The sequence below is a fragment of the Pseudopipra pipra genome, chromosome 5, assembly GCF_036250125.1.
Source record: "Pseudopipra pipra isolate bDixPip1 chromosome 5, bDixPip1.hap1, whole genome shotgun sequence".
Taxonomy (NCBI): domain Eukaryota; kingdom Metazoa; phylum Chordata; class Aves; order Passeriformes; family Pipridae; genus Pseudopipra; species Pseudopipra pipra.
In genome coordinates, this window is record NC_087553.1 from 72,002,667 (window position 1) to 72,103,633 (window position 100,967).

Sequence of the window (100,967 nt, forward strand, 5' to 3'; positions counted from 1 at the left end):
AAGTCAGGGCCCTGTGTACCTCATGACCTTCCAATTGCAATATGGAGCTGACTCCCTGTTACTGAACATGCAGTGGCCTAAGAAATAACATGAATTAAGAGTTTGTGCAGTGACATTTTTAAACGTTCGCTGACTTTTAGGGAAAGCCCACAATGAATATTAAACAAGCCCCTGTGATTCCCAGGGCTGGTTGGTAGGACCTGACTTTCTTGGTTATGTGCGGTGACCTTTCAAATTCATTTTTGTCACTGCACGATTCCTCTGGTTCTTCAGCACTCTGGGACTTCAAGAGATTTAAGCCCCTTTTGCTCCTGCTAAACGGAGCCCTGAATTCCCTCACCTGGAAAAGGACTTTTGACTAATGCCACTGTGCATGGAAGAGTGCTCAGAAATTACAAGAGCATTTGAGTGCAAACCAGAGGCACCAATGAAAAGAATTGTTGGTTTCAATTGTTACTGCTGAGACACTGAGTGCTACAGCACCTTGACGCCTTACACAACACCCAGATTAAATCCAAATTTGCAAGGCTGTGCAGAAAGATAAAATACAAAGCCTTCTTATCACTGAAGTCCCACTTAAGCCCTCAAGTACAACTCGCCTCCTGTGTGTGGGACCCTCTATAATAAAGGCATTTAATTTCAGGCCATGCTTGAGGTTTTTCTTACATATTCTGAAGGAAATCATAGGATCAACCACTTGGGATCAGAAGGTAGAAAATAAATTTTAGTTTTGCTTTTCCTCTGCATCTTTTGTTTCTCCTCTCATTAGCAGCAATGCTGAGCAGGCTTCCAGCCACCTAATCCTCTCTAAGAGCTCTCTCTAGGAATCAGACAAAGCTAGAGGTAAAAAATGATTCATATACAATTGTGTTTGTCATTGTCTGGAAAGCAAATCGTTCAAATCCACCAGAGACAAAATAGCCTGAGCTGACACTGTGATGACCTGCTTTTAATAATAAATGAATGCTTCAGGACTGGGCGTTTGGGGAAAATGTGTGAGGTCCCCGCAGCACAGCTAGGAGATATCCTTTCGGAAAGGATACTCTGGATACCCTTCAGGGCCTGACCTTCTCCAAACAGATGTGACTAGATCATGAAATAGCACCATGGCTTTCATTTGTTACCGACACACAACAAAAGCACTGAAGAACAGAGAACCATTAAGGCTGGAAAAGACCTCTAAGATCATCGAGTCCAACTTTCAATGAAGCAGCCCAGGATTTATTTCATGCCAGGCATCCAGAAGACTTGAAGCCAGTTGTTAGGTTATCCCACGGTTGCATTTTCGTTGCTGTAGTGACAAGTGCAATATACAAAGACTGTGATCTAATGCACAGTTACTGACTTCAGCCTTTCCTCCCCCACATCTCTGCTGTCACAGAGCAGCTCCCTGAAATAGCTACAAGAGCTTGTCTCAGCTGAGCTCAGGTATTTCCGTACTGTATGGAAATACTGTGAGGGAGCAGCACTGGCATCCCCAAAACCAAGCCCTGTGAGGCAACATCCTCTGTGTTCACACCTCCCCACAGCAAGTGTCCCCTCTGTGTGCTGCCCCAAATCATCACCGTGTTGTGCATGAGCTCTTCCTGTCCCTCCCTCAAAGCCCTCTCCTCTTCCCACACTTCATGGTTTAGACAGGTCACTGAAGGTCACCCACAGCACCAACCTGTCCTTAATTTCTTTCCCTTTTTTCTCCTCTGGTCTCCTGAGTGTGGAGTTTTTGATTCTTCTGACAACCCTGCCACACCCCTTGACCACAGAGAACATGAGGGTCACATCAAGTTAGAGTTATGCTTCTAAGGGGTTGATGGAGTGGCCTTCAGCCATTCATAGGAAAATAGTAATGAACAGTGAGCACACAGCCAAGCCACAGCCATGAAATACCGGGAGTTCTCCCTTTTATTTCTTGCTTTGCTGAAATCCCATTTCTAATCCTGCTACTGATGCCTCCCACACTTGGGTACCTAAGTGGGTTTCAACAAGTTGACTGTTACCAGTGTCAGTAAGAGAGGGTTGTTGCTTATCTTACCTTCAGATATCTTCCTAAAGTTCCATTTGCTCAGGACATTGCTCCAAGTACCTCCTCCTGATCCTAGCTGAGACCTCTGGATCATCTGGCTCTGAGGACCAACTCTCCTGGCTGCCAGAGGTGGTTTGAGGGCACTTGGTTTTCACAGGGAAGTCGACCATTTGACACCATTTTATTTTGTTCTTTTCCATGTTGCTGAAAATTGAGTCCATCATGTTTCTTGCTGGGTGTCTCAGAGCAGAGGTTATTGATGGGAAAAGTATCCTGAATACCCAGAGTCTTGCAGGGAACAGAGGTTACTGTGGAAAATCATAATTTTGAGAATTTTATGGCCACAATAGAAGGGAGCACAGAATGACAGAATCCCAGAATCAATTAGGTTGGAAAAGACCTCTGAGATCATTGAGTCCAACCTACGACTGAACACCACCTTGTCAACACAGAATCAATTAATGCAGAACCACAGAATCAATTAACATAGAATCACAGAATCATTTAACATAGAATCACAGAATCAATTAACACAGAATCACAGAATCAGTTAAAATGTGCGACAGTGATGTGACGATGGTTCCCTTACCCAGACCCTGGTGTGTTTCCATCAGCCAGCCCTGATGGTAAATGCGCTCACATCAGACTTTCACAGGGCTGACAAGAAAGTGCTTTGACCTTTCCCCTTAACCACTAAAAGAAAGCAAGGCAGCAAACCCACTCCTCACCCAAAATATTTACCACACAGAGGTCAGGTTTGAAATGTTACCATCACCAGCCTCTGCTCACCCCAGTTTACGTTAATTCTGCAGCAGAGAACGATTTCTGGGAAATTTAGGAGCTCACATGCCTCAGCACCCAACGGAACAACTAATTACTAGCAAAATTTCACTGGGAAACGACACCGTCTGCTGGCGTCCTTGTTTCTTGTGAATTGGCCAGTTCACAAGAATTAGCAGGCGAGCTCGGCTGAGAAACAAAGAGAGAAATTAGAGAAAAAAAATAATGATCTTCACGGGACATCTTTGGCTCACACCTGCTCATGAGGAGGTTACAGAGGAGAGGAAAAACATACAGAAACAGCTGGGGTTTGGAAGGGTGGTCCCAGATAGGGAGTGGCTCTGGCAAACCAAGCACAGGAGTAGATCAGTGCTCATTTTGCAGCACTGAGGAGGTGCCTCAGCACACAGTGGAGTAGCAGGATGGAAGTGGAGCAAGGGGCTGCTCAGCATCCCTGTGTTGGGTTGGGAGGGAGGCAGAGTGGGCTGAGTCAGGGTCAGCAGGCTCAGCCCAGCACACTTTCCAAACTCTCTCAGTTTCACAGCCCCATTTCCTAAACCACTGAAGACTTCTTTCAAAGCCTTTCTTGGAAAAAGCACTACTGTGGTCGTGAAGACCTCTAATGAGCATCTGATATCAATTTGGTGAAGGAGTCTGTGTGGTGCTTACCTCTTCACCAGTGGCTGTGTGTGCATCTACCAGCTCCTACTACAGTTCCTACAGTTTTTCCCACGATAAATCAGATCTTCCTTTGCCTAAGTCTTCGCCACCTGGAACGGCTTCCATCATTCTTTATGCAGAGGGTGGTGAGGCACTGGAACAGGTTGCCCAGAGAAGCTGTGGATGCCCCATCCCTGGAAGTGTTCAAGGTCAGGTTGGAAGGGGCTCTGAGCAAGCTGGGATAGTGGAAGGTGTCCCTGCCCATGGCAGGGGATTGGAACTAGATGATATTTAAGGTCCCTCCTAGACCAAACCATTCCAAGATTCTAGGATTCCATGATTCTGTGATTAACTCTTGCCATACCTCAGGAAACATGATGGGACAAGTCTCCATCTTCTCCCCTGCCAGGTCTGATCTGTCAGTTTTCATCACATGCCTTCTAGACATATCCAAGTGCAAAAGACCCCTTGAAACAAGGTGTCTGGGGACTCATAATGTGGGATGTGCAACTGGTTACCCAAGAGCCAGACATTGCCCTTCTGTGTCTCTAGGGTCCAATCTCTTGCCTATAAAAGAGGGAAGGCTGTTCCTTTTTAGTAGGAACAGTAAGGATAAATACATTAAATACTAGAAGATATTAATAGTAGATGTGAAAACTTTTGGTCTTGCCTCAAACAACCTGTTCTGTTAGGCTTTCCCCATCCAGACTGTCCATTTGCTCTTAGGAGTTGGCCCCTTTCAGGACCCAGCACAAGAAGTTTCTGTACTGGACACTCAGCACTTTTGCAGTACTAGTGATAAACTGTTTTGACTTACTGCAGTGTATAACTCAGAACCAAAGTTATCAGGCAAAACCTCTCAGCTCCTCACCATTACAGAGATGGCAGTCATTTGAGATCCAAATTTTTGTTAGCATCATGGTGTCTTGTTGCTCTTTCTGGTAAACTATTTTAACTACGGGTCTGTTGAAACGGTACAGATAATAATATAAATGAAAAACATTATTAGATTCCTGAGAGAAGGTTTTAAACCTACTGTGAGCACACGATCACCAGATCAAATGTAAGAGCCCTTGCCACCTATCAGTTTGAAGGAGGTGATTGTGTCTCTAAGGAGAACATCTGTCCCACCTCAACAAGCTTCATCAGCATCTTCCATCCATGGTGCTTATTTCAGGTTTCAGTTTAAATATTGGCACAGACCTCAGTCGTGGGAGGAGACCATGGTGTGAGTTCTCAGCAGCAAGGCGCAAAACTCAGACATCCAGATCCAAAACTGAAAAAAAAAAAAATCAGCCTCCCAGTCATCTTGCCTTTAGAGTACCCTCCAAAGGGGTACAAATTTCTCTGCTAAATACCAATGAGGGTTAAAAAAGAAATATTAGCATACTTGAAATCTTGCTGATCTCTTGACGTCTGTGACCTCAATGACTTCTGCTAATCCCAAATGAGTTTAAACTAAAATGTCTTTTAACTGGCAAAACAGTAAATACAGGGGATATATAAATACATAACAGAAAGAGCCCAATGTCATTTGCTTGCTCAAAGAAGTTGTGGGCTCTCTATCCTTGAAGGTATTCAAAAGGTATTGGACATGGTCCTGGGCAAACAGGTCTGTGTGGGCCTGCTTGAGCAAAGACTTCCAGAGGCCCCTTCCAACATCAACTGTTCTGTGATTTTTAACCTGACTTTTGACTGCTGTCTTTGCTTCAGATTTCCCTGTGCAATTTTTAATGTTATCAGAGAGGCTTGGAATGGCAGACTGTGTGTGCCAGTGGTCCTGCAGCCTCCAAACCAGGAAGTTTGTCTCCAAGGGTGGTCCACAGCTGATATTCAGGAAGAGAAACACTACAAGCTTGGAGCTGGCTTTCCATGATCCCCATTTCAGGGAGAATTACTAGAGATGGTGCCTCTGTGCAGAAGCCAGTGAAGAGGTGTTGCTTTCACACAGGCAACAGGGGACTGTTGTGCAGGACAGGAGAAGAGCTTTTAATCACAAGCGACTTTGTATTTTCCTATCAGGTTCAAAGCAGCACACACCTTTCCTGCAGGGTCAGCTAGAGTGTGTGGTCACACACCATGAATCTTTTGCCTATAGGGAAGTTTTCACCCACTCCTACCCCCCCACCACCTACCTGACCTCTTCCCCACCACCACTCTGATTACTCAGCCCTTCACGGGTCCATTTACTGTGGAAATGATGCCTGTTACAGGCAAAGGGTAACCCCTTTTTTCGTTTGGGTTTTGTTGGTTGGGTTTTTTTTTTTTCCTTTTTCAGTTTTGCTTTGCTGGTTTTTCTTAAATCCAGCCTGTTTTGTTGCTCTGGTTGAGAGCACAATGAGGTGATCGGTTGAGTCAGCAAAGTGAGAGAGCATAACCTGGAATGGGGAGGCAGGAGACAAGCAGGAGACAGGCAGAGTGTGGGAACCAGCAGGTGAGGGCAGGCAGTGGCTTTGCCTCCCTCAGCCTGTGCCCTAAAATGCGTTTTATACATCTGCTTAAATTGATTGTTTTGAATGCTGCTGACAAACCTTAGCATTGAGCCCAAAATGACTGAACACGGATTGAGGAAAAGCTTTGAAATGTTATAAAATCACAGCTGAGCAAACTCTGTGGACTGGGAACACATTTAGCACAGTCTGTTTGGTTGATCCTTAGTATGAGACTAAGAACTTTTTAAATTACTGCAACACCACCAGCGACAGGACCAACATCACAGTTGATTTATTTCTCTTTATGGCTTGAAAGGGGCAACACGTGTCTCCATTCAAGTTGTTCCAAGGAAGTAAAATCAGGCAGTACCCTGCAGAAAGATTCTCCCATAGTTACTCAAGGTTTCCCGGTGAAGCCTGGGGGATGTGCACCATCACACAGCATTTTGCAAGCGGTTTGATTTGCTCACTGCATTTCCTGTCCTCTTCTGGGGGAGCCCAGGGAACTCCCGGGCTGGAAATGTGTAACAACCAGCTGGACAGACATGTCATGGGAAAGGGTGGTTCAGGGTGGGGGGAGGACTCACTGTATGGTAGACAGGATAAAGTGACCTCTCTGCTCCTTTCTAAGCCCTTTTTTTCATGACTAGTATAAGAGATTGAAATGTAAACCTTGTGGTAACGTGCAGTGCACACTTTGGGCAGAAATGGAAACATTTGGGGGGGGGAAACAAAAATACCGAAAAACTGAAAATAACGTCCCCTGTTATATTTTCTTCTTTATTTTTCAAATACATTGACTCATTAACTGAGTTTCAGTGAATTCAAAGCAAAGACAAAGAGGAATATTATATTTTTTTTTGCAGCAGTTATTAAATATGTTCCCTTTTAGTTTCTCCCCACATCTCCTTTGACAATAAATTGCAAACAACTATCCTTAAAAAAACAAACAACAGAGATCAAATATTCTGAGAATTACACTCTTCAGAAAGGCCCGTTGCCCAGGCAAAACACTCAATCAGTTTGCTTTTTTTTTTTTTTTTTTTTTTTTTTTACTGAAAATGTGGGTGGTTTTCAAATACAGGAAAGAAAACACAACGGGCTTGTGGTGATATTTTCCACCAGAAAGATGCAGCTTTAAGGGCTTTTGGTTTCCAGATACCTACACCCACTGGAGTGGCCTCATCTGTTGTAGAAGGCGATGCCTGATTAGTTGCACAAGTCAAGTTAAATGACAATAACAATACAGAGCAGTCGGTGTGTGTTTCAGTGGAAGCTCTGTGTCAGCTGGGTAATTATCCTGTGTCTGGCTAATTAATATGGCAGCTGCCTCTCAGACCACAGTGCTGTTGCTTTCATATATGAAAAAAAAAAAAAAAGCAACTGTGAAAAAAAGAAGTGGAAAGAAGTGGAAAAACTGTTCTCCATATCCCTGGTGGATAGGATATGGTAGAAGACGTCCCTGCTCATTGCAGGGGGTTTGGACTAGATGGCCTTTAAAGGTCCTTTCCTATCTAAGCCATTCTGAAATTCTGTGATCCCACAACAAGAAGTAAGCTTAAATTCCAGCAAGGAAGGTTTAGGTTACACATGAAGGGCAGTGAAGGAAAATTTTGGGACAGGATGTGGCAAGCAGCTGTGGAGTTGTTACCAGAGTGACAAGATGGTTTAATGCTCCTTTAGAAAGGGCTTGTGTTGATTTTCCCTTGCAGCACAGGCTGGAATTTTTGCCTTGTCTTGTCAAGGATTTTTCCTGATCTGAGACCTTGTTGTTGCAGAGTCAAATATTTTTCGGGAGGAGGAAACAGACTGGAACCTTATTCTACCAAACTGGAGCTAAGTGGCGTGATGCAGTGTTTGGTGCATGATATATGGAAACTGATCCTGAGCCTAAATATTTACACATCAGCAAAATTTCCCTGTAGGCAAAGTGATCCTCTTGTAACAGGCTCTGTCCCCCAGACTGTAGAATCCTACGATGGTTTGGGTTGGAAGGAACCTTAAGACCACCTAGTTCCATCCACCCTGCTGCCTTGGGCAGGGGCACCATCCACTAGAACAGGTTACTCAGAGCCTCATCCAACCTGGCCTTGAACACCTCCAGGGATGGAATCTTATCTATGGCAGGGGAAGCAATATCCAAAGGGGCAGGGAATGGGGGAGAGACCATGGGACTGCAACCCAGCTGGGGACATGCCACTACAATGCCCAAAGCTTGCACTCAGCCTAACTGCAGGTGGATACGATGGGCCTCCAAGCATCACATTCCTGTGCAAACTTTAGCAACAGCATCAGTAACCAGTGGAGTTGAAAACTGAAGCCTGGGATGGGAATACATAGGGTTTTAATTATCTACAGCTCACCTTCACTTGGGGCGGAAGAATCTCTTCTGTATGCTTGCAGTATCAACCCAGTATAATGGACTCTGACGCAGACAGGAAGGGTGGATGTGGAAGTTAACAGTGTGTGAGCAATTAAATGCAAAATCATCTGCCTCATGAAATGTCTTTTTCTCTCCTGCTGGTAACAGGAGTAGGTATTATAGTCAGTTCTAATTGTTCCAGAAAATAGGAAAGGACCTTTGAAAGCAGCATTTCCCCTGATTTCTAAAATCCCAGCAGCCTTTCCCTTTGCCTTGCCTTGCCTCCCTTTTCCTTATTTTAATGCATACTGTACATTTTAGAGATCAGCATCTAGGGCAAAATGATCACAATGGTATTCAAAGAACCATCCCAGCCTGTTCAAAGTTAACTCTTACAGGTCCTAAAATTTCTGAACACCTCATTTGGGTCATCTCAAAGAAAACATCTTTTACTGGTGTAAAAAGGTCTGGCTGGTGTCATGTTCTGCACCTGTAATTGTGCATTGACCTTTAGGGACACACTATTTAAGGTTCTTCACCAGAGCCTGAATGTGGCCTTGTGTCTTCTGCATGTCAGGGGGGTGAAGGACATCTTAGGTCTCCTTGCTATAGGTGTGGTCATATTTATTTGCCTGTTGGCAGCAATGAAGTCCATACAGAGCTGGTGTGGTCCAGAAGAATGGGGGAATTTACCAGTGTCTTCTCCAAAACCCCTTGGCACCCACATTTCTGGGGTTCTCTTTCCTTATTCTGCCTCCTCTCCCAGGTTCCCAGGCCAGTTTCCTGCTCCAGATCCACCTGTCCACAACTCTCAACATCACACTGCTGTGCTGTAATCCTACCGCACAGGATGAAGCCACAGGAGCTGAGAAGGTCTCCCACAAAATGTCCTGGGCAAACCCCATCTCTGACACTCTTAAGCCCTGAGAGGGGTGCACCAAACAGGCACCACTTCCACCTGTTCTTCTTTCATACAACAACCTGGTCCAAGGCTGGACTTGCCTGGAACAGAGTCGTTTCAATCACCCAAGGCCAACAACTTAACAGGATGAGACAGATGAATGTGGAAAAACTTCCCTGTTCACATTCCCTGTGCACCCATCAGCAAACCTCCCCGGCTAGCCACGATTACAAGGCTCTGCAGCCTGCAAAAAAATTCAGGTGGTCCTACTTATTTCATTATTTGGATGAGCATTTCATTGCAGCCACGGATTCCCGGCGCCACGGGAGCACCCTGTGCGTCCCATCCTAAGGCAGGGTCCTGTGCAGGACTGGACACGACGCTCAACTCCAACCCTCAGGATCGGGACGTTTTGGGAGCAAACAGGAGAGGAGAACGGGAGACTCGAGGGCGGGGAGGGGGCCGCGGCCGGGCGCGGAGCGGGGTGGTGCCGAGGAGGAGGAGGAGGAAGGGGAGGAAGAGGCGGCGAGGGCAGCCCCGGCAGCGGCGACGGGTGGCCCGAGGTGCGCTGGTTCCCTGCGGGGGCGGCGGGCAGCGCCGAGCCGGGCTGAGCCGAGAGGAGCTGAGCCCAGCAAAGCCGAGCTGAGCCGAGTCGGCTGTGCCGGGCGGAGCTCAGCAAAGCTGGGCTGAACCGAGCCGAGCTCGGCAGAGCCGGACGGGACTAGGCTCAAGCCAAGCCGAGCTCAACTGAACGAGGCTGCGCCGAGCCGAGCTGAACTGAGCCGAACCTGACTGAGCCGAGCCGAGCTGAGCCGAAACGGGCTGATCCGAGCTGAGCCGAGCCGCCCTGCGCTCGCTGCGTGGGCAGCAGGTACCGCCGGCGGAGCGGGGCGGGATGCGCGGGGGATGCGCGGGGGATGCGCGGGCAGGACCGGGCAGGGCGTCGCGCTGCGGGAAAATGTGCCGGGGGCGAGTGCGGAGCGGGTGGGACCCTCGCAGTGGGATGCAGCAGCACCGAGAAAGTTTGGGGCAATGCTTGCTGCTGTCGGCATTACATTGTACCCGGACGCTCCGCTCCAGCCATCAGTTCTTCTTCTATTATGGGATTTTAAACCTGACAACTTGACATTTATCTAAAGAGTTCTCTTTCATTATTTTATTTTTTTTTTCCTAAATAAGAATCTAAATTACTTTCAGCTTCTACACCTGATGCATTTAGGGAGTGTTTGTGGTTTCACCATCACATTTTCCTGCCTTTAAAAAGACGGTGTTGATTTCTCCCGTGTACCTTCATGCAACAGAGGGGAAAGTGAGAAACACAATTAAAACCGACCGTAAACAAAGTGTTATTCAATGAACAAACTGGGGAAAATAAAGAGGGAAAATACTTTCCCCTTCTGGGTTCAGTGATGCTTTGTAGGTGTTTCTTGGTTACAACAGTATGTGATGAGACAGCAGATAGAAGTCTAGCTTTAGAGGCGATGTTGTATCTCAGCAGCTGGATATATAATTTTTGGATCGAGTTTGTAACGTTCTACAAATAAGAGCTGTGATAAGTTGGAAAGCAGATTTGAGCGGTAAAGAGAAAGGAGCTGCCTCCGTCCCTCCTCCGCTCCGTAGTGTTTGAGCTGCATTTCCTTCTGAAGGAGGGGACTCGGAGACCCAGCCCGGCTGCTTGAGACCTGGGCTGTGTTCCCTGCATGCACACTGAATGCTAATGAAGTTACACTCTCGGGTGTAATCGGACCCTTTTTAATAGCGACTCCGAGGCAAGTAACTGACTTCTCGGCTGTCCTTCAATCTCCAGTAGTGTGATACTTTTCGGGGCGGGCGGGGGGAAAGCTTTCGACGGGCTAAGCTTTTTAATTTCCACCGATGAAAGAATAGTAGCAAAAAAACCCGACTTCAGCAGCTGAGAGCCACTCAATTGAGTCATGCTAACAGCAGATTATTTAGTAGGGTTACTAGGGCAGGAAGAGATAAAGTTTCACTGAACTTGCTATTAAAAAAAAAAAAAAGGCGGGGGGAGAAGAACTATTTGCAGTGAATAGGGCAATGTTCAGACTTTTGTATCTTTAAACAGCCAAGTCCTTGAGGCCCTGGACATGTGGTTTTTTATGTTTCTTTTCTTATCCTTCTTTTTGATTGAAGAAAGGACTCCACATTCCCATTGGGGCCACCAGGCATTGCGAGTTTCTGGGGAATGTGCTTTGGGAGCTGAGTTGAGGGACCAGCAAAGAGCACCTCCAAGGAGGTTCTGTCCCACCTGGTTGTGGTGCAGTGGGGCTGCATTCAGCTGGAAGTATCAGATGGCCTCCTGGAGTTCACAGGTCTGCTGTTCCCTAAACACTTGACATCAGAGTTGAATCGAAATCCCAGTGTGGGCTCCATGTTGTTGCCTCTGTCTGTTTTTTGGTGTCTAGGCTGGACATGAGACTTTGATGTCCACCAACTTTCACTTGCCAAGGCTCCCTGAGCCATGCTGAGCTCCTCATTTTCCCCACATGACTTTTTAGCCAATCCGTGTGAGGACACATGATGAATGAAGCAAGTTATGCTCAGCCTGTGCAGAGGTTTTGGTCTGGAAAGACTCCCTGATTTAAGATGATGCCACAGTTGCAGTGGTATGGGCAACACAGAGTTTAGTTAGACTTTCTCCCCACTTCTACGTGTCTTTTTGGATTTTTCTCAAAGCCCTATTAAAGATTCAGATGTCCCTCCTGAACCTCCATCCTGCAGCTCAGCAGCCCCCTGTGCCCTGGCTGGTTTTGTAGTCACTGCTGCACTGGGGAAACCTTTTCATGTTTTTTCACATCTAGGAGAGCTGTGAGCAGAGAGTTATGGCATTGCCAGGGTGGAGCTCTTTTTTTTTTTTTTACTGCCTCAGGTGTGTTTCCTTTCAAAGAAAATCAATTGATTGACTCTCAGAGCTTCTCACAGGTCCAGCCTCACTATCCCATCAGAGGTGGAGGGGGTCAAAGGAAAGGCTTAAGGGAGAGATGAGGAAGGAAGGATGGAGAGAACAAGAGCAACAGCTTAGATTCCCCTTGGGATCTTTTCCAGGTTTGTCTTTGTATATCCTCCCACTTTTGTTCTGCAGGAAGTGATATGGTGAATATAGCTTCTGATGGCAACTTTTTGGTTTCTTCTCTTATTGTCTGGGTTTAATTGCAAATAGCTCTGCAGCAGCCTGGGAGGGAGGTGAAATATAGACCACCTTCCAGGGCTTTGTTAGCAGAGCTGCTCTGCTCTTGACTTTTTATGTATATGTTTGTGGATCAAATTAAAACACTTGGCTGCAAATTCTGCTGTTGCTTCCCATTTTGCTGGAGCCAGGATTTGTATAAGCAGAGTGTTGTTCTTTGTCTAAGCATTGAGAAAGTGATGCTTAAAATAGGAAGGGAAGAGAAAGTCAATACAGAAGTACAAACATCCAAAACCTTTGTGTGTAAAATCAACTATAGGAGTAACCAGAGCCTGGGTTCTGCAGTCACAGGTAGCTGCAGCTCAGCATGCACAGTTGCCCTGACAGGGCTGCTCACGTGCTCTGTGCCTGTTCTCACACAGAGACGTTTGGATTGTGTTTGTGATTGACATCAGAAGGCAGCCTGTGAGCACCAGTGACAGTTTGTTTCCATTCCGCAGTGTCGTTCTCTGTTTGCCTCCACTTGCATCTGACTCCTGGTTGTTGGCCTGGCTGGAAGGAGAACACTGGCAAAGGCAGCATTAACTGCAAACTCTTCTCTGTAGCCAGCGATGCCCTTTGCATCATTGTTTGTTTGTGTCAATTTTTTGATTTATCTGCATCGTTGTTTGTTTGTGTCAACTTTGTTATTTATCAGGCCTGTTGGAGTTTTTTGATCTCTCACCACCAACCAGACCACATCCAGCAGCAGAGATAACATTTAACTTTGATGATGTGAGTGGAAGGAACCCAGATTGCTTTTCAAATTATGCCCAGCTGTCTTAGCAGTGGATAATTCCTCTGATTTGTATTTTAGTAACATCATAGCTTCAGAGCAGCTTGCTGGGGCAGAATGGTGCCATTCCATTTGGGGATATTCTTATTTCCACCTGTGTATAAGAATATATGCTGTATTTGCTCCTTCAGGGCAGAAATGCTGAATGGAATAAGTGTATAGTTGTAAAGGAGGTACCAGGGGGAGATGAAAAGAAAATGGTGCAGCTTTCACACAACTGTAACTCTTCACTCTCACCACTGGGTCGTGTGTGGTGAGGATGTACCAGTTATCTCTCAAATGAATTTCTTTATATTTATCTGAGGTGTAAAGAGACCCGAGATGTACAAATGATAACCTGTACGTAATATTTTTCTGGGGTTTTTGAGTGGCCATTTCCACATCACATTCTACCTGTCTGGGGCTGGATTGTTTCTCAGTAAACAACTGCCCCGATTATTGTATCATTTAATTTGCTTGGCATTCATTCAAAAGAAGTATGTCCCTTTGTCCTTATTCTTGTCAAGGACAAATATCTCACTTATCTCCTGGGGATACAGTATAGTCAGATCATGTACATAGGAAATACCAACCCTAAAAGACACAATAATTTCAGTTGATAAATGAGTGAGAACAGGGACATCATGAATCTCATGGCCACCCGTGTATCATAATCAGCCTGACTCTGTTGCTCCTGTGACTTCAATTACATCTACTGAACTTGCCATTTCATTGGGAAGGTGAAGGCAGTCCTAATGTTGAGACCATTTTAGGGCCTCCTAACCCTGCAAGGTCAGTGAAGAGGGAAGGACTGGTGGGTGGAATTCATTATGTGAGCGCTTGATGCTGTGTCCCCTGCAGTGCTTTTCCTGAGTGGCCAAGTGTTTTAACCTACAAGTGTTTGACACCCCACTGATTATTAACTAGAAAAACAGAAAAAGCAATTATAGGAAGTGTCTTTTTTGTTTTAATGAGAAATATGTATTTATTTGTCAAAATATTGCTGCATTGAAATCATCTCCTGGCATAGACAAGGCATCTACAATGATGAAAAATTCAGTTTCCATCCAGAGTTGACAGACCACGGACAGTTAAAGAAAGTATTTTATATGACATCTGTAGGAGACTGTTGGAACAACTTCCATTGTATGTAAAGGACTCCAAAGATGACATTAAAAATCTTTTGTACTTAGCACATCGTAATTATGAGCAAACATGACAGTAGGAGGACCATCTCCATAAATATGAGCCATCTCCATAAATATGACTGCCCTGACCAGGATCTGAGGATGAGAAAGCACACGAATGTATAAAAACAAGTTGATCCTAAGGTGCTTAAAATGCATATTAAATTAAGTGAAAGCAAAAATAACAAAACCATGGTACACATAGAAGTAGAAAAGGTGAAAGAAGGCGATGGAAGGAAGAAGGAAGTCTTGCAACCTTGTGTGTAGCAAGATCACAGCCCTTCATGGGCTTAGTGACATGTTCCCAGATAGGGTGTTAGAAGAGCAGCGTCTAAGCTGGAAGCATCAGGGTTACGGATTCAATTGGCTTTAGAGGACAAGAAAAATAAGGTGTTTCTCTTTCCAAAACACAGAAGATATTCAGAGCTTTTTAAGTTTTTTCATGGAAATATTTTGGTCCACAACAAAGATGTTTCCATTCTGTGTGCTAAATTCCTGTGTCGTAGGAATTTAGTTAAAGATGATACGTGCATTTGCACTCAGTTGTTTCCTGGTGCTTCCAAGATGCAATGACTTCTTCATGTGGTGCAAAAAGGTGTTGGACCTATCCCCAGTGTCTAAATGTGGATAAATCTGGTTGACAGAAAAAATGAGGGTATGAGGGAACCTTATCTATAGTTTCCATGAGTCATTATGATAGGTCAGCTGTATCAAAACCTTTCAGATCCTCGAGCAAAACCCATCCCTTTTCTCAGAAAATGGGCATAATTTTTAGTTGAAAAAGCAATTATTTATCAGATATGTTGAACAGAGTTTTCTATGGCAGCAAAAAGCACCGGCTCAACACCTGCTGCACGTGCAAGGTTTTATCATTTAGGCAGGAAGGAAAATGATGTTAGCAGCTGGTTTGAAAAGGTTATTCCAGATGCTGGTAGTAACACGGGACAAGATGTGAGTGTGCTTGTAGAAGTGGTTCACTGAGCTGAGAAGGTGGGTTAGACCTCATCAGGATGGCAATCTAGGGCAGGAAAAAGACTGATGACACGGAAAAGCCTGAGAAGGCACTGGTTGCAATGAGGTGGGTAGAAGATAGATAGGTATATGGTGACAGGGTGTGTGTGGGACTGGGGACAGCCAGTACAGGCCTCCCTACTGCAGAAAGGTGAATGGTTAAGGCATAGATTCAGCTGTGATTAGGTCTATCATGTTGTACTGAAGGGCTCTGGTGGTGAAGTTATGGCTGATGAAGCAACAAGGGGCTCAGTGTGGTGTCTATGAGCAACCTGGTCTAGTGGAAGGTGTCCCTGCCCATGGAACTGGACTTTAAGGTCCCTTCCAACCCAGACAATTCTATGATTCTGTGAAGTGTGGGGCATTAGAAAGATCCAAGAACAGTGCAACAGACAAACCCCAAACAACAGCTCTAAGTCAAACACAGATTCCTCTTCTCTCATGACACTGGGATATTTCAGTGCAGAGCAGCCACCCACCCAGGCCAGGAAATGCAGTTCCTGCCTCATATGTCATTGCACCACATGTTTTCTGGAAAAGCAAATAAACCCAGTCCATCCCAATAAGCAGAAGGGCTGTCACACCACTGTAAATGCACACATTTGCTGAGAGTGTGGATTTAGAGTAGCTCATCTCAGGGATGCAGGGATTGAGGGTGAAAGAGGGTGTGTTCTCACAGCAGAATGGCTGTAGGGCTTTGGCTGACTCATTGTTTTGTGATGTTATGCTGGTTTTTTGTGGGAAAAGAACCCTTCTGACAGATGCACTCCTAACTTTGGACTGACAGTGAGTTTTGCTTGGTTTAGTAGTGAATACTTTGTCCCTGTCTGTCCTCATTGATGCAATAACTCAGTTCAGAGGCAGTTCTTTCTTTGGGCTCAAACACACATCAGCTTCACCTGGGCTAAATGACTGTCTGAGGAGCCAAATTTAACCTGTAACCTAAATAAACTGCCCAGTTAAGAGAAAAAGAGAGAGAATTGCTAGTGGCAGCAGAATTGTCATAGAATCATTGAATGCCAGAATGGTTTGGGTTGGAAGGGATCTTAAAGATTATCTGGTTCCAGTCCTCTGCCATGGGCAGGGACACCTTCCACTAGACCAGGTTGCTCAGAGCCCCATCCAGCCTGGCCTTGAACACTTCCAGGGATGAGGAAAGAGATCAAACACACTCGCATAAGGCTGGAGTAACTTTCCTGAACTGTGCAGGCTTGTTGCAGCTTTGCCTTGGTATGAGTAAAGTCCTAGCTCAAATTGGTCTTTTAATGACCCTGTGATTTTGCAAAGAGCAAATAAAAATCCAAAGGGCTGCTCAGGGACATCCCAGCCACCACACTGACGAAGAGGCCAAGCTTTGGGGTCACCTAGTGCTATAAATCCCCATGAACCTGGCTCCTGACTTCTGCAAGTGTAGAGGGAGCAGAAGTTAAACCTCTGTTTTGTTTCAAAACTAAAGTTACATATGATTAATTTTTCACTTGGGTTCAAGTTTACTGTTCTGAGGAGGTTTTCAATGTGGTCATTTGATTTTACTGTGGAGTTTCTACGTGCTGGTGAGGCCGCTTCTCTTTCTCATGTAAATCAGCAGCACAAGTGATAGTTGTGGTGGGAGGAGAATCTGAGTGAAAAGGGAGGCATTTGGGGGCTGATATGTGGAGAACAGAAAGAGCAGCTGAGGCTTATAGAGATCTGTTCTGACTTGTGAATGGGATTTAGACAAGGTCGTACCCTATGTATCTACAGAAACCAGAGAGACAAATGCTGTTGTGGAAGTCACTGTTGTTTGTCTTGAAGGACTGTGCACGTGTTGAGAGCTGAATTTACTCAGGTTTTCCCCTTCCACTCTTACAGTAACACTTGCTATTTATGTTTTGATTTGTAACACTGGTGTAATAGTAAAGAATGTGCATCCTCCACCTTCCGTTTTCATCTCCCCTGTCCCTCCTCCCCCTCATACAAGGGGAGGATGTCAGGGCAGCTACAGATATTGTTATTAAAATGTTTGAGCAAATAAAATAGACAAGGACTCCTCAAAACAACTCTGTTTCTCCCTTTCCCTCCCATCAAAGCAAGGTGATTCTCTGCCAGGTGTTTTCCAGTGACATTGGAAAGGATGGTGCTTTTACCAAATCTCACCATTAGAAAATTCAATTATGTCAGTTTTACCAGTTCCTAGCCGTTAGCATTGTCCTTCTGCCTTATTTATAGACCAGTTTCGAGCCCCACAGAAAGTAAATAAAGGTTTCAGTGCATTTTGATTCAGAATCTTGTCCTTTGCCAAACCTGCAGACAAGAGTCCTCAGTTTATGCGTCTCTAACTGCAATACACGTTCATGGGGGTCTCGATGCAGAAAAAAGACCCATAAGTAGATCTGCATTTGCCCAGCTTCTGGCAGGTGAGACACCCCATCTGGGAACCATCCCCTCTTGTCTCAGAAGCTGAAATGCCAGACAGACATCTCCACCTGAACCAGCAGTGGGGAGAAAGAGGCATTTGAGGTCACCAGGCATTTGACCCATTTTAGTCAGCTCCATGGAGATAATGGAAATTGAAAACCCAGCAGGTCTCTTTCTTTCTGCTGTTTATGAAGGGGGCCTGGGGTGAATAGTCCATATGCAAATGTATATGGAGTAGGTTGGAGAGTGAATTTCTATAGTTAAATGTCAGGAATTGGTTTGTTTGGGTAAAGAGGGGAGGGAAGAGGCCTCCAGCGTGTCAGGATCAGTACATGGGTCTGTTTCTGTGGGAGAAGTTGCCATAGGGTGGTTCCTGGGGAATGTGATCCTTTTTAGGCAGGGCACCCCATTAATAGAAGCATCACCAGCTACTACCCCATATGAGCGTGGACCTCTCTTGATGATACTCGGAGGGAGGATGTGGAGGTGGATGAGGCAGAGGGGCAGTGGAATGTTAGATGAGGATGTGGTGTTAACTGAATGATCTTTGGACAGAGGAGTGATGTGAGCCTCTAAATTCGATCCTTCAGGGAATGCTATCTCTGCTTCCTGAAGTCCTGGTAGCCACCACTACTCCTCTTCACGGCACAGCTCCCACTTGCACAGCCCCTCTAGTTCTGCAGTTCTAGGTTAGACACCACCTATGCTGTCACATTAGAGGAAGAGTCTTTCTTCCTTTTGTGTGTGTTGAGGAAAGGGTGGTAACTGATTATAACCTTTGTCATCTCTAGAGCCAAGCACTGCCTTTATTTCTTTAGTCAATCCTTGCTTTCCTGATCATAATAAAGAGATTTCATTTGTCTAAAATAGAATCATAGAATGGGTTGGGTTGGGAGGGATCTTAAAAACCACCCAGTTGCAGCTCCCTTGCCATGGGCAGGGACACCTTCCACTATCCCAGGTTGCTCCAAGCCCCATCCAGCCTGGCCTTGGACCCTTCCAGGGATGGGGCAGCCACAATTTCTCTGTGCCAGGGCCTCACCACCCTCACAGTAAAGATTTTCTTCCTAATATGCAATCTAAACCTACTCTCTTTCAGTAAGGCATACCTCCTTGTTCTATCACTCCATAAAGTCATCTGTTTACAAAATAAACAGTCTGTTTTATCTTTGCAAATTCTGCTATGGCTGTAACTCAAACCACCATCCAGAGGTGACCAGCTTTTGAGCTGGTCCCCATTTGGGATTTTGTGAGTGTACCTGGACATCTGAGTGTGTAACTGAGCTTTTCTCTGGCAGGTGGTGTGTGCAGAGGGAGAGCACATCTTCCTTGTGCTCTGCACTGCTTAGCTGAGCTGCAAGAGTGATGCTGAGTTTGTTCCTGGGCGCTGTGAGCTACACTAATACTGAGATGGGCAGTGTAGGATGGACTGAACATTTGTTTGCTTCATGCAAGGCTCTGTGCTACCTCCTGAGCTCAGGGAACAGCATGAGCCAGGGCTAATTAGTAGAGAAACACTGTGAATTTTGGGAAGAGATGCAGATATTGTCTGCATGCTCGTGACATAACATTTCACACAGTGTGAAGATAAACTCATGAAGGTTTTCTTAAGCAGCCAGATGGTGATATGAAAAAAAGAGAGAAACTAAATTTAAAAGTAAAACAAAGAAACATTCCAAAAACCTGATTCTCAGCACTTTGAGCTAAAATGAATTTTATCTGTGTTTTGTATTTTTTTCTTCCACCCACTGTGTGTCCTCTATCCCTCCCAGTCAGGGAGATAAGTAAGGGCAGAAGCACAGAAAGAAACTGGTGGATAAATGATAAAGTTGATGTGAGCTAAATGGTGAGTGGAGTGGAAAGTTTTATAAAGAGATGGAGACTGAAAGGCTCTCAGGAATTGATCTGAAGCTCTGACACCGAGAATAGGATACCAGGCTAAAAATGGGAAGAGGGCTTTCAGCCTAACTGGAGCCAGAGCTTCTTTACTTAAATAGAAGTGTAGTTTCAAACTGAGTATAACTGAAGAAGAGGAAATTATATATGGAGTTTATTTAGGTAGATGGCATTAGGAGTAGGAAAGACATGGAAGCTGGAATTGTGATGGTGTTGACAAGAGAGGGCACCTGGAGCAGGGAGCCCTGAGACTGATGGAAACAAACAAATATAATAACTGGGGCGGGGGGATTTTGGTGAAGCCATGGCATCAAAGATGGATGGAGCAGAGAATAAAGGCAGAAGCTGTAGGTCTGCCAGCTGCTGCTGTGCAAAACAAATATTTCTGCTGTTAAGATGCAAGGGTGTGGAAAAGGCTGAATTATCTGAGATATCTGTGGTGCTGTTCACTGTAAAATGTGAGCTGGGCCAGGTGCTCAAGGGGATAGAGATTCCTGGAGACTTCCTGTGAGGATTTCAGGGCAAGGAGGAGGCAGCTGATGGCTGCGGACAGGAGAAAATGTCCAGTGCTCCTTAAATAATAGTGCAAGCTCTGGAAAAACACAGGACAATCCTATATCAAAATTAGTTTCCTAAAATACACAGAATTAAAGAATCACAGAATGGATTGGGTTGGGATGGAACTTAAAGATCACCATGGACAGGGCCACCTTCCACTAGACCAGGCCCTCTTCAGGGACTACGTCTCCCAAGCTTTTTGTGTCACACAGAATTAAGGTGTGGATGTCCAGTGTGGACTCCAGTTACGATATGAGGTTTCTCTGTGACAAATCTGCCCACTTTTTTGAGGAGTGTGTGGTAACACCAGGCTCACAAGAAACTTCTCTCCTGACAGATGGCCAGGCAGGTAGGTCAAGGATGATGCAGACAGTCTGCTGGGTGGCAGAGGGGTGAGTGAAATGCTCTTTTCCAGCCCAACATTTCGGTAATTAAGGGTCCAAATACCTTTAGCAGATTTCTGGATCAAGCAAAGACATTAAATATCTCTACTGCTGAATGAGGTTAATCATAGCATAAAACTGTGCCTTAAGAAGGAAGGATGTTCATGTGCCCCATTCTAGTCCTGTCCCCCTCCTTGGGACTTTTTTTTTTTTCTTTTTAAGGGAAAGAAAATAAAATATGGGTGCAGGTGCTGGCACTGGCAGGAAATTCAGTGCTTTAACAACCATCCTGATAAAACATGGTGAAGTATCTGAGGAACATACCACCTGTGTAATTAAAAAAAAGGACCAAGAACCCCAAAAGACAAGAAATCCGTGAACTAGTGCCAAAATGTTACAAAAATGCAAAAATTGCTGTGCTAACGAACAAGAGGCCAAAGGAAAGGACATATTGTAGCTACATCTCAGTTCAAGATATTTTTATTTCCCTCATTACCTTGAAAAGCTCTTGAAAGATTCTTTTGTTCAGTGTTTGGTTAAAAAAGGCACTGTCACTTCTAGTTTGGCCTGTGTTTGTTAGAAAACAACTAAAACCTGAAAAGATAATTTTAAATACTAACTCATAAAAAGTACAGTGGGGATAATTACTTTGACAGCATTTCTTTCCAGTTTGTGTGGCCCAAGTGTTGCAGACATGAAGTGTTACAGTAAAATAAATTCACCAGAAGCTTTCCAGGAAAATAAAGTAGCAAAATTGACAAGTATTAATCTGGATTCCCAAAAAAATTAACAAAAAAAAAAAAAAGGAAAAGTTTTACAAATAAGAGTAACTGAAAAATTGGGCACTTTTCCAGTGGGACCAGTGAGCAAGTTTGCTTTGTTTCAGGACCACACATGACAAAAATTCACTAAATGTGAAGAAAAAAAAGAGGGTTGACCTAGATGCAGGGACAGGACCTAGAAGGGTTTATTCCAAATAGAAATTTGGTGAGTCTGCTCTGCTTCTCTTCCAAGTTTGCACAGATAACAAGGGTTTTGGCTTTAAAAGCCTTGCCTCTCCAGAGGGAGATAAATTCACATTGTCTACTGGAAAACAAAAGGCATATCTGAAAGAGACTGTACTTTTAATATAAGAATGTCTCTCCTTCTCTGTGAGCAAGTTAAGAAGTGCTGAGGGGTGTTCCTAGGCTGTCTTTCCTGACTGTCTTTCCATTTCTAGAGCAAATTTCACAGTGAATGTTTTTTGAGGTGGGATCCTCCCCTAGCTGTATTTCCCTGTCTTTCCAAGCTGTCATAACTGTTGGACACGAATGCATCTGCTCCTGGCTCAAACCCTAAAATCTAGGTCCTTTTCAGTGGATATCAGAACATCCTGGCCATCTTTGTGGCAGATGTAATCATAGTGGGGAAACAGCAATTGCAGGATGTGTTTGGCTTTAACTCCTTAAAATATCTTCTTTAGGATGGGGTGATGCACCCCTACAAGTGCTTATATCTCTTTGCTGGATATTCTGGGAGCTTGGGTGGTGGCCCATATGTGCACTGCAGTTGTCTGTGTATATTCATGTGAATCCACCCTTTATCTCTCCACCAGCAGTGAGGCTACAATTTCCCAGTCTCATTATCCCAAGTGAAATGTAGTTCCTGCATACCATCCCCCACATCATTCCTGCTTAGGACAGGGCTCTGCATCCTTTAGGGTCAGTCAGATCAGGGAATGGACACAGCTGCAAACTCACTTGTCAAGCAGAGTTAAAAGAAGAAGGGTTGCTTTTAAGAGAAATCTGTGCCCTGATCCCAAATCCTGCACAGGCACTGGCTGTGCTGGAAGAGATTGGGAACCTGCATTGTGACGTGGGGTGGAAAGCTGAACCATATCCTTGGACATAGCCTGCATTTAGGTTTAAGGATTAAAGCAATTGTTATGAGGAGTCCTAAGGATAGCAAAACACAAATTCCTTGTTTTTAAGGCCCAGCTATACATGTATCTGCTAGAATGGTTGTAGATTCCATCCTAGAGTCCATGGATGTATGCAATGACCACTTGCATTCCCAGCAGCTGCTTTCTGCAATTCCCCAAATGGGATGAACACCATCCCTTTCACAGCTTTAAATCTGTTTAAGATCTGAAAATAGGCCTGAGGCTCTAATCTTGCCTTGTGCACAACAAATGCAACAGAAAGGAACCCATGACCTCAGCAGAGTCCAGCCAGACATGTTTGTAGGCCGTATGTAGGAGATCAGGTCCTGTCACTAATGCACACAACTTGCTCTAAACAAGCATCACAAGATTCAGAGACTTTTAAAGAGAAATCCCCATTTCCCATGCCTGCCATTGGCGCCAGAAAAGTCTACAAGCCTCATTTCCACATATTGAAGAAATACTTTGCATGGGTCCTCTGTGACTGCAGTCGATGAGGAAGGGTTTTGGTGGAGAGCATCCACCTCTGTTTTGAAATGAAGCTGTTCCAGGAAGTTTTGGGAGGTTCTTGGTTGCACTGAGTCTGGTATTGTACCAATCCCATCAAAGACTGTTGATCCTGCCCTTCCTCACCCACTCTCTCCACTGCCTTTGTGAGATGTTGCAGATGGCGTGGCTGACTATGTAGACAGGGAAAATTAAATGGCTGTACAAATTCCTCTCCTTTTCCTCTTCCTCCTCTGATCCAAATCCTCATAAAAGGAGAGTGTGAGAAATGTTGGGTGGCACCCAGAGAGGTTCTGAACTTCCTCCTTCCTGAACAGGCTGGTTTGATCTTCTTGGAAATAACAGCTTATATGGGCACCCAAAATGAATCACAGAGGGGAGTTCCCTACTGTATGGTCTGTGAGATATGAGGAGTCAGGGGATAGAGAGAGAGGGACTCCAGCCATCACTGCTGGTGTTCAGGGTTGCTCTTGAAATCTGCAGGAAGGCCTTGAGGTGTGTGATGCTCATGTGCAGGTCTCCACCAACTGTACTAACAGATCTCTGCAGGGTCAAGACCTGCCTTTTTGGCTGGGAGATGCCTTGCAGGGGGTGAAGAAAAGTTCATACCCTTCAGCTATAACTCCTCATTCCTTTCCCTCTTGGTGATGCTGATCCTGAGATTATGAACTCATTTTGCAATCACAGTTTTGCCTCAGAAAGGAGAGAGCACTGGAAATACTCCCTCTGACCTCGAGAAAGCGAGTGTTTGAGTTTTGAAAGCAGCATCTCAAATCCTGAAATATTTCCCCTCTCAATTGGCCCTCATTCAGTCAATTGCCATCTTTACTGTGTCATACAAGCATTCATTTTCATTCAATTAAAGGCAAAAGCATAAATCCCACCAAAGGCAGCTGTTCTCCACTTGGATCTTCTGCTGACTGGGAGCAGGAGCTTGCTTCTTTCTTTGTCCTTAACCATAATTGATTAGGATATTAAGGGTCTTATTACTTCCTAATATAGTTTGGGAATTATTTCCATATGTTGCATTATTCTCCAGAATGGGCAAAGCTCCTCTGTGCCAGCAAAGTTGGGTGCAGTATTGCTGAACCTCAATTACACTGTGTTTAAAGTTTTATTGGAGGAGAAGTTGCAGGTGGCCTCTTATAGAAAGCTGCATTTCATCTCAGTTTTCAGATACCTTATACTATCCTTTCCACTGGGAAATTAAGCAGAACTCTCCATATCCACTGCAGCTGTTTCTAGTGTTAAATTAAACTGCTGCTATTACAGTGAGCCATGCTGGAGCTGAGCTGTGTTGTTCCTTAATTGTTTGGGGTTGTGGATACCAGCCAAGCAGCAGTCCTGTAGTGGCAAACGCTGGAGATGGGACCTGGAAAACAGATGTTTGGGCCAAAGCCAAGGTGGTTTCAGGAAAGACAGTGAGAGAGAAGCAGGAAACCAGTTATCTGTCTGATTTATCGGACAGAGGGAAGAAATTCACCCTAGGGCAGAGTGCTCACAAGAGGCTGGTGCAGCAGTAAACTCTGATTTTAGCAAGCTTTAGCCTGCATTTTAAGGCTGATATGGGCAGCTGTTGGTTTGCCAGTGCTAACACTGTCTGTGCCAAACCTACATGCTTTGCAGCTGGGTGGAAAATTCTCACCTGTTTGCTGGGGGCTGCAGAGCATCTCGTGCAATAAACTGGTTTATGTGAAGTCCCAGCATAAATCTTTTAGATCTGATACAATGAAGGGATTTTTTGAAATTTAACTGAGGCTTGAGGAATCTGATCAAAACTAGATCTTACAGTGGAGGTGCTTTATGTGAGCAGATCATTCCCAGGCATTCCACTTTGCTCTCAAAGGAGGGAAATATGGATCTCAGAGTGCCAATTACTCTTTTTTCCTCTCTCAGGACCCCAGGTAACTAACTGCCTGAGATGGAGATAGAGATGCTGTAGGCATCTAGGTCTTGGTGAGATCTGTCCCACTCATGTTTTCACAGAACCACAGCCTGGTTGAGATTAGAAGTGACCTGTGGAGGTCACCTTGTCCAGCTCTCCTGTTCAAACAGGGACACCTGATGCCAGTTGCCTAGGACCATGTCCAGATGGCTTTTGAGTATCTTCAAGGATTAAAACATCTCTGGGAAAGTGATTGCACAGAGCCAGAATGAAATATTGCACTGGATGGGGAGGGAGGGGTAGTCCAGCATTTAAGATTAAGGAAAGTTTTAAATGTCACTGCTTAGGGGGCTGATCCACAGATCTGAACAGGTGCCTTGAAGCACATCCAACCTTGATTTTTGGAGCAGGAATATGAGTATTTAGCAGGACAAAATGCTTTCACAGTTTTAACTACGCTATAACTATGTTGATTTCGTTGAAACATGATGAATGTCAGCTCAAACTTTCAGCCCTGATTTTATTTCTTTAGTAATTGAGCCAATAGTTTGACCACATTTTAGGGCTGAGGAGTCATCAAAAAACCTTTGGATTTCTTTAGCAACACTCATGATTTTAGATACCAAAGATGTGGATCAGTAATTCTGAATAGCACTGAAATTTGAAAGGTGGGTTTTAAAAGTCCTGGTAAGGGAACACTTACAGCTCCCCCTGCACTTCCTCCTGCTCCTGTCTGTGGAACAACAGGTTCCTAGAGACAAAGGTATAGAAATTAGGGATTTGGAAGACAATTATAATCTTCTCTTGCCCAGCAGTGACTAGAGGCATGATGCAGATATTTTGACTGTTGGCCTTAGTCTTTGGCTGTCTTTAGCTTTCCACACTGATGGAACATGCAACTCCTTGAATTTCTCTTCTACTGCCAGAGACCCTTTGATTTGTTTGTCCTTTTGTCTTTAGACTGAGTAGGCTTCTTATTTTTTGCAACAAAGGAAATGTCTAAATAATTGCATCACACAGAGAGGAGAAATATATATATATATGTCTTTCTGTTGAAGAGATTTTTCCCTACTTAAATTGATCAGATTTCTCTGTTTCTGACAGTTGAGGTACAAAATTCATCCTTTTTGTGCCATAGACCACTCATAAATCACTCAGTGCCACAAATGCTTCTCCTTATAGGCCTGCCTGTGCTTGAAAATCTAAATGCAAGTGGCCCTCATCCAGAGGAGAACAGGATCATCCTAATCTCCTGTATCCAGCTCCAGCTGGTGCTTTGCCTTCCCCTGAGCTTCTGGGAAACTGCAGAAGTGCTGGTGTTTTCCTGGTTGAGGGTGATGCCACATGCAGAGGTCCATGACCCATCATTCCTAGGGATACACAGTAGGCATAAATCACAGGATTATTTTCTCTTCTTCTGTTGCTCTCGGGAAAAGGAAGTGCTATCTAAATGCACAAACCCACTACACCCATCCTGTCTCCCCCAGAAACCTGATGGTTTTCCTCTCTTTTAAGAGCAGTATCCAAGAGGGTTTATGACTTTTTTGCTGTTTTCCTGAAAACTCAGCCTGGTTGGTAGCTGACATACCCAGGAGCTCAAATGGGAAGGAGAGTCTTCATCTGTGGTTTATTGTATAGATTGGCTTTATGTAGGGTAGAAAAGTTAGGGAAACCTCCTGGGAAGCCTGAATCTCTATCAGAGAACACCTACAGTTGGCTGCATCTGCAGCAGAAAGTGTTGGAGTGTGAGTGCTCAGTACTTGTGAATATTTGGGCCAGGAGAGTTGGTGTTGTAGACCCAACACTAACTGTAGCTGTTTGTCTTCATTTTATAAAACAGGAAGAAGGAAGATCTCACCATATCCAGGGCACAAGTGAAACAACAACCTGCTGCCACCTGACCGTGCACTGACACAAAGTTGTTCTGAGTTTTACAGTTGCCCCAGATTTTTGTGTAAGGGGCTGATGGAAACTCATCGCTCCACACTGCTGGGTAAGAGAGAAGACACTCAAGCAAAGGGCTGCATCTTGGTTTCTCCAGTTTTCCTCTCTCCTGGATGGTCTTGCCTTCTGTCTCCTTGAACAGAGAGTCAAGTTTTAAAGTCAACCCAGCCAGAGGAGCAGTTTTCCTCATTCCTTCAGCTGAGAAAATCCTTTTCATGTTGTCCACAACTGTGATGAAAAGAGAAACCCCTCCCAGACACTGAACTTGTCTGTCAGGAAAATACCATTTACAGGTAAGAAACTGCTATTCCCAGCAAAAAATATGGAACTTCTTCCATGTGAGACTAGAGAAGCTGCCCTAGGGATAGAGCATTTTTCGTGTGTAAAAAGGAGAAGAGTCTTGGGCTGCATCCCACACCACAAGTTATTCAACTCTTTGCTGTTGAACAATATGTCATTGCAATATATTTGACAGATAACAGCTGGTGATAGGACTGATGTCTTTTAACTCTGGTGGTCCAAGACTCAGACATCTGCAGCTGAGTTTCTAGTGCCTCTTGCTCCCCGTTGAGTAGAAGAGAAGCCAGGAATGACAAGCTCAGAAGTTGAGACAAGAGTTGGGTGGTAAATCGCAGTTCTTAGGCCCAGATGGCACCACGATGGGCATTAACTACAGCAGTTAATAATTTCTGGTTTCACTGAACCTTCTGTCTGAAAACTTTGAAAGAGCCTAACAAAGAATACCAACCCAAAGGTTTTGTAGTGTTTCCTGGCGTCTTGATTTTATATGTTTCTGTTCTCAGCTGCTTAAAATTATCCCAAAGTACTGTTTCATTGGTGGGGGGGGTTGTTTTACTGTCTATAGAGTGTGGTTCATATGAGCTGAATTCTCTCTTTGTAGCTTCACTTATGAATAGGGGTCAGCACCCAGGCAGTTGAACGCTTGAGATCCTTTCCATGCTGTATATAAATAGCACACAGCTATTTCACAGTTTCATATTCATCTTGCAGGCTTCCAGCACCCTTGTATTCCCAAAACTCTTTCTATCCCACAGCATTCGGGTTCTTGAACGTGTGACTCAACCTAAATTACAGCAGGGCTTATCCCAGCCAGGAAAGCTCTGATTTGGCTCCTGTGTGTTCTTGTTCTCATTCCTGACGGTTGGTGTCAAGCCATGAGCGCTCAGAGCTGCTCCTGTGGGTTTTCCAGCCCTGGGATGAGCTCAGCTCCGTGGTTAAGCCGACGGCTGAGTTACGTTACCTTGCGCACGTTAAGTCAGTCCCTCGCCTTGCTGGTCAGTGGAGGAAGCCAGAGAGTCTCCAGCTCATGGATAACTAACAGCCAACATCCCCCTGTCCGGCGGAGATAAGAGCCTGGTTAAAACCAAGGGAAATTTCAGACTGTCTCCCAAGTGTCGCCTGTCTTTTGTTTGACACAGGACTTGTCATGTCTCCCTTCCTGCGTATTGGTTTGTCCAACTATGACAGTGGCCCTTACCTGCCATCCCAGGGGGAGGTGATTAACCCTTACTGTGCTGTGATGGTGAAAGAAGCCGTGGAGTCAGGTAAGTGGGGAAGTTTTAAATATGCATGTGAGCTGTTATAAGTCATGTGGGTGACTTTATGTGTCATTTCTGGTGTGTAGAAAGCATGTTGGTAAAACACAGAGTGAACTATAAAATAGTTTGGCTTGGAAGAGACTTTAAAGATCATCTAGTTCCCCCCCTTTATATGGGTTTGTGAAGCCCACCCCCCTTTAAAAGGATTGTGGGTGAAGGTGAAGTCCTTTTTGTGTCTCAGCACAGTAGTGGTTTGGGTTTGTCATGGTCTGCAAGACAATCCAGTTTTAAGCTAATGCCCAACAAATCTATATCTGCAGTTTGGGGTTATTATCAACTACATTACAAGTCCCAACATGTGACAGAGCAGATGAGCTGAGCTGTATTTGGTTTCACTTTTCTGTGAGCAGTTGTTGGTTTGTCAGTGGGACTCCAGACAGATGAAATCTGAGTGTCCTAAAATATCCTGGCAGGGCTGTCCATGCTTATCATATTTTTCTGGAAAACTCATGGATCCAGACACTTCCATGATTTAGAAAAAAAAAAAAAAAAGGCAATTGAACAGCCTGGTCTTTGCAGAGGGTTAATTTCTCTGTGTAATTGCTGTGCTGTGTAAAAGGTTTGAAAGTGAAACCTCATGCAGAGCAGTTTTCTCTGTCTGGATGCAGGGACTGTTGCACACTTTTCCTGATGGACCAACACTGATGAGTCCTCATAGGGAAAACATTTCTTATATGTCTTATGCATGAAAATAGTCCCAGTGAGAGGATGAAAAGTTCTTCAGTTGTGCTTTTGAAGAATCACGAGGAGCAAGACTTTTAGTGTTAGGGAATTCCCTAACACTGGTTGTTATTTATCTTAAATCTTTGATAAATTTGTAATTTGACTGCAGTGATTCTTTAAAAAAGTGAAATCCATTCAGAAATTCCTTTTTATTGAGAATGCCCATGACTCTAATCCCCAGAGGACGTTAAAGTAGTTTAAAAAAAAAAAATAGAATTTTAAAATAATTCAGTATTTCACTGGAATTGTTTGTTTGTTTTAAGAGTCAGCATTTATCACATTGAACTTTTTCTTGGCTTAAATGTTATTTTAAATTATTATGTAAGATACAATTACTGGTAAATTCCAAAGGAAAGAAAATACTGCATGACAAAATATCCCTAAGATCTCATTTTTAACTGAAAATACGTCCTATTTCGGCTCTATACAGGACTTTTTGTTTGCTTTAGTGAGGCCTTTGAAATCCATAACTCAAACTGAAGTCTGTGTCAGTTTGAAAGTGGATAAAATCAATTTGGTCAGAACAGACCTATATTTATTAGTCTCGCACAGAGCTGAAAGTGTTTTCTGTTGTGTAAAAAACACAAAAATACTTACTAAGGGATATAATTTTTGTGCTACTCAGAGTCAATAATCATAATTATTATAATAATTATAGATATTATGATGATTATTATAATAATTTCTCTACAAGCAAGAAATAAAAAAATTATGTTTGGAGGGAACTTTTCTCCATTAATGAGGACTGAATATGGGAAAAATACCATTCTAGTATTAGAAGATTTCTGTTTGCTGGGGTATTATTTCATCTAGTGATTGCTCAGAGCATGGTGGGGCAGCCAGAGGGACTCCTCACCACATCAGTGACAGCAGGAACCTCCTGGGACTGATTCACCTCAGACTCCCCTCTTAGGGTGGGTTGAACCACCCTTGGGAGGTCTTAATCTGCTGCTGAGGGTGGGTGTTTAAATGTGTAGATGATGAACTTTACCTTCAGGTGACTAAGAAAAGACAAGGCCACCATGGGATCCATCTGCCCTACAATTCCAGTCTCCTGGAAGGGTATTGATGTCTGAGCAATTCAACCACCAGAGAATTATAGCTCAGGGGAATAAACAGGGATTTCCGTGGTGGGATTCATCTCAGCTTGAGGAACACATCCATAGTGAGAGTGATGAATCACACCCTAGAAAAGGCCAGTGCTCTGTGCTGACTGGACAGTCCACTCAGGGGTACACATCTGACATTCAGAGAGCTAAGCCTGACTCTAAATCCCAGAAATGCTCTCAGCATGAGCATCCTGAGGAGATGTCATGCTCAAACAGGCTTAGAGAAGGCACAAGGTCCCCAGACAAACACCAGCTGAATATATTTGAAGTAGAATTACAGAGGTCTTTCCCAACCTTAATAATTCTAAGATCATCAAGTCCAACACTGCCAGTTCCACCACTAAACCATGTCTTATCCCTGCTTCACAATTTTTTTAAAAAATTTTTTTGGTCACAGTTTGCTCTCTGGTCCCTGGTTTCACAAAGCACTTGCTACTCAATAATAATGGGATTAAAAACAAAGTGGTTCCTTGATATGCAAATTTTGGCTAAAATTTTGCCATGACCAAGGAGTAGGAGTGGATCAGCTGCACAGCTGTTAAGAGATGCAAACCATCCTGACCTCCAGCCTTGTGCTCTGGTGCTTGGACTTCAAGATTTCTTCAGGGCAAGTGATTGCTGAGCAGGGCAGGACGTGCCTAAACCCAGAGCTGAATTCAGGATTGGTCCAAGTCTCAAATCTTTCAAGCTCTGTGCTGGAACCAGTTTGGAAGATGACTCTGCTCTGACTTTTTCAATGTCCTGTTATGGATCAGATATATACATATATGCATATACATGTTATATATACCATGTATTAGGAGGAAATTCTTTGCTGTAAGGGGGGCTCTGCACAGGCTGCCCAGAGAAACTGTGGCTGCCCCATCCCTGGAAGTGTTCAAGGCCAGGTTGGATGGGACCCTGAATAACCTGGGATAGTGGAAGTTGTCCCTGCCCATGGCAAGAAGGTGGAACAAGATGATCTTTAAGATCCCTTCCAACCCAAACCACTCTGTGACTGGGGTTTTTTTGTTTGCTTGTTTGTTTGCAAACAGAACTGTGGTAGATGATAAATGTGTTTGGTTTCCAAAAACAAGGAGTTTGATTTTGGGTTCACGCCAAAGGCTGTGCCTTGTTGTCCAGCCATGACGAAAACGTCACTGGGACAGAGGTCCACAGGGTTTTGTGAGTAATGCACATTGTCTGTGGGCACAGGGGTGTCACAACAAGGCCACCCTAAAGAGTTTCAGAAGCTCAGGAAAAATCTTGGACATCCTTTCTGTTTTGTTTTGTTTCTCCACTTGCTTATTTTATAAAAGGGTCCCTGTTTTTTTATGATCTAATCTTTTAAAAAAACCATAAACACCACAACCCCCTACACCTAGAAGTGTTACAGCAGTTTATTACTGATGACAAAACTTTTCAGAAATCATATGTGCCTCTGAGGTATAAAAAAAATCTGCCCTTTAAAAGTGGCTTCTGCCTTCACAAACCACCTGGCCTGGTGCCATTTCACCACCTGCCTTGGTGACATTTGCTTCATGAGAGATCCTGCTCTGTGTTTGAACTCAGCAAGCCTCCAGGAAAAGGGCTCCCAGCTGTAGTGGAAGCTGCTCCCCGGGAAAGAACAGTTGCTATTTTATTTTTCAGGAACCCAGGGTTGGATTAATCCCTGGCAGAATTCCACAACCGTCAGCGGGGATGCACCAGGGGTGACTGTCTGATCCCATATATCGGGCAGTTCATCCACATTCCAGGGTTTGTTTGTTTAAGCCTGGTGTTCTGGAGTGCAGCACAAACGAAAGCACTTGTTTTGCAAGTGGTGTGTTTCACATCTGTGGTTTTTCACTGATGTAGCAAAGAAATAATGGTCCTTACTGAGATTTCTGTTCTCTGGGGTGCTGGGTGTTTTATGTCTCATTTTTATCTCTGATTTTTTTGTGCTTTTGTTGAAAGAGTGTGGCAAATATATATATTTGCAAGCTTGATGTGAACGAATTAAGCCTGCAGACAATGAGCTCAGTATATGATTGCCTCAATCTGCTTATGTGAGAGGTCAACCCCACTTAACTGACAGAGGTGGATTCACCTTAGATTGAGGTGCTCTAAGATTTGGGGAAATTGAATTTCTGCCTAAAATTTAGCTGCACAGCTGTTCCTCACACCAGGCAGGACAAGGCTGAGAAGTGGTTTTATGCTGCAGGAATGATCTGGGGATCAGATCAATTCTCCCCAGGGAAGTAGTGGAGTCACTATCATTGAAAGTGTTCAAAAAACGAATAGACGTGGCAATTGGTGGTATGTTTTAGTGGGCAAGGTGGTATTTGGTTGAAGGTTGGACTTGGTGATCTTGGAAGTCTTTTCCAGCCTCGGTGATTCTGTGATTTCAGCTCATTTGTGATGCAGTGCTGATAGTCAGAGCCTAAAGCAGCTTAAATCAAGCTTATGTGATGGAACCGAGTGTAAAACTACAGGTGTTGGGTCGTGGGGTGAAATTTCAGCAAGTCAGTGCTGATTGCAGGATCCTGCAGGCCTTTCCTCAGGAAGCTACATCTCAACCTAAATCTATCTAGTGAGTGTAGTTTATGTAGAAGCTCTGGCAACCCTTTCTCCAGTGTACAGGTTGCCCAAGGGAGATTTTTGTTATAATCTCACAGCCCTGATATTTGTTCTTTCCCCAGCAAACATTCTCTCATTTCCTGAGGTGAATATTACACAATCATGAATTTATTCTGCTTTTCTCCTGCTTTCAGAAATCTTTGGAGCTTGTTTACCAGTTTTAATCTCTCCTAAAGATGTGGTAAAAGCCTCAGAAATCCTGAAGTTCCTGCCTGTGTAAATCAAAGCTGAGCAGAGGGAAGAAAACTGAATTAGTCCTCTCATCTAGGGAAAAATTTTCTCCTGCATGTCACCTTCCAGGCTATCAGCTGCATGTTCTTTTCCAGCTGGGTGGGATGAGGGAAAGGCTGGGATTATTGGAAATAGGAGCACAGTCTTTGGCAGACAGGAGTCATAAGCCTGCTGCTCACACAACTGCTTTTTATTCTCTTGTTTCTCCAGCTTCAGCATTTGATGGGTTGAAAATTTTCAGAGGGTAACTGTGATATAGAATTTACCTTGAGTAAGTTTCCAAGACTTTTACAGGGCTGTAGGAAATAAAACTGGTTCTATAAGACAAATAAATCTGGCTGAGACTTTTCACAGAGAAATGACTAGAGAGAACTCTCTGCAAGCCTCAGAGACAACATTTTTACATATCAACGTTTTAAGATGCTGTGAAGGACGAGGAATTAAAGCACAAGGAAAAGTTTGCTTGGTTTAAAACTCTGCATCCCTTTGGAATGGTTGCAGGTCAGCAAGACAGTTCATGTATTAATATCCCTTAGTTAGCTAGACTAGACATGTGCTCCAGCTGAACCTTAATCCTGAAGTGCACCCAGCTTTTGGGGGATTGAAGCAAACCTGTCTCATTTTACACTGGGACAGATGATCCACATAGCTGGTTATCTGTGATGAGATTCATGTGATTAGAAGTGGGTATTTATGGTGTTGGAGTCTGCATAATTGGTCTACTCAATAGATGGAGTCAAGGGTGGAAATTACCTTTTCTGAGGTAGGTGTCTGTATTTGGTCAAACGAACCACCCTCAGTCCTTTGATTTATATTGATTATATTCACTGGCTCTGAATGAAGTCAGTGTTCAGGCAGCCCAGATATGGGCATACACATGGTAGACATCTAAATTTAAGTGAGATTAATCCCATCCTAAGCTTCACTTCACATAGAAACCCCCTAGGACAGTCTAATGTGGTCCATTACACACCCTGCTGGGAGAGAGACTTTAAAGTGGGTAAATAACAGAGATCTGTTTCACGGGCTGTAGAGTGGTGGCCTTATAGCAGAAGAGAAGCAGGTCCAGTCAATCCAAACCACTTCTTCTTGACAGAGAATGGCCAGGTGTACGTGCAGAAGAAGCCCACCATGTACCCACCCTGGAACAGCACCTTTGACGCCCACATCAACAACGGCAGGGTCATGCACATCGTCGTCAAGGACAAAAGCGCCGAAATGGTTTCGGAGACCACGGTGGAACTCAAGGTGCTGGCAGAGAGGTGCAAGAAAAGCAATGGGAAGACAGAGATATGGGTGAGCATCGTTATCTTCCCTTGCAGGATGCAGTGGGGAGCTGCTGCAGGGTAGGGGAATGCCTTGTGTCCGTGCCAGGCTGTGACTGCCACCAGCAGGGCAGCAGGAACTGGCTGCCGTCCAAGGAATGATGTTTTCAGTCTGCTTGGGTGTGACTTGAGGGAAAGACCTGTCAGAAAAGAAGAGCGTGGCACATTTATATCACCTGCTGCTGCCGTGTTGAAACATGCCCTGTGCTAGTGAGGATTCTGGTTCGGGTGAGCTGTGGCCACGTATTAATCTTTGCTGAGGAGACCCACTGGGAACAAATCGTGATATGAGTGGCTAAACATGAGTTATTTTATGTTCTCTGGGGAAGCAGCTTTAAAAATTTAATCTGATGTCAGGAGACTGATTCACAGCTGCCTGACTTCAGAGTTATGTCAGAGGAACTCCTTTAAAATCGCTACAGTCAGAGTGGAGTAAACTTGAAGTAACAGACTTCGTAAGGATGCTAAATGTAAGGATCTGTTCCCCACTAGTCCAAGCAACAAAGTTCTTGATAATAGTGTTTAAAATCTACTATCCAGTAGTTGTGAGTAACAATGAACTGGAAAGACATTCTGAGAGGAACTGATATAGTGGAATTCTTTTGTTTGCATTATTTCTCATGACAGTTCTTAGGCTAAGCTGATTGGGTTAAGGAGAGAGTGGAAAAGTCAAAAAGGCCTTGGTCACTTACAAGCCCTAAAAACAAGATTTGGTTGAGATTTTCACATTTGGATTTGGTTTGATGCCCCAACCCTGGCAGTGTTCAAGGCCAGGTTAGATAAGGCCCTGAGCAACCTGGTCTAGTGGGAGGTGTCCCTGCCCATGGCAGAGGGGGTTGCGACTAGGTGGTCTTTATGGTCCACTCTGTTTTAAAACATAACTTTGAAGGAATTTGGATACTTAGGGATGGAATTGAAAACTAAAAGGCTCTGCTCAGCATTGATTCCAACCCCAGTAGCCTGGCGAGGGAGAGAGGGGGCACATAATCTGGAGTGCTGAGCTGAAGTGGATTTGGGAGACCCTGGTTCTGTTGTGTCCCAGCCTGGTGGCTCCTCCTCAGATCTCTCCACTTACTCCCTGATACAAGTTACACCCTGGGGAGGGTGGTCTCAGGTATCTCCAAGGGTCATGAGGAGAGACAATATAATTTTTTTCACTTTTCTGTGCAAGGGCACTCTTTGATCTGGAGGTTAGAGAGGTGACCCTGCTTGGGCTGTGCTGGAGATTGAGTGGGGAAGGCACTGCTGTGGCTCTCAGGCTGAAGAAATCCATGAATTTAGGTCCTTTTATACCTAGGCAAGTGGATTCAGATTTCCAAGGGCACCTATGGATGTTGACTTAGGTAGGTGGGAATTTCCAGGTCCAGTGAAAAGGTCAAAAAATGTGTCTGAGTAAGCTGCTAGCATCCTTCACAACATCCCTCACAGTGAAGTTAGACTTGCAGAACTCAGTGTCTAAAAGACTTCAGTATCACCCCTCTGAAGGCTGGGTTTTTTGAACTTTCTCCCATTTTCCCCTTACAGGATCCATAGGGAACAAGTTTTCTCTATAGATAGAGCAGGTCCTGATCTGGTGTCTAAAAATCTGCCTTCATCTTCTGTGGTTAAGTCACATCTCGTCTATCATAACGCTTTGAGTGTTTGGTTAGAGGTGATCTACCCTACTCTCTCCTACCCTGGGTAGGAGCAACCCTAAAATCAGCATTCATTGGTATTCATCAATTCCCACTGGGAAAAGGAGATAGCTTGAAGTCATCTGAAAGGATGAAGTCATCTTGAAATTATTGCTGTCTTGAAGTCATCTGAAACGATTTTTCCTTCTTTGAACGACTGCTTAATGGCCTTCTTTTCTTGTTTTTCACTTATCTCAACCAGCTAGAACTGAAACCTCAAGGGCGAATGCTGATGAATGCAAGATACTTCCTGGAAATAAGTGGCAAGTGATTTTGTTTGTTAATTGACAGCTCTTTTTCCTGGTCTGTGGGTGAGATGTGATGTCTTCACTAAAGCGGTGTCTATGTTATTAGTGATTGATTCATAAGAACTAACATAACTATTTGAAATGAAAACTCCAGAAAAGCAATTTTTACTGTGTGATGGGGATGAACACTGACTGTTCTGTGTTTTGCAAGGCAGATTTTTGACTGTTTTACCACTAAAATGGTAGGTTTTCCCATAACTTTTCCCATTATGCTAAACAAGGCAGAATAGAAACATAATGAGCCAGTTTACTTTCAAATAATTCTATTTTATGTACTACAGGAAAGACATTGAGGGGCTGGAGCGTGTCCAAAGAAGGGAACGGAGTTGGGGAAGGGTTTGGAGCACAAATCTGGTGAGAAGTGGCTGAGGAAGCTGGAGGGGCTCAACCTGGAGAAGAGGAAGCTCAGGAGACCCTCTCGCTCTCTAAAACTCCCTTACAGGAGGCTGTAGCCAGATGGGGATCAGTCTCTTCTCCCAGATAACAAGAATTAGGACAAGAGGAGATGGTCTCAGGTTGGCCCAGGGGAGGTTTAGATTGGATATCAGGGAAAATTTCTTCACTGAAAGGGTTGTCAAGCCCTGGCACAGGCTGCCCAGAGCAGTGGTGGAGTCACCATCCCTGGAGACATTTAAAAGACATGTAGCTGTGGCCTTGACAGTGTTGGGTTAATGGTATAACTTGATGATCTTAAAGGTCTTTTCCAACCTGAATAGTCCTATGATTCTATACATGTGAGATGTGCCATGATGTGCATTCTAGTGCAGATGTGAAGGCTGGGATAGAATTACTGCTGACAACACCTGAGTGCACTTTTGGTGGAGCTTTTCACTCCAAGAGCAACGCAGGCAAAAGAGGAAAATAACCTAGAGAGTGATTCATTTGATCAAGTGCAGGTTTCTGCTGCAAGGTGAGCCGAGCCTTTCACTGGGCTCTTCGCCTGCTCCAACTAGACCTCCAGGGATGTGTCAGCAGCTTGGTCACCCTGGATAGGGGACACACAGTCATGTACAGGTCTTCACCGGGAACCAAATCCCACCTGCAGAGTTTGATGTCCAAGTGAAATGCACTTTGCTTTCTTGAAGAAAATGGGTTGAATCTAAATGCTTATTCTTCTGTCTTTTTGTTGCCAAAATTCTCATACCCTCAGGGTGAAGCTATAAGGTGTAGATATCTAGAAGGATTAAAAAAAAAAATAAAAGCATAGAAACACTGAAATCAGACAACAGAATGTCCATGCTGATGTTTTCTTAACCATTCCTACCTTTAATATAGACTAGACTGTTGTTACCTCCTTGTGTGTTATGTCACAGAGGCCAAAGCATAGGAAATCTAAGTTGTGTTTGTGTTACAAATAGCAAGATCAGCATCAGATCACAGAGGGGACCATTTTCCACATATTACCTGTGTAACTTGCTGGGTAATGTGTGAGTGAAACAAAACAGAGATTGAGAAGGAGATCCTGCGTGCATTTGTAGACACAAGCACACATATAAGCACATAGGTGCACATGAAGTCAGAACTGGTTTGTTTGCTGTTCTGAAAAGTTTAAAGGTGAACTGTGAATAATGGCATGGACACAGCAAACAGCAAAGCAAATGTTGGCATTGAAAAATAACAAAACAAAATATCCTAGGAACATACATATGTGCTTGTGCACCAACCGTACATGATCACATAAGGGATTCAGTTAAATATCCACATATATGGATATATATTGGTATATATACACACACACACACGTGGGTTTGTGTGCATATATAAATAATTAATTATTTTAATGTAATTTCATATTTTTCATGGCATGGTTCTTTCATTCAAAGTTAGAATTTTATGTTCCACTTATCTCTTAGGAAATTTCTGATCTGCGTTTCAAAAACAACATTATGAATATTCAAGGGAGCTCAGAATCCCAAGTTTAAAGTAATTTTAGTGTAGGAATGGTAGATAAAAAACATCCAAAGAAACATCCAAACAAGCCTTGTGTGGGTTTCATAAAATGATATTTCTTTAAGTGTTCATTCCCATGAGTGAATCATCAGCTTCAGTCACTTAGTATGTTGGCAGCTGCATGTTCTCAAGGCACCTGATCAGGACAAGGTACCCTAATAAATCTTCTGCTTCCTTTCCCCCAGATGCAAAGGACCTGGCTGACTGTGAGACTGAAGGTTTCTTCTCCTTGCACCAGCGCAGGGGAGCCATCAAACAGGCCAAAATCCATAATGTCAAGTGTCATGAATTCACGGCCACCTTCTTTCCACAACCCACCTTCTGCTCTGTCTGTCATGAGTTTGTGTGGTAAATGAAAACAGAGCTATGCTTTTTCTCTTTTACCCCCCGAGACCAGTTCTTGTGTCTTTGTAGCACTTATGAACATGGCTTAGTGTTGGACTTGGCACATCAAGGTTATTGGTTGGACTCAATGATCTTAAAGGTCTTTTCCAACCTAAAAGATTCTGTGATTCTCTGATGAATATCTGCTCCTGCTGTCAGACCCTTGACAGCTTACGTGTAGTTATTGCATCACTTCAAGGATGTGGTTCACAGCTGTAATCCCAACTGTGAAAATTCCCTTCATTTTTTTATTATTTACAAATATTTTAGGGTTTGGCCAAATGTGCAGACATTTCTCATCAGTCCAGTTTGCTCTTTGAATATTGTGAAATTTGGTTTGTGAATATGTGCTGAAAAGGCTGTGAAAACCACAGAGAATCACTCCACCATTAGACTGAATGAAGGCAGTGAAATTAAATAAGCTCTACAAAGACTGATAAAAAGCAAAGTAATTTTATTGTCTTCCTTTCATTAATGTTACTCTCTTCTGCTGAGGCTTTCAGGCAACTCAGAATTAACTACTTCTCTGTTTATTTCAGGGGTCTGAATAAACAAGGCTATCAATGCAGACGTAAGAAACTTTTTTTATTTTCTTATTGTCATTATTTCCTTAATCTTTTCTTAAAGAATTCCTTTATTAACACCATGACACACTTGCTGTTGCAGAGTGTAATGCTGCCATTCATAAGAAGTGCATTGATAAAGTAATAGCCAAGTGTACAGGATCAGCAATCAATAGCAGAGAAACAATGGTATGTATTATTATTAGTATCATTATTAATATTATTGTTGTCATTTATTATTTGTTATTAGGCTGCTTTTAAAAACTTGAGTGTAATTCAGATGTCTCTATAAAACAACTTCTGATGAAGCAAAAGGTCCTACTGCAACTGAAAACTGTGATCTGAGTCCTTTGCTTTTTATATTCCCTGTGGTTTCATTACCTCCTACTTAGGATTTACTCAAATGCAGCTGCTGAAGAAGGCAGTTGCTGAATCAGAGCTGACATTTTTCTAATGCTTAAATACAGCTCAGAGGGAAGTCATGGACATGAAGTGGGGATTCACTGGAGAAAAATCTTCACTATCAAATGTTAGGCAGGACATCACACTGAATTTTCAGATCTGTACTCGAACATTCCCTTCTGTGTTATCTGGGATTTCCAAGCAGACAGTGGAAGATCTATTTCCATTATTATTTGCTTTATTTTTCTCATGTCAGTTTATTCTAAACTTGACTTTTTGGTAGGCAAAATGAGAACTTAAACTCTTGACAGTACAACGCCCTTTTCCTTGTGTCCTACAACTTCTCTTTGCTCTCAGTCCCACCCTGACTCTTCTTTTCTCCTGCAGTTCTTAGAGATGAGATTCATCTCACTTGTCTTCTGACATCTCCAGGGTAGATGTATCCAACTTTGTCATCACCTTTCACTCCCTATGTACTAAAAGAAGAAAACCAGGCTCTTCCAAGGAGTGATTCATGACAACAAATGTAGAGATTCATTTCAGGATGAGATGAATCATTTTTAAAAGTATCAATGTTTTTCCACTAAGCATTAGGGGAGTCTGGGTGTGTAGATGAAGGTCAAGCGGTTCTTTGGTCAGATAAAATCAAGCCCAGGGCTGAAATAATTGCCTAATTAATAACTGGATTGCATATGTTATTATGTTTCAAAATTTGGCTTTGTGTGCCTGAATCATAGTTATAGATAGTTTCTTCTTGATAAAGGATTAAAAGGCTGTAGACATCCTGTGGCACAAGTTTGGTTTTCCACGCGGAGCTGAGGTGGAGAGGAGTGAATTGCCAACATGGTTTTTCTCTTACAGTTCCACAAAGAGAGGTTCAAGATTGACATGCCTCACCGCTTCAAAGTCTACAACTACAAGAGCCCAACTTTCTGTGAGCACTGTGGGACACTCCTCTGGGGCCTTGCACGGCAAGGGCTGAAGTGTGATGGTGAGTGCCTGGTGTGTGTGGCACAAGCTGAGCATGGCAAGGGGGTCATTGTCTTTAGAGGGCTGCAATCTGAAAAGCCAGATCTCATTTATCACCCTTCTCTGCAAAACCTCCATGAGGTGGCATCCAGAATGGTGAAGGAGTGGCCTACAGGACTGCCCTTCAAGGAGGATCATTCTTCAAGGAGGATGAGAACTGTCCATATATAGAAAGGTCTGTGGTCCTCAAGGCTGAGGGGTTACTTCCTGAAGAGGCAAAGAAAATCAAAGAACACTGTTGATCTTCCAAAATCACCCCCAGTATGAACTATGCTCTATCTCCAATACCAGACAGACCTAAGACACTTCACTATCTTCATAATCCTACACCAGTGGGGAGATCCTGTTCTGTGATTACAGTTTATCTCTGAGCTGTAAAGTTTTGGTAGCTTGTACCTGCAAAGGCTGATGGGTGTGGAAGCACAACCCTTGGCCAGAAGAAGATATAAAAAAGTCTCTATAGAGAACCAAAAAATTACCTGAGTGCCATTTCATGAGGCAGTTGAGCTGTTTAAGTGACTGTTCTCTGCCCTCAGCCAAGAGCAGCACATATTCCTGCCCAACCCTTTATAGCCTTTGTTTTCCTGACTCCTCTTGTTCTTTCTTTCAGCATGTGGCATGAATGTCCATCACAAGTGCCAGACAAAAGTAGCAAATCTTTGTGGAGTTAACCAGAAGCTAATGGCTGAAGCTCTGGCAATGATAGAGAGCACTCAGCAGGTAAATCATTTGAGCCTTGAGATGCTCTTCTCGTAAGCAAAGACCTTTTATAGATCTTGGCTTTTGTGGGTCACACTCAAGAAGCTACAATGTTTTTAAGCTCAGAACATGACATTTGGCTCAGAAACTGTTTGCTGTTTCCTGTACTCCAGGCTCGCTGTCAGCGTGACACTGAGCAGATCTCCAGGGATGGACCTCTGGAAATTGGCTTCCCAGTACCAGTGAAGGACGTAACACCACTGCAGGCATTGCCAGCATCTACAACGGGTAAAAAAGGTAATTCCACCTGGTGATACGGGGCAGCAGCTCTGTTAATGTTTTGGGTGGTCCGTGGTTAGTTGGAGGTGACAAGGATGGGGAATTTATTAGCCAGTGAATCTTTCATGCATCTCTCCAGCCTAGAGCAAGACCACAGAATATGCTGAGTTGAAAGGGACCCTCAAGGATCATCGAGTCCAACTCCTGGCCCTGCACAGAACCATCCCCATGAGTCACACCATGTGCCTGAGATTATCATCCAAATGCTTCTTGAGCTCTGTCAGGCTTGATGCTGTGACCCCTGCCCTGGGGAGCCTGTTCCAGTGCCCAACCACCCTCTGGAGAAAGAACCTTTTTCTAATATCTAACCTCTGCCCTTTCTGATCTCAGGATATCAACAACTTCCCAGCCACATCACCTGGGCAAGGCAGATACCCTGGATCCCAATCTGGTTCTTTCTCTGCAAACATGCACTTCCCCTATGTCATCCCAACCTCTGATGACTTGAGACCCCAATCACCACTCCTTCAGCTAATGCCTAAACACTCTTTCTGACCAGATGCTTGAGCACATCTCATACCTCCACTGGCAATAATGTGCTTATTCCCTGCTTGGGACTTACAGACTTTTAAAATCAGAGAACTTCACAGAGAAGCAGAGCTATAAACAGGAGGTTTGGAGTTCTTCTGATCACTGTGGTCGATTTTCTTTCCGATTTCTTATTTTTGGGTAAAGGTTGACTTCCAGTAGCTTTGAGAACCAATGACAGATCCTCACTTCGCTCACCCAGGAGCTGATGTAGGTGTCACAGCCCTCTATGTACAAGAACAGATGTTAAGGAGAATAAATGAGATAGTGTGTCCTTTAGCCCCCAAGAGGAAATAAATTATGTCCACATCTGTGCTTAGTTTCTTTCTTTTCTGCAAGTAGAATGGTTATGCTGATGTGAATCAGTAAAGCCCCAGATGGTTTCACATCTGTTTTACATGTGGACCTGCTTGTCTGCTGAGTAGTGTTCTTGCTGTTCAGTATTTTAGAACAGTGCAGCAATCAGATAAATCCAGTGAGGGACAGAATCTCTCACAAATTCATGTTGTTATTGTTTACATCCAAGTGAATGGATGGTTGAAAAAACTCTGAGAATTCCACTCCAGGACAGCTGGAATGCTTGAGCTGGAATGTTTCACATGCAGAGCAGGGACCCAGCACCCAGTATGAAAATGCTGTCCCACCTTTTTGTCTGGACCACATTTCATGGGACCACATCAAAATGGCAACCAGCAAGAAGGACCAAAGAAGACAGGTGGCCAGAAATTAAGGGTTTGGTCATGTTTTGCTGCCATAAAACAAAAAAACATATGAAGGAGTTCGTAAAGCGGTTTGTAAAGTAATGTAGCTGAAGAAGATGGAATTCCACTGGAGTAAAAATTCCTCTAGAGAGAAAGCAGTGTGGGAGCAGAGTCAATGTACTTAGATCTGGCCACCACATTTCTATTTGTTTGAAATACCCTTTTAAACCTCTAAGAACCTCTCTAAGTGTTCTGGGGATTTTCTGCTCATTTCCAGGGGTTTATTTGTATGCTTTGATGTGTGTTGCAGAGCCACAAGGCATCTCCTGGGAGACTCCGGTGGAGGGCACAATGAAGGGGGAGGCTCTGATAGAGACAGACTTGGGAGAACAGTCCCAGGAGCAGCAAGAGCACCAAGTGCAGTTAAAACTGACCATTGAAGATTTTGTCCTGCACAAGATGCTGGGGAAGGGCAGTTTTGGCAAGGTAAGCCAAAGGGGACTGAGACACCACTGCATATGTTTGAATGTTGCTTTTTATGGCATGAAATAGGCTGTGGTTTGAAGGTCACTTAGGAAAAAACATAGAGTTATAGATGTCATAATTTAGGTCGAAAAAGATCTCAAAGATCATCAAGTCCAACCAAGCCCACTACTAAACCAAGTCCCCAAATGCCACATCTGCATGTCTTTTGAACACTTCCAGGGATAGTGACTCCATCACTGCCCTGAGCAGTCTGTTCCAATGCCTGGCCAACCTTTTAGTGAAGTAATTTTTCCTAATAACTAATATAAAGCTCCTCTCGCACAACTTGAGGCCATTTCTTCTTGTCCTGTCCCTTGTTCCCTGGGAGCAGAGCCCAACCTCTGCCTGGCTGCACACTCCTGTCAGGGAGTTGTAGAGAGTGAGAAGGTCCCCCCTGAGCCTCCTTTTCTCCAGGCTGAGCAACCCCAGCTCCCTCAGCCACTCCTGGTGCTCCAGCCCGTTCCCCAGCTCCGTTCCCTTCTCTCTCACTCCAGCACCTCAACGTCTTTCTTGTGGGGAGTCCAAAACTGCACCCAGGATTAGAGGTGGGGCCTCTACAGTGGCCAGTATAGGTCACTGCCCTGGTCCTGCTGGCCACACTGTCACTGATAAATCTTCAAGCCTTCAAAGAATCCTTGCCCTGGCATCGCTGAATCTTGGACTCTGTCTTCTCCTTGCTTAAGACAAAGATCTTCTCCCTGTCCCACTAGTTACTGTCCCATGATTGCCCATGACAGGAGAGGAAATCCCCAAGTAAATCTGAAACTTCCCCTTCTCTGTGGGTTAATGGCTCCTGTGCATCCACAGAAAGCTGATGGGAAAGATCTCAGTGCTGTCCCCCTTCCCGCAGCTACTTCTGCCAGCTCAGTGAGCAAACTCAGAGGGAGATGGAAGCATTAGCTGACAAGCTGAGAGTGGATCCTCTCTCGTCTCCAGAGCAGCAGGTCCCCAGCTGGGAACAATAACTGCTCTTTCCCAGCTCCGATCTGTGCTGGAGCGTGAAGCAATTTTTACAACAGCCAAGAATTTGTGCTTTAGAAACAAGAACCACCTGTTTTCAACAGATACATTAATCTTGATGAATTATGGACTGCTCCTCCTTCTTGCAGATATTCCCTGGAAGGGTACTCACGTTATTCAGCGCCAGCACAGAGCTGCAAAAAGCAATTTCAGGGGAACTCATTATTGTATTTTCACAGCCAGTAAGGAAAAGGAGTATCATTATGTATCACATTGCTTACATCCCACATCTTTGCAAGGTGGAAACTGTGCTTTAAACAAAGAGCTGCTTTTTGCCTGCTAAGTGATCTGGAGCAATTCCTGCAGCCATTTCTTAAACTGGGAAAATATCTCATGTGTTGGCTTTTCACACTTGAAAATCATAGGCACATAGAATGGTTTGGGTTGGAGGGGATATTAAAGACCATTTAACTCCAACCCCCTTGCCATGGGTAGGGACACTTTCCACTAGGGACACTTTCCACTAGAAGGTGACATGTCTACAGTTTGCATGGGAACCAGAGCTGAGGCATCTCAGAGCTAAACCAGAATACCCCAAACCCCACAGCCCAGATTAACTTGGACTCAAGAGAAGAGAAGTCATAGAAACACTTTTATTGGAAGAAAGGGACCTGTGGAGATCCTCTAGTCCAAACCACTGCTCCAGACAGGTCTAATGAGATGAGGTTGCTCAGGTGTTTTCTAGTCCAGTTTGAATACCTCCACTGAAGTAGATTCTGTACCTTGTTTTAGCCCTCATACTAACATGGACTCTCCAAGCCTGCAAGCATCTGTGTTTCCCTGCAGTGCACCATGTGGGTGTGCAGAGGATGGGCTATTTCATGCCTGTCTGCAACAAAACTCACCCACGAGTTTCCTGTGTAGGTGTCGCTCCTGGTGCCCTCATTTGCTTGGAGCAAGATTCACTTCCCCATAGAGGGGACAGGGTGTGCAGATCTCAGTGCCTGGGTGGTCTCCCCAGCTCTGCGTGGACCAGGGAGGTTGAGGACCAGATGCACAGCCTCTGCATGAGGTCTGGCATTGCCTACCTGCCCCTTGGAAGTCACAGCACGCGTCACAACTGTGGCGTGTTCCCCAGTTTCCCCACGGGAGCAGTGCCCTGCACAAAAACGAGGGTAAAAAGGGTGCCTGCAGCATCAGCACTGTTAGCATTTCTGGTCATTCACTGCACAGACAGAGGGAGGCTCTAGGCTCTGCTCTCTGTCTGGTGCTACAAAGTGAAATGCAGCAGTAGCCAAAAGGGTAAATAAAACTTTTGTCAGGGCTAAAACATGTCTGAGCTTACTCAGTAGATAGTGTCTGGTAGAGAACTTCAAAGACCTCTTTGATGAATCTTACATATTTATTTAGTCTATGGAAACAGTGTTGACAGGCTGTTAGTGTGAAGATCAGGACTGGCACTGCCTTCCAAGGTAGACTTCTAGACTTCTTTGCTCTGTGGTCTCTAGAAAACACTTTGCTGCTGCTCCATGTCTCATTTTCACTGTCTACAAAAATAGATAGATGTTGTAACTCCTCTGGGATGTATTTTCCCATTCTTAGAGAACTCCTGCAGCAGCATGGGGCACCCAACCTGTTTGCTCAGACCTGCTAACTGGGAGGAAGAGGAGAAAGACACATCTGATATAGATCAGTCTAACCACTAGTGGACATTAATTTCCACCTGCTGAGGATCTGGTGCAGGACATTTGCATTTCAAATGATGACAAAGCAATACTCTGTTTTGTTATTTGAAGTCAGAAAACAGGAAATGTGTCTCTGGAGCATTTGCATGAGGATGGTTTCTGTTATCAGAAGTGGCTCTCTGGTATGTCCTGTCCATACAGGCATGTAGGACCCTGCTTTTGTAATCACCAAGAATTTCTCATCCCTTCCCAGGGCTCAACTTCACAAAACTATTCTGGGTGTGGGGAACAAACTCAAAGTCTACAAAATCTTAATGGCAGAACTGGGCCTTAAGCATCAGGTTTTTTAAGGTCTACCCTGGTGAATTCCCCAGAGCTCAGCTCCCACCCTCAGATGGTTGTGTTGCCTGCTCTGAGAGGAGACAAACACTCCTGCTGAGCAGCTGTTTCCACCCTAGGTGTTCCTTGCTGAGCTGAAGAGCACAGACCAGTATTTTGCTGTGAAAGCCCTGAAGAAGGACGTGGTACTGATGGATGATGACGTTGAATGTACGATGGTGGAGAAGAGAGTCCTCTCCTTAGCTTGGGAACACCCATTCCTGACTCACGTCTTCTGTACGTTCCAGACCAAGGTAAGACAAGGATCTGTCATCTTCCTCCATGAGCTGAGGGTGCTTTACTGCAGTACAGATACTTGGTGAAGGGCTTAAGTCTGCCGGATGTTAGGGAACAGTTTGACCATGAAGTGGTGCTCAGGGAAGGGATCTTCAGGTTAAGCACTTGGGAAGTGGCTCCAGAAATTTAATCTGCCTTTCCGTATGAACCTGGGAATGGGATAGAGCATCCAAGGCTGACTGAGGTATGCAGAGACCTGCTATTAAAATCTGCATCCCGGTACCCTGGGCTGAGGATGTTCAAAGGTTGCATCCACAGCCAGAGTAAAGATGTGCCCACCCGGGTGTTACCTGAACCTCTTGGACCATGAAGCACTATGCTGCAACAACAAGCCTGGATCAAAGCAAACTCAAGAAACTCTGGTTGTGGAGAATAAACACGCTGTCATTTACTTCTTTGCCCCCAGTAACAGGTAAATTGCACCAGACACTGGTGATGGAGGCTGCAGTTCAGAGGGGCAGCACAAAGCATCACCTGAAAACCTGCTTAGGACTCCAAACCAAAACTGAAGTGACATTTAAGTAATGTGTATATATCTTCGTGGCTCTACTTGCCAACAAACCACCAACTGATCAGCTTTCCAGAGCTTTTCCTGCAGCCACAACCAATCATCTTAATACCAAAGCATACACAAGGCAAAGAAAGAAATGGTGGAATTTTGAGAGGTTGTCTTGTCTGTTCAACCTACTCAAACCACTCCTGAAAGATGATTGATGTCTCTTAGCTCAAATTCAGAGCAGTGTCACATGGCTGCCTGTCCAGGGTTTTGTTAGGATGTTCCCAGTCCCTTCTCAGCCCCAGGATGCTCCCAGTCCCTACTCGGCCCCAGGATTTAGTGGCACAAATCACTGTTCAGAGTGTGGTTAAGACCTGCTAAGCAAGAGGCTCGCTGCTTCTGCAGGGTGAGGAGAAACAAATATAACCTCTGTGGTACATCCCAGTCATCTGTGGGGTGTGGCACCTGTTTGAAGACAGATTAAATTTATAAGAGGGAATGTCTGGGAACTGCTGTAGGGGATGTGACACTGATCCCAGGCATTAATGTTTAACCCCTTTGGAGCTGACAGGATGGTATGTCCTGGGAATGGATCCTTGCCTGGAATTAATTCCCTATTTGGAGGAGCTAGATTTCAGAGCAAAATATAAATGACACAATTCCAAAAGCAGAGAAAATCAAGATTTAATGAAGGAGATAATATATTCACAACAGTCACAGCTCTGTGAGGGAGCATTTATTCCAGAGAATGCTGCTTGTGCTGCCTGTATCTCCAGAGAGATGCTGGATGATGCCAGTGTCTGACTGGCACACAGCAGCTGAACCATGTTGTCTGTGCTCCAGCCTGGTCTATCCCTGGTATGGAAGCTGGAGGTCAGGTTCAGGATGGATAAAGCAGTGATAATCTGCAGCTCTGATTTCAGGCAGTGCACGCATGGAAGGGTCCACTTTCCTCATGAGTCCACAGCAAAAAGGTGAGAGACCCAATGGTGTCATGCAAGGAGCCAGGTGGGATTTTCTGACCCTTTAAGAGAAGTGCTTCCAGCCATGGCTGAGGAAAGGGAATCTTGCAGGATGGGAAAGCAATGAATGCCTGAAAAAACTGTAGGTTACAGGCTCAAAAACCAAATGATCTCTTCCTTCAGTGTCTTGTGGGCAGCACCACAGTACTGCCCTCCTGTCCTACAGAAAGAATCTCCATCCATCTCATTCCAACCCTTTATTCCATTCTAAGGTTATATAATCTCTCCATCTTGCCCTCAAGTTCACAGACAGAGAAGCTGGAATGTGGCTGCCCAGGCCAAAGCTGCTCTGGGCTGTGATTGATTTTTAGCTCATGTTTTTCTCCTCTGACCTTTGCAAGCTAAGCAGCAATTACTCAATGTAGGAGAGTCACCCAAAGCAGGAGATCTGAGACAAGCCATGGATGGGCTTTCACGGCCCAAAGGACAGCATGTCTCAGTCGGAATACCTTTTATAGCAATCATTTTAGAATCATAGAATGCTTTGGGTTGAAAGGGACCTTAAAAATCATCCAGTTCCAACCCTCCTGCCATGGGCAGAAGCCAGGGCACTGCTGTGTAGAGTCCCTGTCTGGACTTCAATATCAAAAACGTGAATTTTTAATTTAAAAAAATATATTTTTTGGTTTTAAGGTTTCACTGGATAGAAGAGTAGTTTCAAACAGAAATACATGTGTTGATGCATTTCTGAGTCTTTAATGCTCTGGCTTACCTGAGTTGCTTCAGGTATTGTGTGCCCTGGCAAAGGACAGTAAAAACAGAATATTCCTACACTGAAACAAGGGCCTTGGGAGTCCCCATGTCTCCAGAGGGGAAGAAAGAAGTTCTGTTTTCTGTGGACAGTTCTTGGAGCTCTGGGATAAGTTTCAGTGAGGTAATCAGTGAACACTTAAATATATAAAGCTTGACAGCCCTTCAGACAGGTTTTAGTAGGCATCTAATGCTCCTCTTTATTCCTGCTGAGGCTGAATGATCAGTGCTTCAAAACTCAGAATACTTATCTTGTTTTGCTACATGAGAACACATGCAAGCCCAGGGTGGTTGTGGTTTTTTTTTTCCCCCAATCTTTTTTGAATCTGTTTTATTTTACTGCAGTCATCTTTGTATCCAGATATTCAGCTGACATAATTATATGGTGTGAATTTCAACAATAAACTCAGGGAGCTACTCTGTTGTATTAGATTTAAAGGGATGCTGTTATGTTAAAGAGGAGGAAAAACATGTTTATAATTCTATGAAGTCCCAAAATTAGTAATGCCAAAACAGTGATTGGCATCCCAGTGCTTATGGTTTATTCTTCTTTTTTGCATCTCACTGATCTTCTGCAATAAAAATAGGCTTTCCCTTTTTGAAAGTCACTTTTATTTCTGTTTCTTTACTTCATTGACCAAGTTTTATTAACACTTTTTACCTAAATGCAAATTAAATCTTGAGGCATTTTGACTTGTAGCACAAAATAGCAACAAAGACTATTTCAACCCAAAAGAGAAGTAATCTTTATTGCAATTTAACAGCAAATATTACAGAAACGTTTATTTTCTGCTTTACTGGTGTGTTATATCTTTTCAAAGTCCTGGTGATGAGCCATTTTCACATGCTCTGTTGCTTCTACGTGCTTAGCACTGACTTTAAAGTCTCTTACATTGGCAGGAAGGAGAAATGGATTATAAACAGGGAGTGTGGTCCTAATTAAAAGTTCTTAGGCTCTAAAGTGTTTTCTATGAGTATCATCAGGAGATTTCTCATTCAAATGTCTCCTCAGGGGATACTGCAATTCCTGCAAAATTTTTCCAAGTGCAGTTTGAGTTTTCTTTTCTCTCTGACCTGCTGCTGAGGGACAGGGCTGAATTATCTGACCTGCATCAGAGTGTGTGGTTTGGCACAACTGTGTTTCACACCCACTGAATGTTCAGCTCCACTGCCTGGTTGTGCCATAGACCTTCTGAACAGCTCTGGGTCAGGCCCACATGCCCTTCCCAGGGAATGCATGGTCCTCTCTGACTACAGCACAACCTAAATAAGGTGTGCTGGTCACGAAACAAGGTCTCCTGGGAGGTCAAACCAGATGTCTTTCTAACCAGCATCCTAATTTTGTCATTGATGAGGGAAGAAGGCTGAAAAATAGAGTACAGGGCATCACAGTAATTTTTTTCCTTGTATAAACCATCCTTTTCCCATGGGCAAACCATCCCAAACCTTGGTGTGCAGCCATTTGGGAGACACAATCCCAAAGCTACAAGGTCCATAGATCTCCTCTGGGTTTTTTGGGGGGGATATATCAGCTTGGAAACATCTGTCCATCCTCCTAGTATTTGGAGTATTTTGAGTTTGGAAAAATCTGATTCAAGGCTAGTTGGCCATATGTGAACCAGCTAATGAGAAAGTTGGGAATGAATTGGGGTGTTTAGGGGAGCTTTGAGGATTTTGCCTCTTGCAAGCAGCAGGCAGGAAAACTGGCAAGGTCTCCTTCAATCCTGGCCAAAATTTCAACATGGTTTAGCAGAAATAGCAGCATGTCAGCAGAGCTTTGGGACTCCAACAAGGTTGTGCCAGAGAAGGTGTGAGCAGCTGTAATTATAACATCAAATATATGAACTTTTAGCAAGACACTTCTGGGTGGTGTCAGCCCGTGTGCTGTGAACAGGGGGAGTGTATTGTCCGGGAAAAGAGGAGGACAGATCACAAGTGTGGGTTTTTTAAGTGATAGATGATTGACATATTCAATACACATATTCTCTTTGCCTTCCCATTGTCCAGTATGAGGAAAATCAGCCCAAAATGCATAAAGCTTCGCATGAGATTTCAAAAAATCTGCAGTGTAGCTGCTTTTTATCCTGAAAAAAGAATTACTTCTTAAAATAAAAATATTAATTTTTTTTGCCTATTTTCAGCTGATAAAATATTTATGTTTCACGAGTTTGACTCCTTTTCGTTAAGTTTTTGTTCTAGTGGTTTTTTTATCTGTAAATCTTCACAGAATCTTATCCTAGCCTTGAGAAAATTAGTCTTTTTCCAATATACCATCCAATACTGATAGGAAAGCTGCTTTCTCTTGCAAGACAGAGCTTGCAGACTCGACTTACCAGTGAGGGATATCTGCTCTGAGCTGTGATGAAGGTCTTGGGATCTCAGAACTCAGGTGAAAGGAGCTATTGCCAGCCATGTATGCACTTTTATCTATACATATGTATTCCATATATGTGTGTAAAAATATATTCATATGCTTTGTACCAGGTACATGGGCACACAACACTAAGTATCCCAAACAAGCAGTTTAACAGGCAGTTAAAAATGCTGACAGTGTGAAGATTAGAACAAGAAATAAACAGTGAGATCAGGGACTGGACTGAATTATTTGACAGCTCTAAGAAATGCTGCCATCTCCAGAAGATGGACTAATATTACACAGGAGGGGGGGAAAAGTCTTTGAACTAGAGAACAAAAGTAAACCTGGGGGTGTTTTGGTGCAAATAGCAAAAAATTAGAAATGTAGGTGAACTTCTATGGTCACCTACTAGCGAGGAGTAACCCTCTGTTTACTGTTCCTCATGGGAGTAGAAAACATTCCCTGCTTTTCCACCAGATGGGATGCTGTGATGGGATTGCAGAACACTCTGAGTGGTGTGGTGGAAAAGGCTGAGAGGCCTTTGACTCCCATCTATGGATGAAGTAAAATAAATCCAAAGCTTGGATAAGAACCCAGACTGGGCTGAGCTGAGCTGCGTGAAAAGCTGAGACAAGAGGCAGCTGCAGGAATTGAATCATAGAATCATAGAATTCTCTGGGTTGGAAGGGACCTTAAAGATCACTGTATCATGTCAAACCTTTCTCTTGGCCAGGGCTGACCTAATTCAGTGGGATGGAGCAGGATTAGGTCACTTAATTTGGAACCTTCTCCACATGAAGCCATGCTCTAAATTAGAGTAAAGCCACGCTGTCCTGCAGCATTAATTATTCTGATACTCAACCTCCTGGAAGCCCTGGGAAGAAGAATTTTCTCTATTCAGTAAATCGTGTTAAATTGTGTATTTGTATGGATGCAAGTGCTTTCAAATGCGAAGAAAACAAAATCTGAAAATCTCCGCAGAAAAGTGCTCTGGAGGGCTCCCAGCTGGTTTGAGGATTTTAAGAGCCTGTTAAAGGATGTACCTTCAAAAGATCAATTTAAATACTGCCTGCTTTCTACTCATTGTTTATAAAGCTGGAAGCATCTCTGATAGTGACTATTCATTCTCACAGCAGTTGAATGCAGAACAGAAGCAGGTTGGATTGACTCCATCCCTGCCATGTCCTGGAGAGTGAGGGAACAGGTGGCTCTGTGGAGAGGAGCTCAGCTCAGCACAGGTGCTGAGGGGCTGATGGGGCAGGGAATTGAGTTCTTGCAGTAATCAAAGCTTTCAGCACCTGGCAGGATTGACTAGACGAAGGAACTGCATTATTTTTTTGCACGTCCATGTCTGTGTGTTGTACAACATCATGTTGTGTGGTTCTGCTGCTGCAGGAGCAACACTTCATCCTCCCACACAAAGGTTTGTCATGTTCCCTGTGCTGCAATGGAGAAGGCCCCTGGAAGATGGTCTGGAAGTAGAGTATGGCTGATATACGGATGTTCTTATCCACATGGATGTGCCAATTAGTTTAAGAAGCGGCACACAGGCACACAGTGGGATTCCTGAGGTTATCCTGTGCAGAGACAGGAGTTGGACATCAATGACCTTATGGGTACTCAGGATTTCTATGATTCTATGTTTCTATAACTACCCTGGGACAATATCCATCCCTGAATGCAGGAAGTGCCTTTCTAGTCCTCCTCGAGCTCTGTGGCTGTAAAAGATGGTCCCAAGCTCTGCTGAGAGACCAGACTTTTTCCGTTCTGCTGTGTGAGTCTGGAACCATGGCCAGAAGTTTGCCTTGAGAATTTGCTACCTGAGGATGCTCCCACAGGTGGTCAGGATGTCACCTATCACACGTCTGCAAGGGAGAGAGGCAGGGAACTCTTTCCAAGCCTCCTTCAGAGCTTTGTAAGTCTCACCACTGAGGAGCAACATTCCTGTTTGTTTGGCATTCCAGTCATGCCATCCCAGCTGCCATGTCTGAGAATCATGGAATCATAGAATGGTTTGGTTTAGAAGGGACCTTTAAAGGTCATCTAATCCAACCCCCCTAGAATGAGCAGGGGCATTTTCAACTACATAATACCCACTTAACCCCCTCTGACGTGCCCCAGGTGCTGACAGACTTCAGAGCCTGGCAGGAGCCATCAGACAGCTTTCCCGGGACAAGAGGAAGTTTAGGTTGGAGCCTGTCTGCAAACACGTCCCCTGTGCCACTCTAACCCTTTAACCTCTGTTGAGCAACACTGTTGAGTTTTCAGTGGTTTCAAGTATGGGTCTTGCCACTTCCCATTTTTAGTGTGTTCTGTGGCTCTGTAGATCTCAGGCTTTGGAAGCTGACTCCAATAACTTGTTGCAGTTTTCCCTGCTTGATTACACCTTCCTACTCATAATGACGCACTTAGGGCTGATCTCAAGCAGTTCTTCTCCATGACCCATTCCAGACAACTGCCCTTTGCAAGAAGCCCCAGAGCAAAAAAGTCAGAGTGATGCCATCTCTCTTTCCAACAGTGTTTATGTACCACTCTACAGCACCTAGTAGGCCTCAGACTGCAGTACTAATCATGCCTGAGTTTGTGTCTGCAGCTTTACAGCTTAAGGCAGTTGAGCAACAGAGTTCATATATTTGGATGTGAATTAATCTGAGAGGTGGGCAACCTCTTTCCTAGGCTGGCAGAAGGGTGCTGACAAAGTCCCCAGTTTCAAGTTAGAGTCCCTGATTCAATTAAATAGGCACATCAGATGGTTGCTCAAATCCATGAGCAAACAGAGCACGATTGCTTGTTCTGCTGAATAAACTTGGGCTTCAGCTTGCACTTAAAGATGCGTGGTAAGGTGTAGCCAAAAGTAGTGGACTTTCCAGGGAAACCCAAGGGTTTTCTGCTTCCCAGACCACTAAAGCTGAATCTGGCCCATTTGAGGACCCATCAGGTTTGTTCTATCCCAGTGTGACACATGTGGCTGCTGGTGTGTTGGTGGCCAAACCTCATCACCTCCCTGTGTGCCTTCACAAAGAGCATCTGTTTCAGTATTTTCCTTAAAGGGTTCCTGAGCTCGCATTGTTTCCAAGATTTATGCATTTCTCCACTAAATTACCCATCTCCATTTGGCCCTTTTACTTGCTTAAACTGATTTACGTGCATAGCCCTCTACAGATCCAGGACCTTTAAACTGAAAACCTGCACCCATTTGGTTTAGTGATAAAATTTGTATTCTTTCCCCAGGAGGCCAAATCTGGCCTTGTGCTTGTTGGATGACAGGTGGGGTTTCCAATGAGACATCCGTTTAAATAAGAGTGCTGTAATTAAAAGGATCTGGCTAAAGAAATTTCACAAATTAGAGCAGACAGCTGTTGTTTGAAAGGAACAAGCACTGTTGGGGTTTTTTAAAATAGCCAGCTCTTGGCTGGCTGCCAGAGATACTTATATTAGATCTTATGGATAAAAATCTTCAACTGTTAAAAATATAAGTGAAAAGAACTCTATTCCCCCCCGCCCAAAAAAAATGTGATGGACAATAGCCAACACAGGGAAGGTATTCATAAACTTTATAGCACAGCCTAGAGATGACTGACTTCAGGTGTGTAGGGAACAGAGGGAGGCTTTTGAGAAATAAAAATACTGCATCCATTTTATTTTATTCCTACATTTATGCACAAAAGGTGAGATTACAAAAACAGAAGTTTGGACTGAGGGCGTAACTCAGTGCATGGATACTCTTCTTCAAGGAAAAGGTGCCCCTCCTGCTTTGTAGGTACAATTCAGCATGGAAGGGATCAGTCTCAACCAGCTTCCACCTTCTGCAGGGGTCTGGTGGTGAAGTTTTAGCTGGTGAAGCTGTGAGAGGATCAGTGTCATGTACATGAGCAACCTGCTCTAGTGGAAGGTGTCCCTGCTCATGGCAAGGAGTTGGAACTGAGTGGTCTTTGAGGTCTCTTTCAACCCAAACCATTCTGTGGCTCTATGATTCTACATCAAGGATTGAAAAGGAAACCTTGGTGATCAGTTCTGTTCGTTATCCAATATTCAATTCCATTATTTTTATGTAGCAGGAGGAGGGCTTTCCACTGCCCTCGTCAAGCAGCTGATGATTGCATTCAACTGGAGACAAAGACTGGATGTTCTTCCAGGCTTCTCTGACATACAGGCACTCAATGGGTATCCAGAAATATGACTAATTCATGAATCTTCCCACCAGCAAGTTACATCTTGCCCTGTTCAATAGAGCAGCTTTCAGGCATGTGCTTAAAACAAATTGCTGCATCTGGCCAATTTCTCTGAGAACTTGAAAAAGTCAGACTCTTGTGCCTCCACAGAAGATGTGCAGGAATTCGGGTGGCAACAGCTTGAGATCACTCCACTGGATGGATAATGCTCTGGGATGGGGACCAGAAGAGACCTAGTATTGACTTTTGCCTCTTCTACTAGTCCCTCTAGGAAACTTATCCATCTGTCCTTCTGTTATACAGGCACTGTAGAGTTACTCATCCCCTTCTAGTGTGCCTGGAGGTCTGCTGGTAAAAATTAACAGCATCAGCTGGTTGTTAAGTGGATTTGCAATGTTTGCTAATGGTGTTTATACAAATCAGAGCAGAGAGAGTGAGTATGGGCTTAGGAAACAAAGAGGAGAAATGAGGAATCTAAAAAAGAAACTGCTTTCTTTCCAAAACCCTCACAGTAATCTTTTCCTTCCTCTTTTTGAGTGCTTTGTAAGGGGTTTGTTGTTCAGGTTTTTTTTATACTTTTACTTTGCCCTTTCCTCCGCCCTTATTTATTCTCATTTTGTCTCATTCTCTAGGAAAACCTCTTTTTTGTGATGGAATACCTCAATGGAGGAGACCTTATGTTCCACATCCAGAGTTGCCATAAGTTTGACCTTCCAAGAGCAACGTAAGATATTGTTATTATTATTGTTGTTATTGTTATTATTATTGCCTCTGGGCTTGCAGGTTGCCCACGTGAGAGAAGCAAAGGCAGCAGACACGTGGGAACTTGATTTTATTCCCAGCTCTGCTTTTGTCCTGTAGAGGACATTGGGCAAATCATTTGACCTCTCTTCACCTTACCCAGCTGCAAAGTGAGGATAACGCTTGTGCTGGAAACCAAATCACTCTCTATCCCAGCTCTCTCCAAACTGAACAAAATAGACATGCAAGTTGTCAGCCCTCCTCAGGGAAGGACTTAGAGCAAATCACTTCCTCCCTCTGTCCTCTTTCCCCTCCCACAGAAGGCTTTTGGAGCCCATTCACACAGTTGATTTTAGTCAGATGTGAACTTACTTTACACTCTTGGTCAACCAGGACGGTTTTTCTGTCTGGAAGTGTTACAGATGCTGCTACACCCTCATCAGCTTTGTGTCTGCCTACAGTCTTAATCTTTAACCTGCAAACCAGGAATCTCCTTCTAGCCTGTGACCTGGCTCCTGTGTTTTGCACTGTCCTCAGCACAGTCCCACACAGGTTTGTTCTGAGCCAAGAGCTGAGCTGGAGGGAAGCTGTCCCTTAGGCTGCCCTTCTTGATGGATTAGTCCCCTTCCCAGGCTTCAGTCCCTCACTCAGATCAGGGCTTCAGATGCACTAACCAGTCCAGCTGTGACTTCACCTCTGGAGGTGTGTCCACTGTATATAAACAGCCCCAAACCTGCCTCAGATCTTCAGAATCAGAATCACAGAATATCCGGAGTTGGAAGGACCCACAATGACCATCGAGTCCAACTCTTAAGTGAATGGCCTGTATGGGGATCAAACCCAAAATCTTGGTGTTATTAGCACCATGCTCTAACCAACTGAGCTAATCTCAGGGTTTTACTTACATTTTCTATGGATGAGGATCGTGTTAAAACAACCTACAACTGTCTGCTGTGAATTACAGCAGCCCTGGGGTCTCTCTGTTGCACTCCTTGAGTTCTTGCTCAGCCCATAATCAGAGGTCCCAATAATGACATCGTGGACCCAACCTCTGCTCCAGATTTACCACCATCAAAGAAATCCAAGAAATGCATTTTCAGCTGTCTGTGGAACCAAATATCTTGTTCTTTACAGCACTGGGTGGCCTGTAGCCAAGCTGCAGGACCTGCTTAAGCTGAAGTTCCCAGTCCAGTGATCAGAGGTGAAGCTGTTATTTGTTAGAAGTAATGGGATTTTCCCTTTTTCCCTTTAAAGTTCAAGGGGGTGGGAGGAAAGAGATAAAACCTATCAGAAGTACAAAAGGTAAATTTAAACAAAAAATTAATATACCAACAGAGAATTAAAAATTTATTTAGCCTTGATTAAAGCAAATAGAAGAATTAGAAAAAATGAAATGTGCTTTTAATCCTTCTGCAAACAATAGGTATTTTGAAAGTCAATATTGAAACCACTATAGGGATTAATTTTTATGTAATAATTTAATTAAAAAAAACCCCAGAGTGTCATTTAAATAAATGTTTGATGATTTTTTTTTCAAAAACATTTGAATATTCAGAATTAAGGACCAATGCATTGAAGACTGAGCGAGCAGAGCTGTGCCACACTGTAGGGAAATATGATTCTCTGGTTGCATTGCCTTCTGGGAGGGCATTTTCATTTTTCACACTGATGCTACCTCTTTGCAGCAGGATGTGGTGATGTCCTTTGGGTAAAATGTGTGGAGAACAAAGGCCTCAAATTAGAAAAAAACTCCAGAGAAAGGTCACCAAGCTGCTAGTTCATATAATGGACAAGCTGTCAAAATTAGGAAAAAATTCTTCACTGAATGGGTGGTCAGTCACTGGAGCAGGTTGCCCAGGGAAGTGGTGGAATCACCACCCCTGGAAGTGTTCAAAAAACGCAAGGATGTGGCACTTGGGGACGTGGTTTAGTGGTGGCCTTGGCAGTGCTGGAGGAATGGTTGGACTCAATGATCTTAGAGGTCTTTTCCAACCTAAATCATTCTGTGAGTCAATGAAAGGCAAGTCATAAATCTGAGCAGGGAAGAGGGCAACCTAACAAGCCAAGGATTCTGTCAGATGCCCACCTGCCTGCCCCATTGCTGTCCCAATGCTTTTGCAGCAGCTACTGACTGTGGCAAATCAAAGCTGCTCTTCTGAGGTCTGAGGCATTCACTGTAGTTGGCAGTTTGCACTCCAGTGCAGCATGTAGGGATAAAAAAAGGAGGAATGCCTTTAAACTGAAAGAGGGCAGGTTTACATCAGATATTAGGAAAAACATTCTTTACTGTGAGGGTGGTGAAGCACTGACACAGGTTGCCCAGAGAAGCTGTGGCTGCCCCATCCCTGGAGTGTCCAAGACCAGGTTGGGTGAGGCTTGGAGCAACGTAGTCTCGTGGAAAGTGTCCCTGCCCATGGCAAGGGGTGGAACTAAATGGTCTTTAAGGTCCATTCCAAACCATTTTATTTTTCTCTGATCACTATAACTCATTGATTTACTTTAAATATGTAAATAAGGGAGAAGTACAGACACGTCTGCCTTTCTTGTTACAGGGATCATATTTTGAGGCAAGGCAGAGTGGGCAGTAGGAGCTGGTGGTGTTTTTGCTCCACAGCTGATCTGGAGACATTCTTTGGCCCTGAAGAAACCATTCTCAGAATAAGTTACTTAGAGAAAAATGCATCTAGCCATGCAGTGTGGCTTCCAAATCCCTGAAGATAAGTAGGCTCCACATCCCTACCATTGCCCAAAGTGGTTTCAGTGGGAATTAGGCTGCTAGCTGTGTGGCACGCTTTTGGGCATCTCACATCATCCATCAGTAAAACACAGTCACCCCAAACCTTCTAGAGACACTCCAAACCTTCTGAGAAGCTAATGAAATTTTGGTTCTTGTGGAGACAAAATTTCCCTCTTTTTGGGTCTAACTGAAAACACTTTTGGGAAGAATCCATTCTAACTTGTGCCTTCTCTCACTCAGGTTTTATGCTGCTGAAATAATTTGTGGGCTTCAGTTCCTCCATTCCAAGGGCATAATATACAGGTAATTTTACTCTGTAATGTAAATAATATGCTAATATGCTAAACCTTTTCTGCTTTCCTTGCAAGCACTAATGGCAACAGAGAGCCTGTTTCTTGAATGTACTTACTGGCATTGCTTTTCTATGCAGATTTCCCTTTTACAGAATCTGGGCACTCTATTTTGAAGAGATAGAGTTAAAAAACATTTTTGAGGCATTTTTTCAGAATCCAGTCCTGTTTCAGTTGACATTAAAACAAGGTCTTGCATACATTTACAACAATCACCCAGTATAGGCACCCTGTTTAAGCTTTCAACACATCAAGGTATATAAGGTCAAGTCAGACATGAGAACTTTGAAATGTCTGTTGTGCTGATTACCCTGGGACAGTGGTGACAAGCTCAGCTCAAGTAACAACAGCAGGGAAACAGTGATATATCTTAATTTTGGATTATTAGCAGGTGTGCTGTCCACGAGGACATGGGATTCATCTCACCTACCATCATGAGTGAGTTGGCTGTCAAGTTCTTCTTGTAGTAAGCAGAGAAGAGTGGGCATTTTTGGGTTTGTCAAACCTGTGTTGGAGTGTGTACAAGAAGTGCCCATTTCTACCAGAAATAAGGCCACAGTCTTATTTCCCATGGCCAAAAGGAGGAACTGAATTTCTGGGGAGCTCTAGTCAAACTCATCTTCATGGCAAAATTCAGTTACTGCATTGCAGCCTTCTGTAAAAGCAGGAAACAAATAGCTTGTCACAAACAAATAAGAAAGCTCACCACAACAACGATGTCTGCTGAACCCAAAATGAGCATATTGCAATGTTTGTCATGTAGTGTGAACATCAGAACAAAAGCTGAAAAGTGAATGGCTTGTTTACAATCCATTCCCCCTTTAAAACACTCTCTTTGATTCTTGTTAGTACTTACGTGGGAGCCATTTATAGTCTTTATTGACCAGTGATGGTGGTTGCATAAACATGAGATCAATACCAGTGGCATTAATCTAAGATGATCTCTGGGGTCTCAGCAGGTTTCTGGCTCTAATTATTATTCTGAATGACTGAAGGGAAAAATTTTCCGAAGTGCCCAAACCACTTTGCCATGCCTGTAGTTTTTACTCAGTCTTTTCAGAAAAGCTGATTAAAAAAATATCTGCAGGACATGGTGAGTTTATGGCAGGACTGTAATGTCCAAATTTTATTTATAATTCACATTTTTACTCAGAATCACTGCACCGGTGCTGTGTCAGGGTTTAGGACCTGTTTCCTCCTGAAAGGAGAGGGGTGTTCGGAGTTTGGAACCTTGGGAAATGTGAGAAACTTGGGATATCTGGGCATTGGGGAGCATGGGGTTAGGAAGAAATATCTCATTCCAAGGAGTCACTGTAATATTGCTTTGAGAATCAACCCTTGTGAGAAAAGGTTTAATGACTCCTACTCCCTTTTCCTTCTTTCACTGAAGACAATGACAACGAGGTCAGTTGAGAACTCACAGTCATCAGTATCTCTGTCAGAGAGAACTAAGCACTTAGGAAAGTGAACAAAAATCATTTTTGAAACTACATCACTTGTAATGTCGTAAGAATAATGAATCCAGCTGTTCTGTCTCATGCACCCACGTTTGGAAACGTTGGCTTAAATTTTAATGAATGAGCTGAAGCGTTTTTGGCAGAAACTCCAGTCCCTGGAGCCAATGAGTTTGTGACTCATCAAAATAATGAAAGCAAACTGTAGGTGATGGGTTTTTTGCTTTGCTTCGATCTACCAGATAAATAAAAGCAGTGCTGGCAGCCCAAGATTGATCTCAGTGGTGTAACTAAAATAAGTCATTCCAGCTGGAAATTGTGACAACATGAGTGTCTGCCACTTGGAAGGCAAATGTCTCGCTTGTCTCTATATTTCTCTTTGATTGATGACTCCCATTTTGTCTTGGGCCATATTCTGGCAGCAAGAAACAATTGCCCCATGACAACAATTTAGTGTGTAAACACCTCGATGTCCACCACCCTGATTAGGACCTGGACAAAGCAAGACAAGGAGCTTTGCACAGAGGGAGGCTGAACACTCATCTTTCCTGCAGTTGCAGGCAATCATCTCAAGAGCATCATGCATTAGAAATCACCTTCTTTGAAGGATTCAAAGCCATTTCTGAAAAAAAACCCACACTCTTAAACAGTTGTCATCAGGAGGGTGGCCATAGGGTAGCCTCACTCTTAGGACTCTTGCCTGAGTTGTGGAAAATCATAGAATCACAGAGTGATTTGGGTTGGAAGGGACCTTAAAGATCGTCTAGTTCCAACCCCCTCACCATGGACAGGGATGCCACCCACTAGATCAGGCCCCACCCGACTTGGCCTATTGGCCAAAATGTGTGTAGGCTGTGAATTAGCAGAGGTTGAAAAAGAACAATTATATCCTAAGTTATGAGTACAAATAAATGTGTCTGGGTGCTTTGGGAGCCCTGAGAAGGAGCAGTGACTATAGCACAAGACAGGACGTGCAGGAATGCACGTGCTCATAGACCAGCTGACCCAAACTCTACCTACCTCCCACATTAAGTGCAGCATCACTGATCCAAACATCTCCCCAGGTCATTACCTCAATGAAAAGCAAAACTTTTAGGTAAGATATAAAAAAAATTAACACAGAAGCCATGCCAGCCTTCCTTTCTTTCTGTCTTTTTCTTTCCTTCTTTGCAAGCTTTTCTCTCCTTTCAGAGTTTGTTCTCATGTGAGGACCTCATTGTTTTCCATCAGTGGTCATGATTCATCGGCTCACTGGCTTTCATTTCCTTCCTGTGCATTTCTGTTTTCTTCCTCTCTCTGGACTCTGCTTCCCAGGGGAGCTCAGAGCCTGGAACCTCAGACAGCAGCCTGGCAGATGTGTGTGAAGGGCTTTGTAAACCCCTGGGGTTCAGATGGTGCAGCCCAGCAGTGAAAAGGTGCTGGGTGTTCCACTGATGTCTGTGATTATTCTGACCCTCTGCGAGCCATGCAGGGCTTGTGTGTCCTTGTCTCTTCCAACATCTGTAGAGCCTGCACTGGGAGGGAGATCTGGCAGTAGCTTCAGAGAGAATATTGACACTCCCAGGGAAGGAGAAAGTGGGAATTATCTGGTCACTTCTTACTCCCCTTTTCCAGGCTGTGCTAGGGCAGGAGCACCAGTTGGCACAAAGCCCTTCTTAGCTTTTCCATTTTGCATCCTTGAAGGAGGCAGCTTTTAGAAGGGGTCTTGGGTGATGTGATCCCTGGAAGTGTTTGAGGCCAGTCTGGATGGTACTTGGACTAACTTGATCTAGTGTAAGGTGTCCCTGCCCATGGCAGGGGAGTGGAACAAGATGATCTTTAAGGTCCTTTCCAACTCAAACCAGTCTGTGATTCCATGATTCTATGTCTTTTCCAGCAAGTAAATCAGTGCTGGGACAAGAGAAATTAAGAGATCCTTAACTCCCAGAGAGCAGCTTTTCATTCATCCCTCAGCCTTCCTTTGTAGGCTAAAATAACTAAAATGACTTGTGTGTCTCTGGAACACTTTAAAGGGGGGTCTTCCTTCTCTTTCCCTGCAGAGACTTGAAGCTGGACAACGTCCTCCTGGACAATGAGGGGCACATCAAAATTGCTGATTTTGGGATGTGCAAGGAGAACATGTTTGGAGATGCAAAAACAAGCACTTTCTGTGGGACTCCTGACTATATTGCTCCTGAGGTGGGTGTGGGGTTCAAGGGGGTCATCAGGCTGCTGTGGGACAGAGTAACATGTCTTAGGACACGACTGTTGGTCGGTGGTGGAGGCTGCAAAGAGAAATAACCTGGGTTTAAGCAGTTCCAGGCGAGAAACTGGACTTCAGTTTGACCCAGACTCTACATTCCTGTCTGGAATTGAATATTTTTGCAGTTAATTCATTTTTTTGTGCAAATGGGAATGGAAAACAAGTGATGCTTTTCTTAACCCAAGAAACAGAATAGTTAATAGAAATTCAGTTTGGGCCATGGTAGGAGAAGCTCCAAGATGTAGGTCCTGCAATTCAGGGACAGAAACAGCATGAGGAATGCTGATTGTGCCCTTTCCCTTATTTCTTTCCATTTTTAACCAGAGGGAAACTTGGGTTGGGCTTTTTTGTTGTTGTTGTTTTGGTTTCGGTTTCTGTTTGTTTGGGTTTTTTTTTTTTAGTTTGTTTTGTTTTGTGTTGGTTTTGGTTTGTTGTTGTTGTTTTTTAATTTCAGTATTTTGAACTAGGTCCCCCCAGAAAGGAGAAAGTACCCTTAACCAGGTGACTTCCCACAATAACAGATCTTACTGTGGAGAGGCTTTGACTAATTAGGTGGCAAAATTGGGGCCAAAGAAACATTTTTCATCTCAGAGAAAAACCTACAAGTCATCCATGTCTGACATTGATCTGAAATCCATTTATTTGCCTTTCAAGATCCCATTTCGTAATTTTACTGTTGTCATGATGGATATTGGTACTTTCCAAATAGCTTTCAAAGCCTTCGGTGTTTTTTTTTTTCACTCTACTATAATTCATTAATCCTCTACTGTGCACTCAGGGCTCAATTCTGGCCTAGGTTACACCACTGCTGAAACTCAAGGGTCTCTTCAAATCAATTGGATTTCTATTGCCTAAGATCAGGTGTAAGTGTGCTCTGCAATCAAGCTGCAATTGGGTTTTATTCCACTTCAATATGCTTTTATTTAAGAAAAAAAGAGCTATTTTTCTATCCTAAAGAATAAAAAGGGAGCCAAGTGTTGATCCATTATCTGTGGTTTTGCTTTATAGAAAAGAGAAAAACTAAAATAGCTCAGAGTTTTGTTTCTGCACCATCGTTTATTTTAGAGATTCAACGAGTGCATATAAAAACATTTTACCTCTGAGTTGAAAGCAATTCTAGAGTTTATGGATCATCTCTCCTGCCAGAGGCAGGAGTGCTGGATTCTTTGTCAGTATTTTACTGCAGCTGCTACCACTGTAATTTGTTACAGCCCCAGCACCTTGGCCACAGCCACGTGAATAAGGAGGCTTTGGGTTAGTAGTCAAACAATTTTTTTTATTTCAAAAAATATCTGACAAAAAAAAAAAAAAGACTTCACCAGAAATGAAATTGCTGGGTTTATTTCTTTTTTTCCCAGATAATTTCCAAGCTAATAAATCTTTTCTTTGATTTCCACGAAACATTTAATTTCAATTTCCAGACACTTTATCCTTTAGAAGATAAAACCTTACAAAAATAATATGTCTTTTCAGAAGGAAAGGTTGGGATGATTTTGTTGTAAATGATTCACAAGAAATATATTAGAGAGTCTTGCTGATTCCTTTTTTGTTTGTTTGTTTTGAGTGAAACTCTTTGTATATGTTACATCATATATTCACATCTCTTTTTTGTCCTTTTTGCATCCCCTCCTTTGGAGACAGAAGTGTTAGTCATGAGCACTGTACATCAGATTGGATTTATGCTTCTGATGATAAAGTCCTGCTTTGTTAGATGCCACGGGTACATCAGAGGGGAATATTTCTCACCTAATGTGAGGAAATTCATCTAAAAATGAAGCACTAGATGGCACTTTATAATGTTGTAGAAGGACAAACATCCCAGGAAACAAGTCATCCCTTCCTACCTCAAGTGTATAAATCAATTAAATCACCGTTTTCCCTCCATAACCATAGAAAGACTGCATGCATAAATCAATAAGACACATAATTTTTAGGCAATAAGATGATAATTTTTAAACTCTCAGCAGTTTCACCTGTACTGACCTGGAGAGTTGTTTTCAATGGTACTAAGACATCACCAGGACTTGTCACTGATACCTATCCCATAGCTACAGTATCAGGCATCTCATTGAAAAGACTAAAGATTGTGCTTTAAAGTGAACTTTTCCCCTCTACAGCTCTAAAATCCTGATAATCCTCCACATTGCAGTTATCACATGACCCTTTAGATATCTGCATTATAAACATCTATATATGAGCAAGTTTTCTAGGCTTCTTGATAACCAAAGGAGACAAATAGGGGGTTGTATTTTACAGCAGGTAGATATTTATCTGGATGTCTAAAATTGGAATAATTCCCTTCCTTGGCTGTAAAAGGAGCTAATGGTTCAGCTCTAGGTATCTCCATAACAGATATCTAAAGGCAGGTGAGAATAATTTTGCTTCTCCAGAGAGTTTGAGAACTTGGTGGTGGTCCTTGAGACCTGGGAGAGGTTGTGACTCCAGCTGACCCTCCTGGCCCCCACACACTGGATGTAGCCTCCACTTTATAGCTGACACAGAAAGGCACAAACAAAGGGACTGACTCAGGGCAAATTCCCATTCCTTTACTTATAACTCAGTTTGTCTCAAGAGGGCAGATCAGCAACCAATTTCCTGTTTTTCCTGGGGAAGATTTCGCTGGGATAGATTCACACCATTTCAACTGACTGATGGTCCTGAAGTACCCTTACACTGCAGCTTTTGTAATTTAAAATTCAGTTTTTTGTGAGTTGAATCCGTTCCAAAATTATAATGCCTAACCATTTGTCTTCTTGGACAGCACAAGCCTGATTTGAACCCCTGGGATAATCTGGAGAGCAGGCAAAAAAAATTAGTTGCCTCGCTTTTTATGTTTTGAGATGTCTCTGGTAGCCAAAGATTTGTTCAAGTAACTTAAGAGTTACATGCAACCTTATTTGTAGTGAGAAGGACTGTTTTGGCTCCCAGATGTGGCTGCGACTTGGAGCTCCTCAAACCACAGCCCCTTCACCTCTGGCAGATGTTCTGGCTCCTGCAGGCAGAGGGAAGCACCTCTGCCATCCCACTCAGTGCAAAGCAGCTGTTGGAAGGTCATGGTCTGGCCGCCCTTCTGAAGCTGAAATACTCATGTCAGACATTTTCCTTCAGCCTTTGTCCCTCCTGTTTTTGGGCAGATCCTGCTGGGGCAGAAGTACAACACCTCCGTTGACTGGTGGTCCTTTGGTGTCCTCCTGTATGAGATGCTTATCGGCCAATCCCCTTTCCATGGCCAAGATGAAGAGGAGCTTTTCCAGTCTATCCGTATGGATAACCCCTTCTACCCTCGCTGGCTTGACAAGGATGCAAAGGACATTTTGGTGAAGGTAAGAATAACCACACAGGGAATGAAAGTCTTTTTTGCCAGAATTGTCATCTTTGGTTTGTGCATCTTCAGCTGTTGCACAGAAAAACAAATTCAGTGTGATAGGACCAGAGAGACTCACTGTCTTTTCTGTGGACCTCAAACTGCACCTCACCTAAGTCATAAGGCCATCTGTATGTCCCCTTTCTCCTGAGTTATGATATGGCTCCTCACAGGGTTCCAGATACCAGCAGAGGTCAGTTTTATTGCAGAGCAATCTCTAAGGTACGAGGCGGGTCAACTAAGGGTTACAGCAGACTGAGATGTTGAACATCTATTTCTGGGACACACATTGCCATCTTTCTGCACAGTCAACCTGTACTTCTGTCAGGATTAGAGATAGTGATCATCTTCATACCAATCAAGAAATTGCCTTGCTTTGGGAAAAAAAAACACATTTTCTCCATTATGGGCTGTTCTCATTGCACTGACGTGATAATTACATATTCCACCCTCTTTAATGCTTGCATTATCAGCACAGAATTTAACCTATGGAATCAACATTCTAGCTTTTTGTAAGAGAACCTGAGAGGAGACTGGGAGCAAGAGGGAACATCCGCCAGCACGCCTTTTTCCGGGAAATCAACTGGGAAGCTTTAGAAGAAAGAAGGATGGAGCCTCCTTTCAAACCAAGAGTGGTGAGGATGCATCTTCTTCCAGTTCCATCCATCCCATGTTCTTCTAGACTATGTACTTCTAGTGGCTGGGCTGCCTGACCTGATCATCACAATACTGCTCTGTGATGGCTGTAAGCCCAGGTCTGGCATGTCCACACCTGAGAAACCATAAATTACCCATCACATTCACAGTTACCAGAGCAGGGGTCTGGATGTCTCATAACACCTTGCCTTAACCATGTAACTTCACCCCATTCTGTAGGGATTATCTTCCATTGCACTGCAGAAGGGAAAGCAGTTCAGGTAACTAGGTGGTTGGCTAATTAGAATTATCCTGACTTTTAGTAACTGTCCTATTAAACTATTAAGGTCCTATAAATAACAATAATATAATTTAATTTGAAAAGAGCATCATTCTTTCACAAGTGTTATTTAATTGATGGGTCTAGTCTGATGTGTTGTAAAGCTCTAACATCCCTGCCTGGCAGAATTCATGGACCACAGGCTCAGTGCTTCCTACATGATATTTATATTTACTAGCTCCTGACTAGATAAGCTGAGCCCATGTAAGAAGCCTGATAGGGCCAGTATCATTGTAATGAAAATCTCAATATTAGTGGTTTGACATCATTTTTTTTTTCCTTTTCTTGAAGAAATCTCCAAGTGACTGTAGCAACTTCGACAAGGAATTTCTAAATGAAAAACCTAGACTGTCCTGTGCCGACAGAGCGCTGATCAACAGCATGGACCAAAATATGTTCAGCAACTTCTCCTTCGTGAACCCTAAAATGGAGAAAATATTTTCCTGAGATCTGCCTTACTGAAGGAATTCTCTGTAATGGTTTGAGTAGCACTTTGTCAACTGAAGACTCTGCATCGTTATTTTTATGAAGAACCCTCCAGAAAAACACACCTCAGTGAAAGTTTGTACCATGCCTGGAGGCTTCCAGCTTAGTCCAGTCTGTAGCAGATGCCAGCCACTCTTCCTTAATGATAAAGTTTCTTTGTGGTATCATTCGGTCTCTCTTCTCTCTCTTCCCAATGTTATCGAAGTTGAGAGCATCTGAAAATGAGGAGCTGCCAAAACCTGTTCCCCACTACTTGTACATGCAGCCAACGGGCTTCTATGTAAAAAAAAAATGAATATATTTGAGCTTCTGGTGATGTCAGTGCCCATTTCTGCAACTCTCACCTAGACCCACCTTCTTCTGAAGGAAAAGTGGTTTGCTCAAGGCCTGGAGGTGCCTGAGAAGACTTCAGGTTGGATGCTTTGTTGACCTACACGTGTACATGTGCAGAATTGTGCATGTGTGCACAGTTTTGAAGAAGTATTTTATTCCCTACACACTTTAAAAATACTGTTCACAAGGTGTTAGAATTCAATTTTGCTCTCCTGAGACAAAGAGACTTTGCAGGTGCCCATTCCAATATCCGTACATCTTAATTGGAGGCACTGGAACTAAGGAATCAACCCCAAAGGAGGATCATTGCCACGGGAAGTGCTAAAATCAATACAGAAAACCAGTGGTTTACATTTAGCAGTAGAACAGGAAGGATGGGAAGTTGCAGAATGCCTCAAGAACCACGTTTTAAGCTTTAACTCTCCTTGCCAAAATCAGGGCAAAATCTGGACTGGGATTTCTGGGGTTTTATCCTAAAACTGCATGAGAAAAGTGGAAGACGTTTCCTCAAAACATTGTTTAAGCATCATAAAACTGGTGTTCCAGGCTCAGGTTTGGGGTATTTTACTTGAGAGATACTAACCAGTCCCTGCAAAGACTGATTTGCTTTCTGTTGCTCTAAATGATACCCCAACTCTTTGGCAACGTGGGCACAGATCAATGAACTGCACCCAACAGTCAGAGAGCAGGACAGCACATCAGGTGAGGGTGGCCCTTGCCTTCATCTCATGACATTTTGCTGTGTGCTCTATCCCTTTACAGTCTGTGGAAAAGTAGTTGGGTTAAAAAAAAAGTCTCTTCTGTGATCCTTTTGCCATGGGATCATTTTAAATAAAGATGCACTTTTTTCTGAAGTTGGAGAGCTGTAGAATTGCCCAGTTACTGCTTGTCACTGAGATACCACTTAAATACTGGGTCAAAATTAAGTCAAAACCTAAAAAGAGGATTCTTTAATAGCTTAGACTTAGGCAGTCACCCAGATTGGTGTTAGGCTCTAGCTGAAGAGCAAATATTTGGAGCTTCATTGCATCAAGCCCTCCAGTCCACAGAGAAGAGCAGCTCTAGAAGATGAGTTATCCCAAAATCAGGTTTGCTTCAGAAGTGCCTTTCTGACTCTGCTGGACCAGGCTGTCAACTTGGACCTCCCTACAGGATAAATGCAGCCTTGCAGGCAGTGCTGTGATATCACTGACAGCGGCTGCAGGCACCAAATCCTGCAGGAACAAGAGCTGAAGTGCCTGAAGTCAACAAGAAGACCAGAGTGCCCTGGGAAAGTTTCAGTCCAGTGACTCTGATGAAATCCTTGTTTGTGCTGTATGAAACACAGGGGGCATCTGTGCTCACAGTTTGTGTAGCTGGTCATCATGTTTAATTAGAATGGTTAACATGAATTTTTTAAATGCCAGTGCTGTTTGTACAGTTTAATAGAACGTTGTGTACAATTGAAAAATGGACACTGATGTGATTAAATAGGGACAAAGAACAGAGGTGCTTAGAAAAGCCATTAAAATGGTTCTGTGCTGCCTGGGGAATGTTCCCCAGGGGAATTTCAACCCATAAATATACAGGAGCAGCAAACATTTGAACAACTGCTGCATAGAGCAGTATCTAAAAGAAAAGATTGGGCACTGTGCAAAGGTATCCAAAAAGAGAATAAAATGTTCCTTTTCACTACCAGAAGGTGACAGGTCTGTCAGTGGGGTCTGGTATCTCAAAGGGGTTTCAGAGGGGATGTGCAGATGTCGTTACTATTAGAGGGTGACTCAGGACATCTTCCTTTGATACCTGAATGAGGCTGGGTCAGCCAAGTCCTGGGAGGGCCTGACTCTGCCCACATGAGTGTGTCCATGACTCAAGTCCATTCTGATGGAGTCTGGATGGCCTGATCCAGACTAGAGACTGCATTTCTAGACATTTGAAGGCTGGCAGTATCCCATGCTAAATGACTGATAGGGATGTTCCCTTTGCAATGGCGCAGCAGTTTGTGCTTGACACCAATGCAGGGAGACCCCAAAAGCACAGACTAAAGAAGGAGGACGCTGAATCACCTGTTCTGGTTAAGTAACTGAAGATCACCAGGTTTTAACACCTCTCTGACCAGAGGCAAGGCTCTCTGCACTCCAGCTGTGGCCCTGTATAGCTAAAGCAGCCAAACCTAAGAGTGGTTTGTAAAGGAGCACGTTGAGTAACTGCCAAAGTTAGGCTGACTGTAGGGTTTTTGATGCAAACCACAAGAAGAAGCACCTGCTTCTCTCTGCAGGGTGTCTTCAGCTTAAAAACCAAACAAACCCACTGAGGATGGGGGAGGGAGATGGGGAGAGGTGGGTACGAACCACCACGATTGTGCTCATCTGTGGCCTGAGCACCCTCCCAGCTGTGCCTGCGGGGTTTGAGAGTGACGTGGGAAGCAGGAAACGCTTTCCTGTGGTGACAGAGATTGAGAGATAACAGTCAGTGAGGGCTGAAAGCCAAACACCCTCACGGAAATGAGCAGGAGCCCAGGTACTCACGAGAGATGCTCCTTTGCCATGGCTGAACTTGGCACCTCCATACCCATCTTTTCTTCTTTCTTTTTTTTTTTTCCTGTCTCCTCCTCCACAAAATGTTTATTTTATGACATGGTAAATAGGCTTGCCAGGTTTGGTTATTCGTTTGCTGAAGGCTCAGTCCCGTTCTGGAGCCCCACCACTACCGTAGGACCGTGGCACCAGCAAACATCAGGGTCTGATCTCCAGCACCACCTGCTTCAGTTCGAGTTTTGGGAGTCCCCATCATCCAACTGCTCCTTCCCCAGTCTTGCTGCCTCACAGAAGACACAGAAGTTTTATCTTTGGTACATCACAGCACATGCAGAGCTGGTGAATAGAGGAAATAATTTATTTTTAGCTCTTCTGTGCCTGGTGCTGGTGACAATGCAGGAGTCCTGAACAGCTCAGTGACTGTACCTGACATGATGGGGTCTGTTCTATGTTTGGTAACAGGAGCCATGGAGTCCTTTTTTCTCTACATCACCTCAGTGTTTATATACACAAAGACATAATTGAACAATAAAAGTAAAGGGAAACAAAAAACATCATTGAGTCGTGGAAGATGAAACAAGCACAGAAAAGGAAAGTAAGGAAGAAGAGAGGGGTACAGGTTAGTGTAATCTTAAACAACACTTCCCTTCATTTGTTTCAATTAGAACTCCACTGTTTTCCTTCAAAGTCACCAGCACCATCCTAGAGTTTCCTCTGTAGCTGAAGCAGGGGATTTTTGGAGCCTGAGACTAGAACAGATGAATGGCTCTGATCCTGCCTCCTGGGTAGCACAGAGCTGCCACACCTCCCCTAGAAATCCAAGTATTTCTGCTCTGAATTTGGACTTGGGTCCTGATTCAAATATTTTAATTGGGCTGTCTATGGCATAGGGATGCCTTTAGTCACCCAGCCTCATTGAGACAGCCTGGGTTATCCTTTCACTAAATGTGGGTCTGTCCTACAACCTGTGGCTCATCCCACAGCCCTGTTACCCAAAAACACCCCTAATAGCAGTGGATACCTCCCCATGCACAGCAGAATCAAGCATGATGGTTGAGTTCACCCTCCAGCAAGTACCTGCACTCAACCAGCTGAGTCTTGTACGAAGAAAACATCAAAAATTAATTATCAACATGTTTTCTGTAGTTGCTAAAGGAACTTCATGAAGAAAATCCTCCGTCCTTCTGGTACATCCTCAGTGAGGTGGACCAGAGGACACTGCATTCCCCCTCCCGTTGACAAGCATGTTCCCTTTCCCATACTAAAGCAGTGACAACCAGAGAGGCACCAAGATCAGTATTTACGGTCTTTTGAGAATTGTCTTTGCTTTCAAGGGGGAAAAGCTTTAAACTAAAAGAGAGAAGGTTTAAATCAGATGTTAGGAAGAATTTTTTTCTACTCAGAGAGTGGTGAGGCCCTGGCACAGGTTTGCCCAGAGAAACTGTGGCTGCCCCATCCCTGGAAGTGTTGGGGCCATTGGATGGGGCTTGGAGCAACCTAGTGGGTGACATCCCTGCCCATGGTAGGGGTTGGAATGAGATGATCTTTAAGGTCCTTTCCATCACAAACCATTCTGTGATTATATGATTCAATCACAGGAGATACATCATAGGAAATGTTCAGTTAAGATGAAGCTTAAGGGCACCAGCTCTTTCTCATTTTACGTTTTCACTGTTAAATTAAAAACCCCTCTTAACCTCTGTTCCAAGAGGCAACTGGATTCTGCCTGTCTGGGACCCAGCAATCACTCAACCCATGCTGCTCTGCTGCCTAAACAAAAACCTGCCAGTCTACAGCAGCTGGGGAGGTGAATCATTATTTTAATAATCACCTAGAGGAAACATACTGTTTGAGTGGAGAGAAAATAAAAATTAAGTATCACATTTAATTTATAATGTGGCCTTTTATTTTAGAGGAACATAAGCAGAAAATATTCAGACATCAAAGGAAGAATCTCAGCTTTCACTTCTATATTCTATTTTATTGTTGCTGTTAGCCTCTCAGTAGCAAAGGAAATGAGTTCTCTGGTAATAATTTCCATTTAATTTTCAGCTCCCTTCTGTTGATAGCATTGTGTATAAGCTTTTTTCTAACAGTTACTTTAAATGGTGTGTTTTGATATTCCATTCAGCTGGTGGAGAAAGAAAAATCAGTTCTAAAAAAAAAAAGCCATTTTATCTCTGCTGTACATGAGCTCAGCAGGATAATGTGATATCTCGGAGAGTATATTTATTTTAAGCTATTGGTATTTTGCAGCAGGGTGAAATTGTTCAATATATAACCTCTCATTGCCTCCCTCCTTCCCACCCCAAAAATGTCATGGGGCCAAAACAGTGGAGAAAAGGGACAAAATAGCAACCCTCATTCAAAAGGAACAATAATCCACCCAGCAAATCAACTCAGTTCTGGTCATACTAAGCAGAATGAAAAGAGTAAAAAAACCTGACAAAGTGGGGAAAATGGAGCACACAGTTATCATAAGGATAATAAATCCCAGCCCAGAGTAGCATTTTGAGATAGTGAGGTAGGAGTAAGCAGTGACACCAGATGACCTTTTTTTGGAAAGATGTTAAAACTTAATAATGTGTTTTACTTCTTCAGGAGATCCAGTGACACTGGCATTCAGATGGAAAGAGGAATACCAGTTGTTTCTTTGTGCTGGGCTGTCTCCACACCAGATCATACACATGCTTCTTTTTCTTTGGGTTTACTAAAAAGAAAGGAATAAATAGAAAATCTCCACAAAAGAACCACAGCATCTTTTGCTGAAAAACACCCAAAGCAGGGCTTGAACCTTCTGAAAGGAGGGCTAAATGCCTTAATATTTCAATTAAATGCCTTGTCTGTAAAGCTGCAACGCTTTCACAGACTTATGTGGACTAACCACTAAAAGGAGACAGTTGTATCAGCTCAACCCACTGTTTTTATCAGCAACAACCATCTTGAAGCACTTCCCCTATTCCAAACGGAGGGTCTCCCATGGAGCTCTGGGGAACTGTGATGTGGTTCTTTCTCAGAGCAGGAGTATAAGGAATAATAAGAGCTCCTGCACCCAAAGTCTGTCAGAATTTTAAGTCTACACATAGCCGAGAAGGTGACTAGGAAAATTCAAGATACAGGCTAGGGCAGCAAAGGGCCACTGCAAGAGAAAAGTTGCATTTGTTCTTGTTATAAAGAAATTAAAAAGTCTGAATGTTGTGGTGTCACCCCCTGAAATACACATTTCCTCCTTGCCATTAGTGCTCACCAAACACTGGCACTGAATAGTGGTGAAACTGTGATCAAGCTTTTTGTATTCAGAAGAAGTAACAAGCACTCAGACGGAGGCAGCTTTCCACCACATCTTACCACACAGATTTATGCCCATTTACTCCAAGAAACAGGACCCAAAGGTCTGTCTGCTCATTTGATCAGTGTCTTTGGATTACTTGTGCTTCTTCTGCTGCTACAGAGTGACCTTGATCAGAGGAGAACTCTGGACAGTGTTTTTATTTGGTGTGCCTCTGCAGGCAACACAAACCTTGCTTAATGTGGAGAAGATCCTTTTTCTTCAGGGTCTGTAGACCTGAGTTTAATGTTAAATCCTTGGAATCTTATTTTCCATGTTAGCACCGAGGCTTATTTCTCTCATCTGACCTTAGCTGTAGGGATCATAGAATCACAGGATCATTTAGACTGGAAAAGACCTCGAACATCCAGGCCATTAACCTGGTCCACCAAGGGTCCAGCTCAACAAGACGTGAGGATTGTCCATATGATCAGCAGAGGGAGGTTGATCCCATCCCAAACAGGGATCAACAAACAAGTCAAATGAAACACTCTTCAGATGCCTGTAAAACTTAATACAAAGACTGAGCCAATACTGTGGCTGGGACACACTTGCAGTGCAGGGAACATGAAAATAAGTGCTGTAGAAACCAGATCTGTGATTTATGTATGTAGTAGAGTATACAGAGTAGATGTTTGCACCTGAACAAGCACAACCTCAGCTCCCTCTACCGTCACTAGGGATTAATTATTACTGTCAGAGAAACTTATAACACTCTAGCCTGCCCCTGGAGCAGAATTATTTCAGAACTTATTTTGTGCCGGTTGTGCACCTGAAGAGGCCCAAGTGAAGCCCCTTGGCCTGCTCAAGGGCAAAATCAAAAAAACTAGTCTCAACTAATTATTTTTAAATAACACTCATTCAAGTAGCTTTAATGAGTATCAAAACATTCTTCTTGTCAGTGAAAGAAATCACTTTAATCTGCTCCGAGTCATAGTATCTTCCTCCAACGTTCTCAGCAATGTCCTCAATTCAAGTTTAGGACTTGAATCCACAATTCCTGCATGCCTGGCCACCTTTGGACATGGAGATTTAGTTTATATCAGTCCCTTTTGGGCTCTTTTTCTCTCATTCACTCACTGTGTTTAAATTATTCCTTCCTTTTTACTCACTCAGCAGAGAATTGAAGTGTGCTGATGTCAGGATCTTGGAACAGATGGGAGAGCAGTATTGATTAGGCAATTGAGAGTAGGACATAAATAGCTTGTTAAAAGTAAATAATAATAGTTTAAATGCTGTGTACAAACCTTTATGAAACCTAGTGAAGCAAATCGAATAATCCTTCCAGAAATCCATCCGAGTTTTTTAACAAGGTGATGAAATTCAAGAGCCTTTTTTGCTTCCTTATGTTAGTGCTGATGTAAGAGCTGATTGAATTAACAGTCTGGAACTGCTAGAGATGAGCCTGCCTTCAGCATCCCAGCCAAATGAGATGTTTGCAACTGATGTGTGAAAGGGAAAAGAGAATTGATGAGGGAGAGAGAGCAGGAGGACAGGAGCTGCAAAGTGCCAGCCTGTTTTGTTCCGAGTGGGGAGGGAAATTTATTTTTCATCATAAATTCAGAGTCTGGGCCCAAACTCACTGCTGTGTGTGACATTCCAGTTGGGGTCTAGGGCAGGGCATGGTGTGAAGCTATGGATGAAATGTATCCTTATTGATTTTGGCTCGTGTTTGATATGTATAAAGCCCTTCAGAACTAAGAGGGTTGTGAAGTCCATGCTCAAAATTCTTCTGTTCCTCCATCTGTGAACCACACAGTACCCAGCTACTCCCAATGGTAGTGACTCCAAATGGTCATGTGAAGCATAAAAAATAGATTAAAATTCTAAGGGTAGGCATCAAAGAGGAGATTTGGAGAAATAAAAATGATTTTGAGCTTGGGCTGCTGTTCCTCCTGTAAATGCCATATTTTTTCTGATCCATGTCTGTGCTGATCAATCAGAATCAGGACAAAATCTGCAGCAGAGATTGAGTCACCCCATGAGAAGTGTTCAAAATTATAATAATAGCTCAAAATGGGGAATGGGATATTTTTTCTGAAAAAAAAAAATGGTCTTGCAAATAATTTGTTTGGGAGAAAACAGAATTTTCCTGTGGGTGGATTCCCTGTTATTTTCACAGGAACCTGTTTCAGCTCCAGCTCAACCAACAACCAAGAGGTGTTTCAGCATCAGAGCCACGTTCACAGACACTCGAGCAGGTGCACAAGAACATGGTGCACCTCTGCACCCACACTGATGGCAGGGCTGCTCCTGTCCCCTGGAATGCTGGAGATGACTCCTCTGGAAGGACATTGCTTCCCTCAAGTGTTCATCACTGCTGCTTGCAGGAGGAAGTATGCTGGGATCTTACTGCCTTCTTCTCCTGAGCCCTAATTTCCATCCACAATGCAGGGTTGGGCACCGTGGAGTAGCTCCCTGGTTTCTTCCCACCCTGGTGCAACGAGCCAGGAGGAAACTCTCTGCTTTGCTCCTATGACTTCTCCAAAGTTTTCAATGGCTGATTTCAGAAAAATTGAAATACCCTGAACGGATTCCACTGGGATGATTTCAGCTGAAATTTCTCTACAGATTCAAGGTGCTTTGGGAAAATCTCCGTTTAAAGAAAAAGCAAGAGATACCAAAGACTTGACTTCTAAAGGAGATTCACCCTTGCAATGCAGAAGGTTAATTATCTGACTATTATTATTAATTAAATATCTGACTCCAGGACTTTCAGCAGAAGCCACAGCCTAGGAGTATTGGCAGGCTGGAATACAGATGAGTGCAGGGAAGCAAAAATTCTTACAGTGCTTATAAGCAAAACAATTTTAAAAAATGGATATAACTTTGTATGCAATGAATAACTCACTTGTGGAACTCGCTTGCTGAAGGATAATGTGGAGTTTAACAGCACATCAAATGTTTTAATCATTTTTAGCTAAACACTTGTGGAATAGGAAGAAAATACAATGAGAAATCTGATGGCTGGGTCAGATCAATGGCCCTCATGTGCACAAACATCTGTCTAATCATGGTGAGAAGTCCTTGTCCAGGGAAAAATTCTGAGAACAAAGGGATCCTCGCAACTTTTCCTCCCTTTCAGCTTCAAACTTAAAAAAAAGAAAGAGTGGAATAATCAACAGAGAATAAGGTTTTGTGACAATGGCAATACAGAAGAGAATTGGATAAAATCCCACTTTCCAGAATTGCCACACGGTGATCTTAGCAAAGGGCAAGTATTATCTCTGCACACTTCCTTTCCTATGGAAAAAGAGATCGCCAGTCTTCCTTAAAAAGCAGGTGTGGTAAGTACAGAGCCATAGCACTTTGGAGATCATCTGCTAACATGAAAATGGAAAACACAGACGTTTGATGAAAAGACCAACAAAAGAAAAGTTGTTTGTGTTACTCCTGATTCACGTCAATAAAAAAGAAAATTCCCACAATTAAGAATTTTCCTTCTGAGCAGAAGGTTCCTGTGTAACAACACCAAGGCATCACACCAACATTAAAGAGACTTGCTGCTATAAACAAGTTATTTGATATATTGAAAATATTTTGTTTGTTTGCCTTAATTATTCACAAACAGGTGGTAGTTATACTAATTTGTTCTCCATTCAAAATAGTCGGTTTAAACATATTTATATCTCTCTGATAGCTTGACAGTAGTGTTCTCATTACTCCTTCCTGGCTGTTTGTGTCCCATGCTGGATATTAAATCACACATCAGAGATGATGACTTTGCCACTACAGCATCAGCTGTAAAAAACGGAAAAAAAAAAAAAAAAAAAAAAAAGGGAAAAAAACACCCTTTCCTTTTTTTTTTGTTGGCAAATTGTCTGCAAAAAGCTCAGCATTGTTTGAATAATAAAAAAGCTTTTACAGATGGCCACAAAAGCATTTGCAGCAAGAGTATTCTCATGAATATTTATTCTCACCAATTCTCCTGACAACTTAACTTTCTGCAGACATTCTTACAAGTAAACATTCAAACAGTCTCCAAAAAGCAAATAAAAAGATTTTGCACACAAGCACAAGAAAACTCACAGATCCTTTCTTTTACAGCACTATCTTGAAATCTCACCCAGAAGAAAAGCCCTCTTGTGTTCAATTCTAGAGATGCACAGAGGAGAAATAACCTCCTTCTTGAAGAGTTTGGTCTAAGTGCACAAAAAAAAAAATGACACAATACTGTCCTCATTTTCCAGACGAGGAACTGATGTTGACCACAGTGAAGAGACTTCCCCTAAATTAGATGTCAAATAGAAGAATCATAAAATAAGCCTCTGCTCTCCCTGAATACCCATCCTTGCACAATGCTCAGATCTAGATACTTTTTGCCAGGCAGTGATATAGGGATGTTTTAATGTATGGATTTTTGGCCTTTCACTCTTTCATAACTCCAAACAGTGTCCTACCCTACAAAGGGTACCTGATATAGAATCTTAGTCATAGAATGATTTGTGTTGATGGGGAGCTTAAAGATCAACTTGTTCCAACCCCCCTGCCATGGGCAGGGACACCTTCCACTAGACCAGGTTGCTCCAAGCCCCGTCCAACCTGGCCTTGGACACTTTCAGGGATGGGGCAGCCACAGCTTCTCTGGGCAACCTGTGCCAGTGCTTCACCACCCTCACATGTTTTTCCTAATATCTAATTTAAATCTACCCTCTTTCAGTGTAAAACCATTCCCCTTGTCCTGTCACACCATTCCCCTTGTCCTGTCACTCCATCCCCTTGTCCCAAGTCCCTCTCCAACTCTCTCAGAGCCCCTTTAGGCACTGGAAGGGGCTCTTATGTCTCCCTGGAGCCTTCTCTTCTCCAGGTGAACGCCCCCAGCTTTCCCAGCCTGGCTCCAGAGCAGAGGGTCTCCAGCCCTTGGAGAATTTCTGTGGCTTCCTCTGGACTTGCTCCAGCAGCTCCACGTCCTTCCTATGTTCTGGGCCCCAGAGCTGGATACAGCACTGCAGGTGAGGTCTCACAAAGGCAGAGTAAAGAGGGACAATCCCCTTCCTTGACCTGCTGGTCCCACTTCTTGTGCTGCAGCCCGGGACATGGTAGAGCTTTCTTGGGCTGTGAGCGTGCACTGCCCGATCATGTCAAGCTTCTCATCCACCAACACCTCCAAGCCCTTCTCCTCAGGGCTGCTCTCGATCAATTCTCCACCCAGGTTGTATTTGTGCTTGGGATTGCCTGGACCCAGGTTCAGGACCTTGTACTTGGCCCTTTTGAGCTTCACGAGGTTTGCATAGACCCACCTCTCCAGCCTGTCCAGGCCCCTGTGGATGACACCCCTTATACAACCACTGTGTAGTCAGTGTCAGTACACTCCACATCCTGGTAGAGGCAAGGATTGGAATGATCCGCTTTAACAAGCGTGGACCCGTTTGCCTCAGCCAAATTCCACTCTCATTACATGATTTTTGAAACAAAGGCAAAACCTTTTCATGGATTGCCATAGTAAAAGTAGCATTAGAATGGCAACAGCATGTCGGGTGCAAGGCACAGAGGCTGGAGGTATGGAAGGTGACGCGTCCCGCTGGGATACTTCTACCCACATGGTTCTTTTACATGAGTTGAATCACTGCAGATTATGCCTGGTTGAAAGGAAACAGTATATTCTGTGGTGTTTAAAGATGTCACACTCATCGCAGAGCTTTTGGAAACCAGTGAGTCAGCAGGAGGAACACAATGCCAGTTCCAGCTATTAGGCAGTTATTTAAAACAAAACAAACAGAAACAAAACAAAAAAAAAGCCACTTGTGAATTCAACAGATGCAGTGAATTCCCTGCTTTGCAAGGGCTAAAGCGTTTGCACAGAGGAAAGGGGCACTTTTATTAACATAAAGGTCACTGCAGTTCAATTCTTCGTTCAAATGAATTATTCATTATTTTCTTTTAATCTCATTGAATGTGGATGTCTGTAAACAAATTCTGAAGATGCAGAGAAAATCAAAGACTAGAAGGAAAGCATGTGCAGTGACGGAAAAGCAACAGAACTGACAACTTAGGGGTGCACAGGGAGCACAGACAGGTTTCAGCTCAGTGAAGGAGACATACATGAGAGCTCAAAATGCCATCTGACTTCCTGTGAGCCACAACCATTCTCATGTGTCTTGCCTTCCCCAGGCATGGCTGGCTTGTTGAAGATATGTTTCCAGCCCTGCTTAGACAATGGAAGACCCTGTGACCCATAAAAGCCATCCCTGAACCCTCTAGATATCCAGGCCCCCAGATAAAAACAATATCAAGGTCGCTCAAGACAGGGTTAGACAGCCCCAAGTTCTCCTAAGCCCACGTGCCCAGTGTTTCCCAGTAGTGTTTCAAAGCCTTCAGAGATACCATTTGCTTAGAAAGACTGGGTTTATGTACTTAGATAGAATTTCAATATCAGACTGTAACTCATCACTTTATATTTTCAGAATATTGAGATACTTAACTTCCTTTAAGTGGAAACTGGAAACCTGAAGTCACCTTAGATGACATGGCAGAATGTAATTACCCTAAGCTCTCCAGCACAGATCTAGTCTCTCCATGTCTGTAAAAACTAAGAAGAGACTTGGATGGACTCTCTAGACATAACTGGAATGTAAGAAATAATGTTTTTCACTTTTCCATACGCAGTAACTAACAAATGCAAGGACAGAAGCTCCAGAGCTGTACATCCAGCATCTGGATGCTGGAGCTCTGGAGCCAGCTGAAAAACCAAAATAATGGGAAGGAAGAAAATAATCACAGCATCTTATATTCAAGAATTGTCTGTGCACAGACTTTGAGCAGCCATCTCATCATTGATCTGTGCAGCTTATTCTTTTGCAACATCTGTCTTAATTTGTACTTTATTAGCCTGGTTGGGTGATGGTCTCGCTGTAAATCTTCCCTTCACTCACTGGTTCTGGGTCCATAACATTCTTCACTTCCAGGCAGCCCTACTTAGACAAAAACTGGAACCAACACCTCTTCTGGTTAAAGGGAACACTCTATTTCCAGGAATAACTGTGTGTTTTGTCTAGATATAATGAATTCCCTGTGTTTAGTTACTCAAACCCCTCAGTTTTATTTGCAGCCCTGTCTGAGCACAGAGGCAAACCTAAACTGGACTCATGTCCACAGTAAACTTCTCTTGTTGGATAGTGATTTGAGGCTTTGTACAGCTGTATTTTCATCTGTGGATTTTGTCTCTCCTGTAAGTTGTTCTCCTCAGATTGAGAAGAGAATGAAATAAATTTTTAAAAAGTATAAAGCAAGTTAAAATTGCAGAGATTTGCTCGTTGTGAGTCTGAGGTCGTTAACAGGGGAAGGTCCCTGCGGCTCTGGAATCTGGACTTGAAGAAAAGTTCTTACAAACTTTTTAGGTTTTGTGTGCCAGAGAAATGTCCTATTTTCTCAGAAGTCCTCTTCCTTGTAACTACAACCACTTATTCCCATGGCAATGGCACCAGCCTTTTTTTTTCATAGTTCACAGAGGTTTTTTTTTTTCTGAAAGAGAAAAACACATTGCAAGTAGATCACCCTTTTGTATAGTTGAGTCAGATGCAAAAATAAAGAACAGACAAGTTCAAACCTAAACAATGGCATGAAAGAAGGCTCTCCAAGACAGAGTTGGCTCATAATCAACCAATTTCCAGTAAAATTTCAGAGAAAGACTTCAAAGAGACTACTCTTAACCATATTTGGTGCTACTGTACTGGCTCTAAATAGTTCCTTCCTTAAACCCTTTGCATAGGAAAGGACAGATCCAGCAATACCCATCTGCAGTCGCCTTCTTCTCCTCAAAAAGCTGTTGTGTCTGTACCTTACTGACAAAGGAAAGAAAGGACTGACAGGTAGCAGCCAGGACAGGGGTGGTGGGTGATTTTTGCCCATGATGTGAAATTAGACTAATTCCAGTTTAACATCATTGTGATCACACCTCTCCAATTCCAGAGCATTTGACAAAAGCATCTGTTTGGGGAAGAAGGAGCTCCTTGGTCAGTGATGTGGTTACAACCAGCACATAAGGATGGGATGGTCCAGCTGGTGTCCTTTGATGGGAAGGTAATATTTGTGATTAAAATTATGTGAGGAGACAGACCAAGTCCAGCAGGTCCTGGGGGTTCAAGGGATGAGTCCACAGAAAAAGAGCATTTTTTGCCTCAATTTTTCACCTTTTACTTTGTACTTCTGTCACACACTCCCAGGGAAACAAATCATGTCCTTTCCCTCAGTGCTGTTGGTCTCTGGCTCACAAAGGAGAGGGAAGATTTCTATTTTTTTTTCCATTTTCCATTTAAAAAAAGAACTTGGGTAGGTTTAGATGAGATATTAGGAATCAATTCTTTATTACAAAGGTGATGAGGAACTGGCACAGGTTGCCCAGAGAAGTTGTGGATGCCCCATCCCTGGAAGTGTTCAAGTCCAGGTATGGCTTTGAGTAACCTGGGATAGTGGAAGGTGTCCCTGCCCATGGCAGGGGTGTTGGAACCAGATATCTTTAAGATCCCTTCCAAGCCTAACCGATCCATGATTGTAACTGCTTTTCTTCTTTACCAGAATAAACCTGTAGGACAAAGCTTTGATAAATTATTGCTTTCACTCTTCCTTCTATCATCCATAGCAGCTCCCACGCAAGGCAGAAAAAACAAGGAGAATCCCAGCTCTGCATGTGACTTAAACCCATGAGGAAATGCCAGGACTATGACTCCAGTTCCAGACAACACCCTGATCCTGAGCCTAACTTCAATCACTTGGATAATTATTTTCTCCTATAAGTCAAACGCTAATTCAATCAATGGCTATTATACTTCCAGTGTGAAATCACTGGTAAGTGATTACAACCACCTAAAAAACAAGTCTAACAGACTCTGCCATCCTGTAAAGTCAAGAGGAAAAAGTAATTAAAGTTCAGGTACCTGAGCTGAATTTAGGACATAGCCCAGACTTAAGAAATCAACAGACTTCATGTTGTGCAGTGTACCCATAAAATTAGCACCCCAGACACTGCATTGAAACAAATTTGGGTAAAGGAATTATTTCAGTCTTCATTTTCTTCCTTTTCTAGATAAGTAAGACTTAACAGTCCTGTTCTCTGATTTCCTCTCTCCTTATCTTTTTCTTTGCGCTCCATTCAACTTCTGGACCCATTGAAAACAAAATTAATAAACAGAAAAGAGAGAGTACCTACAAGGAAAATCACCATGCTCAGGGCTCTTCCTGTGGTCCTGAGGTCCCATGTGACAACCTGTTCTTGTCCATGAGGTGCAACTCTTTCACCTCCAGGAAAGCTCCCATCAAAACTGACTTTTGAATTGCCCTCTGACCCATACTAATTTTGGGTGGTGGGAATTTTCTGGAAGATTTCCAGCTAGAAAGAATTTAATTAAAAAAAATAATCATTCTAGTAATGAAACCACTGAAATTCAGGTCCTTTGCTGTTTAATTTCTTGGTATGGAGACAACCATACAGACATGATGAATGTTCCTGTTCATGGCAAGTCAATAAACATATTTGTGTTACCAGACTACTCTGTATCTCTACTTTTGACCCATAAGAACCTCAGGGGTTCACAGAATACTGAAGGGGGAAGAGAAAAGCTTCTCCAAAAGAATCTGGTCCTTACCAAATTGTCCTAATGTGGAGGACAGGACAAGCTACACAGACAACACATGACCAATAATGTTCCCAAATAGCTTCTTTCCCTCTTTTCCTGTGTTCTTGGAATCAGCAGATGGGGATTTTTCTTCAAACTTGAATCCCAGCTGCTGGTCAATCATTGCCTAATTCCCTTGAATTATTTGTAATTCTTCCACAAGCAACTCTTTTCTGTCACAAACTCAGTCTGATTTTAAGTGTAGATCACACGAATTGTGACCTGATGCCCTCGAGTTGGAAACAGTTCTAACTTCATGAGCCAGAGTTTTTTAGCAAAGTTTTTTTCCTGAGAAAACAAGGAATAAAGAAGCTGGTTTTGTTGCTCTGGATGACCCAAGCCTGCTGATTTGTGCTTGCTGGCTGCCCATCCTTGTGAGAGACTGTGAGCCCAATCAAGGCATCTCTCAGCATTTTTATTGTGCCCACCTGGGGGAGTGTTACACTTAGAGCATATTTCCAGCCTGCCTATTTGATTCTTGCAAATTTGAAATCTACTCTCCTAATGAGTTGCTTTAATCAGCTATTTGAGTGGAGTTTTCTGCCAGCAAACTCATTTATAACTCATTAAAATATGCATGCAAGGTAAATGCAGGAGAATATCAGTTGTGAGCGTGTCTGGAAATCAGAGTGAACATCCACTGCACTTATTTGACAGTAATTGATGTGATGTAAATCTTTGTGTTTAGAGAGGTACACACGTACAAACGCACTCATACACACATGTAATATTTTCACAAGCAGACTAAAGTTCTGATCAGCTCAAGAATAAGAACTGGGTTGGGCCATCTGTGCTGTTCATGTTGTCTGAGTGTTGCTTTGTGCTGTTGTTAACTGTGTCCTGGGAGTTTGGTGGCAGCTCTTCAGCAAAGCTGGTTGGAAAAAATCTCAGCTGAAGCAAAGCCATCACAGAATTTTTTTTTTTTTAAATATGTGTAATCACAACTTACCTTGCCCCTAAGTAAGAAACCCACAACTCAGTGCCTGAACCATGTTGATGGGAGGTTTTCCCAAATGCTCTCCAGCTTTGTTATCTTCTCCCACACTGTCATGGCTTGGTGGGCAACAGGGCAAGTAACGTTAGTGCAAAACCTCCTGCCCACTCATGATGTTTTTTGCATTTTCACTCTTCCTGTATCAACCTCTTCCATCCTGTTTTCCATCTGGACTGTAAAACTTCCCATCTTTCCAGGGCAGTGGGGTTAAAACCATTCACACTAATAAAATAAGTACTCCAGGGGGTGCTCCCATGTACTGGGACCATCCTGTATGTCCCGGCTTGACCACATGGCACTGACCTGGTAGCTGCCAAAGCAAGCCTGTGAGCAAACTGCCAGCTGGGAATGCTCCCTGGATTGGACTAATTGCCAAATGTGGGAATGGTTTGGGGGTAACTTGCTAAAAATAAGCTGAAATTGTGCCAGAGAATGTTCTAACATTTCACAACCCATTGGCAGTGGCCAATGATGTTTCCATCACACTTGACCAGTTTTATCTATATAGTTACATGTGGAGCGTGTACCTATACTGGTGTGGTTATGTCCAGGGAGAGCTGGTCCACAGTGTGAATTCCTAGTTATACCTCAAAGCAGATCACACAAATGAATAAATGATGGCCAATCTCATCCTCCTTTCAAAACTGTGGTCTCTAATCTCGCAGTTTTCACAAACAACAGTTATGACACACATGTATTTTGCAACCAGCAGCAAATCTGCCCTTGCTTCAAATCTGGCCAGATGTCACCTGGTTTCTCTAACAGAGAAGGTCTATGTCAAAAACTTGGCACTGAGGTGACAGCATGGTAGAAATTACATAGGAGGACAAGTACAAATACTTCTAGGAGCACCTTTTTTGTATGTGTAGGTTGACTGGACAAGATTTATTCTGGCAGTGCCCCAGTTTCCCAGCCAGCTGGTACGTACTTGACTTTTCCAGTGCAGAAGACACTGGTCTTGTGAGGCTAGGGCTGGGGAAACAGAATCCCAGTACCAGGCTTGAGCAGGGGCCCCTAAAGGCTCAGGACCACCAGCTGGTGTAGAGCTGTGCCATGGTCTCACTGCTTCACATCAGCACATGGACATACCCAAAAGAGCTTTGCACACCTGCTCTCCTGCAGACATTTTTCCAAGCACACAGAAAATTCTTCACCCTGTGATTAAGGTGAATTTCTTGTGTACCATTACATTTCCTTCCCTAATCCTTTGCTCTGACAGCCTTCTGACCAAAGCACTTTGGTGACACTGAGGACCTCTTGGACCAGAGAGGTGAAATCTCACACCCTGAGGAGATACACTTCTGTTTTCCTGCATAAATCTCAGTTCCTCCCTTTCTCTGTCACCCCTCCATCATCATCCAGAGATGCCTCCAATGTGATTTGGTACAGCAGTGCTGATGTCTCTTGTTGCTGCTCTGAAAATGAATAAGACTTGATCCTGCCTATGGGAAACCTGGAGGCAGGAAATATGGAGAAGTTACAAACTTGCAGGAAGAGACTTGAGAGATTTATTTACATATGCAAATGTGAAATAATAGGAATCAATAACCTCATTGCACTATATCAACGTCTTGGGGTAATTTTTTTGTACAAATTCTCTTTGAAAACAGTCTGAAACTGTCTTTAATAGTTTCAAGATCTGTTTCTGGCAGGGAATTGCTGGCTGGATTTAATAATATGATAATCAAGTCCAGATATAGCCCATCAAACTAGATAATGCAAAGTTTCTGCGCATTGAAACTTTACAGGGTGGGAAAAATAATAAGATGTCTGATTTTAAAGGGTGGTTTTAGTGACTTGCCAGAGCATCTATGATTGGACTGAGCACCTCTTAGGATACAAGTGGCACACACCTTTAATCAATTGTGATGTGCAAACAAAATAAAAGTGCTACCTGGAGACCCCGGGTGGGATGGAGGCTTGGAGCCTGGGCTAGATTTTATGCCTCTGTCTTGTGTTGATCCCTGGTTTGCCAATAAGTTATTCTTTTTCTCAGGAGAGCTGCCAAAGAGATTGAGAATCTGTGGCCCGTTCAGTGAAGAAAAAAACCACTGTCCCTTCTCCAGAAGTGAACACAAGATGGTGCTGCCATCCACCAACTGCCAGCCTTGAATGTTTCTAATTCTCATGGTATTTAAAACAAGAGTTACTGATGTGTTAGAGACCATGGAAGAACCTGAAAATGGTCATGTAGGAATTAGGGCTTCTCCCCCTAAAAAGGTGATGGGATTAATAACCCAACTGAAGTACATCTACACTGATGCACACAGGAAGGGCAACAAACAGGAGGAGCTGGAAGCCATGGGGAGATGGTCCTTGGAGGGATTTAAAAGACATGTAGATGTGGCACTTGAGGACATGGTTTAGTGTCAGACTTGGCAGTGCTGTGTTAATGGTTGATGACTTTAGAGATCTTTTCCAACCTAAATGTTTCTGTGATTCTATTAAAATCCTCTTTAGTCCAGGCAGAAAGTGCCAGATGGCAAATGCAATACAAGCTGAGCAAAAACTAGCAACAAAAAATGCGCTATCCGGGATTAAACTGTAACCAAATTCAGATCTGCTGTGTCTGCAGTGTTCCCACCCCAGTCAGCATTTGGAAAAGGCTTCTCAGTCCACTGTGGATGCAATGCAAATTCTTTGCCCTTCTCTAAGGAAAAGCTAATCCCTGATGTATATGAGACCTGAGCCACTGAACAACACTGAGCCAACAGCAAAAAGAACGTGGGGAAAAGAGGCATCATCTACCAGGGAGATGGAGCAGATGGTAATTCACTGCTCCCAGAGTCGTGTGATTAAGTAGGACTCACTCAGAAAAAGATGTGCCAGACTAAAAAATTTTAATGAAAATGAGGAAACAGTTCCTCATGGAGTCAAAAACCTTCCTTACCTGCCTTCTGTGCCTAACCCTGCCAGCACATGACTGAGACATTATGAACCACATATTTATGTCCATTGCTCTGGCATGGGGCTTCTTGGTGTCCAGTGACTTTGTCTGCCCCTCATTAGAGGCTCATATGAGCCCTTAGAGATTCTTCTTTCCACCCAGACACTTGCTTACAAAATCCATGGGCAGGGAGACATCTCCCTCTCTGCTGACTGGGATTAGAACCAGCCAACTGGTTCAATGGTTCTTGGTGCAACACTCAGCACTGCATAAATCTCTTTCCAAAGAAAACAAGGCTAAAGGGAGATTTCTTTCCCTGTTGTGGAGATGTTCCCATACACTAAAAGCCCAAATGCGGCAGATGCTCTTTTCATGAGGAGAGAGAGCTGCTCTGTGTTTTTGGACTCTCAGTGACTAGCAATGCATTAGCCCTTTCCCACCCCTAATTTCTTGGCTTCCCAGTCCAGAGCAGCTCTTTAGATGCGTGTCTTTCCCATCTTCATGAGGACTCTGCTGTGGCAGGACAGGGGGCTGTGGTTTGTACAGATGTAGCTTTAACATCTTCTCAGGCGGGTTTTTTTTTTTCATCAAAACCCAAATGGTTTCCTACTCACACAACCACGCCCCTTGATCACAGAATATTCTGAATATCCTGAGTTGAAAGGGACCCAGGAGGATCACCAAAGTCCAGCTCCAGTGGAGGTGTCTTGAGTTGCCATCCTGGTAGCACCTGAATTGCAGTCCCTGGAGGTGTCAGTGACACAGGGAAAGCCAATAAGCTGTTATTGGTATTTGCACACCTGAACCAACCCAATGTTCTCTTTTCAGCCCCCACAAACTGGTCTGATGTCATTCCTAGAAGTTTCCACTCCATGTTCCCTCCTGCAAGCCATAAACACACATAACTAAAAGTGAATCCTCCCCTGGAAATGCCTGTAAGTTTTTAGCCTGTAATTTTTCAGTTGAGGCTCTGAGATTCACCTGTAATTTGACAACATGTCAAGTTAATAGCTGAGTGTTTGGAGGTGAATAAACCAAGCAGCAGAAAATTGCAGTATGGAGCAGTTGTGCATCAATTCAGTGGGTGGGCCTTCAATCCTGTGGTCAAATCCTCATCTTTCTTTAGATCTCCACTTAGCTACCCCTTCCCTGCAATTACCTTGACTCTTTGTAATAACCAATCTACTCTTTGTGACAGTTTGTCTTCACAATCACTTGTTTGGAGAGACCTGCCCCTGCTTTTTCAGTCACACAAGCATCCTCCTTTCTGTCCCTATTTCTGTGACATCCTATGCTTTTAAAATAAATACAGTATGAGTGGGGACATGATGAGGAAAGTCCTTCACAGGCAGCCTTCACAGGCACACATGGCTCACTATTCCTAAACTCTGGATTGTTTTTAAAAATTGTTAAGCAGCTTTTGGAAAGGAAAAAGTAAATAAAACAAAACAAAACAAAAGTTGCTGGGGTAAAAATCACACCAAGTCTGAGAAGTTCATGCAGTTGAGAGAGCATCTGCTTTTCTGGGTTACCTAATGGTACCACTTCAGCTTGCCAGAGACAGATGGTGGGGATCATGATACACTTGGAAGTCTCCCATATCATGGCATTTTGGGTCAGGTCCTGGCACTGCAGTGTTGCAGCCAAGGCACTGTGTTTTTGAGCCCTAAGCTGTGCTAGCTGTGCCTCTTTCTAAGCACATTGTTGACCTATTAGTGCCACAGATTGATGATACCAGCAAGGGTAAATACTGGATAGGATTGAAACCAGTGGAAAATATGTTGGAAAAGTACACATTTGAACTTTCAGTTACCCAAAAGCAATTCCCTAACAGCCAAAGAGCCTGGTTGCGATTCGTCTTCAAACCACAATTGTACATCATGTCCTACCACTATGTCCAACCCTTCCCAGCGAAGAGGATGAGCAGGTTACAAGCCCAAAGAAATTATCTGATGATCCTATGAAATAGAGCTAAATCATGGAGGTTCATAATATGTTTGAACAGGGAAAAATTAATATCAACTCAAAAAAGGATCCAGGACTCACCTGGACCTGGAAGGACACACACACAGCTCAGGTTCAACAAGACCTGTTAAGATAGAGACAGAGAGCAATGGAGATTGTCCAGGAGGATACACAGCTGTCAAAATGAATTGGTCAGAAATTCAGCTCCTTACAGCTGCTCATTTAATCTGTTTTATCACCAGTTGAAACCTTTGGGCCAGATGGAACACGTTGTCCCAACCACAGCTATGGCAAATCAAATGAGTGAAGGCATCTTTCCTCAAAGGCCAAGCACTCCTCTGCTCCCCATCAGCAGGTACCAGACATCTGGGAATACTGTCAGCAGCAAAATGGTCTATCTCGTAGGTCCCCTTGATTCTTGAAGATAAAAACAGAAGACTGGCTTTGCAGTGCTATGGACATTTTCTATCCAGGACCACACCAAGAACTGCTAAACTCATTCATCAGCTGCCTCTGTACAAATGGCAACAGCATTCACTGGCCAGAAGCTTGGCAGGGGTTCAGAGCACTGACCTAGAAGTTAAAGGCTCTTTGTTTATTGCTAATCCCTGGAGCTATGCAATCCCAAAGCCATTCCCTTTCTGTGCAACACAAGACCAGCTTTCACAGCCGTAGCCTGAGCCCAGTGAAGTCAATAGAAAGGCTGTCATTGTCTCTGGTGACCAATGCACTGTCCCTGGATTCTGCAAAATGAGTCTGGCTCCTGCTTTTGTTGAAATCAATACAAGTATTACCAGTGACTGCTGCTGAATCCGAATGGGACCACAGCACATGTCCCTCAGGAGCCCCAGTGATCCTGAAATCCACAGTCACCTTTTTCTGAATATTTCAGAGAATGCAGGATAAAGATTTTGATTTTCAGCAGGTTTTTAATATTTTTAAGTGACTTTTACTCTCAGAAGGACTTCTGACAACTGCACTTGGATCGTATAATCCTTTGTTCTACTCCCACATAACCACTTTTGAAAGCCTTACTTCTCCCAAGAATTTCTCCTGATGTGATGTGAAACCACTATCCAGGTGTAGCAACACCTTTTCTAGTGAAAAAAGAGCTGGGAAATGAGAGACCAGTCAAACAAACATTAGCTAGGTGTTTTAAACCAGCCAAGAGCCTGTTTTAACATCAGAAGCAAAATCCCCTGGGTTAAATCCTTGAGCAAGACTTTTCTGCTGGACTGTTGGAGACTCCTCTGCTCTCACTGTCACTGTGTCATTAATAACATCACTTATATTAATTACTCCCTGATAAAGATTACAATGACTCTCAGATCTGAGGAAAAATAATAATAATAATAATTAAACAAACAAAAAAAACCATAAAAAACAAGGCCAAGAACTTCACCCTGCAAGTCCATGTCTGCTGGTCCTTTCCTGGAGGACTTCCAGTGGTGGAGAACTTGCGCTGAGATGTAGGGTCACATCACTCTATCAAGGACATGTCAGTGGGAATTTGGGGCCTTTAGAATTCCATCTGGCTTTCTTGGCAAGTTTAATGCTGTGACAATCTATTTCCAGCACGCTCTGCCCACCAGCAGTGCTCACAACCTGTGGTTTTTGCCCTTCTCCAGGCACCCATAGCTCTGCTTGGCTCAGCCAAGAGCTCTTTCCTCACACTCAGATCCAATGGACTGTGTGTTTCAGGAGGAGAGACCCAACCCATATTTCCTTGCCAACGGCATTGTCCTGTGCAAAGTTGTTTCTGCTCTTACAGTTAAAGTGAAAAGGTTTTGTTTGCATCTCTGGATCTCTTGCTGCAGCTTCCACCCTCTGTGTCTCTTCGGAGAGAGGGCCATCTGTGAAATCCCAAGCCAGACAAGAGGAGAATTAATTGCCTTCTGGAATTGTTGCCTTCTCCATACTGGCCACAAAGAGAACCAAAACAGTATTTTACACTAATTCCTTATCCTGTCAGTGACAGAACGCAGAGGAAAACTAACCCACTGAAAGCAAAGTCATCCCCCTGACCATGGCCAACTTAATTTTCTACTGTCAGATTAAGCCATAGAGTTTTGGGCCAGATTTTCCAGAACTTTCCTCAGTTTTGAATTATTATGGCTGGTAAAATGTCTTTTGTAGGGTTATTTGGAGATCTAGGGACAAAAAAAAAAATCATATATTATTATTTTCTACTTCAATAGAATTGTTTTATTGGAATTTTGAATGTCCAGAAATTATAATTTGCTTGTAACTGATTTGTAGTAGTAGTAGTAGTAGTAGTAGTAGTAGTAGTAGTAGTAGTAGTAGTAGTATTTAGGGGGAAAACAAAAGGATCAATGAGTCATTTCTGTACTGAGTTCACTTTGTTTTATGCACCAGCAGAAAGGTCCAACACAGATTCTGGTGGAGGACTGACATTCTCCCAGTAGATGGAGCTACATCCTCAGTAATGTCCTTTTCCAGCCAGGACAGTGCAGAAAAGAGGTTTGATGGTTGTGTTGGTCCTGCAACTTCATCCAGAAGGGAGCTGGATGGACAGAGAAGATGAATAAGCAGGGGTGGAAAGAATGAACAAAACTCCAGAATGAGGATCATTACCCACTTGAACTTCAAGGGCTTTATTTACCAGACATTTACAATGGGAGCTACAACCCCCTTTGACAGTACCCACTGTAACACACGGACTTGCAGATGTACATATAAATATTTTCATTTCTCCATAGTCTGGCTGCATCCAGCCCTGAGACCACCACTCTTCTCCCAACATTTTTTACTATCTCCTGTTCAGTGGGAGAGTTGAGGCTCTTCATTAATTTCCAGGGATTCCTTGTATAACTGCTTGTTAAATGAGTTTTCTGGCCTATATCTTCAGTGTCCAGATTTGGAAGACCCTCCCTCTCCTGCTATGGACACTTTGGAGCTCTTCACTTCTTTTCCTTTCCCATGCAGCTGGTGAAGTCCTGTAGATCTTTTCAGTTCATATGAGCTACAGCCTCCTATGGAATATGATCATGCTTCATCTTCAGGACTCCATAAATTCCTTCATTATACTCTTCCAGACCCGGTAGTCCCAGGTTTTCATGTATTCTCTCCCAAAGAACAGAGATATTTCTTCTTCCCCACACAATGACAGAAGTCATAATTATGAATCTTATTTCCATGAAGTGGTCTGAAAGTGAATCATTGTGTAAGCACAACACCTTATTATTTATGGTAGGCAAATCACAGAAAGCCATTTTAATAATATCATGTTTATCATCACAAAAGCCTCGGCAACGTTTCCACAAGACTGAGCAGCTGCAGCCCAGAGCCTCCAGGTTATTGTGAAAGGCATCTATGAAAATGTAAAACTGTCTCAGCCTCTAGCAGATCCTAAGCTGGGTGGGGTAGGAGGGAAAGTTTATTTATTATTTCTAAATCCATTTTATTCTAATCAGGGCCAAACAAGCTGTTCCTGGATGACAGAACCTGCCTGGAATTGTTGTTTGGAAGCTCGTGGTTGAACTTTCAATGTCTGTGAGCTTCTCATAGCGTTTTCGCTCTAACTCAGGTTTTAATTTAAATTCTTTGGTGCCTTGTAAGGAATGAGTTCACTGCACAGACCTTCCCTCAGTTGGGGAATTATTACATTCTCTGTCTTCATTCGGGCTATTTACTTTCATTAAATTCCTTGAAATTAATACTTTTGCAGCCTTTTCCTCTCTGCAAAATTCAGTTTAACCAGTCTGTAGCATCCCAAAGCTACTGGGGTGGAAGGACTCACCTCAGCTGTCCATCGTCCTGACAGCTGGAAACTCACGATGGAGTTGGAAACATCTGGGATTTTCACGTGCTTCAAAAATGAGGCAGTTCCCATGAATGCGTCTGTGTCACTGGGAAAAAAGTTAGATTTCCTGGGACAATAACTGCAACTGTTGCCGTGGTGTCTGCTTCACCTTGCATTCCTCAGATGCCTCTGGTTTGTGAACAGAGAGACTCTCTCGAAGAGTGAATTGCTCCTCTCCAGTGTATTCCTCCCTCTCTTTCCTCAACCCTGCCAAGAAAGCAGAACAGAATTGACCACTCCCTGGTAATCAACCCACACCTATGCATTAAAAAGGCAGCATCAGGCTTCTGTAGCTTTTAATCTGACCTAAAACATGTTTGGACTAGACAAGGGAAGCGAGCTTCACTGCGTGCGTGGGAAAAGCTCTCAGACATGTGCTTTGCCCTGTTGACAGATGAGTAGGGTCAGGGCCCAAGCATGGAGACAATTTTGAAGGAGCCACGAGTCTGCAAAACACTCAGGCATTTCAATGCCCTCCAGCGAGGTTTAGGATCATGGTGAGGAGAGGAGCCAGGTAAGAGAGGGAGAGCGCTTGTGTTTTTAAATCATTCCACCCACCGCGGAGTGAGGCAAGAGCCAGGAACACATTTCATAACATCTCTGATGTTTTCCCCTCTGCAAGAAAAAACTTTCGGCTGCGGTTCTCTCGCTCAGATAAGATCATGTGGTGCAGGGCAGAGGGGAGGCACTGAGTAAGACTATTGTAACTCACTAAAGCTCTTTGGTCCCAGGTAGGAGCCTCGTGAGAGCAACACGTGCCATGAGGATTCAGGCAGGAGGGGCACTAGGGCTTGATCTTGTTTATTGTTCTTGCCTGAGCCTGGAAGGTGAGGGGTAGATCAGGAACACATGATGTACTTTGCTCCCTTCCTGTGTCCACCCAAAGGCAATTTATTCTCAAGCAGAGCCATGGCCCCAGAGCAAAATAAATTCCCGCGTTCGACTCGGAACACAGAGTACACGGCAATTAAGGAAACCTTCAGTGTAAAATGCTTCCCGTACTGGAAATGGTGATGGAAAATTATTGACAAGGGCTTGTCCCACATTCTTGGCACTCCTGGCTGTAGCAGAGGCTTTCTTCTGCCCTTAGGAGGTCCCTGTCGGGAGGGATTTCTATAGGGTTCACACTGTTGTCTTCCTTTCAGTTTTAAGACAGCTTGTAAACACAAGAGCCAAAAATGTGGCTGATGGGTCAGCAAAGAGGTCCCTTCAAGGAGTCATTCTTCCTTTACGGTTTCCCCAAACATCCAGCTTGTGCCCATGAAGCTCCCCCTGCCTGGCAAGGATTGTGAATAGTTTTAGATGTTGATGAGAAGGACTGGGAGGATCCTTGGCTGTGTTGATGCTGTGGGGATGGGCTGTGTGTCCCACAGTCCTGGTTCTCCAGTTTCCCAGGCCGTGGTTTCACGCTCTTGGTGTCACACTGAACACAGGACACATTTGAGCCCCATATCCCAGCAGGAAGCTTGGTGGTGACCAAGCAAACCATGAAGGGTACTGCACATTGTGTTACCTGTGTCTACTCATTTTGGATCAGGTCAGTGTCTCAACATCTTCTGGAAATAAACCACAGGAATGCATAAAGCTAATTGAAAATAGAACACTGCCAGTGAAGAGTTTCCTGCTCAAACTTGCTTTGTCTCTTGAAAATAATCCCTGGAGGTCATAGAATCGTAGAATTATAGAATATCCTGATCTAGAAGGGGCTCACAAGGATCATGGAGTCCAACTCCTGGCCCTGCACAGGACAGCCCCAAGAATCCAACCATGTCCCTGAGAGCATTGTCCAAACACTTGAACTCTGTCAGGCTTAGTGTTTTCCCACTGCCCTGGGGAGCCTGTTCCAGCACCCAACCACCCTCTGGATGGAGAACCTTTTCCTAATATCCAACCTAACCCTACCCTGACACAACTTCAGGCCATTCCCTCGGGTCCTGTCACTGGTCACCACAGAGCAGAGATCGATACTGCCCCTCCTCTTCCTTTCATGAGGAAGTTGTAACTGCAATGAGGTCTCCCCTCAGACACCTCTTCTCCAGTTTGAACCAACCAAGTGCCCTTAGCCATTCAAAACCCATTTTTGGTGGGTTTGGGATGTTCAAAACCCATTTTTTTTCCCTTCTATTTAGAGGAAGAGGGAATAGGCAAGAAAACTGAAGATATTCATCCCTAATTATCTAAGCAGCAGAATGAAGGTGAGCCTCTTGCTGCCACAGTCTGAAGAGTGGGACAAGCACCTGTCTGTCCTTTTGTACATTTGTCAAAGTAATGGAGCAGAGCTTGTTTGTTCCACAGAAACTGAGCTGTCGCTTTTCTAACTGTGATGGAGCTCATCAAACACCCACTCACAGAAGTCTTCTGCATTAAAAACACCAAGTTTAGGTTTCCTCTGAGGCAGTGAAGCCAACCCTTCTAGCACACAATTTATCTGCTGCACATCTGTATTTGGAAAACTAAACCCAACATCAATAGTCTGGGCAGTGACATAACTCACTTTGTATTAGGCACCTACATATGACCAGCTGGATCCCTGCCCAGATTCAGTTGGATATTTTAATTAAATCTTCTTTGGGCTCCTTAATCACATGGAGACACCACTGTCCCGATGCCTATACTGGGTGTCTGTATCAGTAGGATGAATCTGATCCCTATGCTTGCTTTCTGAGGTGGAAAGAACAGCATGGAACACCCCTGTGGTCTCTGACCTCCACGGGAAGGAAGCAAAAAATGTAAACGAAAATTTCTCCTGCCTTGCAATTGGCCCTGGGATTTGCAAATCCGACAGTTCTTCTTCTGTGGACACAACAGGTGGGTTCATCACCACTGCAAAAATAGAAGGTCTTTCTAAACCAGATTAGATTATCTTCTTGGTAGATTGTGTTACACTATTCCAACATGACTGTGCAAGTAAAACGTGTGTGTTAAGCAGGGATAGGTCAACTCATGTTACTCCTGAAGGCCAGAGCAAAATCTAAGAATACAATGTAAAACTGCATTCAGGGTGCCCCTGGTTGGATGGGACACCCCGTGTGCAGCAATAAGGAATGGTTTTGCCTCAGAAGGGGCCTCTTGTGACAATGACCCACGTGGTTTTTCCTTTCTGAGCAGTTTTGACACAGAGTGTGGCCGACTTCCCCTTGAGCGACACCTCCATGCGAGGTGACCCACTGTCCTCATTCTCGGTGGGTTCCCTTTGCAGACCCCCCCCCAGTGTTTCCCTTTCCTTGAAATGGCAGCACCTAAGAAAATACCTTGATATTCTCTTACTTAGAAATAAGGGGAAGTAAAGTCTGGAGGGGTGAAACTACATAAAATCCTAGAATATCCTGAGTTGGAAGGAACCCACAAGGATAATCAAGTCCACCTCCTGGCCCTGCACAGGAGAGCCACGGGAAGGACACCCTGTGCCTGAGAACACAGCTATGATTTTCCTGAGGGACATTTTGTTAGTTGGAAATGGTCATTTGTTTTCTGAACAGGAATGAGGACAAGGTAGGTCCTCCTGGGTATCCCAGATCGTGGATAACCACAGAAGCTGCTGCTGGATCTGCTGTCACACCACACCACATCCTGTGTCTGAAGAAAAAGGACCTGCAATGCACTTCATCCCTAACTACAGGCACTGCCCTGGGGTCCTGGCCTGCAAAACTTCAGGCAAGGACCTCTGTGATCTCCTTCACTAGAAAAACATTTGCAGGCAGCTGGGTTTCAATGGGTGCAAGTAGTAGAGTAACTGTGCACCAGCCCACAGGCACCAGCTACTGAAAAGCAGCCCTTCTGTTTATCTGGTCCAGCTCCTACCAAGGTTTCCTCCCTTCCTTCTCAACAGGATGGAATTTGCTGGCACTACTGCAAACCTATTCCATCTTTTCAATAATTGCCATGTCCATGCAGCATCCCAGGGTGCCGGCAGAGACACTTCAGAGTAGGAGGGCATTGCTCCACAGGCCTCTGCTTTCAGAAAGAAAATTCCCCAGAATTATCATATTAGAACCTATTCCCAAAACATGTCTAGGCAGCTATTTAGGACAGGCTTTATTATAGTGTCCTGCCCCAAAGAACTAACCACCACTGAACTGTTTATTATTTGTTCATTGGGAGTATTGCAGTCAGAGATCCCTGTCTCCTTAGTCAGAGAGAAAAAAGCTTGAAGCACAGACATCCATGCCACAAAGCATGTACAGCCTAAAAAAAAAAAAAAAAAGTAAATAAATAAAGAGAAGAAAGAAATGAGTGCATAGAATTCCAAAATTATTTACTTATTAAAGACCTTGGAGCAAGCACGGGTAAATTCAAGGGCAAAATTGATATTTTTACCTGTATTTTCTCAACCTAAAAACTTTAGGAATTCACTTTCAGGGAAGGTCTTTAACAAGGGGGAGTGGGGAAAAATATGAGGATTGTTTAGGTTTTTTGAATCTTTTGAACTTTAAAACCTAGAACAAAGGGTAGCTGGATATTTTTTAGATTGGGGGTGTCATAAAACATTCCTTTATACAATTGAAGATATTGTTTATACAAATGAGATGCCCTGACTGATTTCTTTGACTTTGTAACTGAATGCAAGACTGTTATGCAAGCTATAATTATTCTTATTTGGAAAAAATTTTCTCTTTTACTTTCAGGGTTCTTTGGGGAATAGGAGGCAGCTCAAAACAGCAGGGTTTGCCAAAGCTAAAGCCAAGAAAATCTTCCAACAAGTTTCATTCTGTTCTAAATCTGTATAGTAGCAATTCTGATAAGCTTTAAATTTGGCAGAAGAATATCTCTTCTTCTAATCTTCTGTTGGGTACCAAATATTATTCCAGCACCGTTGCTTCAAAGTACAACTAACTGGGGATTTAGTACAAATGAACACTTCATGATGAATGAATCTGACTATTTCAAGAGGATAACACTGAGTTCACTGAGATTGGAGAAGCAAACATTAACTTCAGAGTTTAAACATTTGACAAGAAAAATAAGTAAAAAAATCTCAGGCTGGCTGGAAATTCATCCAGGGTTGAATCCCAGTTTAAGCCTCCACACCAAGGACTTGTTTACACTAAACTTCTGGTCAAAACATCATTCTCCTGCTGCCACACTTGCTCTCTGGTTTTGGTAGAATAAGCACTTCTGTATATAAACAGCAACATGTATTTTAAATACCATGAAGACATGTCCCTGAGAAAGTAGAATCATGAATATTCAGTGTTTCCACTTTGAACTGTGCCATTCAGGAGAATATGAGCATCCTACAGCTATGAGACAGGGTAACCTTCAAGACCAAGGGACTGAGGGATGATATTTTTAATTTGAAGGTCTCACCCCAGATCCTACTTTAGACCCAAACGAGAATGGTGATAGGCAATGGGTTTATTTTTTGTTCAGGATGAAAGTAAACTCAGCTGAGCTTTCAGTTTGTTTCCATGTTGGGGTTTTTTTTGGTTTTATTGGCTTTTTTTTTTTATTCCTATAGTGAAATTCATAGAATCACAGAATGGTTTGGGTTTGAAAGGACTTTAAAGATCACCTAGTCCCAAGCCCCCTTCCATAGTCTGAAGTATGTACACGGCCTTGCAATTGGTCTCATCCCTGCATCACTCTGCTCCTAAAGGCATGAGGGCAGTTTTCTGAAGAAAACTGTGGTAAATGGGAGCACTGGGAATGTCTTAAAGGTTAATCAGGTTGTCTTATCTCAACATCCATCTTGTCCACCAAGTCACTATTGCACATCTGGGCACTTCACCTGGAGGATCTGTCCACACCAGAGGAGAGTGATGCCTCCGGTACAGACTGGGACAGATACAACCTCGTGTAGAGAGGGGCGTGATGTGTGATGGAGTCTGGATGTCCTGCCAGGCTGTTGTAGCTGAGTTCTTCCTCTCTTTCCCAAACAGCAAGAATACGAACCTCTCCCTATCCAAATTTTGGGCATTTCCTAGCACTACACGCTGCATGTGACTGCACACATCCAGCCAAGAGAAGACAGGGGGCAACCCGGTCTAGTGGAAGGTGTTCCTGCCCATGGCAGGGGGTTGGAACTGAACGATCTTTAAGGTTCCCTCCAACTCAAACCATTCTACAGTTCTACAGTTCTATGATTCTAAGGTCAGGGTCAGCTGCCCTGAAGGACATTTCATCCAGGCTGCTTCTTGCAGCCCCATCCTACACATCCACACTCTGCTTTGGAAAGGACAGTACATTCATCCCCTTGATGCCCTTCATCCCCATCATGCCCCTATCCACCCACAGCTGCAGCACTACGAAATTTTGAACCAGACCAAGGAGGGACAGTGGCACCCATGTTGTCCTATCCCCAGGCAGCCTTTTCCAACCTTTCCCAATCTCTTTTTGAGATCATGAGCTTTTCCAGTCCAGGCAATGGTGTCTCACGCCTTGAGGAGTGACTGAGGGAATTGAGATTGTTTAGTCTGGAGAAAAGGAGGTTCAAGAGGGATCTTATCACTCCTGGTACAAGTACCTGAAAGGAGGCTGTAGGTAGGTGGGGATCAGTCTTTTTTCCCAAGGAACAAGTGATAGGTCAAGAGGAAACAGCTTCAAGATGTGGCATTAGGGAACATTAGGGAAAATTTCTTCACTGAAAGGGTTGTCAGGCACTGGAACAATTTTCCCAGGGAAGTGGTGGAGTCACCATCCCTGGAAGGATTTAAAAGATGTGTAGATGTGGCACCTGGGGACACAGCTTAGGGTGGACCTGGCAGTGTTGGGTTAAGGGTCAGACTCAATGATCTTAGAGGTCTTTTCCAATATTAATTATTCTATGATTCCATGATTCTATGAGTACAGCCCCCCACAGATCTGGCAGCTTAGGTGCAACCCCAACCCTCCACCCTTACCCCTCTGCCACCCCTGGAAAATGACATCACTCCAGACAATTTACTGTTAATCAATAGGATTTAACAGAGCCAGATACAGCCCCGAAAGAAACCGCTGATGGAGCCGTATCTCGTCAGCAGTGAGGGCCTCCATGTGAACGGAAGCATGATCTGCCTGTGTTGGCATTTTCTGCTTTGTCTCTCACTAGCATTTTCATCTCCTAATTAAATAAGTGTGGGCAACTGTATAAATATACATATAGCACTGCATTAAAGCCCTGGGATCCGTCTGACAGCCCAGCATGATGCAGCAGCATTAGCAATGTTTGTTGTACTGTTTCAAATGACCTCATTTGGAGGGGATGTTGCAGTCAGCCTGTGCCTGTTCTAACCCAGACAGTTGCAGGCACATGGGTTTTAGTACAAATACATCCACTGAATTGCATTTGGCTGCCCTTTCCTTTGTAAAAGCCATGAGTGCTCTTAGTAAAGTTAATCTGTGCCTGCGCGACTGTGGATTACGTTCTGATGTTTTCCATCAGATAAGTGAACTTTCAAGCTGTGGTGGTAAAGTGTTGGAAGCTGACAGATGACTGATGCTTGGGGAACTGCAATTTGGCCTCCTCACACACCAGGACTATGCCTTCAGCTTCTTCTCCCCCAAAATATCATTCTTCTCCATGGACAGGATGAGCAGCAGTTCAAGGATTGGTC

The 100,967-nt window shown here is 43.6% G+C and overlaps 1 protein-coding gene across 4 annotated transcripts; it reads left to right on the forward strand.

The window, feature by feature from the left end:
• Window positions 1-9,727: 9,727 nt before the first annotated feature.
• On the forward strand, window positions 9,728-69,982 carry PRKCQ (protein kinase C theta). 4 transcript variants are annotated; one of them, XM_064656555.1, is made up of 20 exons: window positions 9,728-10,026; window positions 12,096-12,228; window positions 26,707-27,096; window positions 28,243-28,368; window positions 34,180-34,379; window positions 36,284-36,344; window positions 38,525-38,687; window positions 39,263-39,294; window positions 39,390-39,475; window positions 40,550-40,679; window positions 41,328-41,437; window positions 41,590-41,713; window positions 43,295-43,470; window positions 46,613-46,786; window positions 56,258-56,349; window positions 59,344-59,406; window positions 62,947-63,085; window positions 66,284-66,472; window positions 67,020-67,148; window positions 67,781-69,982. In XM_064656555.1, the coding sequence occupies exons 4-20, from the start codon at window positions 28,251-28,253 to the stop codon at window positions 67,934-67,936; spliced, it is 2,142 nt and encodes a 713-aa protein (XP_064512625.1). In that variant the 5' UTR covers window positions 9,728-10,026; window positions 12,096-12,228; window positions 26,707-27,096; window positions 28,243-28,250; the 3' UTR covers window positions 67,937-69,982. The 4 variants fall into 4 exon arrangements, with proteins under 4 accessions (XP_064512625.1, XP_064512623.1, XP_064512624.1 ...); XM_064656553.1 differs by having other exon boundaries at window positions 12,096-12,218; window positions 26,704-27,096; XM_064656554.1 differs by lacking the exon at window positions 12,096-12,228 and having other exon boundaries at window positions 26,704-27,096.
• Window positions 69,983-100,967: the final 30,985 nt, after the last annotated feature.

Coding starts and splice junctions, on each gene's coding strand:
- PRKCQ (XM_064656555.1), top strand. CDS start 28,251: ATGTCTCCCTTCCTGCGTATTGGTTTGTCCAACTATGACAGTGGCCCT. Junction 39,476..40,549: donor TCAATAGCAGAGAAACAATG/GTATGTATTATT, acceptor TTTCTCTTACAG/TTCCACAAAGAGAGGTTCAA. Junction 67,149..67,780: donor CTCCTTTCAAACCAAGAGTG/GTGAGGATGCAT, acceptor CTTTTCTTGAAG/AAATCTCCAAGTGACTGTAG.